Source organism: Vicia villosa, linkage group LG2, assembly GCF_029867415.1.
Source record: "Vicia villosa cultivar HV-30 ecotype Madison, WI linkage group LG2, Vvil1.0, whole genome shotgun sequence".
Taxonomy (NCBI): Eukaryota; Viridiplantae; Streptophyta; class Magnoliopsida; order Fabales; family Fabaceae; genus Vicia; species Vicia villosa.
In genome coordinates this window covers 10,937,241-11,070,639 of record NC_081181.1, presented here as the reverse complement: position 1 = coordinate 11,070,639, position 133,399 = coordinate 10,937,241, and the positions used below count along the sequence as shown (strand labels likewise).

At 34.4% G+C, this 133,399-nt stretch overlaps 15 protein-coding genes, 1 long non-coding RNA gene and 1 pseudogene across 18 annotated transcripts; 7 read left to right on the top strand and 10 right to left on the bottom strand.

The window, feature by feature from the left end:
• The first annotated feature begins 16,989 nt into the window (after nucleotides 1-16,989).
• Nucleotides 16,990-21,847, top strand: LOC131649123 (ras-related protein RABE1c-like). The gene is made up of 8 exons (XM_058918866.1): nucleotides 16,990-17,310; nucleotides 19,409-19,481; nucleotides 19,838-19,938; nucleotides 20,379-20,444; nucleotides 20,742-20,839; nucleotides 21,040-21,102; nucleotides 21,183-21,275; nucleotides 21,410-21,847. The coding sequence occupies exons 1-8, from the start codon at nucleotides 17,238-17,240 to the stop codon at nucleotides 21,488-21,490; spliced, it is 648 nt and encodes a 215-aa protein (XP_058774849.1). The 5' UTR covers nucleotides 16,990-17,237; the 3' UTR covers nucleotides 21,491-21,847.
• Nucleotides 21,848-24,846: 2,999 nt separating this feature from the next.
• On the top strand, nucleotides 24,847-29,444 carry LOC131649122 (uncharacterized). The gene is made up of 9 exons (XM_058918865.1): nucleotides 24,847-24,995; nucleotides 25,398-27,033; nucleotides 27,130-27,356; nucleotides 27,438-27,770; nucleotides 27,838-28,084; nucleotides 28,217-28,345; nucleotides 28,440-28,655; nucleotides 28,749-28,872; nucleotides 29,002-29,444. The coding sequence occupies exons 2-9, from the start codon at nucleotides 25,477-25,479 to the stop codon at nucleotides 29,238-29,240; spliced, it is 3,072 nt and encodes a 1,023-aa protein (XP_058774848.1). The 5' UTR covers nucleotides 24,847-24,995; nucleotides 25,398-25,476; the 3' UTR covers nucleotides 29,241-29,444.
• A 278-nt stretch (nucleotides 29,445-29,722) lies between these two features.
• Nucleotides 29,723-33,905, top strand: LOC131648554 (zinc finger protein ZAT11-like; annotated as a pseudogene).
• Nucleotides 30,080-33,111, bottom strand: LOC131649120 (nucleolar complex-associated protein 2-like). Its single transcript, XM_058918864.1, has one exon. It carries the CDS (start codon nucleotides 32,731-32,733, stop codon nucleotides 30,466-30,468), a length of 2,268 nt encoding a protein of 755 aa, XP_058774847.1. The 5' UTR covers nucleotides 32,734-33,111; the 3' UTR covers nucleotides 30,080-30,465.
• A 562-nt stretch (nucleotides 33,906-34,467) lies between the features above and the next one.
• On the bottom strand, nucleotides 34,468-35,703 carry LOC131648553 (receptor like protein 29-like). Its single transcript, XM_058918305.1, has one exon. The coding sequence runs from the start codon at nucleotides 35,701-35,703 to the stop codon at nucleotides 34,468-34,470; it is 1,236 nt and encodes a 411-aa protein (XP_058774288.1).
• A 1,135-nt stretch (nucleotides 35,704-36,838) lies between these two features.
• On the top strand, nucleotides 36,839-38,927 carry LOC131645863 (uncharacterized). Its single transcript, XR_009297210.1, has 5 exons — nucleotides 36,839-37,032; nucleotides 37,585-37,697; nucleotides 37,778-37,876; nucleotides 38,065-38,197; nucleotides 38,814-38,927. It is a non-coding gene; the product is annotated as an uncharacterized LOC131645863 (long non-coding RNA).
• A 7,621-nt stretch (nucleotides 38,928-46,548) lies between these two features.
• On the bottom strand, nucleotides 46,549-47,863 carry LOC131648552 (uncharacterized). Its single transcript, XM_058918304.1, has 2 exons — nucleotides 47,119-47,863; nucleotides 46,549-47,066 (listed from the first exon to the last, which is right to left on the bottom strand). The coding sequence occupies exons 1-2, from the start codon at nucleotides 47,861-47,863 to the stop codon at nucleotides 46,549-46,551; spliced, it is 1,263 nt and encodes a 420-aa protein (XP_058774287.1).
• Nucleotides 47,864-51,350: 3,487 nt separating this feature from the next.
• On the top strand, nucleotides 51,351-52,213 carry LOC131645862 (zinc finger protein ZAT12-like). Its single transcript, XM_058916060.1, has one exon. The coding sequence runs from the start codon at nucleotides 51,463-51,465 to the stop codon at nucleotides 52,051-52,053; it is 591 nt and encodes a 196-aa protein (XP_058772043.1). The 5' UTR covers nucleotides 51,351-51,462; the 3' UTR covers nucleotides 52,054-52,213.
• A 1,955-nt stretch (nucleotides 52,214-54,168) lies between these two features.
• LOC131645861 (uncharacterized) lies at nucleotides 54,169-56,218 on the bottom strand. Its single transcript, XM_058916059.1, has 2 exons — nucleotides 55,948-56,218; nucleotides 54,169-55,873 (listed from the first exon to the last, which is right to left on the bottom strand). Exons 1-2 carry the CDS (start codon nucleotides 56,023-56,025, stop codon nucleotides 55,793-55,795), a joined length of 159 nt encoding a protein of 52 aa, XP_058772042.1. The 5' UTR covers nucleotides 56,026-56,218; the 3' UTR covers nucleotides 54,169-55,792.
• A 3,725-nt stretch (nucleotides 56,219-59,943) lies between these two features.
• On the top strand, nucleotides 59,944-61,429 carry LOC131645859 (F-box/kelch-repeat protein At3g06240-like). The gene has a single exon (XM_058916058.1). The coding sequence runs from the start codon at nucleotides 60,027-60,029 to the stop codon at nucleotides 61,131-61,133; it is 1,107 nt and encodes a 368-aa protein (XP_058772041.1). The 5' UTR covers nucleotides 59,944-60,026; the 3' UTR covers nucleotides 61,134-61,429.
• Nucleotides 61,430-64,161: 2,732 nt separating this feature from the next.
• LOC131645858 (protein ALP1-like) lies at nucleotides 64,162-67,085 on the bottom strand. Of its 2 annotated transcripts, XM_058916057.1 has the most exons (3): nucleotides 67,008-67,085; nucleotides 66,698-66,849; nucleotides 64,162-65,334 (listed from the first exon to the last, which is right to left on the bottom strand). In XM_058916057.1, the coding sequence occupies exons 2-3, from the start codon at nucleotides 66,846-66,848 to the stop codon at nucleotides 64,289-64,291; spliced, it is 1,197 nt and encodes a 398-aa protein (XP_058772040.1). In that variant the 5' UTR covers nucleotide 66,849; nucleotides 67,008-67,085; the 3' UTR covers nucleotides 64,162-64,288. The 2 variants fall into 2 exon arrangements, with proteins under 2 accessions (XP_058772040.1, XP_058772039.1); XM_058916056.1 differs by lacking the exon at nucleotides 67,008-67,085 and having other exon boundaries at nucleotides 66,698-66,995.
• Nucleotides 67,086-68,132: 1,047 nt separating this feature from the next.
• LOC131645857 (F-box/kelch-repeat protein At3g23880-like) lies at nucleotides 68,133-69,963 on the bottom strand. The gene has a single exon (XM_058916055.1). It carries the CDS (start codon nucleotides 69,602-69,604, stop codon nucleotides 68,795-68,797), a length of 810 nt encoding a protein of 269 aa, XP_058772038.1. The 5' UTR covers nucleotides 69,605-69,963; the 3' UTR covers nucleotides 68,133-68,794.
• An 8,853-nt stretch (nucleotides 69,964-78,816) lies between these two features.
• Nucleotides 78,817-80,279, bottom strand: LOC131648551 (F-box/kelch-repeat protein At3g23880-like). The gene has a single exon (XM_058918303.1). The coding sequence runs from the start codon at nucleotides 80,277-80,279 to the stop codon at nucleotides 79,128-79,130; it is 1,152 nt and encodes a 383-aa protein (XP_058774286.1). The 3' UTR covers nucleotides 78,817-79,127.
• Nucleotides 80,280-81,642: 1,363 nt separating this feature from the next.
• On the bottom strand, nucleotides 81,643-83,385 carry LOC131649119 (protein SOSEKI 5-like). The gene is made up of 3 exons (XM_058918863.1): nucleotides 82,655-83,385; nucleotides 82,486-82,555; nucleotides 81,643-82,395 (listed from the first exon to the last, which is right to left on the bottom strand). Exons 1-3 carry the CDS (start codon nucleotides 82,821-82,823, stop codon nucleotides 81,828-81,830), a joined length of 807 nt encoding a protein of 268 aa, XP_058774846.1. The 5' UTR covers nucleotides 82,824-83,385; the 3' UTR covers nucleotides 81,643-81,827.
• Nucleotides 83,386-83,533: 148 nt separating this feature from the next.
• Nucleotides 83,534-87,068, bottom strand: LOC131649118 (phragmoplastin interacting protein 1). 2 transcript variants are annotated; one of them, XM_058918862.1, is made up of 5 exons: nucleotides 86,641-87,068; nucleotides 86,306-86,580; nucleotides 85,001-85,172; nucleotides 84,665-84,711; nucleotides 83,534-84,574 (listed from the first exon to the last, which is right to left on the bottom strand). In XM_058918862.1, the coding sequence occupies exons 1-5, from the start codon at nucleotides 86,947-86,949 to the stop codon at nucleotides 83,830-83,832; spliced, it is 1,548 nt and encodes a 515-aa protein (XP_058774845.1). In that variant the 5' UTR covers nucleotides 86,950-87,068; the 3' UTR covers nucleotides 83,534-83,829. The 2 variants fall into 2 exon arrangements, with proteins under 2 accessions (XP_058774845.1, XP_058774844.1); XM_058918861.1 differs by having other exon boundaries at nucleotides 86,306-87,068.
• A 20,181-nt stretch (nucleotides 87,069-107,249) lies between these two features.
• On the bottom strand, nucleotides 107,250-109,410 carry LOC131645856 (F-box protein At2g39490-like). The gene is made up of 3 exons (XM_058916054.1): nucleotides 108,490-109,410; nucleotides 108,172-108,330; nucleotides 107,250-108,072 (listed from the first exon to the last, which is right to left on the bottom strand). Exons 1-3 carry the CDS (start codon nucleotides 109,291-109,293, stop codon nucleotides 107,839-107,841), a joined length of 1,197 nt encoding a protein of 398 aa, XP_058772037.1. The 5' UTR covers nucleotides 109,294-109,410; the 3' UTR covers nucleotides 107,250-107,838.
• Nucleotides 109,411-121,764: 12,354 nt separating this feature from the next.
• On the top strand, nucleotides 121,765-123,300 carry LOC131645855 (aquaporin TIP1-3-like). Its single transcript, XM_058916053.1, has 3 exons — nucleotides 121,765-121,945; nucleotides 122,147-122,397; nucleotides 122,892-123,300. The coding sequence occupies exons 1-3, from the start codon at nucleotides 121,813-121,815 to the stop codon at nucleotides 123,264-123,266; spliced, it is 759 nt and encodes a 252-aa protein (XP_058772036.1). The 5' UTR covers nucleotides 121,765-121,812; the 3' UTR covers nucleotides 123,267-123,300.
• Nucleotides 123,301-133,399: the final 10,099 nt, after the last annotated feature.

Sequence of the window (133,399 nt, the reverse complement as noted above, 5' to 3'; positions counted from 1 at the left end):
AGTTGGTTGACTTTTTTTAGTTCATGCCCAAAATAGTAACTCTTGACTTTTGACTTCTCTGATCTTTCCTTGCATCATCATGATCAACCCTTGATCAAATGATGGCTTTTAGGGTTATGAGGATGTTGTTGACCAAATATCTTGAGTTTTGACTGTATTTTGACTTGAAATGACTATTTTGCCCTTGAGGGTTGACTGTTGACCTAATCAGGATTTGAGGGACTCAATTTGCTCTGTTTGACTTGAAACTTTGCACAGAGATTCTTTGGGATGTTGGTGACCCTATGGAGCCACCTTGAGCCATTGATTCAATGATTTCCTTTTGACTGACCTAAACCCTAGTTCAGAGCCTTGTATAGGGGAGTGTGTTTTAGGAGCATTGTGTTTTGATTTGGTTTTGTGCAGGAGAAGAGTATGGGCAAATTTTGGGGTATGACACCCACGTTTTTGACCTTACTTCTTGATCATTACTCCTACATACTAGGAGTAAAGCTAATTTATTCGACCGCCGTTGGATTAAATCACTAGCCGCCACGTGTCCCTTGGTTTTTACCCAAAAAGATTTAGAAAGGGTTTCCGTTAAACCTTTAAATACTTGGTTTTGCACTTTTATACAACTTTTCATTCCTACTTCTTCATCCTCTTCAAAGAAAAAGAAAAACACTCTCAACCCTTTCAAAAGCTTTCTTTTCCAATCAAAACCTCTCCATGGCTTCATCTTCAACTGTTCTTCAACCTGTTCTGAAGCTCCAAACAACAACGCGGTCTGGGGAACAAGAACACATTCCAAACCCTAATACCGCAGAAGTGCGCGCTATTTACGCTTCCCAGGTAATCATTCCCTTTGAAATTTCTGGAAAACCTCTTGCTTTTATGGGTCCGTTACCAGGTGAAAACAATTCATCTATGAACAAATTCTTCCCCGCTTATTACAAAACTAGACCCTTAGTTAGTAAGATTAAGATAGATGAAGATGGTCGTTCCCCCTTAGGAGAATCTGCTAATACTGAAGAAACTTCAACTGTGACCCCTTTGGCTTTGGCGAAAATTAGGTTAAACTATATGACCAACTTTGTAAAAGTGTTTAGGTCAATCCCTTTAGCCAAAGATCCTGATTTGTACTATGCCTGGTTAGAAAAAGTAGAGAGAACGAAAGGATCTTTCTGGAAATCGTTAGGCATATATGATTTAATTCAACTGTCAAAAACAGGCTTAGAATATAACCAACCCATGTTAGTAGCAGCGGTTCACTTTTGGGATGCTTCTCACAACACTTTCCATCTCCCATGTGGGATGGTTACCCCCACTCTCTTTGATATAGCTGCTATTACGGGACTTCGACCAACTGGGGAGACCTTCGATCCCAATGAGATGGATACTGATACTATTGGTTTTAATGAATCAACAGTTACTTACACTGCATTCATCCAGAGGCACCATGACAAAACGCAAGAAGAAGTTTCTGATGAAGAGCATATTGCTTTCTTGGCATTATGGCTCTCACGATGTGCCTTCTGCTCAAGATCCATACAGGTCGCAAAGAGATACCTTTGCATGGATAATCAGCTACATGCTGGAAAAAAGCTCAACCTAAGCCAGTTACTTTTAGGATCTCTTTATGAAAATCTTAGCGAAGCCTCGAACCTTACCAAAAACTACAAAACTGGCACTCTGCTTTTTGCTGGTCCTTTCTGGCTAGTGCAACTGTGGCTTAATGCTACGTTCGAAACTCATCTTCCTTTCCGAGGCAATGTCAACGAAGAAGATAACAAAATTAAGGATCGAACTATAGAAGGAACCAGGTTGGCTTACCTAACTCCAAAAGAAGAAACTGGGAAGCTTCGTGAACATTTTCTAGCATATTCAATGATGTTCGCCCAGCGCAATCAGTTCGATCCTTCTATGGCTCCGTTCGTACACAGAACAATTGGTCCTGAATGGTTTACTCGAAGGTTCCCATCAACATCTCAGGATCAACAAACTGAGTCTATGGAAATTTGGGAAGCCTTTCTGACCCCAAGGTTGTTTTCTCATCGCCTTCGACCATCAAAAGGTCAATGTGTCCTTGTGTGCTACCAACCAAATCTGGTTTCGAGACAGTTTGGGTTGGTTCAAGTAAAACCCAAGTGTTTATATGAGAAAAGGAACCATATGTGTTTCCATACCTTGTACCTGACTGAAGAAGAATGTGAATAAAAAATCAACAAATACGTTGGCGTCACCAATCTTTCTCCTATTCCTTTCGAACCTGCTTTTTATACTACACCAGACTTTCACCAGTGGTGGACGGATTACTATACCTCTCAAATCTTTGATGCCGATAGTCTTACTCAAGAACTAACTGCAGCTTTTGCTGATGTGCAGGAGAATTTTCAAAAAGGTACTTCGACTCACATTAAAGAAATCCAAGCTTTTCAAAAATTCTTTGAAACTATCTACAGGCCTGATGATCTTAGTCGGACCGTTCGTGAGGCTGCAGTCACTTTGCGCGAAAAGTTTTCCGCCAAACTGGATAAGTTGAAATTGCCCTCGTATGTTCGACCAGAACTACGTTATGAAGTGGCTTTCAAACTTAATCCTCCAAAATTCCCTCCACTGCCAAGTGCGGATTTTGGTGTGGCTCTGAGCCCCCCTTTTCCAAATTGGTTTGTGTGTGGCAACGTTTTAAGAGATCTTCAAGAAAGTACTAAAAAACGTGCTGAACGAGTGGTTCCGACTAAGCATACCTTGGATACTTTCAAAGGACATCTTCATATAGATCTTGAACATGTTCGTGTCTTGACTCCAATACCTGAAGGTTTGGATTCAGACAATTTTTCGACTGACTTTTCTTTTCTTTTGCTGATATACTGATTTCAGTTTCAACTACAGTTGTTGCTCAAAGGAGAAAGATTAAAGAAGCTCCTACCCAAAAGGATTCTGGGGCATCTAAAAGCAACAAACCAAGTGAGAGTGACTCCATTGTTACCGACAAGAAGCCCACGGTACATACCCACTTTATATTCTTAATCTTGTATAATTTGTGAGCAGTACTCATTTTGCTTAATACATATATTTTCCAGAGCTCGAAACCCCCAACAGGTTCGAAACGGAAAGTCTCTTCAACAGTTGTCTCAGATGATGACGATAAATCTCCTCCTCATACCAGACAAGGACATATAAAAAGACAAAAAGCTGTTACCCCTTCAGGAAAAGAGAAAGGGGTAAGTTCCTCCAAAGTTGCTTCTCCTAGCGACAAGGCATCTTCTGAAGAATCTCCTCCGAAAACCGCCAGTAATGCTTTCGTTGTCGAAAGCCATAATTCAAGTCCAGACAATATCCCAACCAAGGTATTTGGGTTCAACCCACATACTATCTTGTAATTTTAACTAAATGATTAAACCGACATCTTACCTTGTTTATTGCAGGATGATGCTGGTACTGCCACTTCAGGTCTTAAGGTTCATGACTTCACTATTAATGTTGATAAACTTCACGGTAATCGTAACTCTTTCACTTCCGTCGATAAACTCCTCAAAGTGTTATCCTTACGACTAATTCTGGTTTGTTTAACACAGATATCTCTCAAAACAAAACTCATGTTCTCTCACCAGTCTTCGAAGATGCTAAGCCACTCACCACCATATTGCCTAATGAACCAGTCGAAGAAAGCCAATCTACTGACGAATCCCCACCTACTCATCAAGACAAAAATTTGGAAGAAGATCATCCATTCTCAGGCAGCGACAATGTGAATCCACAACCACATGACAACGAAGACACTGCATCGGAACAAGATGCTATGGAGGAAACTTCTAAACCAGGAAAACACACTCCTCAAGAAACTTCAGCCCTAGACACAGAAACCACTCCTGGGACAACTTCGAAGCCTGCCCCTGCGAAGCCTACTCCTTTGGAACTGGAACAGCTTAAGCAAACTGATCCTCTTAGTTTTCTAAAGGCTATTATGAATGTGAATACTTCTTCGCCTTCAGAACTTGATGTCTCTCCAGCTGTCGTTATAGAATCTGGTGACAAGGAAGACATTCCCAACCTCCTTCGACAGATAAAAGAAAAGTTCTTTGGGGTCAATCTCGTGGATGTTCTTAGCCGGGAACCTATTAAGAGTCACAACTTAAATCAACTCTTAAAGAAAGTGGATTTGTTTAAAGTCTCAACAGAAGTCTCAGAGATAATTGTTTTGCTAGGTTCTCTAGTTGAACAGCTCGAGGCCAACATTCTTCGAAAGCAAAATATCGAAAAGGAACTATCTGAGAAAATGGCCTCTCATGACTCTTCATGGAATTCTACTGTGGATGCAACGAAAGAAGGTGAGGCCCTCAAGCTTAAACATTCAGAAAATCAGAAGGCTTTTGATGATTACGAGAAGAACATCAACTCCTGGAAGCAAGAGATAAAGGCCCTCGAAGAAAAGATAAAGGAAGCTGAACATTGTCAGGCAGCCATACAAAAAGCCAACCAACAGGATTTGCTCGAAGTGGTGCAATCGGGGATTAAACATTTCGAAACTGCGCATAAATTAGTGCCAGAGATTGAAAGATTGAAGAAACACCGGGCGTTACTTGAGCTTCGTATGTCTTCGTGGGAGACTCAATATTTGAAGATCAAAAATAGCCTCCCTGAGGATTTTAACTAGCTGTTTCCAATCCTGTGTTTTGTTGTATTTTCGTTTTGTAATCGAACCTTTTGTAGAAACATCTATCTGTATGCTTGACTTCTATTTTCATTCCGTCTATGTTTCTAATATTCGTAAGCACTATCTTTTAGCAAATCTTTCAAGTTCTGCCAGAATATATCTTCAGATTTTCCATAGTGATTTTATTTAATGCAACATGTAGACCCTGACTATCCTTCGCAGCATCCTTGACTTTAGACTTGACGTTTCCACTTCTCTAGCCATAATCATTATTAAACAGTGACGTCACTCTCTTCAAAAACGTCTATTTGAGACGTGCGTGCGTCAGTTTCATGATTACTTCTCAACTTCCAAGGGCGGGAAACGGCGGAAGCCTTAACTCCCTTTTTGGAAAACCAAATGCAGTCTAATCAATCATCAACATTTAAACCGACCTTCAGTATCCCAGGTCTATATAAAGGGTCTAATATTACTTTCACTTCTTCATTCCTGTGCTTTCTCACATACTAACAACAGAAAAGAAAAACCAACTTCTTTCTCCAAACCCTTTTTCTGAAATGGCTGCACCTCTTTCTTTCAACAACATAAAAGCTCTTATCAAGAAAGAATTCAAGCTTTCTGAAGATGAACTTGATAACAACTTCATCAGCCTCGAAAACCTCTTTGTCAACCAAGAACTGGACTTCTACTTTGGAGACATCCTGGAGGGTCCTGTCTACCCCAACATGTTGGCAGATTTCTGGATGTTTGCGTCTCTACGCATAGATCCTGAAGGTAGGACCACCATTGTTTCTGAGGTTCGACATGCTCATATCAGCATCACTCCCACCACCATTGCCAACCTAATGAGATGCAATAATTTTGGGGAAACTTTTGATGATAACAGCTTCAACATGACTACTCATCTCATGTTGAGGACTCTCATGGACAACGACCCCTTCAGTGCCAAGGTTATGAGGATCTGGCATCAACTGCTTGTGGGTAACTTCCATCCTCGGAGGCTTGATGAAAACAGCATCATGGTTGAAGATTTGGAGTTTATTCTCTGTGGTCTTCGAGGGAAGAAGATTAACTTTCCTTTGATGATTTTCAAAGGACTTGTTAAGGCTGTTTCCATCGATGTCACACGTCAAGGGGCTGTGACCTGTCTTCCCTATGGGAGACTCCTCTCTTACATTTTCCTTAAGAAAGGTGTAGTGAGGAGGATGCGCAATTCTGGATCCATAGACATGTTCGAAGCCGAAAGCTTGCCTGTGCTGTCCTTGTCGGGTTTAGACCAAAGGATTAATTAGCAAGTGTTTGCCTTAGGTTTTTATGCTTTCTTTTTGTAATCTCAGAAGTTTCTAGATCATGTTCTTTGGATCCTTTTTGTAATGCATGTACTTTTGTGTTTGAATGAAAATATTTTGGTGTTTTCTTTGACTCTTTTCCTTTAATTTATCAACCCATTCTGATTGTAAAGCCATTTTGATCAATGCAACGCATATGTTTTGACACATGCCTGACCATTTTGGCTTTCGTAGTACCCTGAATGTCTACGTTTTTGCAATCTTTACTTCGTACATGCTTGGTTTATATCTCTTCAAATATTTCCCGTTTACTCTCAAGATCCTACGATCTTCTGCCAACTCTTCAATTTCGTAAGCATTGTTCGAAAATACCTTTAAGATTCGAAAGGGTCCTTCCCAGTGTGGGGACCATTTACCAAGTGCCTGATTCTTTCGATCTATAGGTAAAATAACTTTCCAAACTAGGTCATTATTAATAAATGTTTTACCTTTCACCTTTTTGTTGTATGCTCTGGACACTCTTTCCTTTTGTCTTTTTATCATTTCCAGCGCTCGAAGTCTGTCTTCATCCGAATCTACCAACTCATTCATCATTAACTCCCAATATACGTTGGGAGGAATATCTGCTTGTCTTTGTATCCTTACTGATTGCAAATATATCTCGATTGGAAGTACTGCATCATGTCCAAACGTCAACTGGAAAGGAGTTGTGTTTGTAGCTTCTTTTGGAGATGTTCGACAAGCCCACAGTGCTTGGTCCAAAGTCTTATGCCAATTCTTGGGTTTCTTTCCCACATGTTTTTTAATAAGGCCAATTATTATTTTGTTTGCTGCTTCAACTTGTCCATTTGCTTGAGCATAGTAAGGCGTAGAAGTAAATAACTTGAAACCTATTTCTTTGGCAAAGTCTTGCATTTTTCGTCCAGTAAAGACTGATCCTTGATCAGTTGTTATACTTTCTGGGATTCCAAACCTATATATAATATGTTTCTGAATAAACTCAATCACGGCCTCTTGATCCACATTCGCCAGTGGTATTGCTTCGACCCATTTCGTGAAATAGTCTATTCCTACTAATATGTACCTTTGACCTTTAGACGACTTGGGGTGAATTTCTCCAATCAAATCTAATGCCCATCCCCTAAAAGGCCAAGGTTTCAGTATTGTACTTAATTCGTTTGCTGGAGCGTGTTGGATGCCTGCATGTTCTTGGCACTCTTGACACCCTTTCGCAAACTCTATGCAATCTTTTAACATCGAAGGCCAGTACATCCCATAACGAAACAAAAGCCATTTCATTTTGTGCCCTGCTTGATGTGCACCACATGCTCCACTGTGTACGTTCGACAGGGCCAGATATGCTTCTGCTTCACCCAAGCATTTCAATAATACCCCTTCAGGAGTTTTCTTGAACAATTCATTTCCCATCAGGAAATATGACAGGGCTCTATACTTGATTTTCCTGTTTGTATCCGTCGAAGGATTTTTTAGATAGTTTATTATTGGACTCCTCCAATCTGTATCTGCCAATGAGTCTATGTTTAATACTTCGAATTCTTCTTTGTTGGCATAACCCAATTGTGAATTCTCTAGGTCACTTGGGGAAAGTTTAGTAGACATTGCTCTCCCTCTTACTTCAATCAATTCCTCTAACTTCTCTTTTGATACTTTGTATCCTGAAGCTAATTGTGCCAAGTCGTTTGCTTCTTGGTTATTTATCCTTGATATGTGTTTTAATTCCACATATTCGAATTTCTTAAGTAGCCTATTTGCTATGACGAAATACATGATCAAATTTTCTTTGATGCACTTGTATTCCTTTGTCAATTGTTTAATGACCAATTCGGAGTCTCCTTTAATTTCGACTCTGGTTGCCCCCAATTCTAACAAAGCTTCAAGTCCAGCAATTAATGCTTCGTATTCAGCTTCGTTGTTGGAGCATAATGGACCTTCGATTTTATACTTGAGCTTTGTTGGAATTCCATCAGGAGAAATTATCAACATTCCAACTCCAGTTCCTTCTCTATGCGTTGAACCATCGAAGTATAACTTCCAAGGTTTTAAACCCACATACTGTTGATGACTCTCAACTACTGCATGGTCGACAATGAAGTCTTACACAATTTGACCTTTCATTGCCTTGAGAGGCTGAAATATTAATGAATATTCAGTAAGGGCTAAAGCCCACTTACCAATTCGACTATGTAGTATTGGCTTGGATAACATATGTTTAATAACATCACAATGAGATGAAACATAGACATCAACTGGCTTTATATAATACTTAAGTTTGATACAAGAGAAATACAAGCAAAAGCAGAGCTTTTCTATAGCAGTATATCTAGTCTTTGCATCATTCAGTACTCTACTTAAGTAATAAATGGCTCTTTCGATGCCATTCTCATCTTCTTGCGCCAGCATGCTGCCTATTGTTTTATCCGACGCTGAAATGTATAGGCGCATGTGCTTCTTCCCATTTGGGGGAGATAAGATTGGTGGACAAGTCAAGTATTGCTTGATCTGATCGAAAGCTTCTTGATGTTCAGCACGCCATTCAAATTTTCCTTGCTTAAGCCGTAGTAGAGGTGAGAAAGCTTGCGTGCGTCCACTCAAATTAGAGATAAATCTCCTTAAGAAATTTATCTTTCCCAATAATGATTGTAGTTCTTTCTTTGTGGACGAAGACTTGGTTTCCATTATGGCTTTCGTCTTGTTCTGGTTAATTTCTATTCCTTTTTTGTGGACTACGAAACCCAAGAAATCACCTGCCTGCACAAAGAAAGCACATTTGAGGGGGTTCATCTTCAAGCCATGTTTCCTCATTCTTTCGAATGATTGGCTCAAATGATCGAGATGACTCATACCCGAGGTAGATTTTACCACAATGTCATCTATATATACTTGCATGAATGTTTCTATAAAGTCATGGAATATAGAATTCATTGCTCTTTGATAAGTTGCCCCAGCATTTTTTAAACCAAAAGGCATTACAACCCATTCGTAAGTGCCTATTGCCCCTGGGCAACGAAATGCTGTTTTGGATACATCATCCTCTGCAATAAAGATCTGATTGTATCCAGAATATCCATCCAACATGCTCAAATACTCGAAGCCTGCGGCTGAGTCTACTAGCATTTTTGCTACAGGCATGGGATATTCGTCTTTAGGAGTGGCTGCATTAAGATCACGAAAGTCTATGCATACTCTTAATGAACCATTCTTTTTAATTACAGGTACTATATTAGCAATCCATTCAACATACCTTGTAGTTCGGATAAACTTGCAACGTAGAAGCCTTTCAACCTCTGCTTTAATCTTCGAATGAATCTCTGGCGCGAATCTCCTGGGAGTTTGCTTTACAGGCTTCTTCCCTTCTTTTATTGGTAGTTTCAATTCGACCAAGTCTCTTCCTAGACCAGGCATCTCATCATAATCCCAAGCAAAACAATCTCTGTTTTCTTTCAACATTTTGATGACCGTTGCTTTTAGTTCTGGTTCTAGTTTCGCGCTGATGTATGTTATTCTTTTTTGATCCTTGTCTCCAAGATTTACTTCTTCAAGTGGATCTTGAGCCAACATCTTTATGTTCGACGCCATTGGGTCTTTTTCAAATCCCAAAGGTTCTTCGTCGTAAATTGCATCTAACCTTTGACTCGATTCTTCTCTCACGATCTTTTCGACTTGAACTGGGTCTTCAGAGAATTCGAAACTCGTATGTATCTCTAACTCTGTTACTCCTTTTTTGGTTAGAACTGCGTCCATCTTTGCATTTGATAGTTCAGCTTCGAGAGCCGCCTTCCTTTTGTTCTCGGCCACGTAAGCCGAAATCTTTTCGAAGAACGAAGGCTCAGACATTATTAATGTCATCGTCCCAGCCTGTTGGCCGTACTGCTGGATAATTCTTCAATGGTGCTGTATCTGCTGGACCATCCATGATCTCTCTATTCCACTGGAATCCATTTGGGTGTAAAAGTAAATAATACAATGCATTCTTATTTGGGGCATACATCTCTTCTGCAGCATGACAAGGACTTATGTTTGCCAGGTTCCTATCGAAGTTGGTTTTATTCACCTGGTTAACTTCAGCCATATAGTAACTCTGATCTCCTTCGATATTCTCCACTATACCATCTTCCCTCCAAATCGTCACCCTTTGATGCATTGTCGAGGGCACAGCTGCCACCCCATGAATCCATTCCCTACCAAGCAAAAGGTTGTAATTTGCTTTTGCTGGTATAACCATGAACATAGTTGGCCTTGTGACTGAGCCCACTGTCAAATTGACCTGAACGACTCCCAATGTTTGTCCTATCTTGCCTTCGTAGTTAGATAAGACCATGTTATGTGGCCTTATATCAGTATCAAACATACCAATTCTCTTTAGCATGTATTGAGGCATTAGGTTCACCGCTGCTCCCCCATCGACTAGGACTTTATTAATGCCAACATTCTCAATTTTAGCCCTGATATAGAGTGGCTTCAAATGATTTCGCATACCCTCATCAGGCCTTTCGAAGAAAGCGTTCTGTTCTTCAACTGCACCATTATTCAGCACATAATAACACACAGGCCTGTGCTTCGCCATTTCCTCGATATCAGCCTCTTCGCAGTCTTCAACTTCAGTCTCCTGATTAAACTCATGAGGGAGTACGGATACAACGTTGCAATTGAGGTTTATAGACGACACTCCATCAGAATCGAAATCATTTGTCATTCTATCCTCTTCTTTCCAGGAATTGGAGCGCATCTTTTCTTCTTCTTCTAAAATGTTTTCAGCTTCGAAGAGCCTGCGTTCCACCGGAGGTTTGTTTGACTTTGCCCCCTGGTGTGGGACTTGGTTGCTACTAGAATCTCCAACTTCTCTTGGTCTGTATTCCTTTTGAGCCTTTTTTATTCTCTGATGCCTTCTCCACTGGGATCGGGACATAGGATTTTTTCCTTTGTAATTTTCCAGTCGATACGCCTCTCGATTTGGTTTTTGAAATTGCTTCCTATATGCCATTGCAGTTCTTCCTCCTTGGTCCCAACTTCGCCATTTATTGTTTCTTGCATTAGCTTGCACCCATCTATCCCTGGGTGCATATGCAGGGACTTTGAATGTTACCCTTCGAGCTCTGGGGTGTGGGCTATCAGGCCTCTTCGTTGGAGTCCATATGTCGAAACCGTATAGGTTAGGACGCAACCCCTGAGTTTCTCGACCCATGTAGCAGTACACACGTTCGAAAGATCTTGCCAGCATTTCATCATAGACTGCCCCACATCTGGGGCATAGTGCAACTTCAGTGTTCCCTTTGTGGCATCTGACCAAAAATCCTAATAAACTTTCCTCCATCCTTGGGTACACTTGTAGTAGGGGATTTGGTTCTCTCCCTGGGTGTTCCCATCTTTCGCGTCGAGCCCTTTCGAAGTTAGCTTCGACCCTTCGATTCAGCATGATCGAACACCTTGGACACATCCATTGTTTTCCACCATTCCTCTCATGGCAATTCCAAAGGTAATCTTTGAGGCTTTCACCTTTTGGAGGAGCTTCGATGCCCCCATTTTGCCTCGTCAGCCATGTCTCTAATTCGCCAAATTCAGACACCGGACGTCTGGCGCTGACCATGTTAACAACTGCTGGAGGAACTTCAGAGATTTGGATTTTCTGGAGTTTCATTCTGAGGTCTTCAGTGGCCTCACTGTTGTCTCCCTTCGACCCTTCAGGTATCTCTGTTTTGGAAGATTCTTCAACATCAGTATTGAAGACTATATCATTATTTAGGCTCTCAGTAGCCTGCTTTCTATTGAACATTGTTTTGGTTTCCGCAACTTCGACTTCAGATGCCTCCACCATGTTGATATCTTCTAGCTCACAGAGGCTAGCGTCAGCAATGTTCAGGGGATTGGTATCGACCTTCATGTGACTCTTGGTCTTGTCAGCAAACTTCAACCTTCCATCTTTGATAGCATTTTGAATTAGATCCCTGAAAAGAAAACATTGTGAAGTTTTATGGCCTAAAATACCATGATATTTACAAAAACCTCTTTTCTTCCGCTGTTCCAACGGAGGAATTTTGGAATTTGGAGGCAGTATCATTTGGCCATCTTTTACCAGTAAATCAAATATTTCGTCACACTTGGTAACGTCGAATGTATAAGCTTTCTTAGGGAACCTATCATTCTTATCGTTTTGTATTGGATTTTTTCCATTTGCAGGGTTTAGTAATTTGCAGGCATAAGGTGGCGCTTCTTTCAACTCAGCTAAGTCTATTTCGATTTCTTCAGGGTTATACGAGTCATTGAAAGACTCATCATCAGCGTCTTCGGCTTCGAAGTACGCTACCCTTTCCTTTTTATAACTTTTATTTGCTCTAACCTTTTCTGCCTTCAAGCGTTCGACCTGTCGAACCCTATCTGCCAACTGGGCCATATCCCTAAGGTATTGGGTATCTAGTTTCTTTCTAATTGAATAATCTAGACCACCCGCAGCCATTTCGACTAGTTCATGCTCTGGGACTGTTGTAAAACACCTTGATTTCAACAGACGGAACCTATTCAAGTAATCATCAATTGGTTCTGTGAACTTTCTTTTAATACTGGCCAATTCTTTCAGACTTATCTTAGTTTGGCCTATGTAGAATTGTTCATGGAACAGCCTTTCTAAGTGTGCCCATGCATCTATTGAATTTGGTGGGAGGGTAGTGAACCAAATGAAAGCATTCTTTGTTAGCGAACTAGGGAAATATTTGATCCTTAGATCTTCGTTTCCTGCTAAGTCCCCTGCTTCTGTCAAATATCTAGCAATATGTTCCACCGTTGATTCGTTAGTTTCGCCTGAAAACTTTGTAAATTTGGGTACCTTAGTGCCCCTAGGCAACTCTGTCTGCATGATATAATCTGATATGGGGGATGTATAATTTGGACGTCGAAGTCCAGTACTAAGGCCGTTATTGGCCATAACCCTTTCTATCATGGCAGTTAAGTTATTTTCTGTAGCCAGATTTTCTCTTCTGACTCTTTGGACAATCTCATCTGGATGCTCGTCCCTACCCACGATCCTTAATCTGGGTCTCTCTTCTTCCGTTTCCTGTCGAACGGGAACGGTTCTTTGATTTGAAGTCTCTAAATTAATTACTGGAGTTCCTTCGGTCATCTCTGTTCTTCGTGAGGGGCCTATATCTCTAGTGGCTGTCCTAGATGGTGGAACCACATCTTGTATACGTTCCAAAATGGGCCTCTCTTCTTGATTCGAAGGCTGTTTGTCTTTCCTTCTTGGTTGTGGCACTCCCATGAAATCTGCCATTCGATTCATTTGGGATGATATCTTTTGGAAAGTTTCCACATTATCCCGATTTGTATTAGCAATATTTGTCGCTAGTGGGTTCAAAATTGAAGCCAATTCTTTGGCCAAGACCCCTAACATATCATGGTTGCTTGCATCCATTTCTTGCCGAAATGCTGCTTGGTTATTTGTGGTAAAATGGGGCATCTGGGTAGAAAAACTAGTGTTGTGTGCACTTCGACCCACTGAACCAACATTCGGTGAAAACGTCGCATTGTTAGTTGTGGCATACGTGGGCCCTGCCCCTCGTACGCCTGTTCCTAATGGATATGGCATTCCGTATGGATTATTTGGCCTCCACTCGAAAGTAGAATTTGTGCCTTGACCAAACAAGTTATTTGCAGCATTTGTCGAGGAAAACGGTATTTCCTCTGCGCTTGTGGATGAGGGTGCGGTTGTCAATACTGAAACTGGAATAGTCCCTGAGGGTCCTGCATTATTTTCAGGCATAGCCTGGGAATTATCTGCAGGTCTCGATCCATTTGGACCCGGTGTATCCCGTGTTCCCTAACTAGAAGTCGAATTTGCCGCTCCTGATCCTGAACCTTGTGGGGGACCCTGGTCACCCCCTGTATTGGCCGTAACGACCATTTTCTTGTTGTACCTTCGTTTGGGAATCGGTTGTGCACTGTTCGTTAACTTACCGTTCCTAAGGTTCATACAAGGTCTTGATATTGTCTAGACAAAAATAAAACAATTGATTAAAACAATCTGTTTGACACTGTCCCACTGGGCGTGCCAATTTGTTTACGGTGATTTCCGGTAAACAACCGCTAGTCTTCCAAACTATAATAAATATGATTTGGTTACTCGCAGGATCGACTAGATTGATCCTAGGACACATAGTCAAAAAGATTGTTATCAATGGTCATTCGAACCATAGTCATGATTCGTCTTCGTTAATAAGAATTGTTTCGAATGAAACGAGTAATCTTGACAATCACTTGGTTATACGTAAGTATAATTTCAGTGAAAGGATAAGTGAAATAACATATGAAACGAAAGTATTGTTAAAGCGTAAAGAATCTTAAAATGCAGGAATGTTAAATACTTCAAAAGTAAATGACATGAAAGTAAAAATACAGAAATGTAAATGGCAAGAAGTAAATGAAATGCAATAATACTGAAAGATATTTGAAAACGAAAGAGAATACACATGTATTAAAATGGTGGTGTCATACGTACATTTTCTCAGCGAACTCTTTCTCTTAACACTTGATACTTGAGTAATATGTGAGTGATTTGTACAAAATGAACACACAGAATCCTAACATTAAGACTCCTATTTATACTAATTTCGACCTTAACGGCCCTACGCTAATCTAATACCACGTTTCTCATAAGAACTCCAGGGACGCCATCTGTTATTTAGACAGTTACGAAACCGTCTTCGAATTTCAAATCTTCCCGCCTGAGTCCTTCTTCGACGCGTGGCAGTGTATTTAAAAACACTACGAAAACACGCTAAGTAGTAATACTTGAACATATTTCATAAATTTTGTCTAAGTCCTCGAAGACATACACTTCTACTAGCTTCAGTATTTATTATCTTCATAACGAACTTAGAAGTCTTCATTCTCGAAGCATGGCCATCAGGAGCCATTCTTTTATTTTTAAGGGATGGTCATCAGTAACCATCTTTCCTTCGAATTTTTACTTCTTCGAAGAACCAAATTTGTAAAACGAAATCTTCAGCTAACAACCTGACACTTCTACTTGTGGAGGTATCTTCAAAAACATGGTTGGTGATTGCATTGTTTTCTTTTCCTCCCCTTTAGGGCATCAAAATTCTTTGTTTGCAAAGATTATAAGTGTTATTTTGGCAATTGAAGAAGCTCCTCAAAAAAATTGGCCCACTCTAAGGATTGAAACTGATTTCTTAGTTGTTACCTCAGTTTGCAAGTCTTCTAAGCTTATTCCTTGAATCTTAAGAAACATGTGGCTTAATAACATGTCCATTGTTATCCATATGCGATTCTTGATTACTCTGACCTATAGATGGGGCAACCGTTGTACAAATAAGCTGACTAACATTGGTTTATCTTTTCCTCATTTCACTTGGTGGGACAATGCTCTTATGTCTATTAGGCATGAATTAATTAGAAACAAGTTAGGTTTACCTAACTATAGATTTTTGACACGTCGCAATCATAAGAGAATATCAAGTAGTATAAAAAGTATCGTACCACAGAGATCGTGTGACTGACTACCGAATTCTATCTTATCTTTGTGTATCTAAAATGATTTTTACATTTACAAATACAATAATCAAAACAAGCAGAGTTTGAGACTTTAATTAACGCCTCTAATCCTCTTGCACACCCTAGTTTGTTACGAAAATAAAGCTAGTTTCATAGGAAAATGAAAAATATAGACAATACCCACTTTTGTAGGTGTGTTGTCTTACTCTGATCAAGTATGCTACACACTTTCATCAGTGTAGTGTAATTGTTTAGAGTCAGTTTTCAATGCAGCCGTTAACAAAAATACTTTCTCTTTCAAAATTTTGAGATATTTCCGCCGTAGTCTTAAACTCTTCCACCATATAGGCGATATATATAACCAATATCGCACTATACTCTTCCACCATATAGGTGATATCTAATTCATTCCTACTTTTATAGCGAATTTAGATACTTAAAGAGCAAAAACACTGAAATAATTTTTCCCTAAGTTCTCGTAACAAAAATTTCAGGAATTTACACGAGGCTTGTCACGAGACAATCTCCATGGCTCTAAACTCATAATCGACTACTCAGACATGACAATCGAGTAAGAAAATAATGCATACATAGTAGCAAGAAGTAATAACGATGAAGAAATAAAAGCGATGATAATTAGAACCTGGAATGAAAGCAAGAAAACTTGAATTAAAATAGATCTAGTGGAGTCTTGAATACAACGCTTGACAGAAAATAAAGTTGCAAAAAAGGTAAATTTCGTAAACAAAAGCTAGGGCAAAATATATTGTTTCTCCATAATTCCAAGTACATATAGGTTAAGTCTTTATTACATGCCTTTAATTTTTATGTCCCTTCAGTGTTAGGGATAATTTATGACCCTCAAAACACCTACGATGCATATAGACAAGAGAGATTAATCAAAATAAATGAAAAATTTCAAAACCACCTGCTTGCTATGGTTCGTAGGAGCTACTAGGATCATCTGTAGCAGGCATTTGATCATTATATGAGGAGTGCCTCAGGGGCTACTACGACATATAGCCTGTGCTATAACCACCCATAGTAGCTCCCTGAATTTTATATGGAGAAAAATCCCTTTTTTTCTGCATTTTAACGCACTTTGGTCTTCTTTCCCATGACACACTTTTGAACCTGAAAATAGAAAAATCGCACAACCACACGTAAAACGAGATAAAAACACGGTTGAAACGGAAAAAAAAATCTAATACACCACAGTAAAAACCGCTTATCAATTTTATTAAGCTCTTAGTTTTTTTCTTTTAAGGATAATGTCTTGTCCCCCTTCCTTGTTCTCCTTTTTTTTTTTTTTGTTTGCAATATATATGGCTTTTATAAAAAAAAATTAGCTTGTTATCCAAAATATTTGTTTTAAGAAAAAAAATTCCCCAACAATTTTTAAATAATAAAAACCCATTACCCTTGTTGTGTATATATTCCATTATCCTTGAATAAAAAGATAAATCCATTATCTAAAAAAAAAAATACAAATCCAAAAAACATATATAGAGAGGGTGGGGGCGTGGGTCCGAATCTGGTGTATGCAGGACCATTTATCAACAAGAAAAGTCCTGGCGTAACGCCACTGCATTCACAATCTTATTACACACACAGAGAGAGAAAAGAAAAACGAAAACACAAAAAGCGATTCGTCGTTTCGTTCTGTGATCTCTTTCCATGTCGCCAACGAATCGCTTCTAACTGTTTCGATTCCGATCTCTGTGCTTACTCATAGTGGCATAGAATAGGATAACAGCCAACAACAAATAACTCTTCATTTTTTACCAACCATGGCAGCAGCACCCGCTAGAGCTCGTGCCGATTACGATTACCTCATCAAGCTTCTTCTTATCGGCGATAGTGGTTCGTTCATCTTTTTCTCCATTTTTTATTTTGTTATTTTACAGATCTTCGTTTATTATTTTGGATTATTATTATTATTATTATTATATAAATGATCCTTTTATGTTTTTATTGTTTTTCATTTTTGTGACTCAAATTTTAGGTTATTCTTTGTTGATTGAATTCTGTTATAGCTTCAGTTTTATGACTTGTTTTTATGGAGTTTCATTCCTGGCTCTTGTGTTGCATTTTGTTGATGCTTTTTTGTCATTGGTTTGATTGAGTGGGGATTATGTAATAATTGCTGAATATAGGAGTATTATATGATCATATCTAGTCAATGTTATATCAATGGTGATCTATGAAGCACGAACACCGGACTCTAAAAACATGATACCGACCCTGACACATTCACAAGTGTCAGTGTCTGAAACAGACATTCCAGACACTTACACTTTTTTCAGAGATGTCGGTGCTATAGAAGTGCTATTACTATAGCGATGGTGATTGACAAGCCGAAATTTGGCCATATTTTGGGTGGGAATCTACTTTCATAAGATGTAATTTGTCTCAATTACTCATTTTTGTACCCTTTGCACATTTTTGAATTTTTTCAATTCATATGCGAAATATTATCATGTTAATTGCACACTTTGAATTTTTTCGATTCATATGCAGAATATTATCATGTTATCTCAACGATCATGCACACCAAATTTTTGATAACTTTAGTGTTCATAGTTATATATGCAAAATGATGGAGAAATAGAGGGGATGCAAACCATCAAATTTAGGTTGGGTGGCTGAAATGGATGTGTGGTAAGACTAGACAAAATTGGATTAGAAATAAAAATATTAGAGTGTTGAGGTAACACTTACCATTGATGTTGGAAAATAAACTGAAGTGGTTTGAGCATGTAGAGAAGACTTGTAGATTCTATGGTAAGGAGAGTAAATTAGATGGAGAAAAGTTAAACAACTAGAGGAAGAGGAAGATCTAGAAAGACCATAAGAGTAGTTAATAAGAAAGATCTCGAGATTAACGATTTGGGTAAAAGCATGGTCTTGGATATAACATTATGACGAAAGTTGATCCATGTAGTCAATCTCACTTAGTGGGATAAAACTTGATTGTTGTTGTTGTATTTATGTAGTCATATATAGGACATGTTAAATACAAGGTGTTTGATATAGTAGACAGTAATTTATAAATTTAATGAAAATTTGTGGACTTAATCCACATGTTAAGAACTATAATTTATTGGTTGGATTAATGAAATGCAATGTCTTCAAAAGTGTTTTTAAGGGGACTAACTGGATTCTCACCAATACAAAGTTATATCAAAATTCATCTACAGAGCTTAATAGAAAGACCTAAAACTAACAACATGTGTTAAGATAATGAACTTAATTGATAAAATCAAATAATATCACAAGTATCATCATCATAATAATAATATTAGTGGACTAGTGGGTAAAAGCAATATTATTTCAAACCATAAGAACAAATTAACTATAAAGAGAGTGGCAAATATAAGGAAATAACCCAGATAATAGAAAGGAGATATTACTATCTTAAAGATGACAAAAAGAAGGAGATATTGCTGGAAATAAGAACAAGGAATAGAAAGTAAAAAAAGAAGATGTTTGATGATTTGTTCACTGGAAGTTGAAGCTTGTAGAGAACGGAGTTCATAGGAGATGTCAAATTGAGATTGGATAGTTTTGGCAAAGAGCATGAAGTTGGAGTCTTTCATATGAGGCCACTGTTGCACGATAGTATTAGTCCTTAAAACGTTTTCTCTTGGGGGTCATGTGGGTTTCAGGTTAGGTCAAGAGACCCCATTTATTTGGCTTTGTACCTGTAACTTCCCCCACTATCACTGCAGGCACCATAGGTGCCATGAATATGGAAGTTACTACGGCCTTCTATTTAAAAACCGCAATGCCATAAGGTTGGTATGGCAGTTAGTCAAAAGTCTACCATGGCATAGCAGCTCTGCAATTTGATTACACTGTATCTAGTTTGGTTTTAATTTTGTTATGGTTGAAACTTGAATAACATTTTGTCCTTTTACATATATGTTTTTTAGTACGTTTATGGCTCAACTATTTGTAGGTGTGGGGAAGAGTTGTCTGCTTTTGAGATTTTCAGATGGTTCCTTCACAACCAGTTTTATCACCACCATTGGGTTAGTATCTGTAGACTTCTTTTATCCCTTGTGATAGTGTTATAGGAGTTTCTTCTTGTGGATTTCAAGATGCATATATCTATATTCCCCCCATCTGTCACTATTATCTATTGTAAGTTATTTATTAGGCTCCTGTTTCTCTTTTCATATGCTTTAGAAAAACAGCATGCTCGGGCTCAAGGAGTTCATTTGATGTATACTTGTTAAATTTAAATCTCATGTTTAACATTGTTGCTTTCTCATTTTTGGTACCAGATTTCCTTCATTATATTCACATAAATAATTGTACACACTACACCACCAGACATATATGTATATTTTTTAATGAAAATATAATCTTATTATGGCAATGGCAGTATTGATTTCAAGATAAGAACCATTGAACTTGATGGCAAGCGCATTAAGTTGCAAATCTGGGATACAGCTGGTCAGGAGAGATTCAGGACTATTACTACAGGTATGTGTTTTTTCTTGTGCAAACTTGTTACAAATTTAAAATTGGCAGTTGTCGACTTGGTCTCATACACTGGGAATTGATAGCTAATAGGCCTATATGTTTTACTAACATTCCCGTAGAAGTTAATTGGCTGTTGTCCACTTGTCCTATTGGACATAATTAGTTATATAAGTATTATCAGTAGCTTTTATTTTGAAGGTACAATTCTTTTGTACAGAAGTTACAAGTTTTGAAGGAATATAATTTAAATCATTAGGTATTGTGACTCAAGCACACAGGGCCTGTTTTATACTTGTATAAAATTACAAAATTACTTTAGTCTAATATTCAGTTTTAATTGACTGTAATTTTAAATACTACTGATTAATCTCCTTCTCTTATTGCTTGCTCCATTTCTTTGCTAAAAGGAACACGTCTTACAATGTTACTTTCTGTTGCAGCTTATTACCGTGGAGCCATGGGTATCTTGCTGGTTTATGATGTTACTGACGAAGCATCTTTTAATAGTACCCTCCTTTCCCTGGTCTTGTTTTCAGCTTAAGTATATTTCAATGAATTTATTTTGATGTATATATGCAGTCGTGTTGAGAATTGTAGGCTTCATTTTAGCGTCGGCTGGCCCAGAAAATTGTATTTCCTTCTTATTTTCCCATTTTCTCTTATTCCCTTGTAACTCCAATACTTTCCGATTCACATTGAACTAGCTAGATTATGATGTGGTCTGTTTTTCTTTTATGATTAACTTCCTTAGTTTATTCTGCCTGCCTTTTGATTTTCAACGTAGTTCGTTTCTTTCTGTTCAGATATTAGGAATTGGATTCGCAATATTGAACAGCATGCTTCTGACAATGTAAACAAGATACTTGTGGGAAACAAGGCTGATATGGATGAAAGTAAAAGGGTATGTACATTTAGGGACCCTTTCTATTTATATTTTACATCTTAGCTGGCTTGGGTATGTATGATGTTAGTCAACAAAGCAGTTGTTGCATGATTGATTGGTACACAAACCAAGATTGAGCAATCTCTGCGTGCTTTGTGCTGTTTTTGTTTTATTATATTTTCCATTGATACAAACATAAGGTGTTACTTTTTCTCTAGGCTGTACCTACCTCCAAAGGTCAAGCTCTTGCTGATGAGTATGGTATCAAGTTCTTTGAAACTGTGAGTTGCAGTAAGCTTGATGTTCACATTTTCATTAAACGATGTGATTTCTTTTTACTTATATTGAAGAACAAATGCAGAGTGCAAAAACAAACATGAACGTGGAGGAAGTTTTCTTTTCAATAGCAAGAGACATCAAGCAAAGGCTTGCAGACACGGATTCTAGATCTGAGGTATTATGTTGACTCTTTCCCGTCTTTCATTTTTTGATCCGAGGTACTTATTCGGCTACCTTGCAGAAGAAGTACACAGTTTTCTTACTTCTTTCTTTTTACTCAATGTTGACATTTTCTTCTGTGGTGTTCAGCCTCAGACTATCAAGATTAACCAACAAGATCCGGCAGCGAATGGCGGTCAAGCTGCAACAAAATCAGCTTGCTGCGGTTAGTGAAAAGAATCAATATCTGCAGTAAGATGATGCAGGTTACAGTAGTGCTCATTTGGGTGCTAATGTTATTCTGATGACAATATTCGTGGGAGCATGTAATTGTGCCTCTCAATCTCCCAACTTGAGATGTCGTGTTTTAAAATTTATATTTTTAACTGTTTATTTTCCTTTTCATTTAGTTGGTGGAATTTGTGCTGACTTGTCGAATTGCTTCATTTTCTTCTTTCATATGTAGTCTTTTACTCTAAGATATATTGATGGATAGATTATCAACACTTCACTTCCAATGTATATCAGTCCAAAAATTATGTTGCTTTAAGAATATAGAAACAGCCATAACAATGGTTTTGCATGGAACTGAAGTTGAAGCCTTGCATAAAAAAAACTGCATTTTGGTGCCGTTATTAATCTATGAGTTTGGGAAACATTCTTATATTATTTTTTTTGACAGAAATTCTTATATTGTTTTATAATACAATATAAGGGCTTCTGTAGTTTATTTTTAACAGCAGAGGATCATAATCCTTCATCCTCAAGGTGAAATGCTCTTGGTGCACCTGTTCACAGTTTCAGATTAGAAAATCACATTGTATGAGATGTTGAAGTTTTCATCCAAAGCAAATCCGGTTCAAAATGTGAAACCATGGTTCATAAACATATGTTTTATTTTGCTTAGTGATTGGGATAATAACTTTTTTATAAAATTTATTGAACTAACTAATCAAAGCAAAAAGAAAGGGATAAACAAAAGATAGTTCGTAATAGGTTGCCATCCAACCCACCGTAGCTATTCATCATCCTTATTCATAATCTCCTATAGTTTACATAGTAAATCATTCCTTTTGGGGAGTTTATCCAACCGTTAACACTTTTGAAAATTCAAAAATACTTTTATTGGTGTTTGGAAATGCACTAGACACATCTAAAATTACACCACCCTCAATAATTCAGTCAAACTCTATTTTTGTTAAAATTTAGTTTGAAGATGTATCTCTTCGGAGAAGCACAAAAAACCCTTTGACTTCAATTTAGATAACAACTTTATTCTAACTTTGACTTTTTGAGGTTAATTTATATTTGAGGTCATTTTAGGTCAATTTTAATCATAAAATCATTTAAGAGGGTCATAAATTGATTCAAACATACTATACATAAATTAAAAAAACTCATACATTAACCAAATTAAAGTCAAAATGTACCGATCGTACAAATTATTAACCAAATTAAAGTCAAAATGTACCGATCATACATAATTTGTTCTGAAAATACAAAAAATAATACAAACAAACATAAACAACTTGGTATGTCAACTCACAAGTTCTTCTCTGCCTATACTATAATGCATTTCGTGCCTAAGTAATAATGTCTTCTATGAGGGCCAACTGGAGACTGTCTTTCACAAAAAGTCCAACCTCTATGCTCGATCTTGCCATATCCGATACGTTGACAGACCGGGCAACGCTCCTCGTTGTGGTCATCTCTAGCCTCTAGCATCTCCTGATTAGAAGATCTAGGTGGTCTTCCAGGAGCGTATGGTTTTGTGACAGGATGTGACACCCTATAGAACCATGTGATGTAGCCGTTTACATAACTCCAAGATCTAACACCATGCGACAATCCTCTGGTACCAAATGATTATCGAGATTTTCAAGTATGATATGAAGAACTATGTGGCTGACGGTGAGAGGAGTAGGGTGTCTCAGAATAACCAACAAATACTCAAACTGACGCATCACTTACTCTGGCAGATACACATACATCAGACTTGGCCCACGAGCTAACCATCTGGAGTATAATGAAATGACATCCATCTAACGTGTCTGGCGGTGACCACCATATGGACAGAAGACGATGTCATCTTCTACATGATGGCCAAGATACACCCGGAAGGGCTCGATTGCATGATTCTCTCTGTACAGGGCAAAGGTGCAAGCACGTGGCCAATCCTCAGTATAATCAAGCTCATGTTCCCACCAAGAAATGTGAGGAAAGTGAACATAATAAGGAGAGTTGTGGATGAAAAGCTTCATTGGAGTGAGTGAATTGACATGGGATTGAACGTAGTGAAGCAATAATAGTGTCGAACCTTTAAAATTGAACTTGAGGAAATTTGCTCACAAGCTCAAATGAGGTTTTAGTGAATTTGCAAAAAATGAAAAAGGAATGGGAAATGGTATGGCGCAAGTATATGAATTAAACGCGTCCTAAGATGCATCTCCGTAAAATTCACTGAATTGTTAATTAGGAGTTGTTACGGAGATGCATCTCCGAATTCACCTTAATGTTGATATTGAGATGTATCTTCAGACTAAATTTTAGAAAAATAAGGATATCTCACCAATTTACTCCGACAAGTGTGTAAGAAATATGTGTCCGGAGATATATCTCTGGATTCTAGGAGTAATGGTGACTTTTCACCGTAGTGGAGAAACACCTCATGAGATTTAGAGGGAAATACTCTTCTTCTTTTTTTTTTTTTTTTAAAAACTAACAATGTTAGTATTGTTATATCGAAAGCGGACCTTGACCTCTAATCTTTATCACTTTGCTCCTTAACAGTGTCAAACTATGTCACCGAATTTTACATGCCGAGGTGGCGAGGTGCACCTTCTTCAATTTTTAAAATTTCAATTTTAATCCTTTCTTAATTTATTTTCTTAAAATTCTATAATGGTTTGAAAATAATTTAATCCTAAAATCTCTATAAATCTTAAATCTAGGAGCTATTACATAAATTTGAGATGTGTTTTTATCGGAGTTTTAAAAAATATGGTATATATTTTCTTATACACTTGATTTATAGAAAATCCGGTATATTAGATTTTTCTGCCATCCTTATAAATTTGGTCTTAATTTTTTTTTAAGTTACCTTATATGTTATGTTAATTTTATATGTTATGTTAATTGTCTATTGAGGTGGATGTGACATTTGCAAAATCAATAGACAATATGTTAAGGTAATGTTAAGTTTTTGATCTGATGCAAATAATTAATAACATAAGATGTTACATGAACAAGTACTGATATAAATATAGAGTATAGACTATAGAATATAAAGAAGAGTAGTTTTCTAATTTTTTAGAAGATGAAAAGATAAAGTATAGTAAATTAATAATATTTAAATAATTTTTATAATTTATTAACTGATACGGATATCTGCGAGAATGGATAACATTAAATTCGTATCCATATCCATTAATAAACGGGTACTAAAATATCTATTTATTGACAAATTTTATCTGCACATATGTTAATTTTTTCCATGATATTAATAATATTAATGGTTAACTTTTGTTGTTACATATGTGAAAATTCTAATTATGGACAGTTGAAAGAATTGAATTTGAAAGAGTGAGTTCTAGAAAATGGATTTGGGACCCACCAAAAAGTGTAACAAAGAAGAGAAGAGAAAAGAATAGAAGAGAAAGGAGTGTGCATGGACAAGAAGAACGTGATTCAGTGTTTTCTGGAAACACAACACCATCACCACCATTCATCGTATCAGGTTCTTCTTTCTTACTTCTCTTTTTTCATGAATGCTATTTCCCTCTTCTTCTCTTTGTATGCTAATCATTCATTCATTCAGCTTAATCAACTAAAAAATTTGAATTTCCATTTTACAGTGCTATCTTTTTCATTTTGATGCATAAGTTCAGCAGCTTTTGTAACAATATGTTATCACTTTCTATTATGAATGTTATGCAAGTAAACTTATCATCTATGAAGCACAGACACGGAAACATGTTGACACCGATAATAATTTAAAAAATGAATAGATTAAATGTAATTATAAGTGTCGGTGTTGGTTTTAGACACGACAATGACACATACATGCATTTTCTCCGAGACATCGGTGATATAGTGCTTATCATATACGGGATATCATGAACTTCTCTTAAATTGATAGGGAAGTGATTGAGGTCATACATTACCATCATTGAGAAATTGGTGATATTCTTGATTTTCCTGATTTTTGAGTGAGAGTCATGGGATGGTATAGAGCTGCTTCTGGCATAGTCAAGCATTCAATTAGGAGAAACGTTCATCGAGGTGGATCGCCGTGTTATGCGACAAGGAACATAGTCCTTTCATCAACAAGTAGAATTTTTCATACAACAGTTTTCAAATCCAAAGCACAAACTGCATCTTTACCTCGCGCCGTGCCTCTTTCTCGGTTAACTGACAATTTCTTAGATGGCACGAGCAGCGTCTATTTGGAGGAGCTTCAAAGAGCTTGGGAAGCTGATCCAAACAATGTAGACGAGTCTTGGGACAATTTCTTCAGGAACTTTGTAGGTCGGGCTTCCACTTTCCCGGGAATTTCTGGCCAAACGATTCAAGAGAGTATGCGGTTGCTGTTGCTGGTGAGAGCATATCAGGTTAATGGCCACATGAAAGCCAAGCTAGATCCTTTGGGTTTGGAAGAACGAAAAATCCCCGATGAGTTAGATCTCGCCCTATATGGGTTCACCGAGGCTGATCTTGACCGAGAATTCTTTTTAGGGGTGTGGAATATGTCTGGATTTTTGTCTGAGAATCGTCCGGTGCTAACCCTTAGGTCTATTTTGACACGACTCGAGCAAGCTTATTGCGGAAGCATTGGGTATGAGTACATGCATATACCGGATCGTGACAAATGTAATTGGCTTAGGGAGAAGATTGAAACCCCTGCAGCCACGGATTTTAGTCGGGAGCGTCGTGGGGTTATTTTCGATAGGCTTGCTTGGAGTACACTTTTTGAAAACTTCTTGGCCACTAAATGGACATCAGCAAAGAGGTTTGGACTTGAAGGAGGAGAGACTCTTATTCCTGGAATGAAAGAAATGTTTGACCGGGCATCCGATCTTGGGGTCGAGAACATAGTTATGGGAATGGCACATAGAGGAAGATTGAATGTTTTGGGTAATGTAGTTCGGAAGCCACTTCGTCAGATATTTTGCGAGTTTAGTGGTGGTGGTCTACCCGTGGATGAAGCCGGCCTCTACATAGGAACAGGCGATGTTAAATATCACTTGGGAACTTCTTATGATCGGCCAACCAGGGGCGGGAGGAGACTACATTTGTCTTTGGTGGCAAATCCTAGTCACTTAGAAGCAGTTAATCCACTCGTTATTGGAAAAACTCGAGCAAAGCAGTATTACTCAAATGACGCCGAAAGAATGAAAAACATGGGTGTTTTGATTCATGGAGATGGTAGTTTTGCTGGACAAGGTGTAGTTTATGAAACCCTTCATCTTAGCGCTCTTCCGAATTATACTACAGGTGGAACTATACACATCGTGTTCAACAATCAAGTTGCGTTTACAACTGATCCAAAGTCAGGAAGATCTTCACAATATTCCACCGATGTTGCCAAAGCATTAAATGCTCCAATATTTCATGTGAATGGTGATGATGTGGAAGCAGTTATTCATGTGTGCGAACTTGCTGCGGAATGGCGTCAGACTTTCCATTCAGACGTGGTTGTTGATTTAGTATGCTACCGTCGCTTTGGCCACAACGAGATTGATGAACCTTCTTTCACACAGCCTAAAATGTATAAGGTTGTCTCTTTTGTATATTATTATCTTATTCTTTTTTATATTCACATTGCTTTTGATAAGTTACTCAGATTTCTCGACTTTCTGAGCCATGTATAGGTCATCCGGAACCATCCATCATCACTCGAGATTTACCAGAAGAAACTTTTGGAATTAGGAGATTTAACTAAAGAAGACATTGATAAGATATACAAGAAGGTAACATCAATTCTAAATGATGAGTTTTTTGCCAGCAAAGATTATGTTCCGAAAAGGAGAGATTGGCTTTCGGCGTATTGGTCTGGTTTCAAGTCACCTGAGCAGCTTTCACGTATCCGGAACACCGGGTATAGTAAATTTAATGTGATTTTGTTTGAGTCTTTCGGTTTATGCTATAACAGTTGAAATCTATGATCAATCTTGTGCAGGGTGAAACCGGAGATTTTGAAAAATGTTGGGAAAGCAATCACAGCCTTACCTGAAAATTTTACTCCTCATAAAGCAGTGAAGAGGATTTATGAACAACGTGTCCAAATGATCGAAACCGGGGAAGATATTGACTGGGGTTTTGCAGAGGCACTTGCTTTTGCAACATTGATAGTGGAAGGCAACCATGTTCGTTTAAGCGGCCAGGACGTTGAAAGAGGAACGTTTAGTCATCGTCATGCGGTAGTTCATGATCAAGAAACTTGGAAGAAATATTGCCCCCTTGACCATGTTATAATGAACCAAAATGAAGAGATGTTCACTGTTAGCAATAGGTAATTTTCTTAGTTAACATTTGAAACATGAATTCATAACCAAGTAGCAATTTGATATTATATGCAGCTCACTTTCTGAGTTTGGTGTTCTTGGATTTGAATTGGGTTATTCAATGGAAAATCCTAATTCATTGGTGATCTGGGAAGCACAATTTGGCGATTTCGCTAACGGTGCTCAAGTCATATTCGACAACTTCTTGAGTTGCGGTGAGTCTAAGTGGCTCCGTCAGGCCGGGCTTGTTGTGTTGCTTCCACATGGTTACGATGGCCAAGGCCCAGAACATTCAAGTGCAAGATTAGAACGCTTTCTTCAGGTTCTATACTATAAATCTATGTTCTGTTTTCCTTGAACTACTTTTCAAGCATTTCATTCAGCATTCATCTTTCAATGTTACGCGTTGTAGACTTGTAGTAATCAAATGATGCGTCTGCTGCTTTCTTTGCAGATGGCTGATGATCATCCTTATGTTATTCCTGAGATGGATCCTACTCTTCGAAAACAAATTCAAGAATGTAATTGGCAGGTTGTGAATGTTACAACGCCAGCAAATTTTTTCCATGTTTTACGGCGGCAGGTTTGTAATTAGTATAATAATCAATTAACGTTAGCGTTGTCACTTGAGGTTGTATTGTTGAATTTTCTCATTGTTGTTTTTCGTTTTGTCACAGATCCATAGAGAATTCCGTAAACCTCTCATTGTAATGTCCCCTAAGAATCTGCTTCGCAGTAAGGTTTGCAGATCAAATTTATCTGAGTTTGATGATGTTCAAGGACATCCAGGTTTTGACAAACAAGGAACCAGATTTAAACGTCTAATAAAAGACCGAAACGATCACGCAAATGTCGAGGAGGGTATCAGACGCTTAATACTATGTTCTGGAAAGGTCTGATACTCATTGGAACTGGCTGTTCATCTGTTATACTTTTGTTTTCTAAATATGCTGCTTATGATCATCAATGTCTTACATTCATCTCAGGTTTACTACGAACTTGATGATCAACGAACAACGGTTGATGCAAAGGATGTTGCAATATGTAGGGTGGAACAACTTTGTCCTTTCCCTTATGACCTTGTTCAACGAGAACTCAAACGATATCCAAGTATGTCTGTTCGAACTGTTTTTAAGCCTCGTTGAATTTTTTATTAGTCATTGTAAATTTTGAATGTCTGGATATTAATCATGTTAAGTCTCCTGTGCTAAATATTTTACTTTGTTTTGTTTGTGCTAGACGCGGAGGTTGTTTGGTGTCAAGAAGAACCAATGAACATGGGTGGATACACTTATGTTTTACCGCGACTTATAACCTCAATGAAGTCATTAGGTAGGGGAGGTTATGATGATATCAAATATGTCGGCCGTGCTCCGTCTGCAGCCACAGCTACAGGTTTCCTCAAGGTTCACCATAAGGAGCAGACTGAGCTAGTTGAGAAAGCCCTTCAAAGTGAACCAATCAACTTCCCTTATTAAGGTTCTGGTGCATGTACAATATTCCTTTGGAGAAGGATGAAGCATTTGATTTGGAGGGTTGCTTATAATTCACATTAGACTTGTAAGTTACATGGCATTGACCATCATATTCAAATGCAATCTACTTGTTAATTTAAAAGTGATTATCTCACTTAATACATAATTATGGATACTACTGTCTTAGATAATTATGGCAGGTCATGCTTACAATACAATGATACATGCATCTAATTCTAATTATACAATATGGCTCCTTTCACACTAAACAACATTTAGTCTAGTCAAAACAAAACAAGATCAACGAATACACCAAATTATGGATCATATTATATCAAAATAATTTCGTATTTGCTTGCGTCATAGCAAATCACAAGTTTAGTGTGAAACAATTTGTTCACACATATTACACACTCCTACATATTGTCAACAACAAAACCATCATTTCTTATAAATATATCACATCCTTAATTTCATAACTCTCATACACACACCTTTCAAATTTCTTGTTCAATATTTTCATTAGTTCATTTGTAGTGAGGAAGAGAGAAAGAGAAAGTGATCAAAATAATACTAATAGCATAACCATGGCTAAATACTTGATGTATCTTTCTGGTGGAGGTCAACAAATTGATCAAGTGAATTACTCTTCAGATTTCAACAACCGCGTGTACGAGTGCAAGACATGTAAACGACAATTTTCGTCGTTTCAAGCGTTGGGAGGACACCGTGTGATAGGAAGCAATTCCTACCAAGGTTCTAAACTAGGGTTTAAACTAGGAAAGGGGAAGAACACTAAAATAACAAAATAGAATTAAAGGAAATAAAAGACTTTTTCATTTGATTGATTATTTTTCCATCTCTCAATGAGTACATATATAATAGTAGTGAATAGTAACTAAAGGCCCAATAACTAATTAAAGCCCAACTAATTCTAGAAAACATCATAATATAAAATACTCCCAATACATAAAAATACTAATAAAACTCATTTAACTAATAATCAATTATTCTATTAATCTCCCTATCATTGCCGCGGGGTTCACATGAACCTTGTCCTCAAGGTTCGAAAATAAATATGAGAGTGGAGATATTGTTCCCGGATCCCATTGAGTAACAAGATTAAGAAGCCACCCTTTGGTAACTGCTATCACAAAACCACCAATGAATGTGGCTATAAGCTGTAGAAATTTCCCAACCTTCTCATGATTAACCATTATTAAGTAGCTCAAATAGGAATTATCAGATTCATTACCAGCAATAAACTTTGAATCTGTAAAAGAAACCTGTTGACATTTGGGAAAATTATAGGATTCATTAGTAAATGTCCCTGGAGAAGGTGACAATCCAGATTTGTAGTAAACAAGTTAGAATTTTGATGGCCTTTGCAACTTATAATTGTTTCCATCATCTTATAAAGACTAAGAAACGCATTGTCTAGTTCGCCGGCATCACAGTACCCTTGGATCAAGACGGTCCAAGTATTGATATCAGACCTGCAATCGCAAGCTTGCATCTCCTCGATTACCTTATGCGCTTCTTCGAACCTCCTCGTCTTACAAAGACCGAAAATAATTTGACAGTACGTGATTTTATCCGGCTTATCACTTCCTGAGATGCTCTTTAAAAGTATAACACAATCCGAAACCGACGACTTATATGAACTATCCATCACATGCTCATAAAGTTTCACCTCATCCTCCATCATCCTATTCTTTTGAACCTGTCTCATTTCTCTTCGAAACCTCTCAACTTTGGTCAATTTGCAAAAGCGACGCAACCTCACAATTGGAATAAAGGGCAACTCCATGAACGGAAAAGAATTACTCCACAGTGCTAGGTGTTCCGCAAGTTCTTCAACCACAGAAAAAACACAAACCTCTTGAAATGCTCGTGTCTTTAGAGTCGGCTTGCTAACCTTCAATATGTTGCGTAAATCAACAGCTTTGCCAACACCTCCTGTAGGGGGTCGACTCGACTTTTCCATCTCAAGCATATCCAAAAGAAGCATAGATACTGGTACAAATGATTGAATGCAAGCAGCAAGCTGGTTCAGCATCGAGATACATCTCAACCTAAGGGAAATATATCTAGCTATGGTAATTAGACGGGCTAACCCAAAAATTATTTGGGTCAACTGATATGCAAGTTGCTTAAAGTCAGATTGTGAACCGTAAGCACGGATAGCATCAGTCCAAAGTTCAAGACAGTTAATGAACTTCCATTCATAAACCTTGCGAAAAGCTTCCTTATTTTTTGTATTAAGTGTGTCCCTCAAAATCATGGCCAGCTGTCGGATAAAAATGAAGGCACGTTGATATGCATTCGGAAGATCCACACCGAGAAGTTCAATGTCGCAGTTGCTAAGAAAGCGAATGTGTTTAAGTTTCACAGCATTTACAAAATGGCAATTCAAAACATAGGCTTTATAATTTCCTTTGAAGCAGTCATATATGCAGCCACATCCAATACAAATGAATAACTCTCGCATAAATAAGCACGAAACAACCGGAAGGGCACCTCCACCAGTACCCCAGAAATGAAGATACACCTTAATGTATTTCCTTGGGAGCGAAGGAAAAGCAGCCAATAACACTGAAGAATATTTAAGCCGGTGTAAAGTAAATGATATCATGTGCGAGTCATTCATTTGGTTCAAAATATGGAAAGCATTTCCAAGGTAAGACTTCACTATATGGCCATAAATCCTCCATTGTTTTGTGGTCATTAAATCTGTTACCATCTGTTTTCTTCCACCGATAGCAGGAATCTTCAACAACTTTCTTAGTATTCCATCCATTTCATTAAGTATGATAAACATTATTTTGTTGAACACATCACTAGACATTACACTAAGCTTTTCCATATACTCATTCTCCTCATCATCACCATAGTGGCACGCAGCCCTAAAAGCCTTCATCAAGGAACGAACCGCATTTAAGCTCCCATTTTCTTTAATTGATTTCAACCACAAATCAACCATAGCAGTGGTTATAACTTTCTGAGAAGATTTTTTTTTCCTTCCTTGAACCTCATGCTCAGTAGCTTCCTCATCTACATGTAGATCTCCATCTTCCAAATCAGCATCCAAATCTTCCTGGTTCCGAGTTGCGAGAACTCGGTTAGCAGCGAGTGATGAGTTGAAGAATCTGAGGGAAGAGGATATTGCCTCCGGTGATAACATGTTCGGCGGGATCGGCGGGATGAGGTTTGGGTTTTTTGGGGAAAAATCAGGGAGCGAACTAATCGGTTGAAAAGCGTAGCTAGGAACGATATCGTCACTTTCGATTCCGTTATTGTGAGTGAATGATGAATCAATTTCTTCGTGTTGTTGTTCATCACCATCATCTTCAAGTACTTGTTGTTGGTGGTGACGAGGGAGCTTGAGTAGGTCGATGAAATCATTGGTGGAAGGAGCAGGAGATCCGTGAGAGAGATTCAGATCCATTATCTGCTTGTCCATAAACGGTGACATATTCGTTGATGTTGTGCCCATCGCTGAAATCAGAGGTCTTTGAGACCCGTGTGGCAAAAGATTTTCGGTGGGTTTTGATATTGGGAAAGAATAGGGTGTGGATTTGGTATTAAAAGAGAAGGGTGAATCAGAAGGTTTTTGTGATTTTTTTTTTTGAGTTTTTCTTAAAAGATGGATGAGTGACTTGGAGATGATGTGTAGTAGGATGAATATGAGTTAAGGTTAGGTGGATGTGGTGAATATCCATGATTTGGATACAAACTTGGTGATGATGATCCAACACAAGTGTAACATGGTGTAAAGAGTTCCCATGGAAAAGATGGAAATGAAGATGTGGTAGGAGATGGAAAATAAGGGTTTGTGGGATAGGTAGGAGGAATACTCCATGAATGGTATGAAGGTGTGTGATAAGAATAATCCATAGGAGGATTTGAGTACATGGATGAAAGCACCAATTGATAGGAAGCAATTCCTACCAAGGTTCTAAACTAGGGTTTAAACTAGGAAAGGGGAAGAACACTAAAATAACAAAATAGAATTAAAGGAAATAAAAGACTTTTTCATTTGATTGATAATTTTTCCATCTCTCAATGAGTACATATATAATAGTAGTGAATAGTAACTAAAGGCCCAATAACTAATTAAAGCCCAACTAATTCTAGAAAACATCATAATATAAAATACTCCCAATACATAAAAATACTAATAAAACTCATTTAACTAATAATCAATTATTCTATTAATCTCCCTATCACCGTGCGAGTCACAAGAAACCAAGGTTGATGGAGATGAATAGCCACGGTGATGATGGAATGTTTACAACAACAACGAAAGCTAAAACACATGAATGTTCAATTTGTGGATTGGAGTTTTCAATAGGACAAGCTTTGGGTGGTCACATGAGGAGACATAGAAGAGTTTCGAATAATTCAAACGGAAATACACTCACTCTTATCAATAATACTACAACCACAACAACCACTAGTAGTAATAATAGTGGTTGCAGTACCATTGATAATAGTACTAATATTGATTTAGCAAAGAGAAAGAAGGTGAATATCAAGAGATTTTTGTTTTTGGATTTGAATTTGACACCATTAGAGAATGATTTGAAGATTTTGAATATTGGACAATCAACTCCTAATTTGGTGGATTGTTTCAATTGAATTAACTTATTGCTACTTGCTATGTAAGATATAGTTTTATCAGTACCTTTTTTTCCATTTTGTATTTTACTTTACTGTATTAAGTAAATTGTTGTGTTCTTGAATATACATAAGAAATTCACGTTATTATGCTCTTTTTTTAAAACTTAAACTCATGTTATTTTACTTAATTGGTAAAAAAAACATGTAAAATAAGTCATGATATATCTAGAACTAGAAAAATAAGTCATTTGTTTTAATCTAAAACGTGGAAAAGTGACTTTACATTGAATATGATAAAACAAAGTCTCACATGTAAAATTTAAAATCCATACAATTTTCAAAGTTGACCTTGATTAGAGCATGAACTCATATGATAAATGGAATATTATGCATATAGTTAAACCATAATATTGCTCTGTTTTTCTCATACATACTTGAAACTCTTTTTTTCTTTCGAGAAACTATTCTAAGCATTCCTTCACATCTACTACTACCATTACTATCAACTCCATTTACACTTGAGTCACACTCTTGTAAACAGATTTGAGTAATTCTTTTTTAATGGAAACATAAACTAAAACTATAAGAGACCCCATTGAAAAGGACTTCACCATTCATCAGTTCTTTTGTAGCTACCGTAGACACCTCCACATCCATATTTAGGACAAGAAGAACACCCACGATTGCTGATTTTCAAACGCATCCCAACATTCCCTGCCAACTTCAACTTGTTCAGCATAATTTCTGCTCCACAGGTGAGTGCCATTGTCTGACTCAAATTGTTATTCTCCAAGTTGATCTCCTCCACATATGGCGCAAGATACCAAAATCCATCAGGAATACGACCGTGAAGGTTGTTGTTATCAAGGGCAAGATAAGACAGATTTTCCAAATAAAAAAACATTGAAACTGGGATTTTACCAACCAAATCCATATCAGAAAACCCTATTTTCTCAAGACGATCAAGTTTTTCCCATATTTCCGGAATCTCACCGGAGAGTTTATTCCCGCTTAGATAAACTTCCTTCATTTTGGTAAACTCAGATAAGAACAAAGGGACACCGAATTTACCAAAACGGTTGAAGCTTAGATCAAAATACTTGATGTTTTTCAACTGAATAAAACTCTCTGGTATTTTACCGGTAAACTCGTTGTGACTCAAGTTAAGTTTCGAAAGAGAAACGAGATTTCCAACCTGTTCGGGGACACTTCCTTTAAAGTCGTTGCCACTGAGATCAAGAATCTTGAGTTTCTTCAGCCTTCCGATAGTCGCCGGAAGTTCACCGGAGAGATTGTTTCTGGAAAGATTAAGCTCTACGAGATTAGGAAAGAGACCTATCTGCGGCGGGAGTTGGCCGTGGAAACCGTTTCCGGTCAAGACGAGTTTCTTCAGAGAGGTGAGGTTGTGGAGGAAAGGCTGAAGAGGCGAGAGGATAGACGGGTTGTCGATGAGGATGAGTTGTTGGAGAGATGGAGGGAGAGATGGAAGGGAGTGAATGGGGTTGAGTGAGTTGTTGAAGCATTTGGAGAAGGTGAGTTTGCGGAGGTGGGTGAAAGGAGTGAAGAGGAGAGGATCGTTGAGAGTGGCGTTAGGGGAACAAGGTGGGGAAGTGATTGCAACAATGTGTGATTGAGAGTCGCAGAGGAGGAAGTGTGGGGGTGAGATACAGAGGTCGTTAGGGTAGAGAGTGGTCCAAGGAAGGGTTGGGTTGAGGGAGTTGAGAAGACGGTAGACAGCATTTTGTTCAAGTGGATCAATGGAAGGTTGGTTTTCGGGGGGGAAGACAACAAAGAGAATGAAGGCTAACCAAATGACTGCTAATTTTAGGATTGAATCATCCATTGGAATTGGAAGGGAAATGGTGTGTTGGGGAAGAAAGTGTTGTTTGCTATTTATGCAAAAAGTAGTGAGTGATATGGGCTGGAGGCGCAAACGCGGGAAATATGGAAATGGAATGAAGGAAGAGTGGTGAGACGGGTGGAAGAAAAGGACGAGAAATATTGTTGTGAATTTGTCGTCTTGTGTGCAATGCAATAGAGGTGACACGCCACACATCATCACTCAACATTCAAAATACACTACAAGTAGATTAAAACAAAAATAGGAAAAACAAAATTTCTAGATATAAATAAAATAAAATAAAATAAACAATTGTGTGTAAGTACTAAGTAGTATTATTAGCAGTGTGATATGAGTAGGGGCGCAGAGAAGGTGGGAGAAATATGGAAGAGGAGGAGTAGGGTGGGACAGGTGGAAGAAAAAGACGAGTAATATTGTTGTGAGTGTGTGTGTGAAAGATGTAACAAAAATTAAATTTGTCGTTTTGTGTGCAATCCAATGCAAAAGAGGTGATACCACATGACTACTCTCACCGTCGAATATTCAAAATTCAGTGTGCAACAAATATTCCCTTTCCCTCGCTTTCTAATTATTTCCCTTTCAACTAGAGGGATGTTATTCTTACATCCAAAATTTAACACCTATCCTTATGAAATACAACAATGGCATTGATTTCTTTGTATTAAAAAGAGGAATGCTACATATACATTGAAATTATGATACCATGGCATACACCCTAGCTTTCTAAACTTCATTTTCAATTGACACAAATTTTAATCTATTATAATATATAAAAAGTAAAGTACCTGGTAATTACACTTTAAGCCCTCTGATTAAATAACTAAAACCGTTCAAATTCTATGAGTAAATTTGTCCTTTTGATAAATAAAACCACCATATTCATTTGACATTAAATGCTATCTATTGTGTCACTTTTTGATTGGTTGATTTCATTTTTATTTATTTGGTTTTTCCTTTTTTTAATCTATTTTATAGGTGAAATAATGTCAAAAGTTGTATTGAGAATATAATTGGGTTTAAATATCTAAGCAACTTAATGATGCATTGAGGACTGAAAGGTCTCATTGAGCTGAATAGTTACACGGGTAATTTTATTAACCACAAAGCACCAGAACTATTCTCTCTCTTTGTGATCCTCCCCTTTTCTCTCTGAACCCTTTTATTAACCACAAATTTGTTTTAAGCTTTGAAGCTCTGAATCCATAACCCATGGCTAATCGAGAAAGGTGAAGGATGGGACACAAACCCTAACGCAAAAACACGAAACCGCACTGATTCCATCACCAACTTCGAAAGCGAAACCGTTGCAAGGTACTACACCATATTTCACTCTACTTCTCTTCTTTACCATAGTCACCGATTCCTTTTCTCTTTCCATCCCAAACCATCACTCTTAGATTCACACTCACACTCTTATTCTCAATTACAAACACAACAACAACCTTTCTCTTTTGCAAAATCAGTATTTCTTTGACACCTCTGTTGCAAACCACCACCGTCGGAGCCGCCGCTGTAAAAAAAACACCTATGCCTCCGTCGCCAACATATCCGCGTCAACTGCCGCTGACCATATGCATCAAGGCCCCTCCAATAAAATGCAAGGTTTGTGTTGTGAAAGCTACAGCCAGATCTGAAACCATAGAGTATAAGTTTGCCATTTTTTATCGTTTCTACACATAAGTATAAGTTTTCCGTTTCAGCACATGAGTATAAGTTTGCCATTTTTTTTTATCATTTATACACATGAGTAGAAGTTTTCAATTTAAATGTGAATCTAATATCTATCTTGATTTGTATGAGTTTTATGATTTTCTTTACAAGTTTCTCTTTTGGAGGCTCACACAAAGATATTTGTTTATGCAGTTGGAAAGGGCTTATTATGATGGACTGCTCAATGGCCTCCGTAAACACGCATTAACACCGCGTGACTCTAACCAAACTGTTAGAAAATTTATAGGCTGAAAAGTTTTTGTCAGGTTCTATTTAGCTGCATAATTCTAATTTGGATTATTGCATGGTACATGTTTGTATTTTTGCTTCAACGAGTCTCTTGCAGGAAAATTATACCCTGTCCATCTACTAATCCGGGTTGCATATCTATAAATCCAAAGTCATTGTCTCCATACAAATCCTGTGTTTTTGGGACCAAGAACAGGTAACCATATTCTTATATTCATTTCATATAAAAAAAGTTTTGATCTTTACACTTCTCATATTTTGGTCACACAATTTTTTACCTAAAGTTGTGGTTTTTACTTTCTGAATTATTAATTTGAAGTAGTATTTATTTGATTAATTAGTTGATTTAATATGTTGAGGTTAATTTGTGCTTTGTGATTGTAGTCAATTCTTGCAGGGAGTAGCTGTCTTTGTAAAAATCTGATAAAATGAAAGTGATTCAATGGGTAGCAAGAACGAAGTTGGTCAGAAAATGGACAAAGAGTTATACCAATCTACTCGCACCTGGCAGAAAAAGGTATATATATTTGTATTTATTAACTAATCTATGTTGTTGTCTCTAACATAACTGTAGTTACTGTTAGTAATAAACCATTGTATCACATTTCCATTAGTAATAAAATTTTATGCGACAGTTAGTATGTTCTTTATGCATATTGATTTTTATTTCAACTGATGTTTGTTTAATTGATTAAAAATGATGTTTTTATTTGATGGAGATTTGATTGTGTCTCTTATTGATACATGAAAAAATGACATATTTTACCTGCAAAAAGTTTATTCTTTTGTTATGTTTCAAAAGCTTTTAAAGTTTGTTGATTGAGAGTTAATTTATGGGTTTTTGATTAGTTTGAAGGTATGTCTTATACATTTGCTGATGCAGTTTTTCTTCTAAGAAGTGTGATAATGTTTGAGTCAATAGCAAATGTTGGTCTTTTATATTTTCTATTCTTGGTTGGAGTATGGATGGATGCATCTACAATAAGAATGAAAGGTAGAAAGTCACTGTAGCAGTTTATGGTATGGTGTTACCATTCAGAACGAGAGCGCTATTCTCGACCGTTTCTTTTGTGTTAATTCTTGGTGATGTTCTTTAGTCACTGAATGTCCTGTTCTTTCTGGAATCCTTGCAGAGTTAAAAGCGGACAACTCAAAGTTGGGAAGGGTTGCTCTTTCAGCTGCAATCATTAACGATGTTCTGTCATGGATGCTTTTGGCTATAGCTATTGCTTTGACAGTATATGGAAAAATGGTGATTTCTACTTATGTTTAATACATTGTTCAAATTTTAACTTTGTTTTCATTTTTATATACATGGGACATCTTTTGATTCTATTTTGATTATTTTTAACTTTGTTTTCATTTTTGTATACATGGGACATCTTTTCATTCTATTTTGATTCTTTATACGATTTTTCCTCATTATTTAGAATATTCATGCTGTAATTAATTGAATGAATAAATATTCATCCATGGTAATTGATACACTATCTTTTGATTCTATTTTGATTATTTTTAACTTTGTTTTCATTTTTGTATACATGGGACATCTTTTCATTCTATTTTGATTCTTTATACGATTTTTCCTCATTATTTAGAATATTCATGCTGTAATTAATTAAATGAATAAATATTGATTCTTTATACGATTTTTCCTCATTATTTAGAATATTCATGCTGTAATTAATTAAATGAATAAATATTGATCCATTGTAATTGATACACTATTGATTGATATGGCTCAATTGTAACTGTTTTCTATTGAAGAGCATTGAGTGAAGAACCAGTTAAATGTATAAGTGGCAGACTAACCAAATAGCACATATAGCTTTCTAATAATCAACATACTTAGTGGTGCTAATGTTTAATAATTTGATAATGAAATCTGCAGATGTTTGTGATAATAATTAATTTGATAAATATTTGATAATAAATAATCGACCTATATAGCTTAGTTTTTTTATATATTTGGCTTAATTTCAATGTTTTTATTGAATCAAAATGTTGAATAAGGAAATCTTCAATTTTTTGTTATTTTTAATTATACATTTTGTTCTTTAATTAAATTAAAAAATTTAATCTAATAAAAAAATTTAAAATTATGGGTTAAATATATTTTTGCTTCCTATAAATATCTCAACTTTCATTTTCAGTCTCTATTAAAAAATAATATATTTTAGTTGCTATAAAATTTTTATGCATGTAATTTTAGTCCATCATGTTAAACCAAGTTGTATTTTTGAATCATTATTTTGAAGACATGTGTAGAGCGTTATAAAAAGTTCCTAAAAAAAACTCAAAATTTGATTTCTAAGTCGAGGTTTTCATTATTTTTATTATTATCTTTTAAATTTTAAAAAATTTATATTTAATTCTTCTTAATTTAAAAAGTTCTAAAATTTATATTATTAAAAAAATTTAAATAAATTTTAAAAAATTTTAAACAAATTTCAGATATAAGAAAATTAGTTGTATTATGAATAAATTTTAAATTAATAATTATGAAAAATTATTTAGTTTTCAATTCAATAATAATAATTTAAGATTTAAAAAAGTCTACCTTTTAAATTCAATTGAATGAAATTATTATTATTGAATTGAAAACTAAATAATTTTACATAATTATTAATTTAAAATTTATTTATAATACAACTAATTTGCTTATACTACTAATTTTTGTTTTTATTTAAGTTTTTTATTAAAATTAAAAGTTCTAAATTGACATAAAATATATTTTGTAATCATTTAGATTTTAGAAAAATGTTAATAAAAACAAATCAAAATCAATAGAGATAAAATTTATTACTTTTTACTACAACTTATAATTATTTTATACCAAAGTTAAATATTTAGTTTTTCATTATAAAAAAATAAAAATAAAAATTATTTTGTAATTATTTAGATCCTTATTTGAGATAAAATTTATTTTGAAATTATTTAGACTTTTATAGAAAGGTTAATAAAACAAAACAAAATCAATTGAGATTTTGTAAACTTATGAAATAACTAAAACTTCTCAGAATTTTTTCAAATTAACTTCATAATTGTAATCATGTTAAAAATATGTTAATGGGTAGTCATGAAAATTTAATGATAAATGATAATCATAAAAAATAAAAGATAAAATTTAATGTGATTATTTTAAATATATGAGAATAAATATATATTATTTATCATAGGTTTTAAATTTCTATTTTTTTTATAATTGTACATATTCAAGATCTAATTACTCTATTAACATATTCACATTTTTATTATTTGTTTAATTTTTAAATATTTTAACTTTTAATATTTGACGGGAGATGTCATACATTTTAGGTTTGAAAAAAATGAGCTAATATCTCAAATAGGTTTAATAAATTTTATTCTCTAACTATGTTTAATTTCTTAATTAAAATTATATTTTTAAAACTTATACAATTATATTTTTTATATTATAATAATATACTTTAAATGTAGAAACTCTTAAGCATTTGACGGGAGTTGTGATACATTTTAGGTTTGAAAAAATGGACTAATATCTCACATAGGTTTAATAAATTTTTAGAATTAACTCATTTGGATTTAACTGGAATTGGTAAACTCGTCTGAAGTGACGGGTAGATGTGAACGTATCTATGAGATATTTGCTATTGACTTATCATTTAAATATTTATCTTTTAACTATTTCTTTTGTACTGTTTTATAAAATTGAAGCAGGCCACATGTCAAAAAAATGTACTTGCAAAATTTGGAAGTGTAAACAATAATTTAGTTTTTCAATTTAAAATATTTTTTCTAAAGTAATTTAAGAGTTGTATTTTTAACTTAATGTAATAATACGTACTAAGGTTAAATATTTAATTTATCATTATATTTAATAAAAGTTATTTTGTAATTATTTAGATCCTTATTTGAGATATAATATATTTTGAAATTATTTAGATTTTTATATAAAGGTTAATAAAACAAAACAAAATCAATTGAGATTTTGTAATTTTTGTAAACTTATGAAATAACTAAAACTTCTCAGAATTTTTTCAAATTAACTTCATTATTGTAATCATGTTAAAATATGTTAATCGATAGTCATGAAAATTTAATGATAAATAGTAATCATAAAAAATAATGATAAAAGATAAAGATTTATTAATATAGTTAGTTCTATAAATTGAATAATCTACGATTGTTTTTATAAACGGAAATAAGTTACAAAGTATTTTAAATTTGAGATTTTATATTTATTACACTATCCAATTGAGACTACTTAATATGATTATTTTAAATATATGAGAATAAATATATATTATTTACCATACATAGATTTTAAATTTCTATTTTTTTATAATTGTACATATTCAAGATCTAATTACTCTATTAACATACTCATATTTTTATTATTTGTTTAATTTTTAAATATTTTAAGTATACATTAAACGTAGAAACTTTTAATATTTGACGGAAGATGTCATACATTTTAGGTTTGAAAAAATGAGCTAATATCTCAAATAGGTTTAATAAATTTTATTCTCTGACTATGTTTAATTTCTTAATTAAAATTATATTTTTTAAACTTATAAAATTATATATTTTTTTTATATTATAAGAATATACATTAAATATAGAAACTCTTAAGCATTTGACGGGAGTTGCGATACATTTTAGGTTTGGAAAAATGGACTAATATCTCAAATAGATTTAATAAATTTTTAGAATTAACTCATCTGGATTCAACTGGAATTGGTAAACTCATCTGAATTGACGGGTAGATGTGAACGTATCTATGAGATATCTGCTATTGATGGATTCTTTTATAAATTTGAAGATATAAAAATAATTGACGGGTCGATGTGAATGTATCTATGAGATATCATTTATTGACTGATCATTTTAATGTCTATCTTTTAACTATTTCTTTTGCTACTGTTTTATAAAATTGAAGTTATAAAAATAATTGTACGATTTATTACAAATATGAATCAATGCTTAAAACTTGGTACATATTATTAGTATATAATTGAAATTACGTGAATATTTATGAACTGCAAAATAAGTTATATTATATTTGATATTCCAAACACATGAATTAAATTTTGATAAATGATTATAAATTATAAATATATTAATGTTATCTAACTGAAAATATGATGTCATATTTAATAATTTATATATGGTTGATTTATATAAAAGAATTGTACAAGTGATATTTGGATACATGTAATGTGAAACCTCGACCAGACCCGTGCGATAGCACGGGTTTCCTACTAGTTCATATAAAAATAATAATAAAATTCAAAAAGTACAATACATGGTGTAGTTGTCAAAAATAGGTGTAAACATATCATTTCTCTATTAAAAAAAGTGAAAAATAATGATTAAATATAGTAATATAATCAAATAGTATAAAAATACGGTGTAAATTATAAGTTTTGGTGTACAACTATCATTTCTCTTTCAACTATTATGCAGGAAAAACAAGAGGTGGTAGATATTATTATATTGTTTTGTTAGATGATTTTTTTTAGATATGTTGAAATTTATTTATCAAGAGTTTGATGTTTTTATTATATTATACAGCTGAAGTAGAAAATAAAGCCAAATTAAACTGTTTGTCCTTTATTATCATTTTCTAAGTAATTAATGGTCAATAGACATATTATGAATTGAAGAAAACAGCATCTATCTTCATTGAAAGTTGGAGAACTATTACAAGTTGTTTATATATGCAAGTGAAGGTGCATAATAGCTACTATGTAATGTACATACAGTATTAATTCTCCTAACTAATTGCCAGCTATATAACTAACTTTCAGTTAGTTTGTTGCACTCTTGTTACATGCATTTTCCTGTTGCTTGCATCTGAAGTTACCTCATCTTGTAACACCCTCCCACAAGTTGATGGCTGATAGATATCAAGCATCATTAACTTGGATAACAAGCTATTAAAAGGTTGAGGCAAAAGTGGTTTAGTGAAGAAATCTGCGAGCTGATCTTTTGACGTGCATGGTAACAATTTCATCAATCCGTTCAACATCTTTTCTCTCACAATATGACAATCTATTTCTAAGTGTTTGGTCCTCTCATGAAACACAGGATTGGCAGCAATGTGTAAAGCACTTTGATTATCACAATATAAAACTGGCATCTTTTGGCATTCAACATGTAGGTCCTTAAGCAAATATGTAATCCATTGCAATTCACAAGTGGCAGCTGCGAGTGCCCGATACTCTTCCTCACTCGAAGATCTTGAAACAGTTAATTGTTTCTTAGTCCTCCATGAAACAAGTGATCTACCAAGAAAAAAACATTGACCAGAGATGGATCTTCTAGTGTCTGAACACCCAGCCCAATCTGCATCTGAATAGCCTTGTAGGGTTAGTTGAGAATCTCTTGGTAGGAATATACCCCTCCCAGGACATGACTTCAAATATCGTAGGACTCTAGTGGCTGCATTGAAGTGATTGATAGATGGTGCTGACAAGAATTGACTAAGCTGCTGAGTACAAAATGTAATGTCAGGTCTTGTAGCATTAAGATAGAGAAGTCTTCCAACAAGTCTTCTATAAGAGGGAATGTCATGATAGGGACCACTGGAATCTTGATGCACTTTGGAAGCTGGATCAGAGGGAGTAGATACAGGCTTAGCAGAGAGTAGAGTAGAGTCTTGTAAGAGATCAAGGCAATATTTCCTTTGACAAAGAGATATTCCAAGTTTTGAGTGAGCCACCTCAATTCCAAGGAAATACTTCAATTGCCCGAGGTCTTTGATTTGAAATTCATTGTGTAACTTCTCCTTGATGTCTTTCATTTCCTGTAAAGAGTTTCCAGCTAAGATTACATCATCTACATATACCAACATGATGGTAAATGTATGCTGAGTTTGCTTGATGAACAAGGAAACATCAGCAGTGGCTTGTTTAAAGTGATGTTGGATGAGGAATGTTGTTAATCTTTCATGCCATTTTCTGCTAGCCTGCTTAAGACCATAAAGTGACTTGACAAGTTTGCAAACCTGATTAGGTTTGGTAGCTGAAACACCTGGGGGAAGAGTCATATACACATCTTCTTGAAGTTGCCCATGGAGAAATGCATTGTTGACATCCAATTGATGAAGGTGCCAGTTGTGGATAGAGGCAAGAGCAAGAACAATTCTGATTGTAGTCATTTTGGCAACAGGTGAATATGTTTCAAAATAGTCCGAACCCTCAATTTGATTGTAGCCTTTAGCAACCAATCGAGCCTTGAATCTTTCAATAGTTCCATCAGGGTTGTGTTTAATCTTATAGACCCATCTGCAGCCAATTGGTTTGTTGTTTGGAGGCAGGTCCACAATAAGCCAAGTGCCAGTCTTCTCAAGTGCAGACAGTTCCAACTGCATAGCCTTATTCCAACAATCATACTTGCATGCCTCATTGTAAGATTTAGGCTCAGTGAGGGAAGAAATGGACAAAGAATAATGGCTGTGAGGCATAGACAGATTGGAATATGAGAGGTAATCAGAGATAGGATATGGCATACCTGAAGTAGATGAATGGGAGCTGCCTGATTGAGAGCAAACATAGTGCTGCAAGTAAGATGGCTTGTGAGACACTCTTGTTGAGACACGAGTAGGTATGGATGAAGAAAGAACAGATGGAGATGCTGAGGTAGGTGTGGAATTATTGGGTGGAGAAGGTAAGGTATCATCAGTATGAGGATCATCAAATATAGATGAGTGTGGAGAAACTGATGGAAGTGTGGGAGATGGTTGAATAGTAGACTGGTCATGGGAAGAACTAGGGTAATATGACCAAGATATGCTTGTGGAAGGATTATATGGTAGTATATGTTCATGGAAAGAGACATGTCTTGAGGTGAACACCTCTTTAGTGGTTAAATCTAGAAGAATATAACCTTTCATGTGTGGAGGATAGCCTAAAAAAATAGACTTTCTAGCCTTTGGATCTAATTTAGTTCTATGGACACTTAAACTAGAAGCATAGCAAAGTGAACCAAACACTTTGAATGACTTAATGTCAGGAAGTGTATTATGGAAGATTTGATAGGGTGATTTATTATTCAAAATAGTGGATGGAACTCTGTTAATGATAAAAGTAGCATAGAGTAATGCATAGGACCAATAGGGTTTTGGCAATTTGGATTGATATAATAAGGCTCTACCAACATTAAGAAGGTGTTGGTGTTTTCTTTCCACCCTCCCATTTTGTTGGGGGGTTTCCACACAAGACTTTTGATGGTTAATACCATGAGTAGCATAAAAAGAAGAAAGTGCAAACTCAGGGCCATTATCAGTTCTGAAGATTTTTGGAGTAATGTTATGCTGGTTTTGAATCATTTTAACAAACTGATGTATTTTGGAAGCCACTTCAGATTTTGTTTTGAGTAAAACAATCCATACAAATCTAGTGAAATCCTCAAGAATTGTAAGGAAATACTTGTAATTCTGAATAGATGGTACAGACAATGGACCCCATATATCTAAGTGGAGTATTTCAAATTTAGAGTTTGCTATACTAGGACTATGAGGAAATGGCAGTTTCTTTTGTCTAGCTAAGTGGCAAATGTCACATGTAGCTTTAGAATCAAATGATACACTAGGATATAACAAGGACAAATGACTAAGGTTCTGATGAGAAACATGACCTAAACGAAAATGCCATAAGGCATTATTTGGTAAAATGGTGTTGATACTGGTGGAAAGGTGATTGGATGAGCTGGTGCAGAAAGTGGTATCACCAAGAGGGCAAGTATCAACTTGCAGTCTATATAGGCCTCCAATCTGGCTACCCAAACCAATCATCTTCAGGCTGTTCAAATCCTGTATAAAGCAAGTATGATTAGAAAATTTAACTTGGCAATGTAATGATCTACACAATTTGGAAATAGAAATCAAATTGAGATGAAATCATTGGAGTATAGTACATCCTCTAAGTAGAGTGTAGATGAAAAATGGACATGACCAGCTTGTGTAACACGAATAGAACTGCCATTAGGAAGAGTAATAGAAATAGGAGTGATACTATGAATGGAAGTAAAAAGAGCTAAGGAAGAGCACACATGGTCATTGGCACCAGAGTCAAGTATCCAATAATTGGCTCGAGCAGAAGAATTGAAACTATTACATACAATACCTGAAGGTTCAGCATTATGAATAGAATCAGTCATCAAGGTGGAAACTAAGGGATTGGTGGATGGAATCAAATTGATCTGTTGGAGTAAACCAATTAACTGATCATATTGAGCTTGAGAAATGTTGGCATGAGGATCAGTAGAAGGAGATGCAGAACTAGCAGGTGTATGGTCAACATCAGAATCCTGAGTAGTAGAAGCATTGGCTTGCGCTTTGTTCTTGTTGAAATTGGGATGACCATGCTTTTTGATAACAAAAATCAACTGTATGGCCAATTCTATGGCAAAAGGTGCACTGGCGAGGAGGATGTTTGTAATGAGAATTCTTACCCTTGGGCTCAAAACGATTAGCAGCATTAACCATCAAGGCATTCTCATCTTCATTAGGGCTAACAGATTTATGATTGCTCTCTTCTTGCACAACAAGAGAATAAACTTTGTTGATAGCTGGTAAAGGCTCCATCATCAAAACCTGTGTTTTAACAACTGAAAATTGATCATTGAGACCGGATAAAAACTGCATAACCTGATCTTCATCACGATAGGCACGAGTATTCTGCATGGCAAGGCAACGACACTGTTGAACACATGTACAAGCAGAAATTGGACGATGTTCATTGAGTTCTTCCCATAAACCACGTAACTCAATGAAATAATCCATAACGGAACGTGAAGATTGTTTCAGGTTGTTAATAGATGAATGAAGATTGAAGATACGAATACGATCTGCTTTCAAAAAACGTTCACGTAAATCTATCCAAACATCAATCGCATTAACATGAAAAACAATGGTGGAAGCAATTTGCTCCGAAACAGAATTCAATAACCAAGAATGAATCAAGTGATTACACCTTTCCCATTGATTACGGTTGAGATCTTGATGTGAAGGAATCGCGAGATCACCATTGATGAAAGAAAATTTATTCTTCGCGCCTAAAGCTCGTTGCATAGACTTGCTCCATGCAAGGTAGTTGGATCCATTGAGCTTGGGGGAGATGCAAACCAAATTAGGTCCTTCACTTGGATGAATATAGAAAGGTGAATCAATGTCAGGTGGAGAAACGCGCGGAGGCATGATGAACAATCAAGAAAAGTCACTGAATCGATGAGAAAGACGAACAAAAGCACAAGAAACTGAAAAAGATCACTGTGTAAGAAGAAAAACAAGAACAATGATCATGGTGAATGAGTTAAACGAAGAAGAAGATGAATGAAGGATAGACGTTTTCACTGATACCATATTATGAATTGAAGAAAACAGCATCTATCTTCATTGAAAGTTGGAGAACTATTACAAGTTGTTTATATATGCAAGTGAAGCGTGCATAATAGCTACTATGTAATGTACATACAGTATTAATTCTCCTAACTAATTGCCAGCTATATAACTAACTTTCAGTTAGTTTGTTGCACTCTTGTTACATGCATTTTCCTGTTGCTTGCATCTGAAGTTACCTCATCTTGTAACAAGACACAAACTCAAATCTCTCTCTCTCTCTCTCTCTCTCTCTCTCTCTCTCTCTCTCTCTCTCTCTCTCTCTCTCTCTCTCTCTCTCTCTCTCTCTCTCTCTCTCTCTCTCTCTCTCTCTCTCTCTCTCTCTCTCTCTCTCTCTCTCTCTCTCTCTCTCTCTCTCTCTCTCTCTCGAGCCTAGGCAGTTATCGGCGTTCAAAATCGAACAAGTCCAATAGAAAACTGTTAATCGAATCAAACCAAATCGAAGGTCGCAAAAATCTCATTTGGTTCAGATTAGTTTGGGCCCTTTTTTAGCAAAACCGCACAGTTTAGTTTGCGGTTTGTATTTTGCAAACCGATTATAACCCAAATTTTACTTAACCCACAACCAACTAAAACCAAACCTATTATGCTTTAACCTTACGATTACAAAGGATTTTTTCTTCCTCGCACTTAGGTTTTCAGTTTCATCCTTCTCAAATATCTCCTAGAAGTATCACACATTCTTTTCATCTTTCTTTTTTTGGGAGAAAACATACTTTATTAATCCAAAAAGTCAAGTATTACAAAACGAACTTAAAGATCCTGCCATCTCAATAACCAAAGAAACAATGTGGAAAGACGTAACAAGCCATATAGCTAGCAATGTGGGCTTTTAGGTCCTTACAAAACCACCCTCTGTACACGATTTTCTCGATCAATAGTGTTTCAAAAAAAAAACCATTATGGTAGGACCATGCACCATATAAGGTTTAAGTGATAGCTAATCTATAATCTATAATCTATAATCTATAATCTCTTCTATTATTTCTTTTTCATCTTCTTTAATCTCTATTCTCCTCTATTTTTTTTTATTATAATGTTTTTGATATTGTTTTATGCTACTAATTTATGTTTTTTTTTCCACTTTGATTTTTGTATATCAAATGAAAAAGTATTGTCCAAATATGATGAGTTTTGTTGTTATTTGATAATGTATGAATGACTAAATATAAAGTTATGTTATCTTCTATACCTGTATGAATGTCTAAATAAAAATATTATAAAAAATCGAACTAACCCAAACCGCATTGGTTTGGCTTAATTTGATTTTGTTTTATTTCTAAAAGTCAACCGAATCAGATCGAACCGCACATTTTTTTCTCTCTTGTAGGTCAAACAATTTTTTACGTCAAAACCGCTTAAATCACACCGCAAACACTCCAATGGACCACTTAAAGTTAAGGCTCATTGGAGTGGAATTTGCATCTCCTCATATAAAGAGGCCTACTAATTGATAGTGATAAGATACAGACATTCAAAATTGAATTTCTTCTCTAAATTTTACCATAAAATTTATTCGTAACCAATTATTGCAAAAATAAATAAATTATCTCAAGTCATAACTAGTATAAGCTAAGATATATACGTAGAAGTGGGACAATAGATTATGGTACTTCCCTAATATTTTTTAAATATTAATAATTTTATAAACAAAAATAGATTTAAAAAAAAAGGATATAGACTTGTTTGTTTCAGCTTTAAGAAAATAAATTTTTTCTTTATATTTTTTAAAATAGATTTTGCAAAATCATTTTTCAAAATATTAAAGTTTTTTTTATTCATTTTTTCTAAAGTGAAACACTAATTTTAATATCATAAAACATAAACATATATTATTAAAGACTAAAATCTAGTCAAAATTGTAATTTTTTCAAAAAGTTGTATTTAAAAAATAATTTTTATGAAAATTTATTTAAAATAGTTTCAAAAAATTAAGTGATTTTTCAAAATTGTCCAATTTTTTTTCTCCATAAAAAATGAAATACCTAAAGTTATATTTTAAGAATAACAATTAAAACCAAATTTTTTATTTGAAACTTTTTATAAAAGTTTCTTTTGTAATTTTTTTTTTACATAAAATTATATAACTATTAAAATTATTTTAAAATTAAAACAAACTGGCCCATAAAAATTAAAATAAAAAGGTAAAATAAAAAACTACTAAGTAGATTAAAACAAATGTTTTTTATTTAATGGTTTAATTATTCAATTCATCGCAAATCACTATAAACAATTGTGCTTTCTTTTATTTATTTCTAAAAATTATTATTTATTCATAATACGGTTAATTATTTATTATCTTTCAATTTTTGTACAGTAAATAACTAAAAAGTACTATTGTCAGATTAATTTTTCATTTTACATCAAAATATTAAAATAATAAATAAATATAAACATATTTTTGATACCAAAGCTACAGTAAAAAAAAACCAGAAGAGTAACTTGTAAATAAATAAATATAAACATATTTTTTATACCAAAGCTACAGTAAAAAAAAACCAGAAGAGTAACTTGTAAATTAAATTTACACTTATATACAACCATAGGGGGTTTGAGAGAAAAAATGATGAAGGGTGTGGTTGTATGGAATTAAACTCATCATGGAGAAGGAGGAAGCACTTGATTTGGAGGGTAGCTTATAGTTCAAATTTTTTATACTGTATATAATTTTAAATTACAACTTTAATATTTTTGTGACTTGTGCTAGAAGGCTTCTAGAATGGTCAATATGAAGGGTGTGGTTGTCACTTGCCTTAGTTATATGGCATTGACCATCATATTCAAATTCAATCTACTTGTTAATTTAAAAGTGATTATCTCACTTAATACATAATTATGGATATTACTGTCTTAGATAATTATGGCAGGTCATCATTTTCCTAGTAAAAGCCCTTTTACTATTACCTCATCTTTAATTAATTATATCCAAATTCAACCTTCAATGTTAATTTTTAAACATAATAAATTGTTAGTAGTTACCTTGAATTTAACTAATAAATAAGCGTAAATAATCAATTAGCCTATAGTTATGGCAGTCAATAGTCATGCTTACAATACAATGATACATGCATCTAATTCTAATTATACAATATGGCTCCTTTCACACTAAACAGCATTTAGTCTAGTCAAAACCTTACAAGTTCAAGGAATACACCAAATTATGGATCATATATTATATCAAAATAATTTCGTATTTGCATGCGTCATAGCAAATCACAAGTTTAGTGTGAAACAATTTGTTCACACATATTACACACTCCTATATATTAGTCAACAACAAAACTGCCATTTCTTATAAATATATCACATCCTTAATTTCATAACTCTCATACACTTCCAATATCAATACACACCTTTCAAATTTCTTGTTCAATATTTTCATTAGTTCATTTGTAGTGATGAAGAGAGAAAGAGAAAGTGATCATCATAATACTAATAGCATAACCATGGCTAAGTATTTGATGTATCTTTCTGGTGGAGGTCAACAACTTGATCAAGTGAATTACTCTTCAAATTTCAACAACCGTGTGTACGAGTGCAAGACATGTAAGCGACAGTTTTCGTCGTTTCAAGCGTTGGGAGGACACCGTGCGAGTCACAAGAAACCGAGGTTGATGGAGATGAATAGCAACGGAGATGATGGAATGTTTACAACAACAACAAAGGCTAAAACACATGAATGTTCAATTTGTGGATTGGAGTTTTCAATAGGACAAGCTTTGGGTGGTCACATGAGGAGACACAGAAGAGTTTCGAATAATTTAAAGGGAAATATGAACACTTTTATCAACAATACTGCGACCACCAATAGTAATAACAGCGATTGCAGTACCATTGATAATAGTACTAATACTAATTTAGCAAAGAGCCTAAAGTTGAATACCAAGAGATTTTTGTTTCTGGATTTGAATTTGACACCTTTAGAGAATGATTTGAAGATTTTGAAGATTGGACAATCAACTCCTAATCTGGTGGACTGTTTCAATTGAATTAACTAATCACTACTTGCTATGTGAAGATCTAGTTTTTAAGTACTTTTTGCTCCATTTTGTTTTTTACTTTAATGTATGTAAGTAAATTGTTATGTTCTTGGATATACATAAGAAATTCATGTAAAATTTTCTCAGTATTTATAAATTAATATTTTTCCTTAATTCAATTAAATGGAAAATACATGTTTACTCTTTAATTAAAGATTCATCAATGCCTTAATGTATCCAATTTGAAATAATTAATAGATGACATTTTTCTTGTCATACAATCTAGAAGTTATGCATAGAGTTAGAATTTAGATAAGGGCCATGCTAACGAGTGTCCCAGATACACTGGTTTAGGATTCCATATATAAAAAATATTATTTAATTAAATCAATAATTTAAACTTTCAATACATTGAATAACCATCGTTAGCATTGCCCTTTATAATACTACAAGTTGTTGGTGGCTGAAAGTAGGGGTGGGAATAGGCCAGGCCGGCCTACAGGGGCCTACGGCCCAGCCTACATAAGCCTAGGCCAGGCCAGGCCTATTTAATAAAGAGTCCAGGCTTAGGCTTTTTTAAAAGTCTATTTTATTAAATGGGTCAGGCTTAGGCTATTAAAAAGGCCTATCAAGCCTTATAGGCCGACCTATATTTTCATATATATTAGAGATATGTTAAATAAGTTGGTTCATGTATGCATATATATTAGAAAGAAAAAAAAACTAAATAGGCTACCCTATATATATATATATATATATATATATATATATATATATATATATATATATATATATATATATATATATATATATATATATATATATATATATATATATATATATATATATATATATAAAATCCTAAATAGGTTCACTTATATATGTATATATAGGTCGACCTACAAGACTTCTTAAGTTATATAGATTAATTAAAAACTTTAATGGGATACAGACTTTTTAAATAGGCTTTCAGGCCAGGCTTTTAAAAAGGCCAGGACAGGCCAAAAAACTAAGTCTATGATAGGCCTTAGGTCAGGCTTAGGCGTTTTAAATTTATCGTAGATCAGACTCAGGCCTTCTAAAGCCTAGCCTAACCTATTTCCACCCCTAGCTGAAAGACGTTATAATATATATCTAAAAGTAGAAAAATAAGTAATTTTTGTAATAAAAAACGTGGAAAACTGGTTTTACATTGAATATGAAATTACAAAGTCTTAGATGTAAAGTCTATTAATATTTAATAGTAGTATTATTACTAGTATACTTCACTGTCATCATCATAAGTTAACAGTCACATTATTTTAAAGAAAAATCGTGATTTGTTTTATTCTAGAAATTGTTTTTGCATTTTCTCTGGAAGTGATGACGAATGTGTGCACGTCAGTGAAACATTTTTGAGGTAAATAAATGTAAATCAATCTCTAGAAATACTAGTATTGTTTGACAAATACTGATTAGTCTGGTCTATATAAACTGCTGCAACTTGGTTATTTCTTGGTCAAAACATAGGAAGATAGTAACATTCCACACATGTTTCACACACCCCACACACACAACCAGTTCAGTCTTGAGGTAGTATATATATTATGTGTACGTAATCGATGAGCAAATCAGAAGAGCAAATGAGAACACTATATTCCTAGCAATTGTAGTCTTGGCAAGTGACACAAGATAAGTACTATTATACAATAGTATACCATATTCATGAAATCAAATCCCCTGCTAATAACTTGTGCTGAATTTTCTATAAAATACAGTGGAAATTATATCTGTTTTCTATTGTCGTCATTTGCTTTAACATAACTTTTATCTATTAAGTAATTTATGGATAATTACATCGTGTTGTTTATAAGTCAAAGTCTAAACCAATTTCTTTTAATAAAATGGTTTTATTTTTGTGAAATGATCATATCCATTTAAACCTTATTCAAAAGATTTTTTTTTTTTTAAATTAAAATCAGATTTATGCAATTGCTTTGGAGTTGTTTTTATTTTATTTTTTTTACAGTAAACAATCTCTTTCATTAGATGAAAAAAGAGAGTATAAACATAGACAAATTTTGTTAGGACATTCCCCAACCACAATTTGACATCAACATTATTGTGGAATGGAGGGAGTAATAATTAAGCCAAATAAGCTATGGACATCAGAAACCTTAGAGAAATTCAAAATCAATAGGGAGGTACCAATCCAAATCCTTAAACCAAACAACATTCTTCCGCAAGAGCTAAGTGAGTTTCGAAACCACAATCTTTAAGTCTATCCAATTACGGGCTCACAAGATTGATTAAACTCACACTTTGTAGTGGAATCCATTGTTGACTGAAAGGATTTGTTTGATTTGCAACAACCCTAAAGAGAGTCTCATTCCTCAACACATCTCCTTCTTCCAAACTTCTCTGAGGCATTTCAACAAACATCTTAAGAACAATCTTACAACAAACTAAACTTAAGAACAAAACACGCAACAGAACAAAGCCAAAAAGAAACACCAGCAACCACAACAACACAAACATAAAAATAGAACCCAATGCAGAAACACACACACACACACACACACATAAATTCAGGAGATTCAAATCTTCTGTTGGTGGAGGCCGGTTTTCATGACCAAACCAACTTGACCCATCAGTTGGTGGAAATGATTTTGGAGTTTCAAATATTAATGGCTGATGGCAGAGAGAAGGAAAAGTTTGGTGGAGGGTGGAGGAAGAAAATTGCCTGATCTAATATGGATGAGTGTTTTGAAGAAATGAGAAATGAGGGAGGATAACTTATAGTGAAGATGGGGGAACCACCATTAAGGAGGAGAATGCCACCATATCGGCGGTGAATAGCTCTTATGATGGAGGAGGAGCCTCTACAAGAGAGGAGGCGGCGGGGCGGCTCTCACTAAGAGGAAAACCCTACTTTTAGAGAGAAGAGAGATTCTTTCTCTAAACATGTTCTAAGGAACGAGACTAGTTAATGAAGTTGTTTTTTATAAATTCAGATTAGTATAACTTTTTTCAGCTGATCAATCGTTTAAAAAGGATTATGGTGTATGATGTTAGTTGAGTGGGAAACCAATTCTAAACCAAATTATTGAGACGAGTCCTGGTTTATTGGTTTTGTACATAAATGGATCGGTTTAATTTTGTTGAAAAATGATCTCGCCTTTTTAAAATGGTGAACACTCCGGTACCCTTGAGTTTAGTTGGGTACCGGTACCTTCAACCAATCAAATAGTGGAATTCAATGCCACATCATTTTTATAATTTATTTTATTTTTAAATAAATTAAAATTTAAATATATTTTGCACTAAGGGTACTGGTACCCAACTTAAACTCATGGGTACCAAAGAATTATTAATTTGGATAAGAGTTGTTGGTTTATTTGCACACCCCTATTAGAGCTAAGCTATCTTAGGATGTAAATCTGAATTCGTTGCCAGCAAACAGGGGAAATCCAATTTGATAAACAAAGCACTGTGTTATGGTATTCAGTAGAGACATAATTGATCTCCAAAGTACATTTCAAATAAATATATCAAATCATACTTTTATATAGCATTAGAACCAAATCAGCAGGAAAAAGTTGTAGATAAGTTGGGGCAAGAGCCCCTGTTATTACACAATAATAATGTCCAATTGATTGAGATCCGTAATGGTAACTAGGGTTTGTGATTTACAATAGAGTATGTAACAAAATGTTTGAAGAAATGAAAGAAAACATACAATACAACAGAATAAAATTATGAGGATTGATTATTGGGGGTTTGTTTGATCATCAATGTCTGGAAACTTTTGCTTGAATGAATCTTGGCGCTGTAACCACATCATGTGTCCCTGCAAATGGAATAACAGCAATCGATCAGGAAAAGAGGGAAAGAGAAGAGGATATGTTAGGTTAGGGTTTTTACCTGGAGAGCTGCAGCCCAAGTGATGAGGAAAGATGCAAACCAGAATTTCTTGTCCTTTATCACTTTTTTCAATTCCATTTTCTCACTTCACTCGGACCAGAAGAAGAAAGGTGCTACGGAAGAATTCACCCTCGTTTCTGCCTGCGTCACTCTCACAACATCGCACCACCTTGCTGAGAACTCGATTGGGCTTGTAAAGAAAGCCCAATACTGCTAACTCTCTATCAAACGAGAATTATTACTGGCACCCTAGGAATGTACTCGACACCCCACATCCATAACAACATCTCCCCACATCTAAGATCAAATGATTTAATTTTTATTACTACGTTCTTCTAATATAATTGTTGTTTAAGGTTTTTGCAAACAAACGAAAAAAAATATAATAATATTGTCATAAGACATCATATTTTTACGAAATTAATTTTATTAATATGTTAAAAGTAGTGTACAGAGTAGTAATTAAAAGACACGATTGAAAAAATAATAATCATTTCTATATTAAAAAATGAGAATGACAGCTATTTTGAAACAAATTTTATTTGTTAAAACGAAAGTTATTTTAAAACGGAAGGAGTATCCTTTAATTATAAAAAAAAATTAATTGTAAAATTTAATTAATTCTTTTGAATTTTTTTAAAAACATATTTGTAAAATTTCATATTCCTAAGACCTTCGACAAATTTTTACATGATAGATATTTTTTGTCTTTTTTTTAGTTATTCACATAAATTATAATTTTTTTACACAAATTCGTTATAAATACATGAGTTCAATAAATTTATATTGAATATATAATAAAATCAATATTATAAATTTATACTTTTTAATTACTTTTTAGATAAATTTAGTGTTATATGGGGTGACGCTAGACTTTTAGAAAATTTGGAAAAAAATGCATGATAGTGATAAGTGCTAAGAATACGTAAATATCATAAACATTTATTTATTTATTGCAAGTAATTACTGAAAAAACTATAATTTATCATGAAAATATAATAAAACGCATGTGTGAACTTTTTAGGGTTTAGTGTAGTTATCTCAGAGTAGAGAGTGAGAAACATAACTGGAGAGGAAAAGAGAAGGAGATTGCAGGCAAAAGTGTTATCTAAGGAATCATCAACAGAAGTTTCTCAACATCTTTCTCATGCGGCTTAAGTGTAAGACTATGATGAGTACGCGTAGCTAATTTTCTCTTTTGTATGGGTTAAATGTAGTTGTCCTTGTACTCATGTTTTGATCCCGATCATCGCGTTCTATATAATTCTTCTTAAACTTTAATATTGATGAATTCTTTGTTCTTAATGCTTGTTTTGGTTTTGCTACACTCTCCTATCACAAATGCATGGAAAATGCTCATATATCCAACATTGAACAAATAAAAAATGATTAATATGACCAGGGCCGGCCCAATGAATTAGGAGGCCCTGTTCTAACTTTAAAAATAGGCTAAATTTAAAATTAAAATTGACGCACTAAAAATAAAATTATATATTATTGTTTGAACTTTAAACTAATAATATCATTTCATAGATTTTAAATTTTTTTAGTTACTTTAAAAAGTCTTTCACCAAACACTTATAAAATCAAATTAGATCTTTATATTTTATTGTCTTCAAAATATCATTTTAAATTCTTATAAATATCAATTCATTAAGTATTTTTATCAAAAAATTCAGTCCCATTGTAAAATTGTGTTTCTATATCAAATTATTATATTAATAAAAAAAATTAATTGAGAAAATTAAGAATTATAATTTCACGAATAAAATTAAACTGAACAAAAATATAACTTAATACATTGACTCAAGAATATAAAAAACAAAACATTAAATTAATTATTCTAATATAATATCCACACTGTATTTTCAATATATAATATTGTATATTTTGAAATATATGTAGCAAATTTTGTTAAAGGCATAAAGATAAATTCTAAAAGCATCATGTGAACACAGAACACCACCGCATGCCATTCTGTCTGTGTGTGCCTATGGCTCTATTAAGTAGCTTATATAAAATATTATGTTACTTCTATAAATGATAAATAAAATTGCACAAACTCTCTCATTTTTTTTTAAATATTTTTTATTTGATAATAATAAGAAAATTGGGGCCCTTGGACTTTTGGGGCCCAGTTCCATAGCACAGGTTGCACCGGTAAAAGACCGGGCCTGAATATGACATCTAACAAATAACAAAGTAAAAAACAAAAAAGAAATGTTAATATATTTGTAATAGGCTCAAATAACCAACTAGCTGCCTGGTCTTAGGCTGGGAAACAACTCCATGCGTCATGTATAGCATAGTCAACGCAGCCACTCTCCAAACCCAGTTTGGAGTGTCTAGGCTACTTAACAGCCAAAGGAAGCGAATATCTATATAAACACCAGACTTGTCCACATAAAGAGTACATGTCGTTGGACGTAGCATGTATGCCCTAGCGGCAGCTTCATACCTCTCTGCCGCCACAAGCTCATCGTACCTCTCCCTCAACCAAGACATACGAAGGTGCAAGCCTATGTTATAAGAAAAACTCTTGAAACACCACACCCTCATCAACCTCCAGATCCTCTACAACCTGTGTCAGTGTCGTCCCCTGGTTAATATGAGGACTAGTGAAGAATGTACTAGCGATGGGAATATGAAATAACGATGAGACATCATCCAATGTGATAGTCATCTTCCCAAATAGAAGACGAATGAATGATGTCTCGGGGTTCCATCACTCAACAAAAGATGACAGGAGGGAGGCGTCGAGCATGATAACTAAGCACTCGGTGAACTCCAGCAGGCTAAAGTCGGCAATAATACGCCTGACATGCTCAGGCATCTCCCCCGCTGGGAAGTTCTTCAACTTCGAGTCATGGGATGCAACCTTTAGCTTCAGGTGCTCCTGTAAGAAAAAAAATTAAAAAATAATCAATAAACTTTCAGATAGTCAATCGAGCCATAATGAATCATTTGTAATAAAAAATATAACATATATACCTCGCTCTGTTATATACAGAATTCGACATGGTTAGCATATCCTATGAGCACGAACTTGTCAGTAGGTCCTTTTGAAAAGGCCCCATTAGTGTGAACTAATGGCTATGTAGACGCACATGTCGTGGCGTTTGTATCATCAGGAGACACATCATCAATCGTCGCAGAAGCTTCCTCAACAACCACCTCCATATCGGGTACATACTTCTCCACAACGGGTACCTCCACAACTGGCTCCTCCACAACCGGTACCTCCACAACTTCCTCTTCCATTGCCTCATCCACAACGGTACAAGCATAACTAGCTCCTCCACAGGTATCTGCTCAGCCACAGGTACAAGTACAGGTGTCTCCTACGTAGTAGTCACTCTAGCAATACGGTGTCGGGGTGTGCGAAACTGCGCTTGCTCAGCCAATCATTTCTGGTGAAAATCGGTCGGAGATGTCTTTCACCTTGTAACTAGGAAGCCTCTACCTCTGCCTCATCCCTCCGAGTCTGAGCCTTCACTCTATCAACAAGCCTGCCCGCAACTGAACCGTCTCTACCCATGGTCTTTACTTAAACAAATAAAGAAAACAAAAAATTAGTTAAAAATTAACTACCGAAATTTGAAATTTCTGGTGTTAAAAAAAAAAACTTCTGAGAATTCTGAAATTCTTGATAATTTTAAAAAAAAAATTGAACTACCTGAAATTTCAAAATTTCCGATACAAAAGCCTCAAAAAATTACCGAAAATTCATGAAATTTCTTCCGAAAATTCTTACTATTTCGTGAAATTTCCAATAGTCACCACAAAATTTTCAGTATCGTCCCTGGAGCTTAAAATTTTCGGTGATTTCCTATAGATTTTGTGAAATGATGAAATTTTTTATTTGGATATTTTAATCTTTTCATACAGTTTGGGGTGCCAAGTATAACTCTAGGGGTGGCTGGTTAATGTCTCTATAACTAGGCTCGCTTGGGCTCTTTTGGGTTGGAGCCCATTTCCACCTTCATCTTCATTTCTAACCTAGAGGTGATATGCAACTCAGAATACAGACACTGCAGCGAGTTGAGAAGAAAACTTGCATACAACTTTGATACAAGAAGATGATGTTGTTGCCTGAAGAATTGATCTTCCAAATCTTGCTGTGGTTACCAGTTAAGTCTCTTATACGCTTCAAGTGTGTTTGTAAGTCATGGTTTTCTCTCATCTCTCATGATTCCCACTTTGCTAATTCACATTTTCAACTCACTTCCACCACAACACCCAGTCACAGAATTCTGTTCATATCAACTTTCCCCTTTGGATCTCTATCCATCGATTTTGAAGCATTGCTTGACGATGACACTGCTTCTGTGTCACTCGACCTTTTTTCTATCTTTCCACAGCGTTTTGCAGATATTGAAATTAAAGGGTCATGTAGGGGCTTCATACTTTTATGCCGTTCCTCTAACATCTACATATGGAATCCATGCACCGGAGTTCACAGAGAAATACCTATATCTCCTTTTGGTTCCAACTTAAATGCTGATTATTTCTATGGTTTTGGTTATGACCCTTCAACTGAGGATTACTTGGTTGTTTTAATGTCTCGTCATGGTTCAGATAATCCTCCATTACGCTTGGAGTACTTCTCTTTGAAAGCTAATACATGGAATGAAGTTGAGGGTCCTCACTTCCCTTATGCCAATGGGAATATCTTCGAGTTCCCGCCCATTCCGGGCGGTTCTCTCTATAATGGGGCTATTCATTGGTTGGCTTTTCGGGAGGATTTACAAACGGAAGTTATAGTTGCGTTTGATTTAATGGAAAAGAAACTTTCCTACATGCTTTTGCCGCGTTGTTCTGATGGTAGTCCTTTGCATTGTGGTTTATGGGTATATGGAGAATTTCTCAGCGCATATACTACTAATTATACTAATGATACAGTTGTTATATTTGTGATGAAAGAATACAAAGTGGATTCGTCTTGGACTAGGACCCTTGCTCTTCCATATGACGTCATCCCAAACGAGGACTTTTGTCCGCTGTGCTGTACAAAAAATGGTGATATTGTTGGGACAGATGATGGCAGTGGATTGGTTAAGTATGATAAAAATGGACAGTTTCTAGAGCATTATTGTTATACTACTGACGATCTTACACGCCAAATGATTATGTATATAGAGTCTCTGCTTTCACTCCCTAGTGATGGTGACAACCAGCAAGTTTAAGAAGAAGACACAAACAAGAGCATGGCTCTTTTGGTAACAATGCAGGTTGATCCCAAGTGGCTATGTAAGTAGAGTCTTTGCATTCATGGTGGAGTGAGAAAGTCTAAGAAAATGATGCAAACAAGAATGAGATTCTGAAATCATATGTTTGAATGCATTTGTTGTAAGTAAGTACTATGTGTTTATTTGAATGCATTTGTAATGTGACTAAGTTTGGGACATGAGCTAGTATGTCATGAAATGTTTATTGGTAACATTGACAGCTTTGTTTGGTATGATTCACTGTTATTTATGTATGTAGCTGGATTTTATTCTAATATATGTTTTGGTGGTTACTGCTTGAAATTGTGTCTTGTAAAGTAAATTATTCTGATGAGTTTATGCATGTTGATCAAGATCACAACAAGTACATGACTTTGACTCAAAGCAATTCATTAAAAATTAATTCATAACTACTAATGTATTTGAATGAAATGCTCTCTAATTTAAGAGGACTCTAATAACTTTGTTGTTGTCATTTCTCTGTTTCAAACTAGAAGGAAGAAAAAAAAAACTAATTTTAAGCATTGCTAATAATTATTTTATCAAATTTGGATTTAATGTTGGATCTAAATCTCTTGTTTTTTTTAGCTCAAATCGTAGTAATTGTTCAGCTTGTGACATTTGATAAAAAGATAGCCATATTTATGATATTCATTGACAATTTGTCAAGAACATAACTATCACTTACTCAATAATTAAGAGGGATTTAAGGGCTCATAACGAAACTCCGAAGATTATGAATTGTGATGAGTTGATTTACTTATTGATCCCACAGCAACAAAATTTTATCATTGAATATGGTGAATCTTTAGAGGTTTATGTTAAATTCCTTAAAAAACTTGTGTTGTTGGTATTAGATCGATCATCTTGTGGTGTGTGTTGATATGTCCATTGATGTGAGGTTATTGGTATTTGCTTGATGAGGAAGAAAAAGATAAAATTAAAAGGAATGATGCATAAACATTTGATCAACAAAGCTTCTTTGTTATATTTTTCGTAGTTCAATTTGGTTTGTAATTTTGGTTTTTCTTTTGTAGATGGATTTTTTAGGGCCGGTTTGTTTTGACTTTTTTAAAAATGATTTTATAGTGTTACATAATTTTGTGAAAAAAATTTTTACAAAGAAACTTTTTATAAAAGTTTCAAATGAAAATTTTGTTTGAATAGTTATTCTTAAAATGTGATTTTAGGTATTTCATCTATTTATGGAGAAAAAATTTGGATATCAAAATTTAAAAAAATCACTTAATTTTGAAGCTATTTCAAATAGATTTTTATAAAAATCATTTATAAAATACAACTTTTAAAAAAATTGTGATTTTGGGTAAGTTTAAGTCTTAAATAATGCGTGTTTATGTTATAGGATGTCAAAATTATAGTTCATTTTAGAAAAAAACTAATATAAAAAATTGTAATATTTTGAAAAACGGTTTTAGAAAATCTATTTTCAAAAATACAAAGAAAAAATCCATTTCTTTAAAGCTGAAACAAACATACCCTTAATACCGTCTTTCTTGTGTATTCAAGTTTTGAAAACCCTTAGTTCTCTTATTAATTTCATCTTGCTTTCAAAAAAAAGAAGACCAGATGTTACAATGCCAAGAATTGAGTTGAGAGATTCAGTTGAAATTTCTTTGTTTAATTATATTTTATTCAATACAATTGTCAAATAAATATAGATGTATGCTTAATTGTTTAAACATGCAAAAATAGGTGGAAATACGGACTTTGCCCGTTTAAATTGTTATTTTCTGCAAGTTGAGTCAGTATTTTGAGCACTCTCTTCTCCCTCTACTGTAATCATCTAGTCCTTCCGGTTTGTTAAGCATACCCGTAAACAAGGTAGATATTATTGGGGAGTTTAATAAAATTATTCGATGTAGTGGAAATTGTCGTATACACTTAAACTAAAAATAAAATGAACGAGAGATAAAGAGACTAAAGCAATCAATGTTTCAATTAACCTAAATTTTATTAACACGGGATGTGTAAATCAAAGTTTGAAATCTCCTCTCATGTTTTGAGATTATTTTTCTTTAAAAAGAGATTTAAGGCGCCAAAGACATCAACATTCATATATTCAGTATCATTTGAGCATAAATTAGAAGAATAAGAACTGAAATTCTCTCTTTTAGGGGACAAATGTCGAATGCCATTTCCTGGACAACTGGTTCGACAAGTTAAACCAAAATCACCATAATTAACACAACCTAACTTATACAAGATGATAGAACACAAAAACAATAAAGAACACAATAATTAGTAGTCCATTTCGATGCAAACAACTCTATCCAAAAAAGAAAATTCACTACTTTAAATTAGTACATTTAGTCTTACAACAACCAACAAACCCTATTGTTCAAAGCATCTTCTTAATCTTAATGATTTTCTATTTAAGAATTATGATTTTCTATTTAAGAATTCTCATGATAGTGTGGGTGATCGTAATTTTGTAGATAATCATATCAACTTATTAACATTTTTTCCACTTCATATATGTTTGTTATCTACTTTGACTTTGTTTGGCAAGACTTTTAGCTAGCTTATACTTTATTTGACTAGTTAATAAACTTGTTTGACCAAAATAGTGATACTTAGTAAATAACCTTATCTTCCTACTTTATAATTTTTTTTTGTCATATCCTATTTCAAGTAGCTTTTAAATATTTAAATATAATTTATTGTTTTTAGTCAATCACGCCCCTAATTTTCTCTCCTCAAACTAGTGTTCAACTCTCTAAGATAGGGAAAAAAATTAGTGGAATCAAAGAGATAAATAACTAGAAAGCAAAGAAATTATAAACTCATTACCAAAAAAAAATTATAAACTAGAAGCTGAATTTGTGTTCTGATTCTTGAGCTAACATTAAGCTACACCAGATGCAGCAAGAAGTTATAAAATCTAGAACTCAAACTCTGAAAACTAACCAAATTGAACTCAAACCAAAGCTTTTCTCCCCCACTAAAGTAGCATTGGTTACATGCATTGAACTCAACCAAAATGATTTATATTTATTTGTGTCAAAGTTGGTGACCAACATGAAGATAGGAGTAAAAATCCATTTTAACACAACTCCAAATAAATTGTAACAATCATAAAAGAAAATTATCTTTCAAGTTGACAGTTTGCCTGATAAGTAGAGAGAAAGCTTCTCTCTCGTAGCGCAGGCAGTATCGTCGGCTAAATCACAAATTTGATCTTGATATCCCGAATCATGATGGCGGATCAAGGGCATATTGTCCTGCACTTCATCCTCCAAATGGATAACTATATTATGTAATATGCAGCAAACAAGAATCATTCTCGGTAACTTGTGCTTATCAGGCTTCCACATCACTCCTCCGATAATCTTCCACATTTCCTTCAACCTTGCCAATGCCCTCTTCGCCACCATTTGTGTTGCAGCAACCCTTTTGTTAAACTCAACCTGAGAATCAGAGAGGCCCCCAACTCGATAAGGAGTGAGAAGCCATGGCAAAAGAGGAAACCCTGTATCCCCAACTATATATTCCCGCAACATTGTTCCGCCCGAAAGTATTTTCTTACCCCCGTTTAACCTCTTTCCTTCTTCAGTAAGTTTATAAAACGAAGAGCTTCGAAGAACATGGTCATCACTCACACTTCCAGGCCATCCAGTAACTATGTCGCGGAATCTCAAATCCGGATCCACAATGGCTTGCAAAACCATGCTACAATTCTTCTCACGATCAAGCCATACACTACTCTCGGGGTCTACAGTTGGCAAAGTCATCATTATGTGTGTACTATCAACTGCGCCGCAGCAATTAGAAAGGCCCCGAATGTTCTCGAACTTGGACTTTATCACTTCCATTTCCATTTCAGTTGAAGGCCAGCTAAGATGGCAGAGACCTCTCACTTCCATTGCTTCCACAAACCGCCATGTTATCTGTGAAACAGTTGACTGGTTGATCCGAAATGAGTCCCCAATGGTTGACAATGACTCGCCAGAGCTAAGCCTTCTGATAGCAACGGCTACTTGATCATTCAAAGATAAACGTTTGCCATTCAAGTCAACACAGCCTGAGGATCTGGCCAGCATATCTTTTTCCACGAGAGAACATATATAGTTGAATGTCTTTCTTGAGATCTTGAAAACTGATTCGAATTTCTCTATATCCTTGGATTTAGCTAAAGGTCCTAAAATTTGCAAAATTAAAGCATGAACAAATTAGACCGATATTAAGATTTCACAATAAAATCATATTGATAATAAGTACATCACATCATGTAGCATCTTATAAAGGCAATCTGCAAGTCACATAATCTACTTAAAAGTCACAAAAGCATAAACATCACTTAATATAAGCACCTAGCAGCCCATTTATGAAAGATTTTTGATTGAGAAATCAACATAATAATGAACTGATTGAAGTAGTTTAACCGACAAATTTAAAATAAGGTTCATACCTCTGGGTTGCTGATTTTATACTTATTTCAAAATCTCTTCAGTACAAAGTTTTCAACTAAAAAAAGTGCAATCTTTTTATCGTATTGAGCGTATCATTCTAACATTTACCCCGTTTATCATTTTAGGTAGAAAGATATTATGATCTTCTTCAAGGACTTCAACAAGATATACTAGGCCATTTTCGATAAATTGAACAGAAAAATCTTATTCATGTTGATCAAAACTTGTAAACTATGAATCAAGAAATTTCACTTAAGCAATCTTATTGCTCAAGTATTTAGTAGCTGTCACTTATCAGCATAAAATGAGATTGTAAATTATTTTATTCATAAAATCAAAAATTCTGGAAAACGAAAAAAAACACCCGATCACGGGAAGAAAGATCATCAGAGATCAAATTAAAACTTAAGAGATGAAAGTAAAAACACATAGCCCCATAAGATCAATGCATAATGATGGGAAAAAGTAGCCTAGCACAATTCATGTGAAAACCAAGCAAGCACTAGACATTGTAGCCCCGACACCTCTAAACAAATGTGTGTTAGTTGTCCAACACCGACACCTCTGAAGAAAGGTGTGTTCGGTGTCCGACACTGACACATGCGATCACATTTAACTTATTTATTTTTCAAATTATTATCAGTATCGACGTGTCTGTGTTACTGCTCGATAGCTATATACCAAAAATGTTATATAAACACTACATAGAGTAAAATCTCCAATTGAGGAAGATAATGAAGATAATGTTGATATTATAAATGGGATCATACAAATTTAAACCAAAAAATTAAGAAACTTCATCATAAAATTTGGACGATTAAGCTTCAAAACAAGTCAAAATATGAGTAATCAAACAAAATTACAATCCAAATATAAAAAAAAAAAATCCTAATTAAAAAACAAAATAACCTAAGCAATAGAAACACATTTAGGTCAAAAATACATGAGATAATCACATTATTAATTGAGTAATGAGTAGAGTAACAAAGCAAAATTCAATAAAGAATAAACAATAACATGAAAAATATAAATTTATAATGACAAAAAAGAAAATAAAAAAAAAGGGAAATTAAAAAGATTGATAGTATTTACCAGTGATTCTGTTGGAGAAGTGATACCACCAATCAAAAGGTTGAGGTTGAGGGTGAGGTTGATGAAGTTGAGGGTAGAATGGGGATTGTATAGCAATGACATCTTTATTATCATTCTTCTTTCTCTTCTTCACTCCTCTTATGGAACCCATTCTTCACAACAAACAAACAACACTATTCAAACTTTTCTTCCCAACAACAAGAAGATGAAATTAAAAATCGTTAATCAAGAAATAAAAAGTGATGAAAATAATAATAATATGAAAAAGAGAGTAAAATATTTGACGGAATATGAATATAACAATAGATACCAATATTTATAGTGAGTGTTGAAGGAATGGACCATGGACATTAACAATTCACCACTTCTTCTTTTATGGTTTCTCAACAATTACTACTTTTTTATTACTTTTACCGTAGAGGAGGACATGTAATAAATTGTGCGTGTTGTCTAATGGTGAAGGTTTGAGTTTTGAAAGTGTAGTCGAGATTTTTAATTTGTTAGATTAAAATCGGACCGTCTATGTTTTTGAATATAGTCATTTTTATTAAGTAAAGAAATAAATTCTTTATCAAATTTGGATCCTTTGATTTCAATCGGACGTCATAAATGCTTTGAATGCGGCATCTTGCCTACTGCAGGCAATTAATTTCTTGTTTGATGGATAATTTGTAATGTTTAATGAGAGACCTACCTTAATTATTATGAGGTCTTGCATGGCCCAATTCATTTAAAAATTTTATGATAAAAAGACATGTGGTAAAATTAGAGTGACAAGAGATTTATCTTAGTATAATTTTTTATGAAGCTTTACAATTTTTTCTATGCAGCTTTACAATTTTTTGCATTGTAAATCATCTCTTGTAGAACATTGGATGGTCTTATTTCTTCAATAACTTTGATTAAAAAAAAAAAAAACTCATCAATTGCAACTATAGTATTTTCAACACTGAAAAATTCTCCAGCATACATAAACATGACAACTTTAGTATTTAAATCAAGAACATTTATGAATGACATATGTCTTATATTACTCAACCTATCATATAATCATGAGTCTAATCTTTCTCAATTCTCTTACACTCATATAAGAAAACCATATAAAATAGTTAAATAGGGCGAATAGTAAGAGGCCACTTTGACAAGATAAAGTCATAAAGAGATTCCACTTCACAAAGTATCATTAGCTCCTTATTTGATTAAAAAGAAAGTGGCCTCATCCTTTCAATCCACTCTCACCAATGAAAAATATTAAAGAGTAGTAGAAATCTGATGAACAAAACCTTCTATTTCATTCAAATACATATGTAGTTATGATCAAATTTTTAATGAATTCCTTCGAGTTAAAGTCATGTACTTGTGATCTTGATTAACATGCGTAAACTCATTAGAATAATTTATTTTCAAGCAGTGACCATAGACCAAAATACATATAGAATAACATTGAATCACACAGACAAAGAAAAGTTGTCAATGTTACTAATAAACAAATAGTTAACAATAAACATTTCTTGACATATTACATTAGTTCATGTGGCACACTTACTCATATTACAAACTGAGTTAGAAAAAAAAACACATAGTATCTACAAATGCATTCAAACATATGATTGAGAATTTCATTCTTCTTGTTTGCATCATCTTCTTAAGCTTTCTCACTTCACCGTGTATGCAAAGACTCTACTCTACACACATAGCCACTTGGGATCAACCTGCATTGTTACAGTGGGAGCCATGCTCTAGCTCAATATAAATATCAAGAAAATAATGAAGGAGAATATTTCGCAACCTCATACTTCTTGTTTGCGTCATCATCTTAAGCTTGCTGGTTGTCAACATCACTAGGGAGTGAAAGCAGAGACTCTGTATACATAGTCATTTGGCATATACGATTGTTGTTAGTATAAGAATGTTGTTCTAGAAGAAACTGTCCATTTTTATCATACTTCACCAATCCACTGCCATCATCGCCATCATTTGTCCCAACAATATCACCACTTTTTGTACAGCACAACGGAGAAAAGAATCGGACTGTTATGATATCAATAGGAAGAACAAGACTCATAGTCCATGATGAATTCACTTTGTATTCTTTCATCACCCATATTTCAACTGTATCATTAGTATAGTTAGTAGTATATACGCTGAGAAACTCTCCATATATCCATAAACTACACCACATAGGCTTACCATCAAAAACACGTGGCAAAAGCATGTATGAAACGCAACAATAACATCCGTTTTTAAATCATTACGAAAAGCCAACCAATGAATAGCCCCATTATAGAGTGACCCGCCTTTGGGCGGCTGCCGAGAGAGATCCCAATTGGCATAAGGGTAGTGAGGACCCTCAACTTCTTTCCATGTATTAGCTTTCAATGAGAAGTACTCCAAGTGTAATGGACGATTTTCCGAATCATGATGAGACATTAAAACAACCAAGTAATCCTCGGTTGAATGGTCATAACCAAAGCCATAGAAATGATCGGCAATTAAATTGAAACCAAAAGGAGATATAGGTATTTGTTTGTGAACACTGGTAGATGGATTCCATATGTAGATTTCTGAGTAACAACATAAAAGTGTGAAACCTCTACAAGACCCATTAATTGCAACATTTTTAGAATACCACGGAAAGATACCATCAAGGTCGAGTGAAACAGAAGCATTGAAATCGTCAAGCAATGGTTCAAAATTTATAGAAAGTGTTTTAAAGGGGAAAGTTGATATGAACAGAATCCTATGATGGGGTGTTGTGGTGGCAGTGAGTTGAAAATGTGAATTTATAAAGTGGAGATCATGAGAGATAAGAGAAAACCATGATTTACAAACACACTTGAAGCGTATAAGAGACTTAACTGGTAACCACAACAAGATTTGGAAGATCAATTCTTCAGGCAGCAACATGATCTTCTTGTATCAATGTTGTATGCAAGTTTTGTATAAATATATTTTAAAAATATTCACTTTGATTTTTTAACGATCAAAACTGTTCCGAAAAAAAAACCTCTCTTTCAATGCCTTCTAGAACAGATTGCATAGCTCTTCCGATTTACAAAACTCCCGGAACACCTCAAGTAAGCCTTGGGATTTGTAAATCAAACCGGAAAACTTTTTGAAACGGTTTCGATTTGTGACGTGATAAACCGGAACATACTTACAAACTCTTCAGCTTTGTTCAATGATACTCCGGAACACTGCAACAAACTCTTCCAGTTTTTTTGTGTTTTTACATTCTGAAACAGTTTTCTAATGGTTCCGATTTGGTTTCTTTATGTTTTATTTATTCTTTTGAAAATAGAAAAACAAGAAACGCAAGATGCCAAGATTACATCCAACCATCTGTAATCACTACAACCCCATGATCCTATTAAAAAGGAAGTTAAATTTAAAATTAATTTAATTCACCACTAAAATAGTGACATATATTCATTCTTGCATTTCTTCTTCAAATTATTTCGTACTAAATAGCACTGCTCTTTGTGTATATCTTTTACTATTTATGCCGTGCGCACAAGAGGCCGAGATGGTAAGATTTCAGATCAGAGTTTAGAAGGAGACGTTTTATAGATGTTGGCAGGAGAGGAAGAGCATATTGGTGTATTTGCATCCGCTCTACAACCACTTGGCTTTTTAAGAGGGTCCTATGATACGTCTCTACTTGTTAGTTCCGAGCATCATGTTATTTGACATTTATGGTTCGGTGAGGTAAGTAAATGACATTTATTTTATATTGAATAATTTTTTAATTTTTATCTATGCTTTATAATATGTGTATTTGTATTTGTTTTCAGGAGAGAGATATGAAAAAAGAGTTGAAATTTGCAACATATGGGTTGAAGCTTATTCAGAAGGTTCTTGTTGGTCTCCCACCAAAGATGGAGGTTTGGATGTGTAGGTATAACTTATCTTCGCTTCAGAGAACTAGTTTGTCAAAGATAGACCTAAACCTCCAATCCGCATTTGTAGAGAGATTACATCTATAGAAATCTTCATTTCACATGACATTTAAAGATATGACTATTACTCTGGACGATGTCGCTTGTCTGCTTCACCTGCCTATCAGGGGCGTGTTCTAGAGCTTCGAACATGTCACTGAAGAAGTTGTTATTAAACTTGCTATTGACTACATAGAAGTGTCATTCAGAGTTGCAACAGGACAGGTCCGTAGTCGTAGCGATTGAGATCGTAACTTCCTCGAATGTTGTCTATTTGTATCTTCAAGTTGTTATTCATACCCTCCCTGACATTTGACTATGTCACCTAAACTATTCCCCAACATTTGACCATGTGACCTAAACTATTCCCAAACATTTACTTTAACTTCCAATGTGCAGACTCAACCCTACAAATAATACGTAGTAAAAATATTAAAAAATAATACTTAATAAAAAAATTATGCATAACACTAAAAAATAGTACATACCGATTAGTCGTGGTGTTATCCAAATGGAGTACTCGATTAATTCACACTCCAACAAATCTCTGCCTATGTGGAGTCAATCATGTGTCTTTCACATAATTAATAAATTAACTACAATCAACACATGTCTGCTCAAGTTGTTGAAACTGTTGATCATACTCAACCTCATCACTAGCCTATATATCTTCCATCAATAATGTGTTAATAATCTCTTGCATGTCATTCACCACATATTGCTTGCATTTTGCACCAACATTTTTGTTAATGTGAAATCTACATAACAATTTAACCGTCGTTAGAAACACAACTCAATTGCTTTCATCAAAACAAGATCTCTATCCGTCAAAATGACTTGTGGACACAAATATTTTTCACAAACAATTATTTCAATTTATCCAACACCTAACAAAAACTCTCTGTCTAATCAGACTTCATATAAACAAATGCAACAACAAATGTCAACTTGGTCGATGTCATGCCAACAATTTCAAACAGAGGTTGTCTATATTTGTTTGTCTTATAAGTGTTGTCCATAACTAACATGATAGAAAAAAAATTCAACAGCTTAACTGAATCTGGATGTGCCCAAAAACTATCTCTCACAACTTTAGAGTCATCTCTTTTCCTACTCCAGTAAACATAGCATGCATCCTGTATAAGATTAAGAAAATGTTGTATTTGGTGTATCTCACTTCTAAGACATCTTATCTCTTTTTTATAACACATTCTTATGCTTATATATTTATGTTATCTGAGTGATATTCTCGGGATCTCGCTCTTACAAGGAAAACAATATGTGTCTAGGTGGAACATGTCTTTTTGTCAAAACTGCAACATGTTGCTTCTCATATGTGTTCAATCTACCAACAAAGGAATGACCTTCTAATCTATTAGGTAAATTAACCATGATTATGAACCCCACATTTTACACCAACCTTCCATCCAGACCCATCTTTCGTCGAAGTGTTGTTTGCGGTAAAGCAGCAAGCATGAAATGAGTTCACTATCAAATATAGAAGTCAACATTTAGCATCAAAAGGTTGGAAAGAGATTTGAAAACTTAACAAATAAAACACGACAATAGCAACAAATTTTTGTAATACATATAACTTAATATGTTTCAAACACACATCAAAACTATTTTGTAACAAGATTAAATGAAATTTTATTGAAGAAAAAAACAAAAAAGATAAAAATATATGAAAATTAACGACGAGAAATTGAACTTGAAGAAGGCAACTATAACATATAAAACTATAATAGAGAGAGCAATAATGGTGGTAGGCGGCGAGTGCATCATTTCAGTGAAAGTAAGTTTGTGTGACTTATGATTTCTACTTTCCATGTTTTAGAGTTTGGTTTTACATGTGTGTTTTGCTAAAAAGAAGGAAATGTAAACAAATATGGAGAATAGTCGGACCGATACAACTTTTGGGCTTAATAATGGATGGAATAAAAGATTTAGAGCATAATTATAGCCATTAGTTCAGTTTTGCGGTTCATAAAAATAAAAATTGAGAACCGAACCAAATTACATGGATTTTCATTTGTTCAATTCAGTTTTGGAGTCGAACTAGAAATAGATTTTTTCCGGTTTGGTTTAGTTTGGATTGTTGGTTTAATTGGTTTTTCCTAATCCGCTCACACTCCTAATTATAATTAGAGGTGACAAATGGATATGTTCACTTCCATTCGGGTTAAATAGGTGAACACGTTTTGCCACCATACATGATCAAATAACAAAGTCAATAAGTACAATTGCAATATAATTTCAACACCAGATAACAAAAGAACTCAAATAACAAAGTAACAATGTGTATTATAATGCGTATGACAAAGTACACATCCCCTAGATTAAAAATAGGCTATCCACCACAAAAGACAACTAAGAAACACTTTAAACATATACTAGACCTTAAAAACACAACACTTTCTCCCAAGACAACAAGAAAGCACTTCCTACTACGAGAAAACTCGGTTGTGACAATACCAAACTCTTTCATTAAAATCATGATATATAAATATCCTCCATTAGAGCTCCTTACGTATCATAATCGAAGAGATTAATATTTAAAAATAAATGAAAATATTTAAAAGGAATGAACAAGATTTACAAACACATCTACTAATCATATTTAATATCAGAAAGTCTATCATTTATATTGTGGGATGAGAGCCATTTTTAAAAATGTATCAATTATAATATCAAAAATATTAATATAATGCGATTTGGTTCAATTTAATTCGATTTTTAAAATGCAAATCACAAACAGAACTGAATCGCACAGTTTTGTTCAAATATGATCCAAACAAATCACAACCAAATACAATTTTTGCAAATTTTCAATTTGGCTTGATTTGATTAACTGTTTTTTATTGGGTTGGATCAAGTTTTGAACACCTCTAATTTTATCAATATTATATGATTCTTTTGTATCTTCATATGTGTCATAGTACCCAAACTTCAATACCTTGCACCATCTCACACTCAATCAATTGAATTTAACACAATGTTCACCCTACCGTCTCTAAAAACAAGATATAATGAAAAATAGTCAACATGTAATTAAGTTTCCCTTAGGAATTCTAATTATTTTTCTTCTAATTTTTGACTTCATACTTGTTTTTCTCTTAAAAATTTGTTAAGTGTCATTCATATAGTTCAACAGAGTCTTTAAAAATAAAATCCAAAGCTTTACAATTTTTTGCATTATACCCTATGAAGCCCGGACATGGACACGGGACACGACACGAATACGGACACGAGGACCCCAATAATATAGAAAACATATGACACAGATACGGCTATATATATTTTTATATATTAATATAATAATACAATGTATGAGTATAATTTATAAAGAGTTTAAACGAGAAGCAAAATATATATATATATATATATATATATATATATATATATATATATATATATATATATATATATATATATATATATATATATATATATATAGGGCCGCTCCCAACTTTTTAGAGGCCCAGGGCAGACAAATAAATGGACCCCTAATAAAAAAGTGTGTTTTATTCGCCTCCAAAATGAAGAACAATCTTCCAGACAAGATAATAAATATGAAGTCTTGGTTGTTTCTAACAATAAAAAGAATTTCAATGCAAATAAGTAGTCATCTGCAAATCGTAAAAGAATTCACAATTGAAATATGATTGATTGAATTAAAAATGAGAATATTTAAGTGCCTTAATTGCTCCTATTTTTAGGCAACATCCACCATCTTAAAAAAATGAAAGTGGCGTTTTCTCTTAATTTAATTGCGAAAAACCAAATCATATGGCTAAAAAAGATAGGAGTAAGCGTAAACCATATCCCGACCCTTATACGCATGTTTACTTGATTGATAAGTAATTTATTTCTATATAAAAATAATAATAAACAAAAGTACAAGTGATAATGAATTTAATTTCATCATAAAAATTTAATACTAAATTAAATTAGTTAATATGAAAACTTTTAAATATTTATTTATAATATATAAATAATCTAAAATTTATACTAAAATAAATTAAAAGGGTTAAAATAAATAAAATTATAAGGATATCGTAATTTATTGCCATATTTATATGTTGAACAGTTAGATTGTGAGAGCTTAATAGTTGAAAATTTTACTGGTTGTTGTTTATTTTCGTAAATGACATATATTTTATGGTTTCAGTATTATAACTTATTAACTCCACTCCTAAAATTGAGGCCCCCATTTTTGAGGCCCTGGGCTGTGGGCCTGCTTGCCCTGACCCAGGGCCGGCCCTATATATATATATATATATATATATATATATATATATATATATATATATATATATATATATATATATATATATATATATATATATATATATATATATATATATATATATATATATATATATATATATATATATATATATATATATATATATATATATATATATATATATATAAACTTAGTACTTTCAATCAAACAAAAAAAGACATAAATCCACCAAAACAAAATAATACAAATCATATCATAGTCACTCCACATTGATAAAACCAAGTCTCTAAACCGTGGAATAAGAAAAAAATAATGAATCCTAATTGTGTTATTTTTATAGTGGAGAAGTGAAATATAAAAGGTAAAAAAACTCTACTATTTTTGTAAATAAAAATCTGATAATTATTGAGTTGGGCCTTTTTTTAAATAAATTTTTTTTCTTGAATTGAGTGTGTCCTTTATTTAAAGCAAGGTGTCGTATCCGTATCCGCTGCAATTAAATCATTTTTTTCGTTGGACACTGCAAAAACGTATCAGATACGTGTCGTACGCATGTCGTACGAGTATCCGTGTCCGACGCGGCGACACGCCTTCTGAATGGCGTGTCGGCGCTTCATAGATTATACATCTTCTCTTGCATAACATTGGATGGTCTTTTTCTTCAATAGCTTTGATTAAAAAAAAACTTATCAATTGCAATTATAGTATTTTTAACACTGAAAAATTTCTCCAGCATACACAAAAATGACAACTTTAGTATTCAAATCAACAACATTTATGAATGACATATGTGTTATATTACCCAACCTATCATATAGTCATGGGTCTTTATATGAGCTAAATCTTTCTCATTTCTCTTACACTCATATAAGAGATCTATTTTTTTTTTTATGAGATCTATTTCTTTTTCTTTTTTAATGATTGAAGTTTGCAGCCTTTAAGTCCTTTATAAATAGTGGTAACCATTTCCATAAAGGGAATTTCTCATTTCACCTATATACCTTTTCATTTCATTTTTTTAGAGATTTTTTTGCAGATGCATCTCTGAATTCACTTTTTATTTTTAAAATCAGGGGTGTTTCAGGTATCCATCTCCAAATAAATCAATTTTTTAATTTTAGGCTTTTCAGATATGCATATCTAAATTAGGCTAAATAACCAAACTCACGACAGAAGCACCCTCATTCAGTGTGTTCTTCAAAACTCAAACAAAAAACCTCATTGCAACTACTAAATATACACTTCCAAACTTCATTTCCATCCATTTCCACAAATATTACTCCACTTATTGCAATATCATTTAACAAATTTCTACACATTGAGTTAGTTTTTGAAAAATTATTTTTCTATTTGCATGTGTATATCTAGATGTTTATGATCATTTATAGTTAGTTGATATTGTTTAATGTAGGTTGTTTGTAGTTTAAATAGTGTAAAAATGGATTTATTTGGTGATTGTGGTTGAAGCTCTAAAACTGGAGTTCGCAGATATTTTTGGATGTGCATCTCCGAAAACACCTCTGAAGGGTTTCAGAGATGCATCTCCGAAATAATAACAGTTATTTTTTTTATATTTTCAAATCTCACATGTTCTTGTCATTATATTTTTTTCCAGGAAAAATGTTTGACAACCCGGATAGAGTGAGACTCGGCAGGCCAACCCATCAGACCGCTTCCGCTCGGTGTGAGATAGCTGAGCAGGATGTGAGCGCTCAGGAACGCCATCGAGTACCACAGGAGAAAGTGGAGGGACCGCCGACTTCTTCTCCCAGGAGTCGTCTATCTCATGCGTCCTCATCCTAGTAGGCACCGGAGGAGGTACATGTTACTGTACACGAGGAGTGGGACTCGGCATGCCAACCCAGACCGGTTTCTCTTGGCATGAGATAGATGAACATGTTGCGAGGGCTCGCGAACGCCATCGGGTACCATGGTGAAAAAGTGGAGGGACCATCGGTAACTTAATAAAGTAAAATGAACCATATGACTAAGATTTCTAGGAGTTATATTGTGATGAGATGATGAAGCTTAGTGATTATATACTAAAAAGCGTGGTTTCTATCGTGAGTTGAGGTATCTATGCCTTTTTGTGAATTGATGTATGTTTTTATGACGATCTTGATGTTATGATGTATGTATTATGAAGCTTGTAATGAGGTAAGATGAACATGATGAATGATGATGCGTTTTGACTAGTCGTGGTCGTATCTTTGTGTGTTGTTGTGCATCATGCATTCATAGCATTTTGCAGGACGATAGTCCAATGATGTTTTGCAGGATGAGGAATCCAAGGAAGTTTTGTAGGACTTGGTCCAATGATGGCCTTAATCACATAGTGTGGATTAAGTGCAAAAATTGTGATGTGCTCCGGTTCCAAGCAAGAATCGATCCTATTGGTGAGGATCTTTTGAGATAACGATGACTAAGTCATCAGTGATGTTTCGGTACCACATGCACGAGTCTATTGAAGTTGCATTTCATTATTTGTGGCATTGCATAATATTTGAATTAAGTGTTATATTTGACGAATTCTTGATTTGTGGTGCTTTGATGTGAGGGATTAGTGATTGTCGTTATGTTATAGATGTAGTAAATGATGTCGTGATGTTGTTGTTGTTCCTATGCCATGACTACTATATCTATTACTTATGCTTTTTATAATGATTGCGATTTACTCACCCTTTCTGCTTGAAAATGTTGCCTCGAAATGTGGGTAACTTGCATGTGATCAAGATTTAGTGTAGGAAGTTTAGGAGGTATCTTTAAAGTGCGTTCGTTTAGTTTTTGTTGAGTCCACTGGGTCTTGCCGTAATACGTAACATCGGGGTTGGGATCGCTTGTTTTGGAACTATTATGTTCTTTGTTTTTATTCGACGACTTTCGAATTACCGTTTGTGGTACTTAAACTATTTTTGAAGTATGATTTCGTGGATGATAAAGTGTGATGAAGTCTTATGATGTATTTATTTTAATAAAGATATTTTGAACTATGAATTCCGCTGCAATATATGAAGCACTATATGTCGATGGTAAAGAACCATCAGAATTATTTGTTTTTGCAATCCGTTTTACGGAACAGGATTGTTTACTATAAGATGTTATATGAAGATGTGACGCCCTTGTGGTTTTAATTGAATTTTTATTTTCGTAAAATACATGCGAAATATATTTGAGTTAAAAGGGTGTTATACTTCTCACCCATTACCTTCGTATCAACAACATCCCTCGCATAAGTTGAAAAAAATCTTCTAGAAGTGTAGAACACATTCCTTTTACTTTTTTTTTCTACTGATGGTAGAAATTTTCAATGATGGAGTCACTCATCATTCATTTTCTTCTTGAACTTTTTTTTTTTAATAATTTTTTATAAGTCTCTTTGTCATTCCCTAAAGTTGAACATATTTTAATGCCATTTTATTTTTCTTTGAAGAGGACCAAAAAATGTATCCAACTGTAGGTGGTTTTGTAGGAATTTTCGAGTGCTTCCATGTCCAATTTTTTCGTCCCTCCTGGATTTTTCCCATGGCATACTAGTGTAAATAAATTCGTGTACTAAAGGTGGCTTAATTGTTTCAGTGCAATCAATAAACTTAGAAATACCTTATCATCACTTACATCTTGGCTCTCATGTGTTTTAGATGAAAGTAGTTAAAAGCCAAAAAAACAGTTGGGTTCAGTTCATACGAGTAGCAGTTCAACTCAGTTTTGGTTCATAGTTCGGTTTGCACATGTTAATTCGGTTGAAACATGTTCAGTTAGAAAATTTGAAGCATGATGATGTTCTTGTAAACCACTGTTTGCCTCTTTTCATGTAGTTGTGATCTTGATCAACATGCATATAGCCATCACAATAATTTACATTATAAGACAATTTCAAACAATGAACATAAACCAAAACATAGATTAGAATAAAACCCAGCTACATACATAAATAAAAGAGAGTCACACAAACAAAGTTATCAATATAATCAATAAACATTTCATGACATATTACAAATGCATTCAAGCAAAACACATAGACATAGTACCTACAAATGCATTCAAACATATGATTCAGAATCTCATTCTTCTTCTTTGCATCATCTTCTTAAGCCTTCTTACTTCACCATGAATGCAAAGACTCTACTCTACATGCATAGCCACTTGGGATTTACCTGCATTGTTACCGTAGGAGCAATGCTCTAGCTCAATATAAATATCAAGAAAATAGTGAAGGAGAACACTTCTTGTTTGCGTCATCATCTTAAGCTTGGTGGTTGTCACCATCACTAGGGAGCGAAAGGAGAGACTCTACATACATAGTCACTTGGCATCTAAAATCGTCATTAGTATAAGAATGATGCTCTAGAAACTGTCCATTTTTATCATACTTGACCAATCCACTACCATCATCGCCATCATCTGTCCCAACAATATCACCAATTTTTGTACAGCACAAAGGAGAAAAGTCCTCAACCGGGATGACATCAACAGGAAGAGCAAGAGTCATAGTCCAAGACGAATTCACTTTGTATTCATTCATCACAAATATAACAACCGTATCATTACTATAATCAGTAGTATATACGCTGAGAAATTCTCCATATACCCATAAACTACAATGCATAGGACTACACGGCAAAAGCATGTACGAAAGTTTCTTTTCCATTAAATCAAATGCAACAATAACCTCCGTTTGTAAATCATCACGATAAGCCAACCAATGAATAGCCCCATTATAGAGCAACCCCCCTCTGGGCTCTCCCGTGTGGATATTCCTATCGGTGTAACGGTAATGAGGACCCTCAACTTCATTCCATGTATTACCTCTCAATGAGAAGTACTCCAAGTGTAATGGCGGATTATCGGAATCATGATGAGACATTAAAACAACCAAGTAATCCTCAGCTGAATGATCATAACCAAAACCATAGAAATAATCAACATCTAACTTGGAACCACCAAAAGGAGATATAGGAATTTGTCTGTGAACTCCAGTTGATGGATTCCATATATAAATCTTCGAGGAACAGCAGAAAAGTATGAAACCTCTACATGACCCTTTAATTTCAAAATGTGTAGGATACTCTGGAAAGATACATTCTAGGTTGAGTGAAACAGAAGCATTGTAATCGTCAAGCAATGGTTCAAAATTGATAGAAAGTGTTTCAAAGGGGAAAGTTGAAATGAACAGAATTTTATGATTGGGTGTTGTGGTGGCAGTGAGTTGAAAATGTGAATTTGTAAAGTGGGGATCATGAGAGATAAGAGAAAACCATGACTTACAAACACACTTGAAGCGTATGAGAGACTTAACTGGTAACCATAGCAAGATTTGGATGATCAATTCGTGAGGCAGAAACATTATCTTCTTTTGACAATGTTGTTTGCAAGTTTTCTTCTCAACTAGTTGCATTGCATTGTCTGTTATCTGAGTTTAAGCGCCTCTAGGTTAGAAATGAAGTTGGGCTCCAACCCAAAAGAGCCCAGTTATATTTTACTAATACACCTTAAAAACACATTTCTTCACAAAACTAACACAATCTTAGTGGTAATTTAAAATATACAAATTGCTATTTCTAATTTAAAATATACAAATATGTATATCCGAAAAGATGTTTGAAACAACATAAACAAAATCCTTATAACCAAAGTAGCAAAGCATAAATTCATCATAAATAATTGAAATTACATAGATAGTTCAACAGAAATTTAACGTTACATATTGTTATAAAAGGGTAGTTGAGGACGTCGCAACATTTTGATAACATCTTCTCCCGATCTTTGAAGCTCCGCATCCAACTCGATCGGTGAAATAGACAAAAGCAAGGTGAGGATAGGTTTAAGTCATTTCTAATTGTGGCTTGGGATATTGATGAAAAGCTTTAGAGACCATATTTATAGACTTTTAGGAGTAATACGGATTCAAGAAATCTTATCTTGCTATCACTGCATATTTCGGATATGTACTTCCGAAATAAGCACCAATGTTTTTTTTTAAATTATTGAAGGTTCATTTGGATGTGCATATCCGAGTTATGCAGAACCACAAGTATATTCTATTATGGCAGAATCAAGCATCAAATCAACATAGAAAAAAAATAAAATCAGTAAAAATAAACATTGATTACATGAAATGTAGACATATTATATATGTATTAAATCGTATTGGTTTTACATTATTCACGACAATACATTGAAAAAATGATTTGATGACATTCAAAAATGCACCGAACGAATTCTCACAGCTTAAATCTAAAATCGGTAAATTCTTCGACTTCTCCCTATTTGCTTCTCTCTCTTGCTTCATCATTTCTTTGAACTCCACCATCCTCTAAAAAAAAACTGATTCGGCCAAGTTTTCGTCTCTTTTGTATGATGTGCATATCCGAAACATCTTGAAAATGTGAAAAAATGTTCGCTCGGATATGTACATGCGAAGGATATTTTGAGGTTTTTAAGGGTGTTTCTCACCATATATGAGTGGCTTAAGAGATTCTCTTAAAAAAAACTTAGTCTGAACCTAGGTAGACTAGGCCGTAGACCCTGTTAGTTGGTCTGGACTATTGCCAACCCTACACATTCCAAGTTGCCTTACCTAACTACTATGTAAGATAACATTCGAAGGTATTTTGTTATTATGTTGAATAGAATACAATCAGATGAAGAAGACTCAACTGAATCTCTCTGAACTCAATTCTCGACAATATTTGATACATCAAATTAGTGCAAATTGAAAAGAAGGACAACACAAATGGAAATAAGAAATTTTCCATAATCATTCATATTAACAGTCTAATGAAACAACAATTAAATAATCTAACGAACGAGAGTTAGATCTCTTGTCGGATTTGAATTGAATGGTTTGGTTTATCACACAGTCCATACAGAAGAAAACTCAAAACATATTCATCGGTTGATCATAGTTAATTCATATATTAACAAATAATTGCGAACCGTGTCACTATGGTTCCTCTATAGTACTTCTACAGCTAACCAACTGCATGAGAACTTGTGTTGCTCTCATCCTCCCACTTGGACGTTCATTCTCTGTCTTTTGGTTTCTGATATCTTCTGATTCCAAAGAGTACCCTTCAAAGGATTCAAAATTGGAGCTGGATAATGACAAAGACCCTCTATTCTCATCAATCTTCCTTGCACCAGCATTTCCACGATAACGCCTTTCACCTTGCTGATCCATTTCCATCCTATTCCTACTTATCATCTCCTCGGTCTGTGTCGAAGCATTAGAAGAATTTTCAACAAACTCCCTGCATATTTTTGCCTTGTAAAGCTTGCAATCGCGTTGCGAGTCCTTCATGGTGGAAGAAGGGGAGTCTGCAGCATCCATGCTATAACTGTTTCTTTCGTTGGAACTCTTGGAGCTTGGCATTGATATTGTTGTTTCATTTGATGTATAGCTTGAAGGTTCTATGAGTTGTGTTCCTTTGAGGACATATTCATGACTGCTACTCGGGTAAATGAAATCGTTCTCGGATAAATCTTGCCACACAAACCCGTTTCTGTAACTCCTGAATGAAAGAATGATCACATCACATAATTAGCGTTATTTGAAAAAAAAAAACTTTCTGTAAGACAATAATTGCTTATATTATATATACCTCTTGGTAGACCATGAATACATGTTGGCAATTCCTTGTCCTCGAAGAAAACTCAATGTATTTATCACATCTGATCAGATAAATGGAGTAAAAGTTTATTTCAAAAGAAAAAAAAATTGTATTATATTATAAGTTTGTCTGTTTTTCTTTATTATACAGCATTTGTTACCTTTAAGACGCAGTGTTCCGCATGGAGAAGAGATTGATACATACATGAGATGAGGATGCTCAAGCTGTCCATTTCTAGAAAGGTAGTATATTACTGGAACTTCATGATCATCCTGAGTATGTTTGGAGTTTTCATGACTTGCCTCACTCTCTATTGTTTTCCTTTCCATGGAAAATTATTTTCTTACCACTACAATCTACAGATTTGCTTCCTATTTGTGTCAACACAAAGAAGTAATGAATTATTATTATATTATAAAGATAATTGGCATTTAAAAGTGAAATGGGGGGTCTGTTTGTCTGCATTTGGTATATAGCAACAAGTAGCATGGTATTGCTTAGATTTTGATGGCAAGAAGTGAAACATTTCAATTATAGTACACCCTTATGCTCACGGACCAAAGTGAAAACAATTCTTAATTTACTCATGTAGAATGAAGTCAAGAGAAAAAGGAAACAAATAGACAAGTTTCCCAACAAACAAGCTGAATATGCGGAACCTTGAGGAAAAGGGTCAAAGTAAAAGGACAGTCTTCAACCATTTGTTTCTTTCCATCTTTTTGTCTTTTTATGAGACAGAAAGAATTGTCGTATCAAGGAAATGATGGCAAGGATAAGGAAATTGTTAACTTGTTCAATTACAGGTGCTACCCTATATAAAACAATTTTCAAACAATAGTTACTGTCAAACTGTCTACAAGAAAAAGACAGTACATCTGTACAATAGTCATTGTTGTAATTTCGAGTATTTTTGCATGAATTAGGTAGTAGTTGAAGAGAGTAATAATTCAATTGGTATGCTGATAAAATGACTCACACAACATACATAGCATGCCCTGGTTTTCATCTCAGAGAAACCAGAGGAGAAATCGTCAAGCCATGAACAGAAAAGAGTAAAATAATCCATACAATAAGCCTTGAAGAATACCACCAAGTTATGGATACAACAAAAAGAAAGCTTGGTAGGTTTACTATTAGTTCATATCAAAATTGCCCAACCATTTGTGAATAATTCAATAACAACCCCCCTTCCCCCCCAAAAAAGTGATAACAATAAGGAAAGTGTCCCCTATAGCTACGGCCCTATTCTGTTTCATCAAAAATAAACTACAATCAAACTTTTTTCATGACGGAACGATACATAATAATCAATGACATTGAGTTTTCCTACATGCTTTAGATTGTAGTAGAAGTGGCTATTTGTGGGTTTGGACATTCTGAGAGATTATGTCCTTTTTGACGACACCCGTAGCACATCCTATTCTTCCTCTTGCCACTTGCAACAACGGTAATTGGTTTCTCAACAGTTGGTTCCTCAACTGCAACAGATTTTTCGCCTGCAAATGATTTTTCACCTGCAAATGATTTTTCACCCGCACCTGGTTTAGAACCTGCAACTGATTTTTCTGCCGCACCTGGTTTAGAACCTGCAACTGATTTTTCAGCCGCACCTGGTTTAGAACTTGCAAATGACTTTTCACCCGCACCTGGTTTAGAACTTGCAAATGATTTTTCACCCGCACTAGGTTTAGAACCTGCAACTGATTTTTCAGCTGCACTTGGTTTCGAGCCTGGGACTGATTTTTCACCTGCACCTGGTTTTTTATTCAAAGGAACTGCGCAACTTATCCGGACAGGCCTTCCAAACAAGACACTTTGATCCAATGCAAGTGCTGTTTTCAGTGACTTACTATCACTGAAATCCACATGAGCATACCCTCGGAATTCTCCTGTTTCCTTGTCCTTTCCAAATCGTATGGACTTTATATTGCAATTTGAGAAGAATTTCCTCAGTTCTTCCTCTGTTATTTCCCATGATAAACTTCCAACGTAGATTCTATTATATCCCTCCTTCAGTTCTGGGGTAAATCGGGCTGTTTGAGCTGCTTTATATGGTTGGATTTTAAGAAAGAGTCCTCCCCTGTTAAAATTAAATGTTTTATAAGTATGACATGAGAAATGAGCAAAAACAGTGAATCATATACAAAAGAAAATTGCTAGTGTTACTAACATGTCAGATCCATCAAGAGCCAATGCTCGTTTCGCCGCTGCTTCAGTCTGCAATACGAATGCCACAAAATCGTTAGCAAGTTATCAAAATGCTCAATACCAAAGAAACCATTCTTGAAATTGCAAGTTATTTTTAACCCTCTTAAGAGAGAATAAACTTGAAAAACAATATATGTACTGATGGAAGTAGGTTTATGATGTATTGCTAATATAGCCTACTGAAATATTACAACCAATCCTACCAAATAAGGAAGCACAAAAAGAGTTTCGAGATTTAACTTGAAATTGCAAAATACCAAACAAAATATAGAGTTAAAAATGCCTGTTTTAACCTTACCTTAAAAACGATTATTGCAATCCCTCTGAACTTGCCAGTGTCAGGAAAAGTCATGCAATTAATTTCAGTGATGGTGCCGCAGCTTTCAAAATAACTATGAATGTCATCCTCACTTGAATAGTAGGGAATTCCTCCAACATAAACTTTTGTAACAGCATCACTGTTTTCTTGACTGTATGAACATCACAGAACATATAATGAATTTAAAAACAGGGACACAAAACTCACATTGTATATCAAACAAATAAATAAATAGAACATTATTTCAGTTCACAAACACAATCTTTCTTTCAAACCAACAACCAAGTATGTTCTCATTAAGTGGGGTCAGGTAAATGGATCAAACCACGCCATAATGTTTAATCAAATAACATGCTTCTATCTAACTCATTTATCTTAAGATTTTTCTTAGCAGTTTCTCTTATAGTTTTTCTAGGTCTTTCTCTATCTCTAGGAGACTGACTACCCTCTATCAACTCTATTCTCCATACTACCAAATTCACAGGTCACCTTTCAACAAGCCCAAACCACCTAAGTCTAGTTTTCATTATCGTTTCTACTACATATGCTACCCCAACATTCTTGATGATATTGTCATTTGTAATCTTTATTTCCTTCACACTAAATCAATATTCAATGTTCTTCTATAAAACTAAGGGTATGTTTGGATTGATGGAATGGAGTGGTATGCGATGACTGAAGTGGTATTCAGCTAAAATCGGATGAAGCGGAGCGTAATGAAGTGGTATGGATTTCATTTCATTCCATCACTCGCCACAATATCTCTTCCACTCTGATTTGGGCAGAATGTAAAACTTACCTTGTTTCATCCTAAAATATCCAAATGATGAAATGGAATCTTCATTCTGCTCCATTCATCTCATGATATCCAAACGTAGCCTAAGTATGTGATTGGTTCCACTTTTCGGGTCTAATTATTTAGTCACTAAAATTGATTTTAACTTGGAGCTAAAATTTGTAGTTTTATCTTCTACGATCGATTATTAGTCCAAAATTTATCGGCCAACCAACTTTTACATGAATATAACTAACCATAAATAACTTTTACCTCTACAATTGATTTATAGTCTGGAATTCATTATTAAACCAACTTCTAAGCAAATATATTCAACCATAAACTACACATTCAACTCACTTTTAGCCAGAATTCATACAAAATAGAACCAAACAAACACGCACTAAGCACAAATCCAGCCATTGCATTGTTTAAGACAATTATCAAGTGAAACTAAAAACAACAATGATAATTGAAAGAAAAAAAAAAACAATAATAAACAGACTCACCTGGTATTGATATTGGTATTAGCCAACTCTGTCGTAAGCTCCGACATCTCCTCTTGATGATTAGAACCACTTCCCTCAGCAGCTGTGACCTCACCATTTTCCTCACCAGTTTTCACCTTACCATTTTCCTCTGCAGCTTTGGCCTTCTTCCTCTTCTTCTTCAACAGATTCTTCTTCTTCTGCTTCTCCTTTTTCACCGATTGTTTCGTCACCTTAACAACAACCTCATCACCATTCTGTTCCTCTACCTTCACTTTCCCCTTCTTAACAACAACCTCGTTACTCACATCACCATTCTGTTTCTCTACCTTCAGTTTCCCCTTCTTAACAACAACCTCATTACTCACATCATCACCATCATCACCATCATTCTGTTTCACTTCCTTTATCTTCCTCTTCTTATTGTTCTTCTTTCCCAAACCTTCAATCGCAATTTCATCCTCATTGGTTTGAGTTTGTGGTTGCAAAGGTCGAATCTTTCGGAGTTTCTCTCTCTTGGACAAAATGGGTTTGTTGGTGGAAGAGTTTAGAAGAAGTTTGAATGAGTTGGAAGATGAAGATGAGGGATTCGATTCGGTGTTGGTTTGGTTTAGGGTTAATTCAGCTCTAAGCTTCTGCTTAAGCTTCTTATTCGATAGAACCATTCTCAATTTCACCCTATTCGAATCTAGTTCATCGATTTTAGGGTTTATGTTTCTGCTAGGAAAAACGCAAACAAATGGAACAAGGTTAACCCTTGTTTTGCCTGTAAGAACTGACGAAGGAGAAGACAGTCTTTTGGGCCTTGGTTGGGTCGATGAAAAACCTGTTTTGGGCCTTGGGTCAATAGGAAAACAAAATTTCTTTATAGACCCCCTTTGAGGAGAAACTCCAGCGAAAACCCCATAATACTCCTATTTCGGAGATGCATCTCCGAAGTTTTTTTTTTTTTAAATTTTTTCTAGAATTCGGAGATGCATCTCCGAAGTTTTTTTTTAAAATTTTTTTTCCAGAATTCGGAGATGCATCTCCGAAAACACTCATTTTGTGGTGTGTTCAGAGATGCATCTTCGAAAACACTGAAAATTCAAAATAAACGTTGGATTTTAAGTGTCAGGTATTTATTCGGAGATGCATCTCCGAAAAAATCTTTTCGTATACAATTTTCCCTCCTTCACTATTTCTTCATTTTCATCACAAATCCTCTCCAAAACCTCCATCATTCTCAATCAATTTTTTGTCTCAAAATCAAGTTTCAAATGGTTGATCATACTAAAGGGAGCATAGAAAGCTACAATTTGAGGTAAACACCATTCATTTTATCTCCTATTCCACTACATTGTTGCTGATTTAGGAGACTGAAAACTACGTCAATTCGGAAGTATATTTCCGAAATAAATCACCTAACAATTTTCGGAAATGTACTTCCGAAATAAGGTCTAGCAGAAATTATAAAAAAACTGTTTTAACAGCTTTAGTATATTTTTGCATATGTTAGGTATGGTGCATCCGGACAACATTGTAGCCGATGACTTAGAAGTTCCGGAAGAGATCAATATTGATAAAGAGTCGGTTAACGATGTTAAAGCCATGATCGTTGCGGTGGATGTTCGACAACAATTTACAAATGATATGAGCTTCGCTTGTCGTGAACAATTGCTTGATTGGGTTCGAAGTGAAACTAGTATACTTGGATTTGGCATTGTTATATTAAGGTTCGACAATGGAAGTAGTAGACGAAGAGCTTTTGTCGTGGTAAATTGTGAGAGGGGTGGGAAGTATGTGCCAACAAACGGGGTGTTAAAACACGAAGACACGAGATCGAGAAAGTGTGGGTGTCCGTTTAAGTTGCGCGTGACTCGTAAGATTGATGATTTGTGGCGTTTTAGCGTCATTTGTGGAGTTCATAATCATGCCTTGGAAAGAAAGCTACACGGGCATCCAATTGCGTGTCGGTTGTCTTGCGAAGAGAAAAATGTTATTTCGGACTTATCGACAATCAAAAAGGCGCCGAGAAACATACTTGCCGATTTGAAGCAAAAAAAACCGGATAGCGTTTCAAATATCAAGCAAGTATACAATGAACGACACAATCTTAAAGTCTTAAAAATGGGCACGAGGTCAGAAAAATAACAACTTTTGAAACTTTTGGGCGATAACCAATACGTTTCAAGCTTCCGAACGTGTGAGAACAAAGTTAGGGTGCGTGACATATTTTGGACTCATCCCGAAAGTATCAAGTTGTTTAACACATTTCCAACCGTTCTTGTAATGGATTCGATGTTCAAGACCAACAAGTATAGGCTTCCGCTTCTAGAAATTATCGGTGTGACCTCGACGGACAAGACATTTTCGGTTGAATTTGCTTTTTCTGGAATGTGAGAAAGAAGAAAACTTTACATGGGCTTTGGGAATATGTAAGTCTTTGTTGGTTGATCAAAAGAATATGCCAAGTGTCATTGTTATCGACCGAGATAATGCTTTGATGAATGCGGTCGATACCGTCTTCCAGACATCGACCGCATTACTTTGTCGGTATCACATAACATGCAATGTGAGAAGTAAGCTCAAACCCGCGGTTGGCACGCAAGAAAGAAAGGATGACAATGGTAACATCGTCAAAGCCGGTGTTGTGGTGGACAAGATTATGTCCGCATGAAGGGAGATTTTAGATGCACATTCCGAAGAGTTGTATACCGAGAAAGTGGTACAATTCCGGACTTTGTGTGTTTCTTTGAACATTTTTTGTCATTACGTCGAAAGTATGATCCTTGACAAAGTAAAAGAAAAAGTTGTTTGTGCTTGGACGGATCGAGTGAGACATCTTGGTTGAACTACAACTAACCGAGTATCCGCACATGCGGCGTTGAAGAGATGGTTGGGTGATAGCAAGGGGGATTTGTGTAGGGGATGGGACACCGTGAACCAAATGCTCCAAAATCAACATAATGAAATTCAAACATCGTTTGGTCGGAGCAAGACGGTTATGAAACACCAGTTTAAGGGAAAAAATCTATACTCGCAATTGATTTACAACATATGTCGTGCGGGGTTGAATTTTATTTTTCATGAGGCGAAGCGGGTGGAGACAACGGGTCCGGATAGTGCAAAATGCGGGTGCACAATTAGGAAAACCTACAGGCTTCCATGTGGTTGTATACTTTCTAAAAAGATGAAGTTGAATTCACTGATACGCATGGACGAAGTAATTGACCATTGGAAAAAGCTTCGTTTTGATGATTTCGAGCCGCCGAAAAAGGGTGAATCCAAAATTACCATATCCGACGAGTTGGAAGTGATAATGGATAAGTTTGCTAAAGCGGATGACACCATGAAAATGCACATAAAGAACAATTGCGAAAAATTGCATTTCCGGAGACCACCGATTTGAAACCTCCATCTCAACCGGTTAAAACCAAAGGTGCGCCTAAAAAGCTGAAAAACACCCAAGAAGACACATTAACCAAACGAGATCCTTCCTACTTTGAACATGTTAATGTATTGATACCGGATTCACAAACACCAAAGTCCAAGTGTAGTGCTAACAAAGGAGCCCGTATTTCGAAGTCGCCGCGCACACCTCTCATAAAAAAACTCCAATGATCTACATTGATGAGATGCCGCTTTTTATGCACAAATTTATTGATAACATAGTTGATGTTGGCACAGACGGTAATTGTGGGTATCGAGCCGTTGTCGGTTTTCTTGGAAGAGGAGAAGAAAATCACACACTTATTCGACGAGCACTTATTTCGGAGTTGACTTCGCATAGGAACATCTACGGCCGACTTTATGAAAATCAAGAAAACTTTGATAAAATTCATGATTCCCTTGTTCCATCACTAAGCGGTCACGCCCTAGTTTTGAAGTGGATGTCATTCCCCGAAATGGGCCATCTTATAGCAAGTCGTACGACCGGGTGTGTATCGATTTGACGAGATTTGGATTATGTGAGACATTTTTTTCACTTCATAGTCAACCGCCTTTGGACGCGTCGAGCCGCATCATATGTATCGGGTATCGAAGATCGCGCCACTTTGTGCAAGTTTTTTTGAAACCGGGGTGTCCTATACCGGCTACTTCTTGTCAGTGGACGACACACCATACAAATGAGATGGATACTTGGCCGGATCCTTTTGTTGAAAGAATGGCGGAGTTTGAAGAAATGATGAAGCAAGAGCATGAGGAAAATAGAGACTGGTCGAAGAACTTGCCGGTTTTAGATTTAAGCACCACTGATTGGTTCGGCGAATTTTAGTTTTTACCGGATCCTTTTTGTTTGTAATGATCGGGTGTGTGTCATTTTTTGTATGTATTGTCGTTTAGAATGTAAATCAAACCGATTCAATACATATATAATATACATATATTTAATATTGTCGTTGTTTATGTTATGCTTATGCTTGGTTGAAAATGTAGTTAATCCTCAAAACAAACTGCACAGTAGCAAACTCAAATTTCAGGTCTGTTTTTGCTAACTTCAGAAGTATACTTCCGAAATTTGAAGGTTTTTGGGATGTTTTCGGATGTATATTTTCGAAACATCCACTGAAAGCAAGATAAGGTTTGTTGGGTCATAATTACTCCAATAAGTCTATAAATACTACACTAATCCCTTTCATCAACATCAAGCCACAAAACACCAATGACACAAACCTACCCCCACCTTGCGTTTGTCTACTTCAGCAGTGGCTACCCGATGTCGTTCCAATTCCGCTTCTCGCGCAACACACCGTTCGCGGAATTTATAACGTCGCTCAACACTCTCTTGCAATACCTGGAAAATCGGAAGGTTGTGAAGCTTGAGTACCGCTCGCCTTTCCTTAGCGACGAGGGAGACGTTCAGTTCACCCCATTTGAATTCAAGAACGACGAAGATTTAGCAGTTTTATGGACAACTTTCGACTGATTTTCTTCGAAGGGTCCGATCGAGTTGGATGCGAAACTTCAAAGATCGGGAGCCGACGTTATCAAAATGTTGACTCGTCCTCACGTACCCGTGTTTAACAATATATAACTTTAATTTTATGTTATGTGATGTTTGTAATTTCCATGCTTTATAATAAATCGAAGCGTTGTTGTTTGTTTTATGAATTCTGTATCAGACAAGATTTCGGAAGTACATATCCGAATTCTTCCAAGGGGGGTGAATTCGGAGATGCATCTTCGGATTCACCTTTTTTTTGGAAATTAACTTTATTTCAGAAGTACATCTCCGAAATCACTTTTTTCCAAAAAAAAAAAGTGTTTTCGGAAGTGCATATCTGAAACCACTTTTTTTTCAAAAAAAGGTGACTTCGGAGATGCATTTCTGAAATATATAGGCAATTTAGGAATTTCTCCACGGATGACCAAGAAGGATGGGGGGTCTATAAAGAAAATTTCTTCCTAATCCTGCTCATGGTCTAAAGAAGTACCCTATAAAATTCTTAAAATGCCCCTTCAAAATCGGAAATATATTTCTGATACGCACTATGTTGTTAAAATTGATTGCAAATCGGAAGTATATTTATGGTTTCAAACCGATAATATATTTCCGGTTTCTTCTATTACCTATATTAGAACCATTTTACCATTTTAATATATATATATTTATGGTTCATTCACACATAATACAAATACCTATACAATCGGAAGAAAAGTCATAAATTACTGAATAACAAAAAGCTACTGAACCCGAACTACTGAATATATAAATAGTGCTATAGTAGTACGAGATACAAAAATGTAATCCAAACCGAATAACCAAAAAGTACAACTAAATATCAAGAAAAATAACAAAAATTAATGGGTATGACGAATGATGAGTCAAACTGTCACCCTCGGGGCGTCCCTCCGTTGCCTCCTGTAAAGCATAGACTCCCGAGCCTCCGCCATGATGGAATTTAGAACTTCACTAACATCAATGCCATCAGGAAACAAACCTCTATCTATACCATCCCGCACAAGCTCCATGATACGATGACACCTAGGCAATACATCAGTCGCATGATCGGCCCTAGTCTGCTCCTCCTTTAGGATCTCCTGATGAAATGGTCTCGGTGGGTTCCTTGGAACATAATGTATCATGTATGGATGGGACACCCGGAAGAACCATAACATGTAACCGTAGTCGTAGCTCGAGTCAGATATAGCTACAGTACTTTTGGCCTCCTCAAGAACAAGATGATTCTAAAATCATCAAAAACTCATCAATATCGCTCCTTCTCTCTGTTGGAGGAGGAGCTACAACAGGATCTCGGAGAATAGTTTGGGTGAACCTGAACTGACGTATCACCCGCTCAGACATATAGGCATTCGTCTTGTAAACCCGCAAGCCAACTATCCCGTAAACAACGATACCTCGTCAAATGGTATCGTCTCACGGTGGTCGCCATATAAAGAGAAGTGTATGTTCTCATGTGTCAGTCAGTCAATGTATAACTAGAACGGCTCTACCGCTTGGTTCCCTCGGAGGGGGTTTTAACCGCAAGCACACAACTTATCTTCAGTAAAGCTCGTCACAAGTTACCAACCCGAGATGCGGGGGAAGTGCTGTAGGATCCATCCCTGAAATAAGAAAATTAAATAATTAGTTCCCCGAATCAAAATAATTAATAAAGGCAACAAAGAAAAAGAAGTTATACCATCATGAGTGACATGCTGCAGATTATCTGCTTCGTATTTCACTTTATCCCTTCATCCAGCTTCATGTACAGGTATACCAGGCAAGCAGCCCCCCCAGTTCCACTGTTGGACCGTCTCAAGATCATCAAAAAACTGAGGGTACATGATATCAGTGTGGCACTGGTGTCCATAAAAATCTCTGTGCCAACAAGTTACAAAAGGTATGCTCTCAAAGCATACCACATGTGCATGGTAACCTACTCGTCATCTCCATCGCCCTCTCGTGCACGTTGTACCTCCTCCTTGATCACCCAAGCCTTTATTTGTACCTGGCGTGACTATCTCAGACTTTATCAATCTCTTCCAAGTCACTCTCAGAGGTAACTCCAACATCTCAACCAACAGATCCAACGCCTTTTCCTTAGAGATCCTCTCATGATCCAAGAATCTCCCTCTGATCGAAATATGCAGCAGACACATGATATCGTCGAGTGAGATCGTCATCTCACCATGTGGTATGTGAAACAACGACGTCTCATGGTGCCACCCCTCGAGGAAAGCTTTAATCATACCCCAGTTGACCACGTTGTATCAACACGGGGCCAAATCTTTCAACATGTAGGCTATAAAAGCTCATCAAACCATGGCTCTGTAGGGGATACCAGTCTACTGATTTTCCACCCATGGCTAATAACCTTGAGCGTATCATGGTCCTGCATAAATATTTTGACGGATTTAATCAACAAACCAAAATTCAAAATTCATAAACAAAATCATAATTTAAAATGCAATAGAAATCAAAATTAAAAATTCATACATGTCTGTCCCAAATACGTCTAGCAACATGGTCTGGGTAAAAAGGAATAATGAATAAATCAGATGGTCCTCCTCCAAAAGTAGGTTCTATAGGTGCTCGCGGTGCAGGCTGTGCACGAGCCGTCTCTGGTGTTGTTTGGGGTTGTGATGGAGGCTCCGACAAAGGTTGAGACTGGGCCTCTGGTACCTCTGGTGTCTCCTGAGAACCTAAGGCATCTCCCGCCTCAAATGTTGTAGGTTGAGAGGTGCGTTTGCGGGAGGACGGGGGGTGGAGAATCCCACTACAGGAGGCCAAAGTAGTGGGATTAACAGGAGGAACACCAGAAAATTAAGCTGGTGCATTAGGTACGGCCTGTCCAGATGCATGAGGAGGTTAGGTTGCATGCCTCTTTTTTCTCTGCACAGAAGCGTGCTATGCTACCTGTCGTGTCTCAATCGAGATGCTATATCAATCATTGCTCCTGTAGAAGCACGAAAGAAATATTAACTCAAGGACCAATGTTAAAAACAAATTTGAAAACATATAAGGGAAAAAAGCGGAAATTTACATGCGGTTTTGTTCTTGCTGAAAACCGGAAGTATATTTTCGGTTTCTACTGCGATTTTTTAGGTGCGTTGATGGCACCCTACCCCCACAAAAGAACTCAAATAAAAAGCCATTGAGCATTTAAAATACATGTCTAATACCTTAGAAATGATTTATAATGTTCAAAACAATCCATAAATACCTAATTTCTGACATAAAACACATATTTAAGCGGATTTTACATAAACTTTAAAATTTTCAAAATCAACTTACTTGATTAATTGTTGTTGTTTTTTGTTGTTCGATTGTTGTTGGATGCTTGATACACCGAGAGAGTTGTTGAAACTGTAATGGGAGGGGAAGAGGCAGCGGCAGCGCGCCTTTTAGGTGTTCAAAGAACCAGGAAATATACTTATGGTTCCATACCGTAATTATATTTTTCGGTTAGTTCCAACGTTAATGTCAATTATGGTGCGCATTAGAAATATACTTCCGGTTTTAATGGGCATTTTTGGAATTCCACGTAGTGCGTTAGAAAAACATGGGTGAAATAAGAAATTCCCATAAAAATAGGATAATTTGAACCTGTACCCCATCGATTATCCATCTTCTCTTAAAAATATAGATTTGGACGAAAATTACATCTTCATTTTTTTTTATATTTTTACTCTTTTCGTTTTAAAACACCAAGAGAGAAAAACTGGTTCGATCTAGGGATAAGAGATCTTAGTACATTTTGTAGTTGCATCTTTGTTGGATCTTTCACATTAGAAAATAAGGGTGGTGTTGCGAAAGAGTTGTTGAGTTGCACTTGCAGTCACAAATTCTGATGTGCAGTTGGGGCTAGAGAAAATTGATGGAAGAATTTTTTTGACTTGTGGAAAGTTCAAGTCAAATATGTGTTGATACAATCAAGATTACACAAGGTGCAAGATTATGTCGGTGGTTGAAGAGCTTCTTGTCAACAAGGAAGTTACACCATAGGTTTTAAACCTAGTTTTTGACACGTGAAATTCTTGAGCAGTTTACCTTCAAGTGAAATTTGTTCTCCATAGTAAAGTATATGATTGTCGATGATGAAAATGTGAAATTCTTCTAGTGGTTTACCTTCAAGTGAACTATATTCTTCATGAGAGAGTATGATAGTTTTTAAAACTATGATTGTTGGTGAAGATAATGTGAAAATTCTTGGAGTGGTGTAGCTTCAAGTGACTATACTCTTTATGGTGGAGTATGATTGTCAATGAAAACAATGAAAATTGATGTATTATTTTCAATCAAGGTGGAAATTGTTGAGATTGGTTGAAAATATACATGTTGGTACTCTTTATGATGGAGTATGATTGTCGGTGAAGATAATGAAAACTCACATATTATTTCCAAGACTAAATTACAGTTTTGGTCCCCCTATTTTGGTGTTTTCACGATTTTAGTCCCCCTATTTTGTTTTTAAACACTTTTGGTCCCCATCCCCATTTTGGCTACAAAAAACACTTATGTATCACTTTTTAAAATACGTAGCTCATCCTCAAGTGGGGATAGGGACCAAAAGCGAGGATGAGGAACCAAAAAAATGTATTTTAAAATGTGACACATAAGAGTTTTTTATAGTCAAAGTGGGGATGGTGGACCAAAAGTATTTAAAAACAAAATAGGAGGACTAAAATCGTGAAAACACAAAAATAGGGAGATCAAGATTGTAATTTAGCCTATTTTCAATCATGGTGAAAATTGTTGGGGTTGGTTGAAAATATACATATTGAAGAAGTTAAACATCACTTAGTATTGTAAATGAAGAGGAAGTTCAAGATATATATATATATATATATATATATATATATATATATATATATATATATATATATATATATATATATATATATATATATATATATATATATATATATATATATATATATATATATATATATAATACATGTTCTTTGAAGTCCCAAATCGTTTAGTTTTGTGAACGAAGAGATGTTCCAATGCTATATATAGGATTAAAGTTATTCGTTACAAGATGCACCAATCAAAAGCACTTTAAGTTTGTATTTGACTTTATTTGTTCTCTTATACTCTTGTATTAGAGTGTTGTGAGATGTAATTAAATATTTGTTTTAGAGGGTGTGAGCGTATTAGGGGTATGGGTTAGTTGAGGGTATATTATGTATTGTGACAATTTTCACATAATATTATTCTTTGGTTGTCTGTTGACAATAACCGTAATTTTCTCCGATTTTGAAGTTTCTACGTTATGTTTTTGTGTTGTTATTATGTTTTTTCTCTCTATGCTTTTATTGTTTTTTTCGGATAATAGTGAAAATCAAAGGTAACATGATGGTTTTGGTTTTCTTGAGAAACCAGATGATAAGGTGTAATCAAAAGCAGTGACATGTAAAGGATTTTGGATGAAATACCAAGAAAGTGGAGAACATGAATCTGAATGAAACAAGAGAGATTACCACATGTAGGTGATGAAGCATGAATAAGATAGATTATAGACGCTGAAGAAAATTGAAATAAACCAAAAACTTTGATGATGACATAAAACGAACCAATCAGAGGAAAGATTGATGTAGAAAAAAGTGAATATCAGAGTATATTTTCTTGATACAATGTTAAACAAATGGCTTGAGTTCTGAGAGAAAAATAGGTAAAGCTAAAAGAAATAATTTTACTAATATAAATTTTTTTAAAAATACAGCGATAATCCTCTCCTTTACGCAAGTGAAGAGCAAAATTTAACATGTTTTTCTTCTATTTTTGCTCTAACAAAAACCTGCTAAAATAAACTATAAACATAAAAAAAACTGATAAAATAAAAAACTAATAAACTAATTATCTAAGTTAATATCATACAACATATTTATATTATTATATAGTATTCTAAACGTACTTAATATATTATTTAAAATTTAAACTCTAAATCTTGAGACATCTAAAACTTTTGAAAATTCTAAGATATAAGGCATGGCAATAAAACTCAGACTGACGGGTACCCACCCGAACCCGCCCCGAAGTTGACGAGGAAAACCCGCTTTGACTGGGTTTGGGTTTTCCCCGATTATAAAATATGGGGACGTGTCGGGTAATGGGGACACTAGTACCCACCCCGAACCCGCCCCGTTTATTTCATCATGTACATTATTATTTATATTTCATAATTTATATTAATAAATATGTGGCTGATGTTTAGATAATTTGATTTGTATTTATTATTTTAAATATTTGAAATGTATGTATGATATTTTTTGAGATTTTTTTATTTTGTTATTTATAATGTAATTTGATTGTTGAAAAAGTAAATATTTTTATTAAAAAAATTGATTTTACGAAATAGATGGTAGCGGGCCGGGGATACCCGAACCCAACCCGAACCCGTTTAGAACGGGTTTGGGTTTTAATTCCCCATCCCTGTTTGGGTTTGGGGCGGGGAATGGGGATTGATTGGGGTTTCGGGTTTGGGTTTGGGAAACGTAAAGACCGTCCCCGCCCCGCCCCGTTGCCATGCCTAGATATAAGTGTACTTTAATATATAGTATTCTAAATACATTTTATATATTTCATTAAAATTGTATATTCATTATATATTATGTATTTGATTTTAAGTTTATAATATATTTTAATTTAATCTTATTAAAAAATAAGTATCACCTAATTAATTAAAATTGTATATTTATTATCTATAATATACGAAAATAAGTTGTTATGGAAAAGTCTAGAATGCCCTATCCTTTAATTTTGCCACATCTTCAAAATGGGGTATTTCTGGTATAGCAATTTTGAATATCAATACTAATCTATAGCAATACAACAACTGTCTCAAAATTCAAATCTGCCCCACCACAACACCCACATATATCAAACTTCAGAATCTGCTTTTTGTCCTCTCTATCTCTCTCTGATCCTCTTTTCCTTCTTCCCACTCTTCAGTTTCTCCCATCCTCTCACTCTTTGTCTTCCTCCTTCTTCTCTCTATGTTTTTTCTATGTACCAAATACAAATAAGCGATTATCTACGACATCCGTTTACAAATTGTCTCCTGACAATCTTCGACTCATCATGTTTACCTTCAAGCCTTCATTTTATCTATATTAGATTTTTTTGTTTAACCTAAAGCATTCAACTTTGCAATTCCGTTTCTCTGCAAGATTTCTTAAGAAGAATATTGTAGTTACAAAAGGACATGTTGTTAATGTTTTTCTGTGGGATGATTACTAGGGTTTTAGATATCCAGATTTAATTTTTTTGTGTATTATTTTGTGCAACAACAAAATCTAGAAGAGGACTCTAAGATGCTGGTTCCTCACTTCGAAGAGGTTGTTGTTGAAGGCCCCCAATCTATGGAATAAGACTATGTGTTATCGGCGAAGTTACCGGATTAGTGTTTAGAATGTTTTCATATCCAAATATTTGGAAAGCTCAATTTTCTTATAAATTCATTGTTATGTTGTTATTATTATGCCTTTTGAATCTTGCCTTTCGAATATTGCTTTTTGATGATTAAGGTTCAATTTATGTTTTTTGATTTTATGGGTTTGGATGAAGAATCTTTGAAGTTGTTCAAGATGTGAACGTTAGGGTTCTCTTGTTAGAAAACATTTTAATTTTGTAGGGTTGCGTAATTTTTAGTCTCATATCCAAGTTTGAGAGAGGTCGAAATGCATCCTGAATTCAACAGTCAAGTTCTTTAGCTATGAGGAAACATCTAAGCATGCTATGCACATCAACTATTTGTTTCTTTTCATTTATTAGCATTCAACTATGCATTGTAGATTATGCACGTGTTGTTAATAAGTAATCATCTAAGTATGCTAATGCTAACATGTTTATTTCATATATTTCTCTTCAGGGGAGACTACATGCCAAATGAACTGTTTTAAGTGTCTGTTCTCCTAAAGGTTTGTTTATATCATTCTTGTGATAATATATGTTAATGTTAAAATTGGATTCAACTCATTGGGTTTTCTTTGTTTGTTTATATCATCCTTTTACGGGTAAACCTTATTTAGGCCGAATATTTGTGATAAAGTCTCACTCTCATATTTTGTTGTCCCGATTTTTTCTCTTACTAGAAACTATATATATTCAAGTGCTTGTAGCATCATGTCTTAGTTTAAACCAAATGTCTTCTTTAGGACGAGTGGTAATGTTCTAATATTTATCTATTTCCTATGTGCAATGTGTTTTGAACTCTATATTGATTGTTTATTTAAGTATATAGACAATTTCACCAATATAATATTTATTCAAATTCTGTTGTAGGTTGAACTTTGCTGATAAACTTCCTCATGTACAATCACTTTGTATACATGGGATTGTCGTTTGAGCCTACATGCACATCTTGCAAGTTGTTGTTGTAGCTGTTGATAATGATTATGAAATGACTTCATCTCTAGCATCATGCTTAAATATATTATTAGGAACACCGTCAATTGAAACTAATGATGTTCATATAACCAGTTGTGACGAACTAAAATGGAAATGGTTAGAAATCCTCCTTTTAAAGAGGTTTGGATGGAAGTGGAAGCACAAAAGCAGTAAAGATTTAAGAAAGTTTGTTATTCTTTGTGGACTATGCCATAAGCTAAAATAAAATGACTCATGCTCTTGATTGTTTTGTGTTATTAGTATTTTAACTATGAAACCCCTTTTAAATGTTGGACTTGAATGGGTTCCAATGGACTATGAAATGGATGTCGTATCTCTTTTTGAAAGTTGGATATTGTAAGCATGGTCCCCATATATAAATACATTCCAGATTAATTTTATGTGAAAAATTTATTTTATTTTTCTAAATCTATAGTAACTAAAGTACAATTTTTAGAGCAGGTTGGTTCCTCTTCTACCAATCGGCAAGTCCTGTTGGAGTCATCAAAGACTTATTTGGATAAAGGTAATTGGGAGGATTATATGCACTACGACAAAAAGATATAAATAACATTTTGAATTGAGTGTTGAAGCCACTTTCAAAGTTAGTATCAGTGTGCGGGCCTTACCATAGAATGTTAGGAGCTTATAATCTGGTGACACATGTTGTTGAAATATTTGATTTATCATTCTAATAATTTAACTCTGGTTTTCTTAGGCAACTATCTATAAACAAAAAGTACTAAATATTAATGAAAGACAAATTGGAGTGGAACATCCTGATACAATGAAAAGTTACGGAAATATCCATGTTAATGCTGCTATTGCTCATATTATTAGGAGTCCAGTTCCGTTTTATTAGGAATCCTCCTTATTATTTAACAGTACAATGTTTGTATTATTTTGTATTAGTTGTACTATACAATCATTATTATAATCATTATATTTTTTTTACAATTAAAACAAATCAAAGTAAATATCTTTAAAATAATCTATGAAACTAAACACAGAAAAAAAAACTATTGTTTATAAATTATTTATGTTACAAATATTTTTATTTTAAAAATATTTTTAATTTAAGCAATAATATTTTTTAAGAAAGCAAAAAGAATATATATATATATATATATATATATATATATATATATATATATATATATATATATTTATAAATAATGTCATTATTTCACAATGTAAATAAGAGAAATATATGTTTCTTATGATTTATTGAAAAATATTTTTAAATAAATCATTGACTCTTAAACATATATTTTTTGTAAACAGGAATAATTGATCCAAATATTTTTATAACTAATGTCAAAATAAAAATAATATTTATATACGGGAAATTATACCGTTGATCCAACTATTTTTATATAAGAAAAAATTATATTTATGATTCAAATATGAATAAAAATATATCTTTTTTTAAACAATAATAAACTATTTTGGTTAAATAATTTTGTTTTATTTTTATTTCATCTTTATTGAATTTTATAAAATAATGCGTGTATTATACGGGTATCTATGCGAACACACAGATTTATAATAAAAATATAAAGCATCAAATCGGTTAAAACTAAAAAAGTATAATATATCATAAAATGAATAATTTTATAATTTTTATATGAAAATAATAAAATTAAAATTATGATCATGTTAGAAGTAAAAAATCTACATGCGATTGTATGAAAATTTATTAGTATGAGTATCTTCGTTGTTATAACTGATTTGATTGTAGCTAGGGACATTTTAAATAATCAGGTTAAATATAAACACAATTTTAGTATGGAAGTAACATTATAAGTAGGTTAAAGAATCTACACATCAGAATATTAATTTATTATTTATATTTTTTTTTTGCAAAATATTTTTTTTATCATTTTTTTAAAGAATATTTTGATAATAACAATAGAATATTTTTTTTGTTTGACTTGTATTTATCATGTGAATCGCATATATATGGTCTGTTTGATAAAAATTGCGGTTGATGATAAGCTAGCTGATAACTTATAGCTTATGACTGATAGCTTATAGCTTATAGTCGATGGTTGAGACTGATAGCTGATAAGCTGATTTGAGTGTTTGCTAAAATTAGCGGTTCAACTAACTTATAAATATAAAATGACATAAAAGTTATTTAATAAATATTTATTTTATTTTAAATTAAAATAAATTATAAAGGATAAAAATGAATTTTTGTTAAAATAATAAAGATGAAAAAGGAAGAAGAAATAATAATCTATAAACTAGTAAAATAAACTATAAATTTATGATAAAAATGTCGTCACCATACAGGTCTAAATTATGATATGAACTTATAAGCTATAAGTTCGAAATTGTGTCTTACCAAACAGAATCACACATACAAGATATTATTAAGTAGAAATTCTACAATTTTAAAATTTTGCTTTGATTTTTGAGAATGACGAAATTTTCAGAGACAAGGCATTATTTTTTTCTTCATATTTGTCAATCCACCGGAACTCATCTATTTATAAAATATAGAATTTATACATAATGATATATTGATGTTAGATATCAAACTTGGCAAGAAAACTGTTTTAGAATTAGGTTATACATAAGAAAAAAAAGTTTTAGAATTAGGTTATACATAAGAAAAAAAAAGTTTTAGAATTAGGTTATACATAAGAAAAAATAATTTAGAAACAAACAACATATGCATGATACCTAGGGGTGGAAATAGGCTGTGCCGAGCTAGGCTTTGCCAAGCCTAAGTCTGGCCTGTCAAAAAAACTAAAGCCTAAGTCTGGCCTGTAGTCTGTCGTAGGCTTATTTTTTAAGCCTGAGCCTGGCCTTTTTGAAGGTCTGGTTAGCCTGTTAGCCTACATAAAAACCTATTTGTTTTAGGCATATGTAAATAAGCAATTAAAATAATGTTTAAATAGACTAACTAACTAAAAGAACTTATGAAAATGATGTTCATCAGGTGTTTTCATCTTATTTTCACAAGTTCTTCAAGATAACCAAGTTTTATTAATGTATTTTAATTCAAAGTACAAAACATAACATAATAAAAATAAAAAAGTATTCATATTTATTTAAATAGGTCGGCCTGATAGGCTTAAAAGGCTTTTTTTTAGGGCATGAGGCCTAGCCTTTTTAACTAAATAGGCTTATAAAAAAACCTAGGTCTTTTCTATTTAAAAATAATTTGTGGTCTGGCCTGAGCCTATATAGGCTGGCCTGTAGGCCCCTGTTATCGGCCTGGCCTATTTCCACCCCTAATGATACCTAACAAGAAAACCTTGAGGTAGCATTGGTTAGGACATTGGAGAAAACCCATTTGTAATTTCATCTCACATTTTCTATAAAACAACATTTATTATATAAGTGTACTTTAAAACGACATAATTAGTAAGGAAGTATAACATTAAACGACAATACATTTGTGTTTTGAAACGTATACATCTAGAATTATGTTAGAGGTCAATAAAATTTATCTCATAAATAAACTTTAAGGATTAATTAGAAAGGTTAAAGAAATTCTTCTTTAAATTATTATTCAAATAGTATATATGATTTATAAAGTAGGGAGTCAACGCTTTTAAAAAATTGAATAGCAAAAGCTAACTAACTACCTATATCTTTTCATAACAAAAAAACATAATTTTTTTAATGATAAAATAATATATTAAAATTATTATACATAAAAATTCTAACATATAAAAAAACAAAAAGAGAGATTTCAAAAAGCACAAGAATTACTTATAAAATTCGCTAAAAGCGAAAACAACAAAATACAATAAGACACCTTAAACATTAAAATGCAAAATAACTAAACCAATTGCAAAACCATACATCTAAACCATCATTTAACATGGGTACATATTAGATCTCACTTCACCAGAACCATGACCAATAGAAAAAAACTACCAAAAATAAGCCAAAACACTAATCAATTCAAGAACTTCTCCAAAAACACTCTATCCTCTATTGGTTGATGCAGGCAGAGAAAGAACATGAGTTCACCACACACATACAAAGAAACCACTTCTAAACTATAAAGATACTTTTTTCCTCCGCCTCTTTCACATTTGTTAAATAACTGGAAAAAATGTCATTCTGAGCAATCCAAATAAACCAGACAATTGTATGTCAAATCATAGCATAATCATCCTTACTCGTCGATCTATCACAAAGGAGAGAAAAAAATTCAAAAAGGAGCCTAGAGTCACTAGGGATAACAATTTGTCAATCCGACCACTTAAAAGATCCTATACCACAAAGAGAAACTAGATTACATGTGACAAATAAATGAGAAGTTGACTATACATAAAAAAACCATACATATGAAAGAAGGAACCAACAAGGTCAACTATCACCCTCTTTTATGAAAATTATCTATAGATGGGAACATATTCTGTAAAAGCTACTAAAAACACTACCACGTTAGAGGAAGTGAGGGGGGAGAAAGAGAGAGAGAGAGAGAGAGAGAGAGAGAGAGAGAGAGAGAGAGAGAGAGAGAGAGAGAGAGAGAGAGAGAGAGAGAGAGAGAGACCAACAAATCCAAATATGAGGCTGAGTGAAGTTAGTAACAAAAATAAAAACAACAGAAAAATATTAAGGTTTACTTAAGCTTGATAAGTAAAGGCTACAGAGAAAACTAGGGATGTCAATGGGGCGGGGCGGGGACGGGGGATACATTCCCATCACAATCCCCGCCCTCAAATCTATTCTCCATCCCCGCTTCGGATCTCCGCTACGGGGGGATTTTGTCCCCCATCCCCGCGGGTTCCTACGGATCCCCAAGGTTTATAAACATTATTTTTTATTTTAAACCAAATTAATAGTAAAAGGTTCAAAAATTAACCACAAGAAATTTTGAAATTATTCTTTTATGATAAATATATTACTTTAACAATATTTAATCTATAATAGTGAGTGTCATGACCACCAAAATTTCAACTAAAAAAATTGAAATAATCATTTAGATCTTACTCATTTACTAACAATACATATATATTTTAATCTATATGATTAATTATATGAAATGACAAATAAACTTACATAATAATTTAAAATTGTATATTAATTAAGTACATTATGCTATTTTAGGCGGGGCAGGGACTGCACGGGGCGAGGGATATTTACGCCACCCCCGTCCCCGAAATGCCTTCGGGGAGACTTTGTTTCCCATCCCCGTCCCCGCGGGGGGGGGGGGGGGGGGGGGAGGGGGGAATTCCCCGTCTTTGGGCGCCAAACGGGGAATCCCCATGGGGATCCACGCTAACGGAGGCAAGTTGACATCCCTAGAGAAAACATCATTTTTTGCATACTTCCAATTCCACTAATATGTCTCCTAATTTATAGTAACTCCTTAAAGGACATATAAAAAGTTGTCCATCACAGCTTGTTCATGCTCAAAGAAAGATCCTCTCCACCTAAAATCCCGAATAACATTCTCACATACCAGCGCAGCCAAATCCCCCATAGATCCCTCTTGAAGATTGGTGATGGTAAAATTCCTAGGGAACCTAACTTTAATGGGGTGTTTCCATTCCAAGGGTACAACCAACAAGGTCAACTATCACCCTCTTTTATGAAAATTCTCTATAGATGGGAACATATTTTGTAAAAGCTACCAAAAACACTACCACGTTAGAGGAAGTGAGGAGGAGAGAGAGATAGAGAGAGAGAGAGAGACCAACAAATACAAATATGAGGCTGAGTGAAGTTAGTAACAGAAATAAAAACAACAGAAAAATATTAAGGTCTACTTGAGCTTGATAAGTAAAGGCTACAGAGAAAACTAGGGATGTCAATGGGGCGGGGCGGGGACGGGGGATACATTCCCATCACAATCCCCGCCCTTAAATCTATTCCCCATCCCCGCTTCGGATCCCCACTACGGGGGGATTTTGTCCCCCATCCCCGCGGGTTCCTACGAATCCCCATGGTTTATAAACATTATTTTTTATTTTTTATTTTAAACCAAATTAATAGTAAAAGGTTCAAAAATTAACCACAAGAAATTTGAAATTATTCCTTTATGATAAATATATTATTTTAACATTATTTAATCTATAATAGTGAGTGTCATGACCACCAAAATTTCAACTAAAAAAATTGAAATTATCATTTAGATCTTACTCATTTACTAACAATACATATTTATTTTAATCTATATGATTAATTATATGAAATGACAAATAAACTTACATAATAATTTAAAATTGTATATTAATTAAGTACATTATGCTATTTTAGGTGGGGCAGGGACTGCACGGGGCGGGGGATATTTACGCCACCCCCGTCCCCGAAATGCCTTCGGGGAGACTTTGTTTCCCATCCCCGTCCCAGCGGGGGGGGGGGGGGGGAATTCCCCGTCTTTGGAGCCCCAAACAGGGAATCCCCATGGGGATCCCCGCTAACGGAGGCAAGTTGACATCCCTAGAGAAAACATCATTTTTAGCATACTTCCAATTCCACTAATATGTCTCCTAATTTATAGTAACTCCTTAAAGGACATATAAAAAGTTGTCCATCACAGCTTGTTCATGCTCAAAGAAAGATCCTCTCCACCTAAAATTCTGAATAACATTCTCACATACCAACGCAGCCAAATCCCCCATAGATCCCTCTTTAAGATTGGTGATGGTAAAATTCCTAGGGAACCTAACTTTAAGGGGGTGTTTCCAATCCAAGGGTACAACCAAAACTAAGTCTGAAGACCTGACCCCACTCTCTTAAAGATACCACTCACAAATCAATCAGAGGGACTGCCCTCTTTGAACTCAAGAAGGCACACATATTTCTACCAAGAGGGTGAATATCAGAAACCAGAATCTCTACCACTTTTTAAATAAGAAACAACTAGATATCCATATCTAGATTTTAAGATATCAACCCAAAGTCCATAAGCACCAGAGATCAACCTCCACCTTCAATTGACTAAAAGGACTAGATAAACCAAACAAATATCTCTAACCCCAAGCCACCATTACTCTTTGGCCTACAAACCTTAAACCAACTAACCTATGATATCTTAGAAATAGGTAAAATCACAACATTATACCTTAAATCTCAACAACAACAACAACAACAATAACAAAATTACAACAACAATATTATTGGTACAATCATGAAGAAAGTTTTACATATCAGATACATGATGAGAGAGTAAAAAAATATGTTGGTTTGAGATTCGAGTTTCCCTATTCGAGCTTCCTTCTTCTATTGTTTACTTCTTTCAATTTGGAGAAGATGAATAATGGTATTTCGGTTTGTTATGCGGAGAAGATGAAGAATGGTGTTTCGTTCGTCAGGGGAGAAGATGGAGAATTTTGTTTCATTTGTTTGATGAAGAAGATGAAGAATGGAACATTTGTTCGTTCGCTAAGACACACAAAGTTTATAGGAGTTAGAAAAGTGAATGAGAATTAACGTTTTGATGTTGGAGTATAATATTGTTTGGAGTTTATATCTCAGTTGGTAGCAAACTCTGAGGTAAAAGCTGATTTCCATTTTAATTAAATAAAATAATGAGCAACATTTCACGCTAGTTGATAAAACAATCTCGAGAATAGGTGATTTATATTATAATTAAAAATTCAAATAAAATAAGCGTGTCATTTTGATTTTAAATAAAACACGAAATTAAGCTGATAATCGAAGGTTTAACTCTAAACTATATTTTTAGTCGGTTTACAAATGACGTATTTTAGAAAATTTTATTTCAATTAATTGACCGAAGTGAAAATTTTATCATAGAGTATATTATTTTGAGTAGTGCTTATTCAACACAAATGGTTAATACAGACTGAGTTACTAGGTATGATTATGATATACTCCTGCCAAAAGAGGAAGGCATGTAGGAGGATGAAGATCACTTATTAGGAACATTAATCCTTAGTTCAACTTTGAAGACAAAGTTCTTAGTGAAGAGGAAGGCAATGATGCAGTCACCAAGGTACAGGTAGAGCGAGATGATTTCATTGGACCTACTGGCTCAATTCCAATCCACTAGAGTCAAAACTAGGCCAGCTTGGGCCACAGATTATTGATTTTATGCAGAATAAAGCATAGCCCAACATTAAACAAATTACAATAGCTTTACTAGAAGCTTCTAGATTAGATCACATGTTGGATCATTTACAAATTCTGTTAAAAGAGAATGAAAAGAATAAAACAAAACACAAGCTACAAAGGAAAAGTGACAAATACTTCTGCATAACTAGGCCAACAGCCTTACAAAAATCACTTTTTCAAATCATTCTTCATTGCATAAAATAGACATTTCATCCAAATAACTCCCACATGAAGTCTCTATCTTTGGAGGCTTTCCCTTCAGTAGCTCAATTAATTTTTTTGCCACTGAAATGTCATCTATTGGATTAGTGAATCCCATAAACTTTATCAATTTTAGTTGCTTCAATTCTATATATTTAGTTTCTTGCTTTAAGCCTGAATTGGACTGTGGAGCTGAATAGCTTTTTGAATCAATCTGCATCCAATCAAGTGATAGAAATGTCAACAACAAAAAAAATCAATAATGTTAAACCAAAACAAGAACATAAATTATTATTAAGTATATGAATCCTACCATTACAAAAAGTTTCTCCAAAGCAGGACATAATTTCAAGAAGGAAACTAAGGCACTGATGCTGTTTTTATTTTCATGGTTTTCAATCCACCATAGCTCTTTTAATCTATAAAATATAAAACTTCCACTTAAAGGAGAAATTGATGGCCATATTAGTACCTGCATCAGATACAAGATTGACACTCACACGTTAATACCGATAATTAAACAAAAAAATATATAAGTACATATGTCGGTGTCGTGTCTGAACCAGACACACAACTTCGATATGAAATGTCTGTGCTAGATATATAATGAGGAAAGTTATAGGGAGCATACCTCAAAAGTCCATTGATATAAAGTAAGAATTTCAGAATTCTTAATAGTTAATAGTGTTTCATCAAAATCTTGAGCCTTCAAGTCACTGCAGCTTAGGCCTTGTCTGAAGTCAAGGTTGGCATGACTTAAGTTGAAATGAGATTCTGGCCAAATCCGAGGAAGAGGTCCGCGGTATCGAAATGATTTAAGTTTAGAAGTTCTAAGATGAAGAGACTTCAACTGCAAGCAATCTAAGATAGTTAACTTATGAAGCTTGGTTTCTGACCCAATGAATAAAGATTGCAATCCACAGCAATCAGTGATCATTAAGCTCTCAAGATGCTCCAAATTCGAAACTATGGAAGAAGCTACCTCACTTGTCAAATAGTTTAATGATTTCAAAGTGAGATTTTTGATTAAGAAAGTTGAAGGAGGAACAGGATTATAGGTGAAGTGTTGCTTATTGAGATTGAACTCTAGTTCATATTCTCTTTCAAGTTTTTGGTTCCCGAAAGAGAAATCAAGAAGAAGCTTACTATTAGTCGCAATAGTTGCAAAGAGTGTATTGTAATCACCAAATTGAAATTGAAGCTTGCGCGGTCGCTTTAATGGATCAAACTCGTCAAAATCGGTTAGAAAATGAGCAACGGCAGTAGTGATATCTTGTATAGTTCCATGTTTAACAAGAATTTGGTTCCATAAGTTTCTCCATCTAGTAGATATGAGACTGGTTTGAAGTGAATATTCATTTGGTAGAAAAGAGACTATGCAGCCAAGAATTTCATCTGGCAAATTGGTAAAAACATCTTCTACAATTTCTTTCATTGAACCTTAATGTTTAAGAGAGAAAAAAACAATGAAGATTGAAAATTGATGTTGATATACTGTGTAATGGATATTATATTTATACACGTATTGCACATTCCAGTGTATATCTGTTGGTTTTGGTTTGAATTCAATTCTATATAGTATGGACTATGACCCAACTCTATTTTACTTTATTTGCTTATATCAATATGATATTTGATGAGTCGACGGAGTATATGTTTGGACAAGATATTAACTACAAGGACATATGGTTGAATATTTGTTTGATTCAATTGTCTACATTATTACACAATCTATGAACACTTTAGTCGCCACAAAATTTATTTTAAAAATAAATATAAGAGCAATCAATCATCCGTTGACACCAATTATAATTCTTAAGTTTTATATTAAATTTTAATTTTTAATAGGAATGAATGAAATAGTCATTAAAGAGTCAGACACATGGTCCAAGATGCTAAGTCATCAACCACAATCAAATCAAACGGCTCCCTGCGATGCACACTTGATCAAGCAGAAAAAGTTTTAACCGTTTATCATATATAAGATTTGTCACACGTCATAATACACATTATCTCATTCTCACTCTTACAAGTTCTTCCATTGTTATTTCACTAACTTAGACATTTTCACCAGAAAAAATTAAAAAATTCGTCAAAGAAACACATGTTTTCACCCTTCACCCGCCAATAACTCTTAACGTTAACCTAAAATTATGTAATTTATATTACAAGGATAAACCTAATTTTTTTTTATATTTGCCTGTCAAATACCGTATATGTGTTTTACGCTAATTCCTACATATAAAACAATGAATGAGATAATTGACTTAAAGCATTAGTTGCCCTATTTGAATTGATTTCTTACTTGCAATTATTTTAATCTTTTGATGTTTCAATTTTGGTACAAAAGACTTTCCTTGATAGCCATGTGAAAATCAAATAAAGCCAACCAAATTAACATCACAGAATGGTCAAGAAAACTAGATGTGTACAAAATTATCTCTTTTAAGTTGTATTTTTATTTTAATATTTTATAAATTGTTGGATAACATCCTAATTCTAATGTATATGTCTTTAAAATATGATGCAAATAAATTTAACTTAATTCCTAAACGACTAACTATATCTCAACTAAATTATTTGGTGTTGGCTCTTGTTAACTTGTATACTAAAAATACATGTAGAAAATAATAAATTTAGAGTTGGTTTGACTTTAGTTTATGTATTATGGACCAGTTTGATTTAGTGTTAAAAAATAATTTTTTTTAATTTTTAAATAGAGTTTCTAGAGGCACAGTTTCTGTCTATTTTAGTCAAATAGAGTTTCTCTCTTTTTAATTGTTGACATATGTTTTGTCTGTTCTTTGCTTCTTTGGTTTTTCTTTTTTATTTGAATGTTTGAATATTTCTGGTCCTTTTAATTTCTGGTCCTATATATTTGTCATTTAAAAAATGTTAAAAAATTTAAAAATATTAATTTTAAACTTTTTAAACAATAAAATATATTTTTTAACAAAAATATTAATTTTAATTAATATTTTTATTTTTTCATCAATTTCATATTATTCTGCTTGATGTAACTCTAATTCCAAATGCAAAAATTGCTAGTAGTGATCCCTTTAAAAAAATACTTAACCTATGTGACTTGTTTTGTTGCTCTTGACTTGTTTTTGATTAATGATATTCAACTTAACATTTTTGTTTTTGGTGGAAGATGGTTTCCTCTTGACTTGGTCCTAAAGAACCTCTCAAATATGGCAAACTAATCTTCTTGTGCCATGTGGTCAGTCTAAGAGAATGGTTCATACACACGTGGTATCATGAAAACATGTCACGAGCATGCTTGTTGGATAATATAATTTATTTTCATTAATTGACTAATAAGTTTGTACATATTTAAATTTTTATAATATGATTAGAAATATGTGAATAAACCAAATGATTGATAGCTATAAGATTTTGCATAAGTAGTATACTTTTTCATTAGGCACTTTATCTAACCAAAGTTTAATATTCAACAAATTTCTATCTTTATCCTTTATGTAGTGTAAGAGTTGTAGTAAGAAAATATTTTAGTTGTTCACATGAAGAAATTGGAAAGAGTTTGAGGATCCTTTTTGTACAGTTTCATGAACCATCTGAAAATCTATATTAAGATGCATAGATCTTTCATGAAATACTAAATTGGATGCTATGTGGGTTGTACTCTAGTTATCACAGTAAATGTTGTGAATTCAATGCCACGAACAAAGTATAAAATAAGGGATGAATAAAGGATAAGGAAGAAGAGGAGAACACAAATATTGGTTATAACTGTTATTCTTTTACTTTCTCTTAAAACAAGATTACAATTTTACAAGAATAACAAATGACCTCTCTCACCCTAAATTAGGATTTGCAGCTTAGCAATGATGAGAGACTAGTATGCTATTTATAATAAAACCTAACATACTAACTAATGGGCTTTTTCCACAAGGCCCATTACACAAGCCAACTTAATAAACAAGCTAACTTAACAAATTAGGGTTTAAACACTAAAACCTAATTTAACATGCTAACAACCATAGCATCTTCGACACAAGCATGTGAACAACCTTCGACTTCATGCTTAACCCTGTCGAACCAAGAAGCTACCCTTCGGCCATACTAGAGTTCGATCCAATATCTCACAAATCTCCACCTTGGATCTAACTCTACAACATCAAGGGAACAAACTAGCTTTCTTCATGCAGCTTTAGCAACTGCATACAGTGGAAAAACTTGCAACTCGGTAATGTCTTGGTGATCATATCAGCAGCATTGTCTTCAGTCGAAACCTTCAGCACTTGGACTTCTCCACGCTCGATTACTCCTCTGACGAAATGCAGCCTCACATCAATGTGCTTAGTTCGCTCATGATAGGCTGAATTCTTTGACAGGTGTATTGCACTTTGACTATCACATTTAACAGTGATACCTCGACCTTGAAGTTTCAGCTCCTTCGCAAAACCTTCAAGCCACAATGCTTCTTTCACAGCTTCAGTTAATGCAATATACTCCGCTTCAGTGGTTGATAGAGCAACAACCTTCCGAAGTGTTGCTTTCCAACTAATTGCTGTGCCAAACATAGTGAAAACATATCCAGAAATAGATTTCCTGGAATCCATACAACCTGCATAATCAGAGTCGACATATCCTCCAATTGCTGCTTTACCATCTTCACCCAAGGCTCCACCATAAATTAGGACTCTTTTCAGAGACCCATTTATGTACCTTAAAATTCACTTCAATGCTTGCCAGTGAGCCTTTCCAGGATTCACCATGTACCTACTTACAAGACTTACTGCGTATGCTATGTCGGGTCTAGTACAGACCATAGCATACATCAAAGAACCAATTATTTTAGCATATGGGATGCTATTCATATAGGCTCTTTCAACATCAGTACTGGGACACTGATCAATACTCAGCTTGAATTCAGGGTTTGTTGGAGTCACAACTGGCTTCGAATTCGACATACCAAACTTTTCAAGAATCTTCCGTAGGTATGCCTCTTGAGATAAACATAACTTAGACTTCTTTCTATCTCTTCGAATGTCAATTCCAAGAATTCTAGAAGCAGCTCCCAGATCCTTCATATCGAACTCCTTATTGAGTTCAGCCTTCACCCTCATCACTTCTTCAACATTGTTGCTTGCTATGAGAATATCATCCACATAAAGCAACAAAATAACAAATGAATTACCAGGTCGAAATCTAAAGTAAACGCAGTGAACTTGTCAAATCTCCTATTCCACTGTCGAGGAGATTGTTTCAGCCCATACAAAGATCTCTTTAACTTGCACACATAATCTTCCTTCCCCTTTTCGACATACCCTTCAGGTTGCCTCATCAGGATCGTTTCATCTAGATCACCATACAAGAACGCAGTCTTCACATCCATCTGTTCCAGTTCAAGATTGAACTGTGCTACCATGGCAAGTAACATTCGAATGGACCTATGCTTCACAACAGGAGAAAACACATCATTGAAGTCGACACCTTCTTTCTGAGTGAAACCCCTTGCAACTAACCTTGCCTTGTATCTTTTCGACGTCACTCCTTCAATTCCTTCCTTAACTTTGAAAATCCATTTACAGCTGACTAACCTTGCCCCAACAGGTTTCTTGATCAATTCCCAAGTATGATTATCATGAAGAGATTTCATCTCATCATCCATGGCCTTCAGCCATTCAGTCTTATTTCGATTCCTCATAACTTCCTTGTAGTCTCTAGGTTCTTCGTCTAGAACCTCACTTGCAGAGATTAAGGCATAAGCTATAAGATCTGCATACCCAAGCCTCTGAGGTGCCTTTATGACTCTTCTCGACCTATCTCTCGACAATAGGTAGTCATTGTCAGTTTCCTCAACTTTCTCAGCATCTTCTGCTTCTTCTTCGACTTCATTAGGGATATGCAATTCAGCATCAACATGCTCCACCTCAACAGGAATCTCTACCTGTTCCAGCTCTTCGTCAGATGTTTCTGTACTTCGACCAACATCATCAGTTTTCTTGAAAGCCATTTCAGCTTCATTGAAAACTACATCTCGACTGGTGATACACCTCCTGTGACCTGACTCTAGGCACCATAGCCTATAAGCTTTGACTCCTTCTGGGTATCCCATGAACATGCATTTCAGAGCTCTAGGTTCGACCTTGTCTTACCTAATGTGAGCATAGGCTACGCAGCCAAATACTCTCAGTTTGTCGAGATCTGGTGGATGTCCCGACCAAACTTCTTCAGGTGTCTTCATATCTAACGCCGTCGAAGGACATCTGTTTATCAGATATGTTGCTGTCGAAACAGCCTCAGCCCAGAACACCTTCGTTAACCCCGCACTAGTCAACATGCATCTGACTCTCTCCAAAATAGTTCGATTAAACCTTTCAGCCAAACCATTTTGCTGTGGAGTACCTGCAGTAGTTCTATGCCTTGCAATACCAGAGGCAGCACAAAAACTGTCGAATGCCTCATTGCAAAATTCAAGGCCATTGTCGGTTCTCAACCTCTTGACCTTTCTGCCAGTCTGATTTTCAACCAGAGTCTTCCAACTTTTGAAATTCTCAAAAGTTTCATCCGTAGTCTTCTGGATGAATACCCATAATTTTTTGGAATAACCATCTACTATGGATAGAAAATACCTTGCTCCTGAATGTGATGGACACCTTGCAGGCCCCCAAAGATCAGTATGGATGTAATCAAGGGATCCATGTATTCTTTGTTTGCCTTTGTTGAACTTCACTCTGCAAGATTTTCCAAGTACACAGGGTTCACAAAACTTCAGCTTTTCGACTTTGTCTCCACCAAGCAGATTTTGTTTCCCTAATTCGACCAGACCCCTTTCACTGACATGGCCCAATCTCATATGCCAGATTTCTGTTTCCGACAAAGGTTTCGTGGATGCAACATTTGTCGAACCACTTACAACTTCAGCCTTAAGGGTATACAAGCCTTATTTCTTCACGCCTTTCAAGACTTCCTTCGAACCCTTCATGACTCTTAGGATACTTTTCTCTCCTTGGAAAACATATCCTTTCTTGTCGAATTCACCAAGAGAAAACAAATTTCTCTTCAAATCAGGAACATACCTGACTTCAATCAACAACCTTATTGACTCATCATGGAGCTTGAATCTCACAGATCCAACACCTGCAATCTTGCAAGCCTTGTTGTTTCCCAGCAATACTGATCCACCATCTTGATCACATAATTCCTCGAAAAAGTCTTTGTTTGGAGTCATGTGTCAAATGCAACCTGAATCCATAATCCACTCCTTCTTAGAGTCACTGTTTGAAACCACAAGAACATCAGATGATTCAAAATCATCTTGAACAATGGCAGCGTTGCCATTATCCTTACCTCCATGATATTTCAGGCGTTCAGGGCACACCTTTCTTGTGTGACCCTCCTTCTTACAATGGTAGCATCGAATGCCAGATGCTTCGCCACTGTAAGACTTCGACTGGCTTTTGCCTTTCTTCTTGTCGAACTTACCATCCTTTCGTAAGAGTTTTCCTTTAACGGCCAAACCTTCGCCAACAGTCGAAGGTTTATGCTCCTTTCGTTCATTCAAGTCCTTATAGTACAAGGCTGATTGAACTTCTTCAAACGTCAGGGACTCCCTTCCATACAAGAGAGTTTCTTTGAAGTGAGCATGTGATCGAGGCAAAGAACACAATAGTAACAGCGCTTGATCTTCATCATCGATCTTCACATCAATATTTTCAAGATCAAGAATCAGCTTGTTGAACATATCCAACTGCTCAGCCAATACTTTGTCTTCAATCATCTTGAATGAATACAAAGCTTGCTTCAGGTAGAGTCGATTTACCAGCGATTTGATCATATACAAACTTTCAAGTTTCACCCATAACCCTGATGCCGTCGTCTCCTTTGATACCTGCCGGAGAACCTTATCACCAAGGCTCAACAAAATTGCGCTGTGTGCTTTCTCAATCATATTCGTCTTCTCCGCTGCCGTCAATCCTGCATTCATGGCTGCCTCTCCCTTCAACGCTTCCAAACAACCCTGCTGAACCAGTAGGGCTTTCATCTTCAAGCGCCACAGACCGAAATCATTCACTCCGGTGAACTTTTCAATCTCATACTTTGTTGAAGGCATCTTCTCCACGCTCACCGCACCAATTTGTTGTGAATTCAATGCCACGAAAAAAGTATAAAATAATGGATGAATAAAGGACAAGGAAGAAGAGGAGAACACAAATATTGGTTATAACTGGTATTCTTTTACTTTCTCTTAAAACAAGATTATAAGTTTACAAGAATAACAAATAACCTCTCTCACCCTAAATTAGGATTTGCAGCTTAGCAATGATGAGAGACTAGTATGCTATTTATAATAAAACCTAACATACTAACTAATGGGCTTTTTCCACAAGGCCCATTACACAAGTCAACTTAATAAACAAGCTAACTTAACAAATTAGGGTTTAAACACTAAAACCTAATTTAACATGCTAACAACCATAGCATCTTCGACACAAGCATGTGAACAACCTTCGACTTCATGCTTAACCCTATCGAACCAAGAAGCTACCCTTCGGCCATACTAGAGTTCGATCCAATATCTCACAGTAAAGAACAAGTGGTTTTATAAAATTGATGTCCAAGTCTTTGAGTGAATAGAGTATCCATTATAGTTTGCATATGGCTGATGATAAAAATATATATTCAGTTTTAGATGATCTTAGAAATAATTTTTGGAATTTCGATCCCATACGACAAATCTAAAAAATAATTTCTCAAAATGCCACCCTTTAAAAAATGTCCCCAAATGTCTTTTTTTATATATATATTTTAATTAATTGTCTCCATCCTAAATTGCGGATATGACAGTTTTTCTTCGAATGGCCGATGTCCTGAACGGAGGCCACTTTTTAAATTAAAAATCAATTTTAATATTAAAAATATATAAATAAAATAAAATGTGGCTTCCGCCTAGATGGCGGACACATAAAAAAGGACTGTCATGTCTACCATTTAAGATTGAGACAATTAATTAAAATATTAAAAAATAAAAAAATGGCATTTGAGGACTTTTTTGAAGAATGACATTTTAGAAAATTATTTTTAGAATTATGGCATCTGGGTCAAAAATCCATGATTTTTTGCTTCTTTGCATGTCAAGAAATCAATTACACACTCAAACAGAAATATTTCCTAGTATGTATTTGAGTACCCTAAACTTGTAGCTTGTAGCTCATGACCTCTATACAAAAATGTCTTTACCTAGATTTGGATTGTGTTTGAGATAAATGATTGCTCAAAAAGCTCCACTGTAGTATGTTGTGGTAGGAGCATGCAAAAAATGACTTAATTGTTGGGTTGCAAAGTGATGTTAGGACGAATTGTGTTTAAATAAAAAAGCTTTCCAATCATCTTCAATAATGTGATATGTCTTTAAATGAATTCTCTATATCATTATGAAATTTGATAGAGGCATCAAGAGGAGTAGATGGAGGTTTTGTTCTAAGAGATCCTAAGTCTTTTTAAAGATCCAAACTACATTTTTCTTATTATAAGATAATTCTTGATTTGAAATGAGTCATTTCTAATCCAAGAAAATATTTTAGTTGACCCAGATCTTTAATCTAAGAAGCATTGTCAAGGATTGTCTTGATTCTGCTGAACTCAGATTGAAAAGTACTTGTAAGTGTTACATCATCTACATATACCAACAAATTAGTAAAAGCGTTGTTTTTATGAAGAGTAATCAAAGAATAGTCAAAATTTGCTTGATGATATCCTTTATTGAGTAGTACACCTATTAATATTTCATACCTTTTTATGTTAGCCTATTTCAAGCCATATAAACTCTTTAGAAACTTGCAAACTTGATTAGGTTTGGTAAATTGAAACCCTCTAGAACATTTATATAAACATTTTCTAAAAGATCCTCGTGCAAGAACACATTATTCAATTCTGTTTTGGACCATCCATATCGGTGTCGACCAACCACCATGAAAGAACCAAACTCTTTCAAGAATCTTCTTAGCACACGAGAGTTATCATCTTGATAATTACAAAGGATCTCAATTGCATTCACATCCAACGATTCTCCGTAATTTACTCCTAACAAATAGAAAGTTTGTTATTTTCCTTTCTCTATGGATAGAGAAGGCGTAAAATTTAGATAACAAGTTTCAAATTCAATTTTATTTCTCCTTTCTCATTCGCATACAAAGTTAAGCATTAGAGTGCTAACCTTGCAAGTCCCCCTCTCCACCTCGTCTGAAGCATTAATCCATCGTCACTACCGCTTCTCAACTCATTTCTGGTTCCAGAAAGGAACAGTGGCGTCGTTTGTCGGAATCAACTTTTGATTCCTACGATTTCCATGATTTTGCGTTCGCTATCTAATTCGAATTTTTGTAACCTCCTCAGGTCACCAAATTAAGAGCATTCGTAATCGAACGTGAAAATCCAACATGTTCAATCAACCACATCTACTTCCCCACAAGGCATTGCAAATATTAGAACGACAATTCCATTATATCCAGATATAATCCAAGCTCTACATATATCCTTAAATTCTGAGGGAAACATCATGCACTTATAAATCAAAGTACTGACGCTTTCATAAGTGTCATGACCCAATTTCATCGAGTTGAAAGATGCCATCGAATGGCTGATTGAGAAGGGTTGGCTGACTGAGTATGCCAAAAGGACAAAAGAAATAGGGAGGAAACATCTAAAGGTAAATCCCCTCGAAGACTGCAGATGTCAGACCACTAGCGAGAGCAAGGAGACCAGCAAGGGAAATTGCTCGTATATCGCCACCATCACTAAAGGAGAACCCCGACAAAATCTCCCTTCCAAGGAAACCATGAAGAGGAAAATCTCCGAGAAGATGTCCGTCCACAGAAAGGATGCAAGTACTTTAGCGAAGATTCTTGATTGGCCCATGTTAAGCTTTAGGGACTCTGAGAAGGTTATAGGCGTCCCCAACAAAATTTTCCCTCTGGTAATCACAAATACAATTGGATCTATTTTTTTGAAGGAAAACTCTTGTGCATTTTATGTTTTGAAAAGATTCAAGATATTTGTTGAAAGACAAACTAGTTGCTTGATTTAGTGTTACAAAAATGATAGAGAAAAGGAATTTACATCAAGTGCTTTTAATGATTTTTGTAGCTTGCAATATATAGTTATCCGCCAAATATACTCCACAACAAAATGGAGTATTTGAGAGGAAAAATAGGTCACCGATGAATATAGTCAGAAGTATGATATCATTTAGAAATGTTCCCAATTTTTTCGGGCCTGATGTAGTGAGATGGACCCACTTATGTCATAATAGAAGTCCTATCGTTGTAGTCATGGACATGACTCCTAAAGAAGTAAGTCCATCAGTGGATAACTTTAGAGTGTCTAGTAGTGTTGTTTATGCTCATGTTCCTAACACAAAAAGAAAGAAATTAGATGGCAAAAGTGTAAGATGTGTGAATCTTAGAGTTAGTGAAGAATCCAAAACCTACAAATTGTATGAACCAGTTGAAGGAAGAATCATTATCAACAGGGATGTTGAGCTTGTTGAAGCAAAACGTTGGGACTGGAACAAAAAAAAACAAGTCTTATAAAATCTCAAGTGCATGTAGATTATGAAAGTGAAGTTAAACCACAAGAAATTCTAAGTGAAACAGAAAATGAAGCTGAAAACCAAGACCTGGTTGATGGTTATGCAAATGAAAGCAATCATTAAGTAGTTGGAAAAATAATTTATGAAAGTGATGATTCTTGTGAGCCAATTTAGAAAATTAGAAGACCTCAAAGATACCTTAATGATTATGTCGTTGGCTTGTAAAATAGAGAATAAGATCAACTACAAAATTTTATATTGTTGAGTTTAATTAAAGACCCTACATGCTATGAAGAAGTTGTTAAATCTGAGGTTTGGAGAAGAGAAATGGATAATGAAATAGAGTCCGTAAAGAATAATGACACTTTGGAATTGAACACACACCTAAAGGCCTAAAAACCATTGGAGTAAATTGAATTTACAAAATATAGTACGATGAATGAGGAGAAGTGGAGACGCATAAAGCTAAATTAGTGTGACAAAAGGATACTCTCAAAAGCATGACATTGATTATAATGAAGTATTTTTCACCTATGGCTAGGTGGGATACTATTAGTACCATTCTAGAAGTTGTTTTAAATCAAAGATGGTGTGTTTTTCAACTCAAAGTAAAGAATGCATTCTTACATGGTGAGTTAGGTGAAGATGTCTGCATAAGCCAACCTAATGGATACCACAAAGAAAGATCTGAAATGGTGTACAAGCTGAGAAAATCTATATATTGCCAAAGACAAGATCTAAGATCTTGGTATAGCAAAATAAATTCATGATTTTTTGTTGCCAAGTTTAAAAAATGTCCACCTGAACATACTCTTTTGGTTAAACATGAAATTGAAGGGAAGATTATCATTTTCAGTCTGTATGTGGATGACCTCATCTACATTGACAATGATCATCAAATGATTGATGAATTCAAGCAATCAATAAAGGGGGAGTTTACTATGAATGACTTGGGAAATATAAGGTATTTCTTGGAGATTGAGGCGAAACAAGGTCAAGATAGAATCCTCATCTATCAAAGAAATTATTAAATTGAGATTCTATCGAGGTTTGACATGGAAGGATGCAACAAAGTATGCAAGCCTATTGTCCCTGGGTGCAAATTGGTGAAGGATGAAAATGGAAAGGGATTTTAGGCTACCATCTTCAAACAAATGGTAGGAGGTTTAATGTATTGGCTAGCTACGAGATCTGACATGGCGTTTTCAGTGTACTTGGTGACTAGATACATGGAGAGACTTAAAAAATTGCATATGTATGCAATTAAAAGAATCATGAGGTACTTGCAAGATACATTATATCTTGGCATACTATACAAACACGAAGGTATAAATAGTCTGCAATTGTTGGGCTGATTTGACTTAGATTATGGAAGTAATGGTGATGATAGGAAAAGAACTCCAGGACATGATTTCAAGATTGGTTCATGATCAATTTCATGGTCCTCAAAGAATCAACCAATATTCACATTTTCTACCACAAAAACCTAATTTTTGGTTTATTCTTCATCGGCTTATCAAGGGGTTTGGTTAAAAAATGTATTGGCTCACTTGAAGATACCTCAAAAAAAGGATAAATCATCTTTTGTGATAACTGTTCTTCAATCAAGTTGTTAGAGAATCCAACTATAATTATCTTGTATATAATATAATTAAGTCATTGAATGATAGGAGGGAATACCAATGTATTCAACAATTCTATCTCATAGTATTAATGTCTTAATACTGATTTTGATTATTTTGCATTTTGTAACAACCATATCAACAACAATAACATTTTTATTACAAACCAAACTATATAATCTACAAAATTAATCCTTTAACACCTCACCCCAAATCAAACTATTTATTTTACACATAAGTGTTATTCTGACTTGTAAAAAATGTCTCCCACCGTATTTATATACTATTGTAGTTTTTATAATAATTATTTCTCTTTCTTTTAATTACAATAAGAGAGACATATATTAACCTGTTGGTCATAAGTTGAAGTTTTAGTATTCAAATATCACTGTTATTTTATCTTACGGTGTCTTTTAGATATCAAATTGATGAATTGAAGATATACTTTATTTTTTATAATGGTCATAATATTTTTGATAACTTACAAGTATGAAAGTTGAATCCTCATCACATGAGAGCCACGAAACAAGAGCCAAATATAGTAAATAAGGTGACAAATTTTTAGCCTGCATAACCTCATTCTATTACAAATCTTACCCATAAAAAATTGAATTAGACCTTTTCTTTAGCCAATAATTTTGTTACTTAAATACAAAACAATTACCTCTAACACTTTATTTTCACTCTTAACAAAAAAATAATAAAATTAACAAGAACAAAAGATTTTGTTTCTGTTTTTGTATTTTCATATTGGTTCTTTGGTTAACAATTAATGGCAATCTACAGAATAGCAATTGGATCTCCTAGAGAAGCTAGTAATCCTGCTGCCATTAGAGCAGCTTTCGCAGAATTCTTCTCTATGATCATTTTTGTTTTTGCCGGCCAAGGCTCCGGCATGGCTTATAGTGAGCAATTTATACAATTTCCTAACACTTTTTTACATGTATTCAATTATTCCATAAAATTCGTGTAGGTCTAATCAGATCTACACAAATTTCATTCAATAAATGAGAGAGTGTTGGAAATGAATTATTCGATAAAATTTGAGTTAGAACAATTATTGTTGTTTTTGAGATTTTAAGATAGTTTGTTGGATATTATGGCAGACAAACTTACAAAGAATGGAGGTGCAACTCCTGATGGTCTTATAGTGGCATCATTGTCTCATGCATTTGGGTTGTTTGTGGCTGTTTCTGTTGGTGCAAACATTTCTGGTGGTCATGTCAACCCTGCAGTCACATTTGGTGCTTTCATTGGAGGAAATATTACTTTCTTGAGAAGTATTTTATATTGGATTGCGCAGTTACTTGGTTCTGTTGTTGCTTGCATTCTTCTCAATTCATGCACTGGTGGAATGGTAAACAAATTTTTCACCTAGTTTGCGAGAAATTATTAACTATGAAGCATTACCACATATTTCAGTCAAAATGGAAGGCATATAACTAATGCGGCGAAACCAATAATAATTTGATAAAATTAAAAATAAGTTATTTAAACAATACATGTGTCTCTGTTCATAACGACTTAATAGATGATATTTTTTTGTTTATGGGTCTAAATCAAATGTATTAATAGCATTATCCTTAATGGAGTCTATTGTGTCAATGTCGGATGTTAATATATCACATATCAGACATGTCTTCAATAAAAAACGTCAATATATATATGATTTATCTAATGTTCTCAAAAAAGACTAAACCAACTTATTCAACTAAAAATCGGTTAGCTCACTAGTTAGTTCAACTACACTTGCTTTTCAACATGTCATAACCTAATCGATTCAGGTACAACTGCAGTTGGTGAACCGGTTCATGATTGAACTTTAACTTTTTTTATTTATTATCTATGCAGGAAACATCAGCTTTCGCACTATCCTCAGGTGTGTCAGTATGGAATGCATTGGTTTTTGAGATAGTAATGACATTTGGGTTGGTATATACAGTTTATGCAACAGCAATAGATCCAAAGAAAGGGAATGTTGGTATTGTAGCACCACTAGCAATAGGTTGCATCGTGGGTGCAAATATCTTAGTTGGGGGTGTATTTGATGGTGCATCAATGAATCCAGCAGTGTCGTTTGGGCCTGCTGTGGTTAGTAAAACATGGACTCATCATTGGGTCTATTGGGTTGGCCCATTCATTGGTTCAGCTATTGCTGCTATTCTTTATGATAACATCTTTATTGGTGATGATGCTCATGAACCTCTTTCAAATAGTGACTTTTAGAACTATTTTTCTATAACTTTTTTATAATTTTTTATTGGATTTGTATATGGTTCTCTTCATTTTGAGGAGTGAATAAATCAATCAATGTATCTTTTTAATGTCAAATGAATGAGTGTATCATTTATTCTTTCGTAGAATTAGCAGAATTTTTTGTGCACTTTAATTTTATTTGATTATATTATGAGAACTACTATATTTACACTAAATGATGACACCGTATCCTATATACACCGTAGTTGTATATGTTAATTTAAGCATTGCCCAAATTTCGATGCACAGAAAATAATAAAGTAATAAAAAAGTATAGTATACCGTATCTATATACGGTGTAGATGTCAAATTATGGTGTACACATATCATTTCTCTTATATTATTAGTGCCAAAGTGTTTATCCAAATTGGATGCACTCACAAGTATTAGGAATATCCTAAAGTCCCACATTAGTTGGAGATAGAACATTGAAAGAGTATATAAAGAGGGACACTCCTCGCCTTACCAACTGGTTTTGTAAGGATGAGTTAAGTCAAACTCTAATATGATATCAGAGCCTATCGATCGGACCATGGGCCGCCCACCATTAATATCCACGCACCAAGCCCAAAAGAGCATTGGGCGTGAATGGGTGTATTAGGAAGATCATAAATTCCCACATTGGTTGGAGATAGAGCATTGAAAGAGTATATATAGAGGGACACTCCTCACCTTACCAGTAAGGATGAGTTAGGTCAAATTCTAATAACAAGCATGTAGTGTGCATGTGTTGGTTACATACAAAATGGATAAATGTTGGTTACTTATATTTCTTTTAGTGTTACAATTTTTATGTGCATGAAAGAGAAAGAAAAAGAGACGTGAATTTTATGTTATTTTTGCAAAAATTTGTATAAATTATGTCATAACACTTATGTCTATGTTATTGGAAGTCTTATGTATATTTAAGTATGCATAATAACTGACATTGCATTTGTTATTGGAATTTAATAACCGACATTGCATTTGTTATTGGAATTATACGAAGATATCAAAGTAAATCATGTATGAACGCTAGAAAGCTACAAATAAGACATCATGGTACATATTTGATATTAAAAGAAAGTTAAAATAAAAGAGTAAATTATATCCCTCTTCCGAAAGATACTCATATTACATTATCTATATCTCTTGTATTAAAATACACATTCTTCTCCCCTTTTATACAAAATATATTACACCCCTTTCTTCTCTCGTGTTAAAATATGTATTCACCTCCCCTCTTATGTAAAATATATTACACTTCCCTCCCCTAGGAGATATTCAAATTACATTATATTCCCCTCTTATATTTTTTTTGTCTAGTAGCCTAATGGCCATAATTTCACCTCTTAAATGGAATAATTAGGATGTCGTAGTTACAAACCCACTCACATTCAATTAGACGCTACTTAAAGTGAATAAATTATACACTTACATCTCTTCTTCGATGAAATATATTAGAAAAAATGGCACTATTCTATTCAAAAATATGAATACATTACATACTGTCTTCTTCTTAGCGGATCGTCTTTCCATTGTCTACGAAACTCATCCAAGTTGTTGAAGGTTTTAAAGGCCCTACTTCCAATAATTTCACCAAATGTGACCCTAGTTGAATAGACTACTAAATTGAACCTCTCGATGAAGGATAATATCGGCTCGTATTTTTCTTGTCTTATGGATCCTAGGATTTCCACTGACTTCGGTTGTCTTCTCGACACCGGTAAGTGCACATAAGACATATTCTTCAAGTTCCAATACTTTTAGCGAATTCATACCTCATGAAGTGCTTATTTTCCATACAACTGAAGGCGCCGAGAAGGCAACTCATGTTATAGTGGAAAGCATGATATCTACCAAAAAAAGGTAAAGGCGGGCCACTACAATCCTACATCTAGAGGTTTAATGGAGAAGTGATATTAGACATGAGTGTTGACGATAAGATAAAGAAATACATTTTAAGTCTAAGACTCCAACAAGTGTCCAAATTCGTCAAAAGTATTGGAATCAGAGCCCACAAAACCTATAACATCCTACTAACAAGGGATAAAAAGTTCATATAATACAAGGTAAAGCTGGTCGTGAGTAAGGAAATTTATGACATGGTTTGAGAAGGAAGAAATAAGTAAAAGGGGAAACTAAGAAACCAAGCAAGGAAAAAAGGGCAAAACCAAGAAATATTCACGGATCAACCGAGAGGCCAAGGAAGCACTGTCTACTGATACAGAAATTATACATAATTGAACGTATCAAAACAGAGCATGTTAAAATAATGCATCAACATAGAGTTTAGAGAAGAATAAGTTGAAACACATAAACAAGTCCGCGAACGTCTGAGAGTGGATGATTCTCGATATTGTCATTTCCACATGTGTAACATCCTTAACTAAAGAATGTATACAATTAAGGAATATTGTTGAAAATTTAATCAGGAAGGGAAAGTTATTCAGATTCTCTCCAAGACAAAATTCGATCTAAGGTTAAAGAGGAGGGAAGAAGAAAACTCGCAAATGAGAAAGGCTGAAATATTGAAGTAGCTAAAAAACAAACATTCTAACCATGGAGAAGAAAAAAATTACCAGTTGCATATACCGTCATAAAGAGTAATCATCATAATGAACATTAAGGAGGAGCCACAATAATTTTGCGAAAAAATCTCAATCAACATCAAGACAAACCTAGGGGATACAGAGGAGACAAATATTAGAAGTGACCAATTAAACGAGATCTTGCATGAACAAACCACGCAGGCCATGACAGGGGTAGTTTAAGGAGGGTTCCATTAAAAATATTTTAATATATTAAATTAGAAAAAAAATACTTAACAAGAGATTGAACAGTATAGCTTATAAAAGGATAAGAATATAGATTTTAATTTAAGGAGGATTCTGTCAAAAAAAATATAAGGAGGATGATAATGCAATTTATTCTTTTAAGAGAGGGGAGTGCGATTTTTCCAAATATGATTTGTCAAAAATACTATAAGAAAAGTATCTCTTAGGAAAAAAAATGTAACACAAGATAAGAAAGTAGTATAATATGAGTATCTATCAAATGAGAAAAATGTAATACATTTTACATAAAAATAAATGAAAGTGTATATTTTAACACAAAGAAAAAGATAATGTACTACGAAAATCTCATATATATATATATATATATATATATATATATATATATATATATATATATATATATATATATATATATATATATATATATATATATATATATATAACTTGATTTGGTGATTGTAGAGAAAATAAGATTTGATTTCTATTTATGATTGAATGATTGAATTGTTGAAAAATAAGTGTGAGTTTTAAGTCTCACATTACTTAGAAAAATAGAGATTGAACACTTTATAAATTAGAAGAATTATACACCTATATATCACTTTTCACTTTAAGGTTTTTGGTGAATATGTGGTATCTCTCATTTATTTGAGTAACCTTTAGATTGTGATTGGATGAAGCATTTTAACGAGGTAATGTAATGTTTTGAGGGAATTTAAAATGATTTGCACAAAATTTATTGTATAGATACAAAAATGAAGAATTGTTAAAATGATGGAAATTTATGGAGTATTTTATCTAAGTTAAATTTAATTATTTTGAAATGACACCAAAAACCAGAATTTGAAATTCCTCTCATATTTTATAGAATGTATTTGTTACTATTATTTCTTCAAAATTTTCAAATTGATCCTAATATTTTCCAAAATTAAAAATTTGACACCAAACATTTTCAAAAAATTGCAAATTGGTCCTTAATAATTTTTTACGGTCTTTCAAATTTTTAAAAATTGCGCATTGGTCTCTACTTTTCAATTTTTTATTTGGTACAAAAAATTTAAATTTTATAAAAAATGACCCCAAAATTCTAACAATGAATTATCTTAATACTTCATCCAAACAAAATAATTTAAAAAATGAATGGATTTCAATTGAATCATTTAAACTGCTTTGAATTTTAAATTCTTTTAAAAATTTTAATTACCTCATCCAAACACACTCTTAACCTTTAGGCGAGTGTTTGACCTATCATAAATATTGACAATTTCTTTATCCACCCCCTACCTTCTCAGGAACCCCCGGCAAAATTCTAAAAACGCCCCTATATTTCGGAAGTGCATATCCGAAGTCATCAAAAAGGGTGGTTTCGGAGATGCATCAGCGAAATCATTTTTTTATTTAAAAAAAAAGGTATTTTCAGAGATGCATCTCCAAAATCACCCTTTCGGAGATGCATCTCCGAAAACACCTGCGTTTTGCTGTTTATTCAAAACAGCCTCCCCCCTTTTTCATTTTACCCTAAACACAAATTTTTCAAAACTCTAGCCATTTCTTCCTGCTACTACACAAACTTTGAACTCTAAACTTGCTCTACAACATTCAAAGGCTCATTCAAAGGCAACATTCAAAGGCTCATTCAAAAGCTTCATACAATTTGTAAGTTTTACAACTTTGAACTCTTGCATTAATAATCATATTAGGGCTGTTACAATTAGCAAAATGTAGTAGGTTTAAGTTATTATGGGTCAATGGTAATGTATAGTTGATAAAAATAGGATTTTGAATGGGTTAGGGCAAGAAATGGGTTTATGCAGAAAATGGAGTTTGCAGGTTTTTCCGGAAGTGCACTTCCGAAAACACCTCTTTGACCAGTTTCGAAAATTCACTTCCGAAATGTAGCCTGAATTGTTTTTTTTATTTTCTTAATTGTTTCGCCGTCTTACCGGTTTCAATTTTTTCAGGAAAATCTCAGGACACCAGGAACGACTTAGACAGGGTAGGGAGACCTAGACCGCATCGTCTCGACGCGAGCGGGCGGCACAACTAGCATCGACACGGGGACGGAGTCGCATACGAGTACCCATCTAAATGGATGAGACGCATGCAGGTTTCTCATCTGGATCGAAGAGTCGGCTGGCTCGGGCGTTTTCCTTTCGTGAGAAGGTGGTACGTGAAGAAGAGGACGAGGAGGTGAAACATGAGGAGGAGGAGGAGATACCGATGTTCATCTTGAGCACGAGGAGGATGATGCGGAGGAGGGCTACCCGGGAGGGCCTACAGATACTTCTGTGTTGATTTACTACCACGACCACGTCGCTCGAAGTGTTTGGGAGGGAGAGGTAGTTTTTTTAATTACACTTTATAATTGAATTGTTTTTTATTTAGGTTTTTATTCCATTTTATCCTAACGGTCTAACTAACAATGTTTTTTGTTTTTGTTTTTGTTGTGACAGGAACGACCGACCATAAAATCCGTGAACCATGCGCGGAAAATATTTTCTCTATTTAAACCACGGGCTCAAATGGTTTAATGAAGTTGTAGCTGCGAGCGGGCTTGGCGGGTTATGCATGACCGGATATAGTACCATCATCCACGGCATGCATGGGGCTTTTGTCGAGCGGTGGCACAAGGAGACGTCTTCTTTCTATCTTCCTGTTGGGGAGTTGACAATCACCTTACACGATGTGGCCTGTCTGCTCCACCTGTCGATCAGAGGGAGGTTACTGGACCATTCTCGGATACAGAGGGTTGAAGCCATAGAGTGGATGGTGGATTATCTAGGTATGGACCCAAACATGACGAATTATGAGTGTAGAGCAACGAGTGGGGCGTATATCCGGTTCTCCGGCTTGAAAGAGCTTTATGAGAACCACTTGGTGGTGGCAGCGGAGTCCGAGTAGGAGGGTGACAGGCTTTTAGTGAGTATCATTGTGCTTGCACTCTGTGTTGTTGGTTCATGTTCTTGATAGGAACTGCACTCTTTGTAGACAAAAGTGCAACCTACATCGACATGACTTATCTCCGGTACTTTATCGATCTGACTACAGTTGACCAGTGGAACTAGGGGGCATCCATTCTGATATACCTATACTAGAAGCTGAATGAAGCCTCCAACTAGAGGACCAAATAGTTGACTTGATCTTGCACACTCCTCACGGTATGTTTCTTTTTAATTATTTCACATTTAATTATGGTTCATATTTTTTCAACAAATTATCGTATTTGTGTTTCAGGGCTGGATCATCTCATACTTCCACCGTATCCACGACTTCGACATCGATCCTGTGTACGATGACGCCATGTCCAGGGCCGCACGATACGTCTTCCAAAGGGGGAACAACGAAGTGGGACCATATCCCGTGTACCTCGACCGCACTCTGCACAATGACATTCGTTGGACGCCCTTCACTGATTACCGTGATGATGTCCCATTCGACCACATTACATTATATTCTGGATGGTTGGCATGCGGGACTAATACCATGATCAGGTATCTGCCGGAGCGGTGCATGAGGCAGTTTGGACATGTGTAGATGATACCGAGGTCTCTGTTTGAGGCTGCTCTCGACACCGTTACTCGAGTGGGCCTCACTGCTATATTTGAGGATTTGACGCATCATTTGGTGCGTGAGGAGTATCGGTGTATGGTGGCCACCCAGGGCTGGAACTGTGTAGATGGGTACGCACGTCACATGGTTTTATCTGGTGTCACATCCTTTGATGACACCCGACGCTCCCGGAGATCCACCTAGGCCAGCACATGAGGAGATCTTGGAGAACCAGCAGGCCGATGATGATCATGCCATTGATCTCCTGCCGGTATGCCAGCGGATACATATGCTTGGGCAGGATGCATTGGACAGAGGTATCATTGAGTAGGACGGTCCAGAGGCAATTGCCATTGTGGAGAGGATGGTTAGTGACGCGGCCGGTGCGACAACGTATAGGAGGCAGAGGAGGTCCCAAGGAGTTAGAATTAGGCATACTCAGTAGTAGTTGCCTATTTATGTTTTATTCATGACATTTTGTTGGGTTATAATATTTTTACATTTTTGACTTTTCTAAACAACTACCATTGATTAATATAGCCGTATTTATTATAGTTTACGCGTTATCTGATTCTATTTTGTAATTTTGTCGATTAATGTAAAATATGAGATTAATCATTGTTTTGTAAAGAAAAAGAAAAACTCAGACCATATTTCGGAGATGCATCTCCGAAATAATGGAAAACGTGAAAATGAGTATTTTCGGAGATGTATCTTCGAAAAAACACCTGATAGTTTAAATCTAACGTTTAAATTGAAAAATAAGTGCTTTCGGATATGCATTTCCGAAACTCAAAATATGTGTTTTCGATGATGCATCTCTGAATTTTTAAAAAATAGAAAAAAAAGGTGACTTCGGAAATAAATCTCCGAAGTCAGGGATATTATGGAATTTTCAGCATAGAATTCTCACTCTCCATAGAATCTATAAAGAAATTGTCTAAATATTTTTCCTCTTGATGACTCATCATTAACGTAGGGCCTACATCGGACAAGTGTGACCAGAACGTTAGGATGCCTCAAAATTTGGAGAGCCTAATGTAAAATAAAAATAAAAATGAATCGTACAAACTTAATTAATAATCAATTGTTGAAAACAAAATATATGACTGATGATATGCATGCATGGTTGTGGCATGTTTTTATGATGGTATCATGTATGTATGAACCATGCCCTTAAATGGACCATGTGGCACAAGAAGATTCATATGTCTTTACGGCAAAGTCAAGAGGAACCCATCTTTCACCCAAAACAAAATATAAAATTAAATATCACTAATTCAAAAATCCTAACAAGAACAACAAGCCATACGTTAATTAATTATACATTAGAATTTGGTAGTTGTCTGATACTTTATCTAGACATTATTATAAATAAATTTATTTATTTTTTATTCATTTAACTGTTGATATATTTTATCAATATATAAGTAAAATGTATCGGCTGTTTAATAAAAACATTAAGAAATTCTTATAATAAAGAAAAAAGAGTAATTTTTCTGAAAATCAAATATTTATACACATGTAATTGTCTTGACTATTCTGTGATGTTAATTTTTCTTTTTTGAATGGCTCTCTGATTTTTTTTTGTTTTTTGTTGATGGGAATGGCTCTGTGATGTTAATTTGATTGAATTTATCTAAATTTTACATACTAGTAGCTGTCAAGGAAAGTCGTTGAAATAAATGTCTGCTTTCTTGGCGAATTTTCCAAAGATTTTTTTTACATGTTAGAACTTTTCATTATTAATACTACTATTGAATAGTATGATATTGATTATAAATATGGCGAATTTGTCAAGTTTTCAAGCAATTTGTTTAAGTGAAAAGCTAACATGTGCCCCAAAGACACAAGTTAATGAGATATTTATAGAAATTTTTTATTGAAACGCGTGCATTTAATGTATCGAAACTTTAAAAATGACTTTATTGCATTTAATTATATCTAATTTTTTTTAATTATAGTATCCTTAACACGTGCCATAAAGGCACATGTTAGCATGACCCTTTGTTTAAAGTCCTCTCATGCTGGTTTCATTTGACCATATATCTCGAAGTTTTAAATTGCATTTATGAATAATTATTTTTAATGTATAAGGTATTTAAAATAAATTAAAGTGTGTAAAGTATACTATACTACATGAGCTTTAATTTGCTATAGTTAAACTCTTATTAAATAGAATTTATCATAAATTTGTGACAGTCAAAAAAGAAGAAGTTAAATACAGTTTTTCTTTCCAGTATTTTAAAAATCGGACCGGATCGGCTGATCAGATTGTTTGAACCGGAAATTGGACAGATAATCGGCCAGGTTCAATAACTAGATCAAAAATGTCATTGAACCTGTGTGAACTGGTCAAAACCGCTAAAACCGAAATCGGCGGTTTTTAGAACCGGCGGTTTAAATACTTTTTTTTAACTTTTTTATTTTAAAAAATTAAAGCAACGTCGTTTTAATTATTTTTAATGAAGAATCAAAATAAAAAATAAGAGAAATAAAATAAAAATAAAATAAAAAAATTTGTAAATGCGGTTGATTTTGTTACCGATATTGAAGAAGGAGATCCCAATAATTAAACAGTTTTTCCTTTCTTAAATTAAATTTAGTAAACAATGAAATTATTTTGTTATAAAATATTCAATTAGATTATGTTGCAATTAAATTTTGTTTGCAATTATACTTTGTAAATTTGTACTATTTTATTATGTGTGATACTTATGTTTAAAATTTGAATTCAAATTAGGAACTTGAAAATTTATTTTTAATATGATATTTTCATAAAATTTAAGTGCTAATTATATTTTAAAGAGATTGAATCATCCGGTTCGACAAGTTTTATACCTATATAATTTTGTTTTAACAACCGGTCTATTCAACCGAGTTATCCGGTTTAATCCGGTTCAGACATGCGGTTCGACCAGTGACCACTACAAAAAAAGAGCTCAGTAGTGACGTGATTATCACGCCACAAACAGAAAAAACACTTCACAAATCACTATTTGCGACATGGTCATTTACGTCGCAGGAGGCAAGGTGGCAACTTTTAGTGACGTGATTTTCACTTCACTAATTAGTGAAGTGAAAATCAGTAAAAGAATCTTTATTAGTGACGTGATTTCCATGTCACTACCTAGTGGCATGCAAATCACGTCGCTAAATTTGCCTAGAGACTTGTAAAAGTGCATTTATGTTTGTGAAGTTGCGACGTGATTTACATGTCACTACTTAGTGACATGGAAATCACGTCACTAATATTTTTTTAAAAAACCAAATATTATATATATATATATATATATATATATATATATATATAATCAAATTAATAAACTAAATATATTAAAATTAATTAATAAAATTTATAAATTAATTCAATAAACTAAATATAAATCTAATATTAAAATTAAGAAAGTAAAATTATAAATCTAATATTACTAAATAATGTAATTATAATTTAATTAATAGTTTACACAAATTCAAAATTAAAAGTTATAACAACAAAATAAAAACTAGACTAAATCAACAATCAATTCGGGTCGGGAAACTCATCCTCATTTAGATTTTCCTGATCAGTCGGCACAGAACCCCCATATTTTGGTTTCCACCAAAGGATTGCATAAATTGTCGCATTTGTGCCTCCATATCCGTTTGTCTTTTCGCCATGACCTCCATTTCTCGCTGATGCTCATTCCGCATTGTCATCATTTGGGCCTCCATTTGGGCTTTCAGTGCCGCTTCACGTTCCGTCGCCTCACGCCTCACCTCATTTATCGTTAATTG

What these genes read in the sequence shown, in the direction of transcription:
- LOC131645862 (XM_058916060.1), top strand. Translation starts at nt 51,463, where the DNA reads ATGAAGAGAGAAAGAGAAAGTGATCATCATAATACTAATAGCATAACC.
- LOC131649122 (XM_058918865.1), top strand. Translation starts at nt 25,477, where the DNA reads ATGGGATGGTATAGAGCTGCTTCTGGCATAGTCAAGCATTCAATTAGG. An exon ending in ATGTTCACTGTTAGCAATAG is followed by an intron (nt 27,771 to 27,837) that starts GTAATTTTCTTA and finishes TATTATATGCAG; the next exon opens with CTCACTTTCTGAGTTTGGTG. An exon ending in TCCATGTTTTACGGCGGCAG is followed by an intron (nt 28,346 to 28,439) that starts GTTTGTAATTAG and finishes GTTTTGTCACAG; the next exon opens with ATCCATAGAGAATTCCGTAA.
- LOC131649118 (XM_058918861.1), bottom strand. Translation starts at nt 86,949, where the DNA reads ATGGTTCTATCGAATAAGAAGCTTAAGCAGAAGCTTAGAGCTGAATTA. An exon ending in AATACCAATATCAATACCAG is followed by an intron (nt 85,173 to 86,305) that starts GTGAGTCTGTTT and finishes ATGTTCATACAG; the next exon opens with TCAAGAAAACAGTGATGCTG. An exon ending in TTGCAATAATCGTTTTTAAG is followed by an intron (nt 84,712 to 85,000) that starts GTAAGGTTAAAA and finishes TTCGTATTGCAG; the next exon opens with ACTGAAGCAGCGGCGAAACG.
- LOC131648552 (XM_058918304.1), bottom strand. Translation starts at nt 47,863, where the DNA reads ATGCCTCCGCGCGTTTCTCCACCTGACATTGATTCACCTTTCTATATT. An exon ending in TAATCGTTTTGAGCCCAAGG is followed by an intron (nt 47,067 to 47,118) that starts GTAAGAATTCTC and finishes CTTTTGCCATAG; the next exon opens with AATTGGCCATACAGTTGATT.
- LOC131645856 (XM_058916054.1), bottom strand. Translation starts at nt 109,293, where the DNA reads ATGAAAGAAATTGTAGAAGATGTTTTTACCAATTTGCCAGATGAAATT. An exon ending in TATATCAATGGACTTTTGAG is followed by an intron (nt 108,331 to 108,489) that starts GTATGCTCCCTA and finishes TATCTGATGCAG; the next exon opens with GTACTAATATGGCCATCAAT. An exon ending in TGGAGAAACTTTTTGTAATG is followed by an intron (nt 108,073 to 108,171) that starts GTAGGATTCATA and finishes GATTGGATGCAG; the next exon opens with ATTGATTCAAAAAGCTATTC.
- LOC131645859 (XM_058916058.1), top strand. Translation starts at nt 60,027, where the DNA reads ATGATGTTGTTGCCTGAAGAATTGATCTTCCAAATCTTGCTGTGGTTA.
- LOC131648553 (XM_058918305.1), bottom strand. Translation starts at nt 35,703, where the DNA reads ATGGATGATTCAATCCTAAAATTAGCAGTCATTTGGTTAGCCTTCATT.
- LOC131649120 (XM_058918864.1), bottom strand. Translation starts at nt 32,733, where the DNA reads ATGGGCACAACATCAACGAATATGTCACCGTTTATGGACAAGCAGATA.
- LOC131649119 (XM_058918863.1), bottom strand. Translation starts at nt 82,823, where the DNA reads ATGGAAAGGAAAACAATAGAGAGTGAGGCAAGTCATGAAAACTCCAAA. An exon ending in CGGAACACTGCGTCTTAAAG is followed by an intron (nt 82,556 to 82,654) that starts GTAACAAATGCT and finishes TTATCTGATCAG; the next exon opens with ATGTGATAAATACATTGAGT. An exon ending in TATTCATGGTCTACCAAGAG is followed by an intron (nt 82,396 to 82,485) that starts GTATATATAATA and finishes TCTTTCATTCAG; the next exon opens with GAGTTACAGAAACGGGTTTG.
- LOC131645861 (XM_058916059.1), bottom strand. Translation starts at nt 56,025, where the DNA reads ATGGAATTGAAAAAAGTGATAAAGGACAAGAAATTCTGGTTTGCATCT. An exon ending in CTTGGGCTGCAGCTCTCCAG is followed by an intron (nt 55,874 to 55,947) that starts GTAAAAACCCTA and finishes TTCCATTTGCAG; the next exon opens with GGACACATGATGTGGTTACA.
- LOC131645858 (XM_058916057.1), bottom strand. Translation starts at nt 66,848, where the DNA reads ATGGGTTCCATAAGAGGAGTGAAGAAGAGAAAGAAGAATGATAATAAA. An exon ending in CTTCTCCAACAGAATCACTG is followed by an intron (nt 65,335 to 66,697) that starts GTAAATACTATC and finishes TGCAAATTTTAG; the next exon opens with GACCTTTAGCTAAATCCAAG.
- LOC131649123 (XM_058918866.1), top strand. Translation starts at nt 17,238, where the DNA reads ATGGCAGCAGCACCCGCTAGAGCTCGTGCCGATTACGATTACCTCATC. An exon ending in TCTTCTTATCGGCGATAGTG is followed by an intron (nt 17,311 to 19,408) that starts GTTCGTTCATCT and finishes AACTATTTGTAG; the next exon opens with GTGTGGGGAAGAGTTGTCTG. An exon ending in TGACGAAGCATCTTTTAATA is followed by an intron (nt 20,445 to 20,741) that starts GTACCCTCCTTT and finishes CTTTCTGTTCAG; the next exon opens with ATATTAGGAATTGGATTCGC.
- LOC131645857 (XM_058916055.1), bottom strand. Translation starts at nt 69,604, where the DNA reads ATGTTGCTGCCTGAAGAATTGATCTTCCAAATCTTGTTGTGGTTACCA.
- LOC131645855 (XM_058916053.1), top strand. Translation starts at nt 121,813, where the DNA reads ATGGCAATCTACAGAATAGCAATTGGATCTCCTAGAGAAGCTAGTAAT. An exon ending in AGGCTCCGGCATGGCTTATA is followed by an intron (nt 121,946 to 122,146) that starts GTGAGCAATTTA and finishes ATATTATGGCAG; the next exon opens with ACAAACTTACAAAGAATGGA. An exon ending in ATTCATGCACTGGTGGAATG is followed by an intron (nt 122,398 to 122,891) that starts GTAAACAAATTT and finishes TTATCTATGCAG; the next exon opens with GAAACATCAGCTTTCGCACT.
- LOC131648551 (XM_058918303.1), bottom strand. Translation starts at nt 80,279, where the DNA reads ATGCAACTAGTTGAGAAGAAAACTTGCAAACAACATTGTCAAAAGAAG.